Here is a 135,959-nt window from a genome sequence, read left to right on the forward strand (position 1 = left end):
CGATACACATAAGGAGATATCCAAGTCGTGCTGCGGCCGACATGCCCATAAAGACCTCCATATGTTGCGGTTTATCTTTATCACTTAGGATGTTACAAAGACGGTACTTCTGGGCGAGAGTGAGACCATCGACGTTACCCAACTTATCAAACACATCTTGCCTAGCCTGCCCAAGATCGAACTCGTACCCGATCCGTGATGAAATAACCTTCAAACGGTTGTTTGTCTCATGGTGAAGGTTACCTAAGAACTCCATTAGTGCAGAGTCAGGACCGTCGACCTTACGCTTCTTACTACAATGGGGCTTGGTTGTGGATGTCTGTTTGTCACTGTTACCTGAACTCATGTTCAGATTTCCCCCGGCTGTGACAAAGGAAAAGTCTTATCCGCCTCTAAATCGTCAAGGCCCTAACTAAAGTCGTTTTCATTCACTTCAGAACCCGCGGTAGCAGGGGCACGCATACAATCAATCGCATCATTTATCTGCTCGGTACCCTCCCCACTCGCACGATCCTTGCCGAAGATTAGCTTCCACGTTTCCCACAGCGGCCAAGACTTATGGCGCATATGCTTGGCGTCCTTGTCAGCCTACATAAGCGGCAAAAAATATTAGCTGTATATTTGAAGAGTGCTATTTCGAAATAAAGTACAGAAAATATATAAATCATTAGCATAACGATTGCTTCCCATTGGTCGTCGTCACATTCGATATTGTATTCACCATCAGAATTGAACCCGACGCCGCTCCTACCAAGGATTCCTCGTAGGCTGGTGTAGCACCTATTCCAAGCAGCTATCTTTGATGTTATATATGGCGTGCCTTTGATGTCTGTGGTTGGAAATTCTTTTCGAATGGCGTCCTCAATCTTCCCCAAATACCCGGTCCGAAAGCCGTTGTCAGACTTCCACCCCCTAGCGACGAGGTCGAGCATACAGGCAGCCAAGACTTCTTCATCTCTAACCGTCCAAATCCTCCGAGAGCGATCACCTTTACAGAATTTCCGCCGCGGTGAGCGTTGGTTTACTGCAACCAAATGAACAACCAGTGATGGAGTTATATGTGTATTAGGTACATGAGCGTCTATTCTCGGATTTTCTTAACAAAATAACCTTGTGATGGATTTCCCACTTCGACGAATCCAGATCCCGATCCCCTCTTGTCGTCCGTCCAACTGCATAGCCGGAAAAGGGCAGAACGGGAGGAAACATATCAACAACATTATTCCTCTAGAACAAAGGGAACCATATCTATAACATCAATTCGTCCAGAACAGAGGTAACCATAGCAATAACATCATCGCAATTCGTCTATAAGAACATTGGAAATACCCAAACGATAACAGACAAAAGTTGATTAGGATCTCATTGGAATAAACGGTTCAGAGATGTTTAAAGGCACGTGCATTCACAGCAACAACAGTTCATGGAAAATAACAAGATTTGTCTCCAATTATGTACACGAAACTCATACAAAGCGAGAATAGCTCCATAACTACCGGTTTATCCGACGACAGACACCATCATATAAATGAAAACACAGTCCACTTGTATCGTGTTCAGAAAATGCTGGGAAGGGTTGGTGATGGCCTACCTCATTTTGGAGCTCCACTGGGTAAATGGAAGGGATGTCTGTCTGTGAGAAAATGAAGCTTTATTTGAATACATAAGTTTGAATCGAGTTTCCGCCTTTTTATTTCAATACGCGGGACCTAAATTTTGTTTGAAAATTTTAAGGGCAAATAGTCATTTCGTCTCATCAGGGCTTTTATTTAATTTTTTTATGCAGATATATTGCTTCTAATCTGGGCCCAAATATGATACCCCGAACTAGGCATGCACACGGTTCAAAAAAATCATGAACCTGAACCAGCCCGCCAAGGGTTTAGGCGGTTCCGGTTCCGGTTCCGGTTCAAAAAACCGCCGGTTCTGGTTCCGGTTCAAAACCGCCGGTTCCGGGCTGGTTCGGCGGTTCAGTTTTTTTTTTGCATTTTCTTCTTTATTTATCTATGGAATGTGCGTAAATAAAATTCAAAAAATCACGAAGAAAATTGCTTTATTGATATAAATTTAAACGAGGCTACAAGTTACAACAATTACAAGTCACTAAAGACTTGAAGTCTTAAACAATAAATTTAAATATTGATTACTTTTTTAATCGTCTATTTTTATCATTCTTATACAAATTGTATTAATTGTTGCTTTTTCGCATATTTTAATCAATACATTGAGAAAATTGAGTAATATACCTACATTTAAATCCAATTATTTGAACATGTCCACATTCTGTAAATATACAAATTATGAGCAACATGCCACATTCAAATTTAATTAAACTATTATAACTAAACTATTCTAGTTGATGCTATTATTAACTATAAATTTGTCTTAAAAAAGGAATTATGACAAAAATAAATATAAAAATAGTAAATAATAAAATGTAAAAAATAAAGAAAGTTTTGTCTTCTACATTGGAAAAAGATTAATGAATGATCTAAACATATAGTTATAAAAGAAAATATTTCAACATATTTTGTCTTATATCGAAGGTGAAACATAAAATATTCAAGGATGTCTTTATAAAAGAGAAACAACCAAGAATAGTTTCTTAGAATTCAGAGGCCCAACAAATAAATATGAGATATTATGAAATTTTTGTATTTATTTTTTTATGAAAATTAATTTTTAAATATAAAAATTAATTTTTATAAATAATAATTTTTTTATTTTTATTTGAACCGCCGGTTCGAACCGTTGAACCGGCGGTTCCGGTTTTTGAAAATCGTGAACCTGAACCGAACCGTCGCCTCCGATTCTGGTTCCGAGAACTCGCGGTTAACCGCCGGTTCGGTTCGGTTTGCGCATGCCTACCCCGAACATATTAATCGAAAAAGGCTGTGGTGGGCCATACCTGATTTAATTAACTCGAGTAATAAATCTGACCAAACGTTTTATTTTAGGATGTGTTCATGAATAGAGTAAATAAGATAAATATAATAGAAATGACAATGTTTCTATTTTTCGAAATTGAAAGGTTTTCCATGAAGGCAAGTACTAGTAAATAGTAAATACCACATTTCGCATTGTGATTTCAGTAAGATTCATAACTATCTTCACTCTTAAACAGAACGTCGCTACCCGATATCTACTCACAAGTAGAAACCTAAAAGGCTACCGAAAAAAAATTAATTTGCTATAAGTGATGCTGCTGTTTCGGGTTGAGAAATAACTTATTACCAGATGGATACAAGTTACATAACCAAAATCGATAATTTAACATGATTAAAGAGATTTCACTATACAAAAATGGCATGAAACGTGCTGAGTTTACTTGAGTAAGAATATGTAACAAAAAAAAACACAAACTGATGGTTATTATGTAATCATGCAAGTAACCCCTCAATCTATCCTTCGTTACAAGCACAAACATTGTTCTCCATCAAGCGCAAATAAGCTATCAGCTTCATCCACATCACAAAAGCTGCCAAACAGGAACAGAAAAACTACGTTAGTATATGGTAAACAAGGCAGTTTAACGAATCTTATGACATTCTTCGAAATAATTTATGGTTAAGCATGCAGCACAGGGCGAAGATTCAATAAAATGACAATATGTAGCAAGAAGCTCAAACTAGTGGCTTTTTCACAACATACCACAGACTACAAATCTATAAGAAAAGCAATAAAATAGTCCCAAAATATTCATTTAAGTAATATTTGAGTCGCTCAAAAGGCAATAATAATTCTTCCTTTCAGGTCAGTTTAGTTTTCATCCATCTTCCCAATGCCACTCTGTCATACTTAACCACCTGGAAATGTTTTTTACTTTCAGTTTTTTGCAACAAAAGAATGGCTCAGCATACTGGCACAAAAATCCGAAGGTGGGGGATAGCAAGGCGACAAGAATATGAAGACTAGAGCATTGAATGGATTCTGTTTTAAGATATCCAAAACTTGGATGACATGCATAAAGGATTCCTCAGCCGATCACACTACCAGAAAATTCTGTAGAACATCATACTTCCTCACTAGTAGACTATTAGGTGCCAAACAATGAAAATAAGCTCATAAAAGTCTATTTCAAACTACCCTAAAGATCTAGAGATGCCTCATCTTTTATTTCTAAATATTATTACTCATCTCATCTTGGAGCTCCACACAATTTTCAGTTTCATTTCATTGCTTCTGCCCCCAAGGAATTCATAGATTGAATACCTCTCCAATAATTTTAGAATTTCATATACATCCAAGTTGAACACAAAGACATTGACATGAGCTATAGTTCAAAATTCCCAGAACTATCACTGTTTATCTGTTTCACAAAGCAGGAAATAATAACCATACACTATAACAATGGCCCAGTAGCTCCTGAAATCGATATATTAAAGTAACATAGATAAAGGAAAGCAAGAAAGTTACATTAGGCACCATTGCATCTTCATGGCAGCACTATCTCACGATATTTAACTATTAAAGATGAGCTTGGTACATATCTTAAGGCAAACTTGGCATCTGAAACAAGTAACACATACAAGGTTCTTGTAAGACAATTTTGGTATTAATTACTTTCACATCTCTCATATAAAAACTTTATTGCTTCTCCCACACTGAGGAAGGTCTTCTTGCAACGAGATGAAAGATATTTTCTCAAGGTAATGTTCTAACATCATACAAATATGGGCAATCTGCAGGTGCACTGCATGATAAATAATGGGATTGGATATAATCTCAGAAGCAAAAAAGTGAAATAAATGGTTAAACCAGGGATCAGGATATAGGAGTAGTTTCTCTGGAAAAAGCATTTACCAATGAGCAATTTGATAGTTATAATAGCTGAAATATACACAGTGTATTCACAAGTGCAGCAGGTAGCCAGGTACTCTATTATCTAAGCATGCAGTTTCATTTGGTTGAAGTCGTTCAAGTAATAATGTTATAACAATTGTCTATGCTTATGTAGTTATGTTGTGTCTCCCTATTCCTATTTCAATTTAAGTTTCTAATCAACTTATGCATTCAAAAGAAATTTATTAATTTTCGCACGGAATTTCAGATAAACACATTCATTAAATACTATCATACACAAATTATAGCACATCAGCAAGAAGCCCAACCAAGGGACAAAAAAAGACATTGAATTATGCATAGAATTGGATTCAATAACTTTAGATTGAAATCCTTACATAAACACGTTTAACTCTGCCACTGATTGTTCCGGCCGCCACCTTCACGACCTGAATCTGATCCTCCAAACAGCCAAGGAAATGATATGGTCATCCTCCTCTCCACAGTCCTCTGCCCATCAGAACCCCCAGCCGCATCCCCATCCCCACCGCTGCTCCCCCGAGAAGCTCCATTCCTGCTCTCATAGTCCGCATCATCAGTAGGAAGCTCATAGCGACACACAGGGCACGAATTATGCAGCTCCAGCCAGGGCAGAATGCAATCATCGTGATAAACATGCTTGCAAGGCATCTGCTTGACAACAGTCCCCAATTCCAAATCATCCTTGCACACCGCACACTGCGCCAAGTCCGATTTCAGCATGCCCTCGTCCACAGTCACGCTCGGCAGCGCCTGGACAGCAGACTTGGAGGCCGGAGGCGTGCCGTAACGATTGGGATCGTTCTCGGACAATTGCTGGATCAACTGCTCGAATCCAGGGCCCATGAAATAGTCGCCGAGGTTCGTGGAGAGAGGGAATCCGGAAGCAGGCGACGGATGGTCGTCGAAGACGAACTGATAGTCAATGCCGCTGGCGCGGCGATTGGCGAGGAGGTTCATGAGGTAGAGAACCGGGTCGAAGGCATCCTGGCCCAAGGAGGACTCAGGGGCGGCCGTGGGCGGGCGGGAGAGAGGGCTAGGGTTTGCTGTTGTTGCGGAAGGGAGGAATTGGGAGAGGAAGAGGGAGAGGGGATCGGAGAGGAAGGGGTCGGGGGCGGGGGTAGGGTTAGGGTTTTGGAATTCTTCGACGAAGCCGGAGTTGCAGGAGGGGCAGAGGATGTCGCCGGCGGGGGAGGGGGTGATGTTGACGGTGCGCTCGCATTGGTGGCAGAAGAACATCTGCGGGCCGCCTTCCGCCACCGTGACGCCGCTGGAGGACATTTTTGTGACGAAAAACGGAAAAGGGGGCGGAAGATTCAATGATGTTTGGATTTGGATTACGATGTAACGTATGAATCGAGCGAATTTCGGATTTGGGCTTTTACAGAAGAGAAGAATATGTTTTTTAGGGTGATTTTGTTAAAAGTGTTTTCACCCATATGCTCGTACACACGGAACGAATGATCATTGTATTGCTAGTATAAAACTATAAATTCATTACCCTAATTGTAGCAATTACCTTACCCTATACTAGGGGTGCGCATTCGGGTTTCGGTTCGGTTTTTTACCAAAACCGAAAAACCAAATTTAGTTCAAAATTCAAACCGAACCGAACCCGAAAAACTGAAAAACCGAAACCGAAAAACCGAAAACCGAACTTAAAAAATCGAAAAAACCCGAACAAAACCGAAAAAAACCCGAAAAAACCTGAAAAAAATAAATATAATATAAATATATATTTATATATGTGTATTTTATTTTATTTTATTTTATTTTATATATACTAATAGAATATTTATATAATATAAAATTAATAATACATATAATATATATTATATAGTAGAATATATTAAAAGAATATATATATTATATATAATATAATATATTAAATTAATAGAATATATATATAATTCGGTTTTTCGGTTTTTCGGTTTTTTTCTTCGCCCGAACCGAACCGAACCGAACCGAAAAACCGAAATCTTTTTATTTTTAAAACCGAACCGAACCGAAAAACTGAAAAAACCGAACCGAATTTCAAAATTTCGGTTTGGTTCGGTTCGGATATTCAGTTTCCGATTTTTTTGCTCACCCCTACCCTATACCATCATTAACCCCAGCCCGGATTCAGGCTCAAGTCCCCTTCACGTCATCATTCTCTGAATTTTCAGGGCCAAACCACGACTCTCATTACCCTGCAGACCTTATTAGGGCCCAAATATTAAATTGTACTATTCACAACTACAAGTTATTTTAATTGTAAAATATAAAATGTTGAACAATTAAAACATGAAAAACTCATTGTTCAGTCAAAAATAGAATAAATTACAAACATAGAATAAAAATTACAAATCTTAGAATATAAAATTTTCAAATATACAAAAAATATAGGAATAAATAGAGAGGATAGATGAAGAATAAAGTGAGAAATTGGTGGAAAAATGAACAAATTGTATAAATAGGCTAAAATTAAAAAAAAAAAAGAATAGGGGGTTCGGGTCCGGCCCGAACACCCCATAACCCTAGGCCGGGCCACAACCGAGCGCGGCCCCGGGACTCTCCCGCGTCCTTAGGCGCGGCCTAAGCCGCAACTTCTTCCCCTCCAACGATCTAAGAAAATATGGTTAAACACGAAAGGCAAATTTTATACTCCATCCGTCCCCAAAGAGTATGAACTTTGAGTTCGATGTGAGTTTCAATGCATTATTGGTAAAGTAATAGAGAGTAGGGCTGTCAATTTTCAACACGACACGATAATCTGACACGAATCCGCACGAAATTATTGGGTTGGGGTCAAGCCTTATTGGATCCGTGTCCTTATCGGGTTGACCCATTAAGAACCCGATAATTTCGGGTTGGGTTCGGGTCGGATGCGGGTCGGATACGAGTAACCCATTAAGAAATAATATTATTATTTTTATTATTATTTAAAAATATATATATTACTTTAATTTTTTTATTTCTTATAAATTAAGTTTAAATAGTATAAAACGAATTTTAATTGTGTAAATTAGGTTTAAAATTAAGTTTAATCGTGTAATATTAGGTTTTAATCGTGTAATATCAGGTTCGGGTTGTTATCGTGTCGTGTCAACTCATATTATATCGTGTCGATAACGGGTTCGTGTCGGGTGCGGGTCGTGTTCGGATTTGAAGATAGCAGGTCGGGTTCGTGTTCGGATTTACAGTCTCCTTAACATGTCGGGTTCAGGTTATGCCTTATTGGATTGGGTCATTATCAGGTTGACCCGATAACGACCCAATCCGCACGATTTGCCAGCCCTAATAGAGAGATAGATAGAGAAAGTTTACTAAAAATTGTTAGTGGATAATTGGTCCCACCTCATTAGAGAGAATATAGTTTCCAAAATTGGAATGTTCATACTCTTTGGGGACAGACGAAAAAGAAAATATTGCATACTCTTCAGGGACGGAGGGAGTAGTATTACTCTCTCCGTCCCTCTGTAGTAGATGCGTTTCTTTTTGGTACAAGATTTAAGAAAAAATTGTGTTAAGTGAGTTAGGTAAATGAATAATAAAGTAGAGTAGGTAAAATGTAGAAAGATGAAGAGAGTAAGAGAGAGTAAAGTAAGAGAGAATAAAAGTTATTGTTTTTTGCCAAAAAAGTAAATGACTTAGCTCCAGAGGGACGGATGAAGTACTTTGTAACACAATTTTTTACGAGAATACACCCAACTTCTATATTGAAACTGGATTGTGCGAATTTCAATATCAATGACTAGGGATTCAACACGAACACACAGGAAAACAGTGGATTTTGATCAAATCTTATTGGAATCGGCGTCTATTCAGGTTGATCCATTGAAACCTGATGAAAACTGGTAATTTCATGTTGTGTTGGGTTGAATTTGGGCAACTCATTAAAAAAAATTATACTTAAATCATATAATCAAGTTTATATTGTATAATATTGAGTTTTAATCAACTAATCTGATTTTCATCATGTAAATCAAGTTTAACATATGTTAGGTTTTTTGTCGTGTATAATACAGAAATACTTATCAAGTTCTAGTCGTTATCGTGTAAATCTGATTTTTATCATATTGTGTCAACCCATATTATATTGTGTTGTTAACAAATTCATGCTGTGTGCGGGTTGTGTTAGGATTTAAAGTAGAATGTCGACGACAACTTTTAGACTAAATGTAATTTTCCTACTCTCGTGTGCCAACATTGGTATCGATCAACATCGCTGGACCGACCTACCTGCATCCCAGATGAAATGTGAAAATATAGAAAAAATAATTTTATGATACCAAAGGTATTTAGGAAGACTAAGTACACTAGTACATGGAAAATAAGTTTCATGGAAGTAGATGTGCCCAAAGTTTACGGTTTCGGCGGTTAACCGTGAAATCGTAACCGGCGGTTACGGTTCCAAACCGGAACTATGACAATTTATCCGAACCGAAACCGTTGATTTTAGAATCGTGGTTCGGTTCAAGTTAAAAAATTTTCGAATCGAAATTGTGCCGAAACCGCGAAAAACTGTCGGAAAAAGTTAAACCGAGCCGAAACTGCAAAAATCCACCGAAAACCGACGGTTTAAAACCGTATAAGGCTGCCAGAAAACCGTCAGTTCGGAACCGAAATCGCGAAACACCCTCGCGGTTCGGTTACGATTCGGAAATTTTCAAAACCGTAACCAGCGATTACGAACCATAACAGCCGGTTTCGGAAGCGAGGGCACCTCTACATGGAAGTGTGAAGATATACAGATGCTGCACATGACATAATTCGTGAACAAAAATTATTTATAATAATTTTATTAAATGAATAAACTGAAACAGAGGGCCAGAGAAACTGAACAGTTAATAATGAATGATATTTAAGAAAATTAGCGCCACTCAAAGGCCTCCAGATAGCTACATCAACAATCTTCTCTCTCCCTCCTTCCACCATGACTATCGCATTTGCCCCAACTTCCAAACCGCTCCCGCCGGTGCGAGCAATCACCGCCACTGCCAGCTGCGCCTACAACGCATCCTCCTCTTATACTCCGTGCTCTTCTTCATTCAGCAACCGCAGCAAGATTCAGTTGCGAAACGGGAGAAAATCGTCTCCGCTTCTAATAAAGTGTGGCGGCAGTGGCGCAGTGCAAGAGATTGACGAGAGTCAATTCGACGACGTCGTTTTGAAGTCTACGTGCCCTGTCCTCGTTGAGTTCGTCGCTACGTGGTGTGGTCCCTGCCGTTTGGTTGCTCCAGCGGTTCAATCACTTGCTAAGGTAAGCTGTGGAGTAATTTATCTGAATTGAGTTCTCAATACACTCATATATTGTTTCATCTATATTTTTTTTACTGACTGAAATTCCTTGAGCACTTGATTCCGCACAATTCAACTTATTTCAACCTCAGATTTTACAGTATGATGTTTCTATGAAATAAAATCGAGCATTATTTTGTTAATTAATAGACTTTTAAGCTACAGTATTAGACATGGAATGTTTGTATGCATATTCATACCCGATTGTGTGAGTCATTTATTGCAATTTTCCTGCTGAATTGACCGTGTATAATGCTGCTAAATGATCAGTTCCTGGCTGCTGGTATTCATACTGTTCTAGTTTCTTGAAGATTTATCATAGTTGCTGCCTAGGTGTTAACCATATTTCTTCTCCTGGTAGGGTATGTACATACCCGTACCTGTTAAATAGAATCATCCGGCAGGTAAAAGGGCTATTGATTGGCTTAAATAACTTTGATGTTTTGTCAAATTATGATACACCGAGACGCTATATGAAGGAGACAGATAATTACAGAATGATGTCAGTTGCAACCAACTAAAATGAAGCCATGTTAAGAGTTGAGGGCTCTACAACTGAGGGTCTAGTGAACATTGTGGACAAAACTAATCTTGCCTGCTTCAACGAGACAGTGATATAGCTCATCTATGCATATTGCAGAGAGCAAAATATGTTATTTGTGAATTTTCAGTCTCTATTTTGTCTGTTAAATGTTCAGTATAATCCTTCCTCTATTAGGTTGTGTATGGCTATAATCACCAGTTCCACCAACTTAGATGGTGATAGGCTCTTTAGAACACTGCTAGCATCTCTCCCTCTCTCTGTGTGATGCACACGCACATTCACTCTCCATTATCAGGGTACCTGTCCATCTGTTATTCCCCATACATGACTCATCCTATAATTTTTTGGTGAAAGTTGAAGCATGGATAATTTGAGGATCTAATGGGTCAAAGGTGCTGAGGAGCTGGGAAGGTCAGTCAGATAGGCCATAGTAATATAAAGTGATGGTGTCAACGACGGTGGTTGCATTAGGGGGTTCACGGAAAATAATCAAATAGCCACTGTGGATAATTTTTTAACACTTTTTTTTACTTCTATCTTATTTTTCCTTCACGACATATAGAAAGGTCTTAAATGAAGTATTATAATCCACTTATTGTTTCAATTTACAATAGCCGATGGCAAAATAGGGCATTCTCATTTTATCCGGTTGACATTGGTAGTTATGTGATGATGAATGACATAACGGGCTATAGATGTGAGGTGTGTAATTATAGTTGCATCGTTACAAAGATAGCTTCTGTAATTAGTTCCTCATTATCATTCCTATTTAACTAATCCATACTCATAATATAGATACTTGAAATCTCCATAGTACCGTATATTAGAATTTTCTATTGTACATTAGGTAGATTTTTTCTTTCGTGCATTATAAATGTATCTTAAATCTGATTTGGAGATGCATCTGCTTGGGATTGTATATCTGCAACTTGTTCTTTTCCTCATACAACTGCCTTGTGAGGTGTATCTACCACCATTTAGAAACTAAATATTTACATAAACTGTCTCCCTGATGAAGCTTAATGATAAATGAATTGTATTTAGTACATAGTTCATCATATTAGGAATTGACTTTACTTCCTTGATCATTCTATGCAACTCTAGGAATATGAGAGCAAACTGACAATCGTGAAGGTTGATCATGATGCAAACCCTGGACTGATTGAGGAATACAAGGTGTATGGGTTGCCTGCATTGATCATGTTCCAGAATGGAAAGGAAATTCCTGAGAGCAGGAGGGAGGGTGCAATAAGCAAGAGTAAACTTAAAGAGTATATAGATAAATATCTAGAATCGGTATCTGTTGTTTAGAGTTCACAGCTCAACTGCTTTTCCTGCCGGTGTGTTCAGGAGGAAGATGAGATATTTCGCTGCTCTGGTAGACAGATTGTTCTTCCGTAAACTGTATTCAATCCGACCCTCTTACAGTTAAAGTAGATGCCGCTGTATGTTTATGTTGTATATTTCCTTGAGCTGTTTATAGGCGGAAATGTCCAGTAACATAGTATTTGAATAAAGTTGATTCTGCATATTGCTTTGTATGAACTGTATTATGCTAATAAAATAATTTTGGTACTTATATGAACATTTTAAATGATCATAAAAAACTTTTAACAACTCAGTTAAAACTACTTGCAAATTCTTGTCTTTCAGAATCATCTACTTTGAATTTAATCTCTTCACCAATCACAACCAACATCAAATAGATCTCCTCTATTTCAGGATGTGCCTTATCATGAGCAATAAATCTATGAAGAACTCCACAAACCTCCACACAGCTATGACCAGGGGACTTCCTCACGCCTCTCGACTCCATGGCTTCTCTAGTGCTCCTCGCCTTGTCCCAACGCCTCACCACGGCATACACATTCGACAGCCCCACATACCGTCCATCGTGAGCAGGGTCCAACTCCACAAGCCTCTTCCCCACTATCTCAGCAAGGTCAAACTCTCTATGGTTTATGCAGCCATTCAGTAACGCCCCTAAAGTCGATGGGGTTGGTTCCATCGGCATTTCACAAACAAGCTGGCATGCTTCGTCTAGACGCCCTGCTCGCGCTAGAACATCCACCATGCAAGCATAATGCTCACTCTTTGGCACCATGCCGTCGCTGGTTATGGATCTGAAATTTCCCCACGCCTCCTCCACAAGGCCTCCGTGAGCGCAGGCGCTCATCAAGCACAAGTAAGTGATCTCGTCTGGCCTGATTCCCAAATCCTGCATCTCGGCATAAATTCCTAGCGCCTCTGAGGTAAGGGCGTGAGTGGCAAGCCCTCCAATCACGGCATTCCACAGCAAAACATCGGTCTTTCTTGCTTTGACCTCGTGAAACAAGACCAACGCCTCGTTGATAGCTCCACACTTCACGTACATGTCCACGAGGGAGGTCCTTAACACGAGAGTCAGAGGGAGACGCTCCTCGGCTATGTATTGGTGCATAGCTCTCCCTTGCTCGAGTGCACCGAGGTGAGAGCAAGCGCATAAAACGCTAACCATTGTCACATCATTCGCCTTCGGGCTGTCAGCTCTCATCGCCTCAAAAACCGCCAGTGCTTCCGTGTGATCGCCGTCCTTGACATAGCCGTCAATCAGAGCGCTCCACGACACAACGTCCCTTTCAGGCATTTCGCCGAACACTTGCCTCATCGAACACACATCCCCGGATTTGGCATACCCATCCAGCATTGAATTCCAAGAAACGAAGTTCCTCATCGGCATTTCGTCGAACACCTTCCTCGCACTCGCCACTTCACCGGCAGATCCATGCATGTGGATAAAGGAATTGCAGATGAATAAATCGGAGGCAAGGTCACTTCTCAATACACGGCCATGGATACACCCGGCGGCTTTCCGGTCCGAGAGGCGGGCCGCCGCCTTGGCGAGAAAAGGGTAAGTGAGATAGTCGGGGACGACGGCGTTCAGCAACATTTTGGCGAAAATGAGGAAGCATTTAGCTGGGTTATTGCTGTTGGCGAAGCCCCGTATGAGTGCATTGTAGTGGAAGAGCGTGGGGTTGGAGAGGTGAAGGAAAAAAGCGGTGAGCATAGTTGATGTCGGATGAAGCAGAAGTTGCAGCGAAGGAGAGGATCTTCCACGAAAATGGGTCGATTTTGGAGAGACCTGAGGTTGTTAGCAGCGCATGAATTTGCTTTAGATGAGACCAGGATTTGCAGTTATCGAGCAAAGCTCTGAAGCATTCTACCATTCGCAGGGCTGAGAGAGTGGGAGGAAGTGATATTGCTTCAACTAATTAGCAAATAATTTTTCATATGATTAGATTAAGAAAACGGAAAAGGCCAAAAACACCCTTAACAATCGATGTGCCAATTCAAAATTTATCCCTAATTAAATTCCGGTGAGAATGCTCAGAAAAATTGAGAAAATCGCTACTTTGCCTTTAAAATAACATAAATGTACCCATTTTGTTATCTCTTCCATAAATGGGAAAAACGCCACTTGCGTTGGCGTGTCTATAAGTGAAAACGTCACCCGTATTGGTGTTTTACAATTAAGAACCGTATGTGTCGCCGTATGTCATGTAAGTATAGGTACGTTAAAAAACGCTGATGGGGTTAGCGTGTTAACTAAAAAACGCCACAGCCGACTGCGTGTTTATGCCTAAAAACGCGCCTATGGAGTTGGCGTCTCCACCACAAGCACGCCGACGGGGTAGGCATGTTTGACTTGAAACAGATATCAGTCGGAATTCTCCTATAAGCGCGAACCCTAATCACTTTCCCTCCCCCAAATGCGAAAAACCCTCCCCAAGGCGAAAACTCGTTAAGGAAACCTTTGCTCGGGTCGATGCGGTGGTGGATTTGAGAGTGGAGATTTCGATTTTGGCTCATTCTTCCAAACATTAGTCTTCCTATTCGGTTAGTATGTCTAATTTTTGACTAATTTTTCCAAACATTAGTCTACCAATATTTGATGGATTGTTATGATAGTATATATTGTAGTGTAATTTATATAATTATTTGATGGATTGTTATGGTATTATATATTGTAGTGTAATTAATAGAAATATTTTGACCAATTGTTATGGTATTATATGTTGTAGTATATCTAATTTTTTACCAATATTTGATAGATTGTTATGATAGTATATATTGTAGTGTACTTAGTAGAAATATTTTTTACCAATATTTGTGTTTTACAATAATGCAGATAGTATAATGTGGTGTGTCAATTTATATTGGGGTGGAAAGATAATTCCCGGACCAGTTATTTCATATGATCCTCCTTTTGCAAAAGGATTCATTATGTTGGATGAAAGTATTTCCTACGATAAGCTTGTGGAAACAATATGTGAAAGGATGAGGATAAGCATATTTGAAAACAAAGTTCAAATAGTATAGAAACGTCATTTATTCTATGGATCTTCAGTCACGTTTATAGGTATTCTACTAGACGAAGTATGCATGCCACTAATGTTTAGTGAGAGTATGGCTACATGAGGTCAAATTGAATTGTATGTTGATTATTCAGCAATTACTCAACAAAATAGTCATCATCTCATAAGTTATGATGCTGGTACGTCTACTAGAGACCAAGAACCATGTTTCGCTGCAACACAAGATTTTGATGTTGGTACGTCTACGAGAGGCCAAGAACCATGTTTCGATGCAACACAAGATTTTGATGTTGGAGGCGTGCATTTAGGAGACAGTGACAATTGTGACGTGGTTGAGGCCATAATTGGTCCTGATAAAGCCGACTTTCTTGATCCACAATCACCTTATGATTCTGAAGATGTCGACCCGGATAGTACATACTCAGATGGTTCTTCGTCAGATGATGACCAATTTGTTGGTTCAAGACCATCCATTCCGGTTGGAGAAACAGCAATTGAAGAAACAGTGTTTGGAGAAACAGCAGTTGGAGGAAGCGTAGTACGAGGAAGAGTAGTTCCACTGTTCCCACAGCCTGGTCTGAACTATTTTCGCACCTTACCGGGTCCATATGATAGTTTTGATCCAAAGAACTTTGAGTCTGCTGATCCCAATGTGCATTATTGGAGTGAAAAAGATCCTAGCAATGTCGGTTTGCATACTAAATTTAAAACGAAGTTGGAATTGAAGGCAGCTGTGACTTTTTGGAATTTGGAAAAAATCCGACAATATACAGTTGCTGAAAGTAAAGGAAAGAGATGGCATGCAGTTTGTAAGTGGCCACAAGGAAATCCGAAGGATACCTCATTACCGAAATGTTTGTGGGAGTGCCTAGCAACATTGAGAAATCATGATGAACACTGGCAAATTAGAGTGTTTAGCACTGCTCATACTTGCAAGAGGGATCGTAATTATAATGGGCACGCCAACATAAATGGAAACGTCCAAGTATAAAACGCCAACTGTGTTGGCTTTTCTACAAAAACACGCCAATTTTGTTAGCGTTTTTAAACACGCCAACCGAAAGGGCGAGTCAATACAGAATGGTGTTTTTCGTGGCTAAAATCTCGAACGGAAACGTCCAAGTATAAAACGCCAACACAATTGGCGTTTTACCAAAAACACGCCAACAACATTGGCGTTTTTTATAAAACGCCAACATGGTTGGCGTTTTTAAAACACGCCAATCGGAAGGGCGAGTCAATACCGAATGAGTGTTTTCCGTGGCTAAAAAAAACGTCCAAGTATAAAACGCCAACTGTGTTGGCGTTTTTCCAAAAACACGCCAACAGAATTGGCGTTTTTTCATAAAACGCCAACAAGGTTGGCGTTTTTCCAAAAACACGCCAACCGGAAGGGCTAGTCAATACAGAATAGGTATTTTCCGTGGCTAAAACCTCGAACGGAAACGTCCAAGTATAAAACGCCAACTTTGTTGGCGTTTTTACAAAAACACGCTAATTTTGTTGGCGTTTTTGCGCAGAATGTTTCCACTTATTATTTTAACAATGCTCCACTCAAAAGAAAAACAAAAGTTTAAACATAAGAAATGTTCAATTCAATAAACAAGCAAAAATAGTTGTTGAAAAGTTACAATGTTCAACTCAATAAACAAGCAAAACTATATACATTACAACGTTCAACTTAATACATAAACAAAAATAGTCCGTGAAACGTTCACCCATCTCGCCTTTTTCGCATAAACAGACAACAGATTCCCTTCTCGGTTCTGAAGGTAGGGATTCTAGACGGAGGAGTATCTTGAACTACGACATTCTCTAAGTCAACACCAAAAACGTCGTCTCTCACAGAAGACCGTGGTGGAGATTGGTGGACATCACTGAGACCGATATCTTCACCTGTACCACCAGTGTGGCTGACAGAGTGACGACCCCGAACGGCAGATCTTGGTGGAGGTGGAGCCATAAAATCGCCATCGGAATCATCAACCAACTGAGTATCCATCCTTACAGATGACGACTCTCCACCAGCGTTCTTCTTTCCACGCCGCTTCCCTTTTTGCCGCATGGGCATGTCAATGTCTAGCTCAGAGCGCTGGGAAGGACGGTAGTCCATCGTCTCAGCTTCCCCAGATATCTGGAGGCCATCTTCAATCATCCTCGAAATGGTGAACAAATCCGGCCGTCCTGTCATGTCTTGCTCCCTAAGAAAGTGCCGTATTTTGTGAAGCGTCTCCATCTACAATTCTCAATGTTAGTTACATTTCATCATATGAATTTAAATAATGATTAGTTGTTTCAATTTACCGCATAGTTATGAGAGGACGTCGTTTCATGGAAGCCCTCCTAAGCATGCACGCCAGGTTTTGTTAGGTACACAACGGTTATCCGGCGAAACCAATCCATGTACTCATCAGTTGCAATAGGCACCATTGAGTACTCTGAATCAGTCAACTCCATGTTGTGCCTATTATCCCAATTCTGTATATGAGCGGCGTGCCACTCAACCCAATTCCGGCCAGCTTTGCCTCGTCGACCCTGTTTCGCAAAATCAGTTCCGTGGAACCGGTCGACAAGCGGGATATACGGTTGGACAATCCCAAATTATCGCAACACTCGTTGTGGCAAGTGTGGCTCAACCATATTCCAGCAAATAAGTGTTGTGATCGACATCCATATAGGACGACCGGCAACACAAACATCCGGCAGAGTTCGCATGACATACGGCCTCCAAATAAACTAAATATGAAAGAAATTCAGTCAAAACAAGTTCAATCAAAACAACAAACAAACAACAATTTAGGTTACGTAAATTACTTGGTTGGCGTGCATTCTAGAGAATAGATCTCTGAAAGTTTCAATGCAATGTCCAGGTGCTTTTACATAAGAGGTCGGACCATTCCATCTACAAAAATTAAATTATGAGCGAATAACACGGAAATTAATAAAAATAATGCTTAAAAACAAATATTTAGTGAACAACTTACGCGATTGCACATGGTACGTAGTCTATGGGCACGAGATTTAGCATCGTCGGTCTAATAATTGAGATTCTCTCCCAAGCCCACAACTGTAACAGAGTAAGAGCTCCCCCGACATCGGACCTCTTTGCAAGTGCAGCTTCACAAAGATTGTGGTACAAGCAGGCAAGAGTCGCACCACCCCAGCTATAGCTAGCACAACGTCCTACATCCATGAAAAATTGAAGGTAGAAGAATGGAATTTTATTACCGGAGGCATTCGGGATCAACAGACCACCAAGTAATAGCAGACAATAAGCACGGGCGCGTTGAACGTATATGTATTGGTCATGGTCATCATTCAAATCAACCCTCAGTTGTTTTGATAAGCTCGTCTGCTTACAAACCAGTTCTTTCAGCTCAACAGTATCTGGTATAAATCTAAGAAAATCCAGACACGCCTGCGTCCAATAGCCGGCATCCTTACTGGGGATATAACCCGTCACAGCTTCCCCGTCAACTTTGAGGCCACATAATACCTCCACGTCTTCCAAAGTCATTGTCGCTTCACCGACTGGAAAGTGAAACGTGTGAGTCTCTGGCCTCCATCGTTCAATCAATGCGGTGATAAGATGGTGGTCAATGTCTTTCGGTTGACCACACCTCAACATCCCGCCAAACCCCATCTCGTCAATTACTGCCAAAACACGAGGATGTATGGGAATATCCCAAATGATTCCTTCGTACCTTCTGCAACGTACATCTTCTGATGGCACTCCTGCCCATATGTTATTAAAGATGTGTTGTCTCTGCAGCTATAATACGGAGGGGTCCTCAGGACCACATAAGAGTCTTCGGCGAGCACTTGAAGATGATGCCATAGTTCACCTACACAACATTCACAATTCAAAACATTAACAATTTTAACTTCAACAATTTTAACTAAATAGCATACATCAATTCACCTACATCAATTCATCAATTAACTAAACAGCATACATCAATTCACCTACGTCAATTCATCAATTAACTAAACAACATACATCAATTTAACTACATCAATTTAACTACAAAATATTAACAATTGTAACTAAACAACATGCATCAACCTAAACAATTTCAATAATTTATACCCTAACTAAACACCAACATCTCAACTATTAATCCACAATAATGCTATTTAAACAGGCCAATATGCTTAATAATAATTAAACAATTCAAACTAAACAATATACATCAATAATTTGTCACTAGGGTTTAGGTTTATAAGCCAAATAAAACCCAAATAAACCAAAACCCACATAAACCAAATCAATTTGCCCACTTTTTAAGCTATAACTACCCTAGAGTTTAGGTTTATAATCAAATTTATACTCTAGCTAAACATCAATATCTCAACTATCTCAACAATACACAAATTCACTTAAACCCAAACAATGCAACATCAATTTCAACTCAGTTCACAACCTATTACAAACTCTAGCTAACTATCCAACAATTACTCTAATAATGTAAAAGATAAGCATACTAACCGAAAAAATATACGAATTTGGGGAAAACTAGCACCGATTGATGAATGGAGGACGAAATCACGGAGAGGAGGGCGAAATCGCGACGTGAGGCGCTGCTTTGGATGAGTTTTTTGCGAAGTGTGTGGTGTGTGTTTTTTCGCGATCTGAGCCTCATCATCATTATGTGTAAACACGCCACTCGTGTTGGCGTTTTTCTATTATAACACGCCAACTGTGATGGCGTCTTTACCTAAAGACGCAATTCCCTTCGGCGTTTCTAATTTCCTAAACACGCCAACCCTTAAGGCGTTTTTAATAAAAAACGCCAACCCAGTTGGCGTGTTTTATTTAAACTATATTTGAAGAAAATACGAGTAAAATACGAGGACATTATAAAACGCCAAATATGCTGGCGTCTTTACTTATAGACACGCCAACGCAGGAGGTATTTTTCCCATATGTGTAATAGATAACAAAATGAGTACATTTACGTTATTTTAAAGACAAAAGCCTATAAACCCGATTTTCTCCCGGAAAATTGGAAGTTTATTAGCATATAAAATTGGGTTTTTTATTCGATTTGGTGAGTAAAGATTTTGAAATAGCAGCACTCCAAAAGCAACCGCACCGCTTTCTTCTACGTCTCTCTCAGTTTATATTTTAATTCGATTTTGATTTTTCCTTCCCTTCCTAACCCTCCACATTTCATCCTCTCCCTTGCTTCTACAATTCAAGATTTTCTCCAATTTCAATTTTCTATTGTACAAGAAATGGGCGACTCCAATGCCAATGCCAATGCCAAAGCTCCCGCTGACACCACCGCCTCCGCTGAAGGAGAACAAAACCCTATCAACAGTCCGCCGAATGGAGGTGACGGCGCCGACAATCTCAACCGGAGAACTCCCTTTACGAACCTCAATCAAGTCGATGCGGATCTCGCCCTTGCCCGTACTCTCCAGGAACAGGTTTTTGTTTCTTCGACTCTTGTCTTTTTTCTGCCACCGATTCCCAATCATTTAGAAATTTTTTCGGTTCCTATCTTTCTTATCTTTTGGAGTGCTTGGTTTCTCTCACGTTTTTTTGGTTAATATGATTCACCATTTGTAGATTGAGGATATTCCCTGTCTCTGCATTTGAAATGTTTGTTCCGATTTTTATTGTGTGTGATTAAGCTTCGCTTCAAATTAGTCACATGGTTATTCAAAAAATCGAATGAGTCTTGAGTTTCTGTGCATCTGCAATTGTTTTTGTAATTGCGTTGTTCTAGTCATGAGTACGTATGATGAATGCATTTTATTTGTACTAAGTATTATCATAAAGAGAAGTGAATTGCACTTTGTGTATTAGCATTCTGGATTTGAAATTGATCTATTTTTTTCGCCAGGAGAGAGCTTATATGATGTTGGCAATGGGTGGTGGTGATGGCATTCCTTATGGAAGCTGGGGAGATGATAGCTATGGGCATGAAAATGCAATATATGATGATGATTATGATGATGCTAGTGAAGAGGATTATGATGGTTCTGGTGTAGAGGTGGATGATGATGAATCAGAAGATGCTTTTGATGTGCATGCTCGTGGTGAAGGAGTAGAAGATGATAATCAACCAGTGGAAATGGATCCCGCTTCGTTTTCTAGTGATGAGGCCTTTGCTAGAGCATTGCAAGATGCTGAAGAACGGGAAATGGCTGCCAGAATGTTGGCTCTGTCAGGGATAAATGAGAGTACGAGTCAGATCTTTATTTAGTTTCATGGAACTATAGAGAATTAAAATCTCTCTGGTGATTTGTACTTTGTAGTGGTTGTTGGGGATGATGAAGACGTGGATGAAGATGAAGATGAAGATGAAGATGAGCAAGCTGGAATTCTTCCGGTACTTCTGCCATGTTTCTTTCTATTTCATGTTTTTATTGCTTGTGGGTGGGTGGATAAATTATAAATATAATAATTTCGAGCTGGGTTTTCTTGTTTTCTGTAAATTTGGATCGTTGTCTTGTATTCATAATGTGCTGAACAAAAAGAGAATGAATCGAGCTGAAGAAATGTGCACATATATTATGTTGAAAATTATGTGACCAGATTAAATGTGGGCATAACTACCTTGTGAGTGTGCTATTTTATACTCCTTGAATAGGGAAGTGTGAATAGCTATGGATTCTTTTCATGAAGAGTACTCCCTCCGTCCCACGTTACTTGAGGCGTTTCTTTTCGGCATGAGATTTAAGAAAGTTGTATTTAGTGAGTTAAATAAAGTAGAAGAGAGACTAAAGTAAGAGAAAGAAGAGAAAGTAAAGTAAAAGAATGAATAAAGTAGATGAGATTAGATGTTTTGTTTTTAGCCAAAAAAAAAAAAAATGACTCAAGGAACTTGGGACAACCCAAAATGGAATATGACTCAAGTAACTTGGGATGGAGGGAGTCTGAGATAAAAGCAAGAGGAAGGGTAATGCTAAGCTCCTAGCAGGCAAAAAAATAGTAAAGAGGAGTGATGGGGTGGGGGTATGTGGGAGGAAAATGGGAATATAAAAAATGCTCCATGTCGGGGAATGTTTCTCCTCCAGTAATTTCCATCCTCCAAAAGTGGGGAGCAATACTCATTTCCCCTCGTATAAGTCCTGTTCCCCCAAAACTGTCAAGCCTCTCTTAAATATGAACTGCATTTATGATCCATGACGCGAACTGTGTCAAAATAATTATTTTTAAGTAGATTATTTGGGAATCGGCTCTAGATAATTTTATTGCTTCATTTATTGTAAAGAGCAGTCCAACTTTTGAATTATGTCATTATTGTCTTAGTTATTTTGAACTGAAGTTGTTAACTGATGTTACTAATCCTATTGTGAGTTTTCAACATATGTTATGTATGCCTGACATGGTAATTCATGTTTAGGATACATGGGACGAGGTTGATCCTGATGAACTCTCATATGAGGTAAATTGGAATGCTCTTTCCTGTTCTCTTTCTTGTTGTGCACGCTGTACTTTGATATCATGGTTGACTTAATTTTGCAGGAGTTGATTGCATTAGGAGAAGTTGTTGGAACAGAGAGCAGGGGTCTTGCTGCAGATACTATAGCTTCTTTGGCTTCCGTCAACTATAAATCACAAGACACTCAAGAAGGGATCAGTGATTCGTAAGTAAAAATCTCTTGCTTTTACCAAACCCCATTCCATCATTTGCTTATCTCCCCACCTTCTAGATTCAACTTTCACGTGTGGTTTGCGTATACATTAATAACAATATTCCTTGTGTTCCTCAGCTGTGTAATATGTAGATTGGACTATGAGGATGGCGATGCATTGACTGTTCTCTCTTGCAAACATTTATATCATCCTGAATGTATTAACAATTGGTTACAAATCAACAAGGTATACTCTTTTGTATAAAAGCTGGTGTACTGTTTTAGGTGCTTCTGCCTGTATGCTTCTTGAACCTTTGTTGCATTAATCCAACATTAAGCTCGTGAACTTTAGTGCAAAATTAATGACAAGAGGCGTTGAACAGTGTTGGTAGTTAGCCCTCGGGTTTGAGAGTCTGATCCATAGGTAGATTGCTAATTGCATTGTCTACTGAAATAAGAAACGAATCTATCGGAACATGGTTTTGCTCTAGAAAACTCTTTTAATAGGGGCAGTTTTTCTCATATGAGTCGAGATTGTTTACTTCGAGTTGCTTATATTCTTGCGTACTGTCTGCAAGTTTGTTTAACTTCGAGTTGCTTATTGTGATAAAGAATAATGTGTGTGCGTGTAGGTTTGTCCCGTGTGCAACACTGAAGTATCGAACTCTTCAGGAAAAAGCTAGTAGACTCCATCATCAACAGCAAGCTCAGTTGTCTACATTCTTATACTATGAAGCATTCAAGCTTTGTCTCTTATTTGTATCATCATTTCACAAATTTCTTGGCAGCATAATGTTAACTTCTCTAGTTTCTTACACTTAGGTATGTTTATGAATTCTTTGATAGTTCAGATTATTACAGAACTTCCTATAGTGAAAATTATAGTGTATTTGGTAATTTACTTGTTGCATTCTGCTGACTGCCCTTTTTTGTGGAAATGCGTCTGTTGTCCATTTTTGCTATATAGCAGTATAACCTTTGTCAATTTTTGTGTCATTTTCTAAAGTGATTTTCATCAGAAATATTCAACCTATCAAAATATGAGATTGTAATATTAAAAAATATAGAGGGGAAAATATACTACTAGTAGATAAACATACCTTCACCCTGGCAGTGATCAAATAATTTTATGCGTTCTGTATTGAAAATTTTAACATACAAAATTAGGAATAGTACTTATTATTATAACGCAACCCTACGTATAAAAATTGACCTATAATAAATTATACGAGTACTACGTAATATAAAGAGATTTATTATTTGTTTTTACATACATGAATTTGATTGAAATATATGTTCTTAGTTTCATCTTAGATTTATAAATATATTATTGCATTAAACGTAATTTGTTTTAAGTTATTGTATTATTGTGTCATATAAATATATAATATAATTATTGATTCGAGCTCTGTATTTAATTTGATATCCTATGTTGCATCTCATACAATCTATTTATATACTCAATACATCCTAAAATTCTCATTTTGTGCATCTATAGTTACATTTTAAATATTTTTTTCTCTAAATTCTGAATTTAACTACTGTATTTTTATATATTCCAATCAAAATTGTTAGTTGGAGAATTATACATTTTTTTTATTTACATATACTAAAGCTTAATATTTGTGATTTAGCATGATTATATAAGAATTTGTTTATAAATTTTACTTTGATCATATAATTTTCTTTATTAAGAGAGTGTAATTTTAAATTTTTTGATGAATTATTATTTAAAAAAAACGATTCTCATTAAATTAGATAATAAATACAAATTAACACTCATATATAATCAAAACAAAGTTTATATCAAAATGAATATTTATCTCTTTTTATCTTTATAAATATATTTAAAATGAATTTTCTTTTACAATTTAAATATGTAATCAATTTGAAACAAATAAAAATGTTATCTTAATTCACTATATACGTACATTCAAGAAAATATTTAAGTTTTCCATGAAAATAACTAGTAAGTTATAATTTTAATTTTTAAAAATATTTTTTATCTTAAAGACAAATAATGTATATATATTTGTATTGCTAACTTATTTTATACTAATTGACTATATATATTAATGTCAACGGTGATTGATTGTTTATAAGAATATAATAATCATTTGCACACGCAAACCTTAAAATTGAAGTTTACAAATCATGTATTGTTCACTTGGGCTTTTGCGTTTATTAATTAGTTATTGCAAATTAATGAAAGCAACTTCCTAGCTCCCAAATGTCTTCGCGTCATTTGCTTTTGTTGGAATATAGCTCGATCATGGCAGTTTGATTGGATCGTATCAATGATAAAAGATTTAATTTTATGAAATTAAATAGAGTAGTATTGAACTGATCTGCATCTGAATAAAATAACTATAATATATTCATTTTCTTTAAACTATTTTCAATTGAGTGAGAAATAGGGATGTAAAGTTTGTCACTCAAATATAAAGTTAGAAGATTAATTAATGTGTTAATTAATCAAACATCAAATGATACATTTTTTGTTAATCTTGTATACTCTATTCGTCCCAATGTAGATATCACAAGATTTTAGACGATGTTGCTTGTTAAAATTCATAATTCTTGTCCCACATCGACTTGGTAATGATCCTAGCTCACCTATATAAGTGTGGATAACCCTCCCCCTTATGAGGCCTTTTAAGGGGTGAGTGGCTCATTTCTAATATGGTATCAGAACGGGCCCAAGTCGATGATGGAGTTTATTTTCTTTATCTCTTCTCTTGCCTACCCACGTGATGGAAGTCCGATGTGTCATTCCGGCCACACGTGAGGGGGCGTGTTAAAATTCTAATATCTTGTCCTACATCGGCTTGGTGATGATCCTATCTCTTCTATATAAGTGTGGATAACCCTCCCCCTTATGAGGCCTTTTAAGGGGTGAGTGGCCCATTTCTAATATGGTATCAGAGCGGGCCCAAGTCGATGATGGATTATATCCTTTTATCTCTTCTCTTGTCTACCTACGTGATGGAAGTCCGATGTGTCATTCCGGCCCACACGTGAGGGGGCGTGTTAAAATTCATAATTCTTGTCCCACATCGACTTGGTAACGATCCTAGCTCACCTATATAAGTGTGAATAACCCTCCCCTTATGAGGCCTTTTAAGGGGTGAGTGACTCATTTCTAATATTGCTAGTTTGTTAATAGAGAGAGAAAATATATTTTTATATTTATAAAATTAAAATATTTATATTATAAAGATGGACTAAAAAAAGAAGAGTAGTTCATACTTTTCAAGTGAGAGAGTATTAATTTAAAGCATCTCCAATGGAGGCTAGCGGACCGGCTAGCCGATTCCCGGCGCTCGCTGGTCTGCTAGCCGAACCATTGTAGGCGGCGAGCGGAAAAATGACGAGAATTTCGGTGAGCGCTGGCCGATGCGCTCGCCGATCGGCTGGCCGCCATCGTAGGCGGGCGATCGGAAAGCGATCGGCCAGCACTTTTTTTTAAAAAAAAATTCGAAACACTATATATACACTATTTGCACGCCATTTTCATTCGCACCGCTTGTTTTAACGAGTTTTCTCTCTCACTTAATTTATGTACAAGAGCAATAAAGCAAAATGGAGAACAACAACGAGTCTACTCCAGTGACGAGCGGGTCTCAAACTCCCACAGTACCTGTGGGAGGCGGATGGGGTCCAATGGCGGGGTACTACAACATGTACCCTGGCAGCAGATGATGCCCGGGATGGCAGCCGGAGGTAGTATGCCGGGATGGCAGGGGATGCAGGGCGGGCAGGGGGTACCGGGAATGCAACCCGGGATGCAGATGATGCCGGGATGGGCAGTCGGGATGCAGGTGATGCCGGGGTGGCAGCCCGGGATGCAGGGGACGCCGAGGGGGGGCAATGTCTATCGCCCCAGTCTTGATTTTTTGACTGTTTCTTCGCACACATCGACCCCATCGGAGACGCAGTTCACTGGGTGTGAGAGTTGGGGATAGATCTCGAGAATGCGGACACTCCCGTTCAAATGGGGGGAGTAGGGCGGGGTCGGGGCGCACCAAAAGAAGAAGAAGGGCAAGGGGAAGGACAAAAGGGTGGTCAACGAGTCGTCGCAGTCGACTGATGACGACAGCCCGACACGGAGGAAGTGGACGGATACGGAGAACGTCGCGCTGTCCAAGGCTTGGGTGAGTGTTTGCGATGATCCCCTCCATTCGAACAATCAGATGATCGTCAACTTGTGGGCTAAAATATCAATAGCCTACAAGGCATTTTGCCCGGAGGGGAGGCCACACAACGGGGAGGAGTGCCGGAAGGGGTGGGACCGAATCAGGGCTGCGGTCTCCTGATTTTTGGGCTTGTACACCAACACCCTCCGCATGCAGACCAGTGGCCAAACTGACGAGGACTGCAGGAGGATAGCGGAGAAAGCCTTCCCCGTGCCCGGGCTTTATAAGGAGTTCACCTATTGGAACTGCTATGAGGTGTTGATGGACTCCGAGAAGTTTCGGGCATGTGTCGATGCTGGCTGGCCGAAGAAGCAATGACTGAACTATGCCAGTGATTACAGCGGCAGCAGCAGTGGTTCTCACGGATGTTCAGGAGTTCCCGTCCCCTCCATCGGGTAGCGAGTCGCCCAGTGGTCCCAGGAGGTCCAGTCGGCACCCCCCTGTTGGAAAGTCGCCAACCGAGCTCGCCTTCTTCGCGCGTCAACAAACGAGGGCACAGATGCATAGATCTTAGTTGAATGGAGGGCGACAACTGACCCGTGGAGAAGAGGTTTCTTCACTCAATGCTTGAGAGTATGCAGGTCGATTTGGATGCCGCCTCGGCACAGTTGGGGGGCTCAGACACGGGCTCAGATGCCACAGATTTGGGGGTCCCGGATAGCGGCGACAACGGCGGCGGTGACGGCGACGGCGACGACCACGGGGAGTGAAGAGGAGGCGGGGGCTCGTGTGTGGAAGAGTTTTTTTTTTAAATTAATGTAATTTTTTTAATTAATGTACTTTTTTTAATTTTACTATTATTATTGAATTTTCTCGTATATGTGTTGTAAATTTAATTCCGTATTTTTTGTGATTGTTAATTATTTATTATTTATAATTTTTTTTATTGTGGCTTGCATATTGCTAGCCTATTGCTTGTCCAGTTGCTTCTCCTAATGATGTGGCATAAGGAGTTTTTAGTGCTGATGATGTGATATGAGGAGGTTGTGGCTAGCCTATGGCTGACCTATTACCACCGAGATCTACACCACCACATTTTTATCGAATGAACCATTATTTAACTTTAATTATATAAAATAAAATAAAATAAAATAAAATAAAAATTCTCTTGAATCCTATGACCTATGAATGTTTATTCACCAAACCGCAATTCGAATGTTTATTCACCAAACCGCCTGTGTTTTGTACTCTCATCCATTGCTCCTTTCTCAATATTCTCTTTTAACGTACACAAAAAACACCTCTTTTCCTTGTCCCTGTGATCGGCGGAGCAGCACCAGGCGCGGCCGGAAACTGACGTCGTCCCGGCGAACTAGGACTTTTCTCCACTTGTGTGTATTCTTGCTCAATCACAGGAGGAAGCGGCGCAAATTTCCTTTTGGGGCCGTGGCCGGGTTGGGAGCATGGCTCCCGGGCGGAAGCGTGGAGGGAAAGGGGCAAAAACGAAGAGCGAATTGAGTTTGGGCGATCTCGTTCTTGCCAAGGTCAAGGGATTTCCTGCCTGGCCTGCCAAGGTACATAGCGATTAACGTTTAATCCCTCTCCCTCTTCTATTTATTTTTGCATATTGTTTTCGCTTATATTTGTTTAAATGCTGCGTTTTGAGGAGTTTTATCGTTGTAGGAATTTAATTTTTCGTCGTCATCGCATTCAATTAGCTAATCCCTTTTATTGAGAATTAGAGATGTATTAGTAGCAGTCTGCTTGATGTTGGTAATTCGTGTGAGGATAGTATGGATGAGTTTATACTAGTCCAGGGGGTCAGTTGGTGTTGTTCTTCTAGAGGATCACTTGTAGACATATATAACATGGGGCGGCATGTGAATTGGGAAACGATTTAGGGTTTAGAGCGAAATATAAATGGAGGGATTTAGGGTTAGGGTTAGAGTTGATGAGAGGGGTTATCTTGATGTGTATTCGTCTCCTCGAGGTACCACATTTATGGTGATGTATCTGCAAACTTCAGTTTTGGATAATGAAATATGCGTCCACTTTTAAGCTTTGCACTTCTGCGCATATATGTTTATACATATATATGGGTTATGGGGTGATTATTATTAGTCCCCATCTTATCATTAGTATATCAATGAACTACGCTAGGGGCTTGTTTGATACGGAACCAAGAAACTAGGCCTACAAAAAAATTGAGATAGCCCATCAAGCTAGTGTGGGAAAAACCTTTTTCTTTTTTCTTGTTTAGTACCTGAGTAAGCCTAGTAGTGTTTTCTGTGATTGGACTTTTTTTAATCCTCGATTATTTGTGCTTATTTCATGACTTTTCCATTCCCCTACCCTGGAAGATTGCGCAAAATTCCTCACACCGAAATTGTAATGAACTAGACTTCCTTATCTGGATGCGTTTCCCAAAACAAGAAAATAACCAGACCAAATTGCTAGGAAAAGGTAACTGCCATAAACACAAGCTCAATTACTCAGTCTTTATCAGGCCTGTGGCTTTTTGCGGGCTGCATAGAAATAAAAACCATAGTATCAAACAGTGAAAAATAATAAGTTAGCACTCATTTCCTTGGCATTACCCAGATATCAAACATGCCCTAGACGTAAAATTACTGAAGCTGTTGCATAATTTACTGCACTGGAAAGGCTAAAACCGCCACCTCCATAATTCGGACCTAAGAAAATTTCATTTTTTTGCGAGTACAGTAAATTGCACATCAGATTCAGTTATTTAAATTTTACACAACAGATTCAGCAAATAGTAATTACACATGGGATGATGGGAACCAACAAACCATACGAAAGAGACTAATTTGAACCCTCTACTATACATATATGTATTTGTAAATGATTCTACTCTTGATATTGGCCATTGTACTTCTCATGAGCATTTGGTGACTATGTTATATGCTTTTCTGTTGTATTGACATGCGTGCAAATTTTATTTAAACTGTGGATTGTAGTGACTTGAGATTTGTCTTGCCTATGTTAATTGCTTCCAGTTTTCATTGATTGGGAAACTTTCATGGTGTTAAATTCCAGATTAGCAGACCTGAAGACTGGAAGCATGCTCCGGACCCGAAAAAGTATTTCGTGCAATTTTTTGGTACAGAAGAGATGTGAGCACTTTCTCTTATTTTCTTCATGCATGTATTAGTGGAGTTAATTGCTACAGATCATTAGGATCTTATCTTTATTTCTATAAAACCTACAATTACTTTGAGAATACTTAAACCTACAATTACGTTGGGGGATACCTTTTTGAGTTTTTGTAATACTTGAAAAAATGAACTGTGCCTGTGCTCCAAGTTGCAAGGCCTATTATCTTCGTATTGAGAAAGTTTCTTTATAGTGTCAACCTGTTTTAAAACAGTTGGTCATTGGCAGGGTGATATTATGATTCTTATCAACTGGGTGATCTAGGAGTTTTGTGGCCTTTGTGTAGCAATGGACATGACATTGTAGGAGGTAAACATATGAACAAGTTGCAGGGAGCTTAATAATCTGCCAAGTAGTTAAAGAGAGAATTTGGAATTTTTGGGTGTTGCTTATGTTTCTGGAAAACTATTGTATATTTGATTTGGTTCTCAATCAAGGAAATAAATATTAAGTACCAATTATTTTCTGCAGTATTATACCACCCCTCATTTAGGAAGAATTGTGTTTGGTCTAATCATGCATGGTACTCTGATAAAAGCTTAAAATCAGCCTAAGTTCATGAAAGCATTGGTTTTGTTCCAACCTTTTTTGGTAGTTTTAACAGAGAGGGGCAAAAAATTCACCATATATCATCTTCACTAGGTTTCAACCATGCAAGCCTTATATGAGCTGCCTCTTGTTGAAATCTTATAATAAAATTGGTTTAGTTATCAGTCCCTGTGCATTCTTGATTCTTCTGGTGGAAGCTTAATAGTGCTTTTGTAGATTAACTTTTTAATGGACATCTTGGATTGATGTTCATAACTGGTGTAATTGGACCTAAATTAGGTATAGCTTGGGTGTGTATGTGTCCGTCAATGAGGATTTTTCTTCTTCCCACGTCACTTGGTTGAATATGATATGTAGCAAATTAGCAATTTATAATATCGTCTATTCACAGAATGGTATTCAGATTAGGCTCTCTCTCTCTCTCTCTCTCTATCTTGTTTTAGCTTTTCAGAATATGATGACTCAACCTATGAATTATTATGCCTTACTAGTACATTGAGTATACAGCTTTTTCCCTTTTTACCTTTTATGAATGAACCCTATGGTGATGGTAAGAGCCATGTGCTGTATTTTCTTATTACAGTGCAATCACATCTGTCCTTCAGATATTTCCACTTGCAGTTTTTCATCTCCCAGTTGCTTTTGTCCGCAAGGATCTTTTATCCTGGACCAATATGAATGCTTGATACTTTTCATCTGGTGAATAAACTTGTCAAATCATCATTTTCTGGGAATATTTGTTTATGTTTTTGGGCACGTATAACTATTATCATTAGGTCCCTGATTTTGATACATTTTCGAGAATCAAATTGAAACTAACTGACACACAAGCACCTTCTGGTTGTTGATTGTTCACTTATTGTGTTATGATTCATTGAGTTTTTCTTGGTAACATGTACGAAACATGAAAGTAATCACTAGCCGCTTTATCAGTAATGCTCTGTTAAATGATGTTTTTTGTGACATCCTTATGCTAATGCTCTTACTTGCACAAATCAAGTGTATTACACTATGTTTTCCTTCTATTTGAACTTTTTCTAAATCTTGTTTATATATTTAACATTGATCATATATAGTGATTGATGTTTGTGTTTCATCTCTTCTTTCTTTAATACCAACTAGCCCCAGCATATGGCTGCTGTCAGTTAAATATCTGATCTGGAGGATGCTTTTAGATTCATCACAATAGCATCTATTGACATGTAGTTTGCTTGTAATGATCTCACACACAACAGTATACTATTCTCCTAAACATGAATTGAGATTTAAAGGAAAATGATAGGATTGTTATTGGTATAATGTGAGGAACAAAGTTTTTTGCATTGTACTTGGTGGTCTTACTTTCTCTTTTGACAGAGCTTTTGTTGCTCCTGCGGATATCCAAGCGTTCACAAATGATACCAAGAGTAAACTGTCTGCTCGATGCAAGGGTAAGACGGTCAAATATTTCGCCCAAGCTGTGGAGGAAATTTGTGAAGAATTTGAAGAGTTACAGGGTAAAAGTTTAAGTGATGTAAGGGATGATAGCAATGCAGATAAACTTGCATCTGAGGCACATTCAGTGGATACAGTGGCAGGTGACGCCTCAAAGGTTAGTTCTGAAAGTGGGAGGGATAATGAGGGACTGAACTGCAAATTAGAGAGAAAACGGCTGAGTGATCTAGACTTTGGGTCAGAGCATTGTTCAGAAATACTTTGTGAGATGGATAGTCAAGACGTCAACCCTTGCTCGTTAAACGATAAGAGCCATAGTTTGTCTCCACATCCATCTTTGGGTGAGAGGAATAAGTCATGCACAAAATTTGCTAATCCGGTGAAGGAGACAAATGGTGACCAGAGTGCATTGACGAATGGCCACCAACCAAAGCTGGCAATGGATCATGATGGTGCAAAGCGCAAAAATAGTGATGTGGCTGTATCACATGAACACAATGAAGATGGTGTACAATTAAAACAGGCTTCAGGTGGAAATATTAATATGTCATCTGCAGATAATTCAAGATCAGATTTAGGTACTGGCAGTAAAAGGATAGGAAAAAAGTTAATAAAAGGGAAAAAGCATCCAGCAGCGGTAGATGATGGTCGGGTAGATGCTGAAGCCATTACTGAGGACAACAATAAAGTAATCTCAAGGAAAAAGATGAAGTTCCAACATGACCAGGAAAAGCAAACTTCTCAGACCAATCAAGTATCACTTCCTCCCAAAATGGATGACATTGTGGGTAAAAGGTTAAAATCAGGAGGGAAGGTTGAGTACAAATCTTCAAGAGCACAGCTAAGTGCGAATAAGTCCAACCATTCTCCTGATGAAGATGATCTCCCTCCACCGAAGCGCCAACGACTAGCACTTGGAGTGATGTCCACTTCTACTTCAAACTCTGAAAATAGACAGGGAAACTCTACATCAAACAAAAATAGCTTGGTGCATCCGAACAAGGTTCAATCTCCAACCATACAGCTTCCAGCAAAGAGGAGAGCTGTCCGCCTATGTGATGAGGATGAGGATGATGAATTACCTAAAACTCCAATTCATTTAGGATCTACCCATAAAGTTTCTGTTACTCCCCGAGTTTCAGATTCCAAAAATAAGAATGCTAAGAGTGGGGAGACACATGGAAACGGTCATATGGCCGTGAGGAACACAGGAACACCCAAGGAAGAGTTCAAAGATCAGGTACAATCTTCTCAAGTATCCAATAAAGCTTTATCACCAACTGGTCAGCAAGGGATGGAAAAGAGCACTCAGGAAATATCAGCTAAACAGTTATCTCCCGTTTTTCCCCAGTTAGTCACTGAAAACATCCCCTCAATGAAGGCTAAGCCAGTTTCAGGTTCTCCCAGGAGGTCCCCTCGATCTGTTACTGCTTCCAGACCACTAGCAGATTTACGGAAAAAACAGTTGACCAAGGCACCTGCTAGTGTGAACCAGAAGAAAGTTCTACTGGGATCAAACAGTAGCCTTGCTACAGAAACTGAAAGAAGTAAACCAACTTCGTCTGTTGAGATAAAGAAAACCACCTCAAGGCCCGACTCCCAAATCAATGATCCTGTCCATAAAGTTGGAAACCAAGACAAAAGTGTTACCTCACATGGTGAAAGGTAATTAGAATTGGTTTTCTGGATCTATTTATCTTTCTCATTTTTGCATATCTATCACCTATGTGTCTCAGGGTCTGCCTTTATCAGGTTGGATGGTGGTAAAGTTACCATGTTAAATTTGCCGGTTGATTTGGCTATTTCAGACTCTGCCATGTCAATGAAAAATCTAATTGCTGCTGCTCAGGCGAGAAAGAGACAAGCAAACTTGCATAACCCTTATGGAAATCCTTTGCATCTATTGATTCATGACACCGACATGCTCAGCCTTAACCCAACTGCTACCTCTTCTGCATTAGCAGTTGATACTAGTAACATACTTCAAATCGATGTGCAAGACCATACTTCTTCCCCTTCCTTTGATGTTCGCCAGTTGCCGTCTACTAGTGGACATGAAAATGAAGACCTGGAGGAAAGGAGGGTGAATTCAGGCCATCAGGCATCGGGGAGTTCTTTAAGTGGAGGTACTGAGGCAGCTGTTGTTCGTGATGCTTTTGAAGGGATGATTGAGACGCTATCTAGGACCAAAGAGAGCATTGGTCGTGCAACCCGTCTTGCAATTGATTGTGCAAAGTATGGGATTGCCAATGAGGTACATCATGACTGCAGATCATTTTTTTGTGTTGGTCTTCTAATTCGACATTCAACATTTCGCCCTATGTGTTAAACAGTTAAAGTGTGTCTAGCATATCTTGTATTTCACCTTTATATCTTCATCAGTGCTGCCGTGTATCTTCATTTGTCTTGTTGATGAGTTTCCCCTGGTTGAACTTGGCCCAGTGTCATCATATTTCATATATTGTATCTGGTTAGTTACATAATCAGATTATCCTTTGGAATTTTTTCTTTACTTGATTCCTATTTCTTTATGCATAACATAACGTAGTTATGAGCTTCTAAGGAGTAGCGGCGTGCCAGGTAAATCTAGTGATATGATATCAGCCATGCTTGGAAATATAAGTTGTCACATGTGTGGTTAAGGGATTTGTTAACAGCGGTTCAGAGAGAAGGGTTACATTGCTTTACAGGCTGATTATTCCTTATTGTATTTGTTGGCTTCAATTTCTAATTATGGTGACTTAGGATAGGAATGTGATGAGAATACTTTGGTTATTCTCACGTCAAAGAGATTTGAGTTCTTGAGGCTGTGAATAATGAGGAGTCACATATTCTAAACAAAATGATTTGAACTTAGAGACTATCTGTATTTATCACTGTCCCCTTCTATATGAATTAAGTTTTCAGGTTTTTGCTTTGTTGATATCACTTGCCAGGATTTCTACTTAGTAATGTAAACTAGGCACTCCTGTATCACTGGTAGCTCTTATATACTGATTATGACATTTGATTCTTAAGAATGAATCTGGAAGTAGCTACTAAGTATGGTAGTTTTGCTTACATATCTGAGGACAATTTTATGTAATATCCAGTTATCCACATCTGCAAAGTTAGCCTAGACCTAGATTGAGATGCAGGTAGTAATACAACCATAAAATCTGATGTCACAGAGCCACTGATGTGTTGCAGGTTGTAGAACTTCTCATCCTGAAGTTGGCGAATGAGCCAAGTTTTCATCGCAAAGTGGACCTCTTTTTTCTGGTTGACTCTATAACCCAGTGCTCTCATAGTCAGAAAGGTATGCGATTGCAAAAAGTTACATTACTATGCAAAATACTTTTCTTCTTTCACAGACAAAAAGGGACATGCATACATGCAATCCCACTGTACCACACCTTTCTCTTATGAGTTACGGTAGATGTTAAAGGCTTTTTAAGCACAGATCATTATCACAATAATCATATGCTGTTTGTCAAATACATCCCAGCTTGCTTCTTCTTTGGCTGTTGCTCCATGTTCTTTTGTTTCTAAAAAGTAATTCTACCGTTTCATCATCTGTTTCCTTGCTCACTCATGTGAATCCATTTCTAAATCCTTTGTAAATGACCTTCAGGAATTGCTGGGACATCTTATATTCCTGTTGTTCAAGCGGCATTGCCCCGTCTCATAGTAGCGGCTGCTCCACCTGGAGCAGGTGCTCAGGAAAACCGCCGTCAATGTCATAAGGTGACTATATTAATTGAAGGAAACTATGCAGAGTGGCAGCCTCGGTGCTTGACAGTTCATTTGCAAATCTTTTTCAGGTCTTGCGGTTATGGCTTGAGAGGAAAATTTTTCCAGAATCTGTCCTTCGCCGTTACATGAATGGGATAGGAACAGATAATGATGGTGGAGCTGCTGGATTTTCTCAGAGACGCCCTTCCCGAGCTGAGCGGTCCATCGATGATCCTATAAGAGAAATGGAAGGCATGTTTTTGGATGAGTATGGGAGGTATAAACTATGAAGTTTACTCATTGCTCTCCTAGCAATTCTTTATCTTCTATTTCTTCTCCTCTAATCATGCTTATTTGCTTAAGCTGACGTGTTTCTACATGTTTGTAGTATTTTATGTCATGTCTTTCTATCACTATTCATATATTGCCTGATGTCATATATAGAGGTATTATTTCCTATTGTTTTAGGAGATTGCTTGATAGCTAGCCATGTTCTTTATTAGAATTTAAACTGCTAACTTGCTTATAAATTCAAGATGAATTATGTTACACTTGAAGCTCAACCACATTTTTGGGTGTCGGAGGGTGTTGGAGGATAGTGAGCCCCACTCAAGCCAAGGAACTAAGCTGGCCCCAAAGGAGGCTCGCCCTTGGCTGGTTTGGTTGATGCCTTTGAAGTTTGAACCATGTTTTTAGTCAAAGGACACGTTTGCAAGTAGGAGTCCGGTGATGAAACCACATAAATAGATCGCGTGCTTCAATAGAATCTCACACTTCTCGACTATGTGCTTCAAATCCTGAATGCACCTGTCTCAATGAATTAAAATCTAGGTGATCCACATATGTCTTAGCACTTCAAATCCTTAAGAGTTAGAAGTTTAAACTGGTAATGCTCTGGGCCTCCAAGAAAAAAACTACTACATAGAAGGAGAGATGGGAGAGTGAATGTAGGAAGAAAATGACTTAAATTGTGTGCATCAATCACTAGAAGGATCTCATCTGAGCAAGTATTCATACACAGGAAAGATTTTCCTAAACAAGAACGACAATCCCACCCATATTTATCATTTTTCTACCTAAAACCATATTCACTTTCCAATCATTGGGTCAAAATTCTAAAAGATAATGTAGGGGTAGATATGGAGAGTATTGAAGGGATTTGGCAATCCTTAGTCGCTTAACTAGTTTTCACTATTATATTGAAATCATTACTTCTGAAATGGTTTTAGTAGGCTTGCAACTATTTAGTTTAATGAAATATGAGCTCCATAGTTGTACTCATTTATCTTTTACAGAATTGTGATTGAGGATTATATGTTATAAGCATTGATAAGAATGGATTCTAGTTATTGCGTGGGGTATTAAGCTATGCATGTGCTGTAGCTAGTTTGCCTTGTCTTGATTCTTAACTGGATGTATTATCTTAATTCTGGATTTTTTGGATACAATGTTCATTTACTGTTCTGTTGGTTCCAGCAACACCACATTTCAGTTACCTGGGTTTCTATCATCTCATTTATTTGAAGAAGATGATGATGAAGATAATTTTTCGTCGATGTTATACAAGGAAGGTTTAGATACGTCACCATCTGAGCATAACCTTGCAAGTAAGGATCCTGAACACTGCACTGTTACTCCAAGTGACCGGCGCCACTGCATATTAGAGGATGTTGATGGTGAGCTTGAAATGGAAGACGTTTCTGGTCACAACAAGGATGATAGAATATTAATTTTCAATTGCACCTCTATCATAGCTTCACCTGAGCCGAATTCTGATGTAAAGCTTAAATCTGCTTCTGAAATGTCTGAGTTGCTGCCTTCTCCTGAGGGTTCTCCACCATTACCACCTGGCTCTCCTCCTATGACTCCCCCTCTTCCTGCTTCACCACCTCCATTATCCTCATCCCCATCACCTCCACCTCCACCTCCACCTCCACCCTTATCATTATCATCTGCACCATTACCCCCACCTCCACCACCACCTTCCTCACAGCAATTAATTCCTCCACCACCTATTGGTCCTCCTCCATATGTTCAGTCATTGCCACCTCAACCTGCATTGATGTCCCAATATGTGTCTCCAGTTCAGTCAACTTCTCAGCCTTTAGTTTATCACCTACCTCCATTACATCATGAGATTGGTGGCACACCCAGTGTAAGTCATGTGGCTTCTAGAACATGTATGTTTATCAGTTTATGTTGATTCAGTTATGTTACTCTACAGTTATGTGAAGATTGTGAATTTGGTAATTCCAGGGAAATCTGCCTGTCCATATGGTTTCCAGTACTCAAGGGTCCCATACTGAAGCACCTAGAGGTGAAATATATTCACAGCAGTCCTCTTTCTTCTCTCCAGCTGCAGGCTGCAATGCACGAGAGCATGTTGGATACAATTCATCAAGGCCTGTTGAATATGGACAGAATGATCCATGTATTAATCACCAAGCTTCAAAGCAGAGACAACATTTGCTGCCTGGTACTGCAACATTTTCCCAAAGACCATTGCATCCTGATGCCCGACCTCCACAAATATCTGCCCATTTCTCATATTCGAATACAGTCATCCAGCACCAACATCCCCCTTATCCATTGCAAGTATATGCTGATGTTCCTAGGAGGTATTCTACTGATGAACAATGGCGGATGCCAGTAAATGATTTCAAAGCAGATCTTCCTTGTGGGGGCTGGAGTGCTGGAGCCCAACCATTTTCTGGTCAACCTTATTCGCATGAAGGTGCAGGTTATATTTTTATGTACGGAAGTAAATTATCATTATAAGTTTTAGTCATTTTCTGCCTTACTTTCAATATTGTATATCCTCATTGAAAAGTTATGAGATATCTTATGGGCTAAACAGGCTTATGTTAACAACCTAAATCTAGAAGAAAGCATATGAATATAATAAAAGCTCCGACTCTTTAACCAGGAATTATTGTTGTATTAATAAATCTTAGAAGTGGTCCTTTTACCAACAACCGGACAATTCAACTTTCTCGCACTGCTAAAAACACCTGAATTCTAGTTTGAGTTAGTATACCTTTTCAAGAACTATAGTGGAGTATTCTTGTTTCTTCTGTTTCCTGAACTTTTATCCATATTTGACTAATGACTTAAATCTTGGTTCTCTCATAAAAAACTAGTTGAAAAGTCCAGTGAAACTCATTTTGACAGCATTTTGATTTCTAGGAGGTTACTATGGACCCCCTTCAGAAAGGGCTCCTGAAAGTGCCGTTAATTTCCGGCCTGGTGGAACAAATGGTCTACCACCAGCACCTCCAATTCTAGGTGATCTTAATGCTGCAGATATTTTGAATTTTGCTACCTGCAAAAATGCAATTTGTGTTGTTGATTCAACCCTCTTGCTGTATTTGTCACAGTTCATGGTGTTCCAATGATGCCTTGTAGGCCGGACATGTCAGCTGTCAATTGGAGGCCAGTATAAGGCTGACTTCTTGGATATGTGGTGAGTTGTTAGTCTTTTTCCCTTTCAGTTAGACTAGCCAAATTCCCCACCAGCAAACTTTTGTCAGAAACATTTAAATACATGTTAACTATATATTAATAAATCAGTTCAACGGGTTCAATCTAAATCTTGCAGTCCTGATTATCATGTTCTTAGGATGGCAGTATGGAACTTAAAGCAGACCATCTATTTCTCTCTGTTAGAATCTTAGAACACTAATTGATGAATCCATTGAATCAGGACATTTAGCATTAACAAGTGAAGTAGTTCGAGTTTTACCTGACTGAAGATGCCATATAGCTGTTATCTATAATTTTGCACTTATAGCTGCATCATGACTGGATGCCAGCCCTTTGGAATATTCTCTTCAGTGTTGGATAATGATTCATACCATTTTTTTAAGGAGAAGTTTTATTCTTCCAGGCTCCATAACTAAATTGCATTTCCTCATCTCATACCAAGCTAATTTTGCAATTGAACAGTTTTGCACTTATTTTCACAAAGACTATCTGGCATCATTTTGTGCGTAGAGAGATGTATATAGACCTGTTCTTTTACTCTGAATAATTTTTTATAAGATTCTACTTTACTGTTGCCAATCTAGTGGTTAGGGTTGGTTGTTTAAAACTAGTCACATCCAATGAAAATTGAATGATAGCATGTTTTCTCATCTTCCCATCTTTTCCTGGTTATATAGGCTGCAGAGCAAGAGGGATTGGCCCTAATAATCCACTAGATCAAGTTCTAGATCACAATGTGGAATTTTGAGAAGCTATGAAGAGCCTTGGCAGGATTGTTTATATTAGATTTTTTCCTGACAAATGCATCCCCGCACACATACTCCTAAGTGTAAGCCATTTTCTTATTTTAATTGACGCTTGTAATTATTTATTATATCATCAAAATTTAATGGATGCTACAGTTTATTCTATGCTTTCCTGCTTTTGTTGAATTTGTGTTAATTGTCTTTTATGCTACTCTGATGCACACCAAGTGATCACAGCACTGCCAGAACATATAAGTTTTCAAATTTTTCCTTTTGAGTTTAAAGTCACTGGTTTTGAATATTTAAGTTTTTAAAAGTGGGAATTTGGTTCCTGCTGACTATAACGCTTAGCGGATTTCATTTCATTTATTTGCTAATATATGCCTAATGAGAATCCTCGAACCGATATTTTATTTTCTCCCTGCATAAATTTCCTCTAGACTTTTCTACGTGTGGTCCAGGCTAGCTCGGGTCCTAGGATCATTAATTTCGCAGGAAATGCCGTAGCTTCTTTGCAATAATACTATCCAGAAGGCCCTTAGAATTTAATCAATTATACTCTGTGATTTAGTCTCTTTTGATGGGGTAGGGCTCTCTTTCAGATGGATAATTGATTTTTTAGTGTTATGCTACTTTGGATAGCAGTGTTGGGGAGGTGCTTTTAGTTTATACACTACCTGAAGTAGGCAGTGAACTAGATGTCGCTTTCACTTGAATGGAAGAAATAAATCTAATCTGAGACGTTTCATTGGCTGTTTTAAGCATGTAATAATATTGTATCGGTATGTCATTTTTGGCTTTATATGATCATAAATGCACTACTATTTGTTGCTATACTTTCTGTATAATAGGAGTATATGTGTTTTTATTGTGAAGTATAATGAGTAGTTCTATAATACCTTATTCAGATATAGTATCTCTTTTTAAATGTCAATTTATTTTGTTTGTTTATAGATATATGTGTTTATTTATAATTTTTTAAATGGAAAAAATAGGATAATTATATCATGATGTAGCAGTGATTGCCTGTAGGGATTCTATATGAAGAAATGAAGATTATACCTTACTTAATGAAGTTGGAGCACTGAAATTAGCACATACCCCTTTCCATTTTCTGTTATTTTGCCATAATTGAATAACTAAGTGATGAATTTGTTACTGCTATTTAGGTTATATAAATATCTCTTCAAAAACAGCAAATAAATTCTCTACTTGGTAAATTTGAAAAGGATGTCGGCAGTGATATTTTCTTATGCGATTGATAAATATAATTCTATTTCTGTCATTTTCATTCATTTATAAAATAGCTTTAGATCTCATGAACCATTGATTGGGAAATTGAATGAAAATGATGTACATAAAGTAGGATGATTTCATGTTTTAGTTTGAAGGGAACTTGTTAAAGCTGAGCATATGATTGGTTGAATTTTGTGGATAAATAAATATATTCTGGGAATAATATTTATGAGAATCTTCAAATAAAGAAAATGAGTAAATTAGAGATTATTACCAAGTATTTAAATATTGAAACACGGAAAGTTGTCAGTGGGAAGCCAAGCACCACCACACTTTTTAAAATCCAACGCAACAATTCTTGACTTTACATCTGTATTATTTTATTAGATTTGTAATCATTATTTTTCTTTTATCATTACTTGTTTTACTATTATGTATTCGGTGAGAATTCAAATCTTTTATTTATTTATTGACTACAAATACTGGACTTTTACTTCGACATCGTTATTTAGTTAGACATATAATGTGATTATAATCAATTACCTAAAGTTCAAAGTCAAACAAAAAATTAAATAAAATTCATTTATAATTGAATTAAAAGAAAAAAAAGATGGACATAGAGTTCCGTTCCACTTCCATATACTCCATAATATAGCAACAGGAGAGAGAGAGAGAGAGAGAGAGAATACTATCTGAGACTGAGTCAGATCTGCAAATGCTGGCTCAGCTAAATTCGTTACAGAAATTTGATGAGGAAACACGGTGTATGCGATTTTGATTAGTTTCGGAATGAGTGGATTCCAACTCCTGCGCTAGTTCACTTTTAATTAATCTTTTTTATATGTTTTGAGTTTTATCGGTTTGGGGCTTATGGAGAGAGAGGGGTTTGTGGGAATGAAGGAAAGTAGGGGTGCCGAATTATACCATACCGGAACGCTCCGATCATCTTCGCCGACGAGATCAGTGCCGATTTTTCCCCCGCCGTCTTCTGCCGTTGGCGTCGGTGCTAACGGTGGTTTAAATTACACAGTCCATACCGTGTCTAAATACGACACGCTTGCCGGCGTCGCCATCAAATACGGTGTCGAGGTATTCATAAATACTTATTTTTTTCATTATTATTAACTTGTTCGACTCCGTCTAGGGACTTTCTAGTTTTCTATGTGTGTGATTTCTGTACTTTGCTTGTGCTCCGTGTAGATATTCGGCTGCAAAGTCTTACAAATTATCGTTCGAATTCTTTCTTCTTGCTGGAAATGTGTACCTGTTTTCGTGTTTCGCTCCCAATTTCGTTGGAATTTCATAAAATAATGGCCATCTAAACTGAAATGCATTTTTAGGCCGAAATGCTTTGTTAAAAACTTTTTATCTCTGGCGTAGGTTGCTGATATAAAAAGGCTAAATGGATTGGTGACAGATCTCCAAATGTTTGCCCTTAAGACAATTCAAATCCCACTTCCTGGGAGGCACCCCCCTTCGCCTGTCTTGTCAAATGGTCACAAGACTCCTCCGCGGTACATGATTTGTTCTCATTCTTGTACATAGTTTATCTTTCCAGAAAATTTTTGTTCTCATTCTTGTACATAGTTTATCTTTCCAGAAAATTTTCAAATTTCAAGCTGTAATATAGTGTATCTGGTATCCATGTCAGAACATGGACTAGTAATGCCATAGATCCTGATGCTTTTTGTTCAGTTCATAAACAAGCTAAAATAGTATCTGCCCATCTATATGTTTGTTAAATAATTTGAGCAGTGTCGTAGTCATACTCATACCAAATACGAGTAACAGATAGTTTGGAGTTTGATGAAGTAGCTTATTTTGGTGTCCACTTGCAGGCCAAGCAATACGCAGCAGACATTATCAGGTCGTAGACACTCTGATATATTTGATTCATTTTCATCATTGAAATTGAAATCTGCTTCCGAAAAGAAAGTCTCTCCATCCATGAGCAGGATGCAAGGTTATTATGGTATTAAATCAGCACACGTAAAAGATGCTGGAGAAGGCTGTGAAATGGCAACATACCAAAAAGGGGGAGCTCATTATCTAGAGGATGGGCCACTTCTGAAATCATCTATTTCTAACCCACCACTTAGCCATTATAGAAAGTCAAAAAGTGCAGCTGATTGTTTAGATTCAGAGAATGGCAGTCTCATTGATCATGATTTCTTACAAGGAGCTGAAAGTAATGGCTCAGCCAAATGGATTGACAAGTTGGTAAGACGCCGTCAAAAGTCTGATGCTGATTTTGCTTCAGAAAAGCTTTTGAAGGAGGAAAACAATAGTGGTACTGCAATTTCAGCTATTACAGGCAAAGGCCTGGCTCTCAGGCCCAAGTCAGCTTGCCGTACAGTGTCACTCGAAGCTGATGGTGAAGTAGGAGGGTTTAACCCCATTCCTGTAGGGTTAGGGGATTCCTTCCTGAATGATGACATTAATGGGGTAAAGAAGTCACCAAGTGTATTGAGTTTGCAGGATTCGGACAATGGTGCCTTGTCATCCATATGGCCGACATCAAAGTGGAGTTTGAAGCAAGATTTTCAGGCTCTTTCTGCTGCAGCCATGACTAGCCCGATCTTTGATGGATTGTCCAAGCCTTCTAACTGGAGAAACAAAGCAGCGGTCGATTAATACAGTCTTCAACATCAAATACGACAGAAGCATTCATTCAGTGAGAAATAGCAGACAAGTATTCTGGGTAAAAATGAAGAACCGAAAAAATTTACTCCAATTGGATATTTGTTCAATTTAGTTTTCGACGAATGATTCTGTTCTGCCTTGTAGTTAATGCCTAGAAGAAACTGAGCTGGGAGTAGGAGAGTCAAAATCTTCCAGTTCATTTCTCAGTTGAGGTAGAGGGTTTTGCATAAATGCATCATGGAAGCTAGATAAAGAATTGTATATTTACATTGTGAGAGAGGAAACGAATTCGGTATACATGTATTTACTCGTGAGAAACGGTTTCTTTGAAATTGTGATTAATAAATAAATTTAGTATCTTTGGCTTTCCATCTTTGAGTGTCATTTTATCACTCAATGTGAGGCGGTGGAGAATACATGTGCAGTTCTTTTGCAGGCAAAGACCCCTTTTGAACGGTGAAGTCGAACGCACTAAAATATTACTCTATAGCAAGTGGTGTCATTTCATACCTTATCAAAACCACAATCATAAGTCATACACTATACTTGCACTGTTTGGTAGATACATTACAGCTAGATAATGAGATTTATCGGGGTTTAGCTAATAAATAATGTCTCATTTTGCTATTTCAATTTGTCCGTGATTTAAATTTCTATTACTTTTTTTCCATCTTCACTAAATGGACCATACTCGCCAATAAATCAGTACACTCACATATCATTTTAAAATTATTGCCTTGAATTATTGTACCAAAATTTTTGGCTAAATTGATCTGCATTGTGTTTCTACTGCTTGATATCGTGTCCCCCTTCGCTTTCTTCTTTGCTACTTTGTGATCCATCGGAAGACTCCATTTAACCACAGTCAATATCGTCGTAGAACTTCGCATTGTAATTCATTATTTTGTGTGTCGTCCACGTACTTGAAAGACTTATTAAGATCCTTACTAAACACATCAAACGTCTCTATTCAAATATCTATTAGAAATAGTCAATGACTTTAAGAAATATCCTTCTGCACTTGGCTCTTGCGCTTTCAAAGATGATTGAAATCTTGCATTGAGAGGGGATTGGTTGGGTTCATGCCTTCGATTTTGTTGTGAAGTGAAGAAATAGAAGAATTGGAAGAGATACAAGAACTTGGAAAAAACTAGAGGAATTGACGAGATATGAGAAATGGATAAAGGAAATATATATAGAAGGTTGAAATATATAAATTGAAAAATAATTAATAACATTTGCAAATCGATAAAAAAGAAAAACATTTAAAAAAAATTAAAAATATATCATGGTCGAAAAAGAAAAAAAGACAAAAGGAAGTCAACAAGCGCACTGTGACCGAAGCACTTCACACACATGATTGGTCGAAAAGCCATGCAATTTAGCACATGTGAGTGCGGGACAAATTATCCACCCATAGCTATGATCTGTCCCGTGGCTCTTGGCCCTCAACCCTTCCCCTAACGGTATGACTCCATTTTTGCACCGTTGTGGGGTGCCCTTGATAACATGATTTTTGAAGCATGAATAAATGATTAAATCTGATAATTTTTTATACGACACGATAATCCAATACGAATTTGTATGAAATTAATAGGTTTGGCTGAAGTCTTATTAAGTTTGTGTATTTATCATATAAAACTTGAGTTTGATGTTATTCAGGATGTCACATAATGAGCAAGTTAAGTAGGTTCGTTTGAGAATATATAATTATCTAGAAATAATATTCTTAGTTTAAACTGTAGTTATTACTCCAGAGGAGTGATCAATTGCTAACTCAATCTTTAATTGCTAACTACAACTAATTTTTAATTATAAGATTGGTAGAAATTTAGTGGTTTATAAATTGTCATGTGTAATTTCGTTTTATTATTATTTAAATTTAAAAAGATAAGAAAACTATCAAAATTAGGGTTGTAATCAAAATGTCAATATAGTGTGTTAAACATATCAATACGATTCATTGAATATGTCAACACAATTTACCATTGACATTGTTTATGTATTATATTGACATATTATGATAGCTACATTGACATTGAATTGCTTCTTCAAATGTACGAAAATTCAAGAATTTTTTTTCAAATTTTGACATTAGAACATATGTAAGTTAGATCTCATTAGAATCCTTATAAAATTATCTTTAATTTGATATAAGTTGTACAAAAAATAATTTAAATTGAGATAGTTATAATCATTTAAAATTTGTAGATATTTTTTGAAAGTTAGTTATAACTAACTTTTGGTCAATTGACATTAATATCCCTAATTGATATTTTATGTGTATTGTATTGATACTAAGGAGGTGTTTGATTTGGCAAATAGGAGTATTAAATGCCCCAAAACAAACCTTTTCCCATGTTTGGTTTGTCAAATACCCTCTCAAGAGGGCCTGTAAAAAATGTCTCCGGCCCGTCTCATTAGTGCCCATTTCATTAGTTAAGGTATCTCCCAAATTTTGAAAGATACATTTTCTCTCCTAATTTAAACTATAGAAACCATAGAAGTCAAACCAAACAATAGAAATATTTCTCTCCTACCATGAAAAGGGAGGCATTCCTTTCTTGAGAAACCATAAAGGGCAAACCAAACTAGCAATGAATGAATAATCTTGTGGATTCATTTTATGATCCAATGGGTATAATTTAATTGTAGTTAGCTATTTAGGAATGAATTAGCAATATAACACACCCCTATTACTCCATATGATCAAATATATAAATACTGTCAACTAAACAGATGAGCTTTTAATTATTTGGATAAGGAAGCTCGAGATCTAGCTTTAAGACCATCCATAATAGGAATAGCCCAGCAATAGCCCAGCCATAGCCTAGCCACTGCCACATCATCAGCACTAAAAATCCTCCTGCCACATCATCAAAACAAGCAAATAGCCCAGCAATAGCCCAGCCATAGCCTAGCCACATACTATCCACATCACTATTAACAAATATATACAAAATGAAATAATTAACAATCACACAATATACGGAATTAAATTTACGACACAAAAACAAGAAAATTCACTAATATTAATAAAATTTAAAAAGTACATTAATTAAAAATTTACATAATAAAAAAAAACTAACGGCGGTCAATCCTCCGCGCCCATAACTCTTCAATTAAATCCTTTTGGAGTCGAATATGAGCCTCCGTTTGGCGCATGTCGGCATGTGCTTGTAGGAGGCCGGCTTCATCGTGAGGTACCCCACTCCGTACGTTGGGGGCGGCCACGCCGTGGCTTGGACCGGCTTCATTATCGTCGTTGACCCAATTGGTCAGATCGCCACCTTCATCTTCGACAATCATGTTGTGCATGATAATACATGCGTACATTATATCAGCAATGCATTGGACATTCCACAAACGCGTTGGACCCTTAATTGCCGCCCATCGAGACTGGAGCACATCAAATGCGCGCTCCACGTCCTTGCGTGCTGACTCTTGCCGTGCCGCAAAGTATGCCTTCTTCTCATCTCCTGGGCATCGGATCGTCTTCACAAAGACAGGCCACCTAGGCTATATCCCATCCGCCAAGTAGTAGCCCATATCATGTTGGTTGCCGTTGGCGACAAAACTGATGGCCAGACCGACGCCCTGGCACTGCTCGTTGAAAAGTGGCGACGAGTTGAGGACGTTGAGGTCGTTGTTCGAACCAGCTATCCCAAAATACGCGTGCCAAATCCAAAGCTGGTAATCAGCTACGGCCTCCAGGATCATCGTGGGATTCTTTCCCTTGTAGCCGGACGTGTAGAACCCCTTTCAGGCTGCGGGACAGTTCTTCCACTCCCAATGCATACAATCTATGCTGTCTAACATACCCGGGAACCCATGCTGACTCCCGTGCATCCGCAACAGATCTTGGCAGTCTTCGGGGGTAGGCGTTCGGAGATACTGATCACCGAATACTTCTATCACTCCCAGACAGAAATTCTTCAGACATTGCAGGGCAGTCGTCTCACCGATGTGGAGATACTCGTCCCACATGTCTGCCGCGCCTCCGTAGGCCAACTGCCGGATTGCCGCAGTGCACTTTTGAATAGGTGTGTGGCCGGATCTGCCAGCCGCATCGTGCCCGAAGCGGAAATACAGATATCGAGACTCCAATGCGTTGACAATACGCATAAACAGGTCCCTGCTCATCCTAAAACGACGCCTGAAAAGGTTGGCGTTGAACCGAGGCTCCTGTGCGAAGTAGTCTTCGTATAGGCGCTGATGTGCAGCTACGTGATCCCGATCAATCACACTGCGGCGGTGGACCACTGGGGGAGGTCGAGGTATCGCCGGCTGCAAGGCCCTTTCCATCCATTGGTTTATCGCGTTGGTCGTATAGGCGTCCAACGCTTCGGCCATTCGACGTTCGTACTCCTCAGCATCCCCTCCGCTACCACCACTACCATCACCAGCGTAACTCATTTCGCGTTGTTGCTCTTGTACAGAAATTAAGATAGAGAGAGTACTCGTTAAAACAAGTGGTGCGAATGAAAATGACGAGCAAAGCGCGTATATATAGTGTTTCGGAAAAAAAAAATTTAATTTTCGCGTTAGGCGGTGCGCTGGGCGATCCGGGCGCTGCAATAGCGCCGAGCGGATCGCCCAGCGCCACGCGACCACCCAGCGCTGCGCGGTTTCTCTCTCCAATCGCCCGCTGGGCGACTGCAATAGACCGCCCAGCGAACCGCCCAGCACCGACGCTCGGCTGGGCGGTCGACTGGGCGGCATTGTGGATGGTCTAATTAATACACATCCAATATGGACACTCGCTGGGCGGTCGACTGGGCGGCATTGTGGATGGTCTAATTAATACACATCCAATATGGACACAAGTGTCAAATGTTATTAAGCTATAGTATCGGCAATAAGAAGTAAATTTCACATTTTGCATTTAATACAAGATGAAGATAAAAATACACACATTATGTTGCTTTATCACTTCTGTTTGCAGAGAAAAATTACATAAAAATTGACATAGATAACAATTTAAAATTAGCAAAAACATCGAAAAGGAAAATACAACAAAAATGCGAGGGTTGGGAACCAGAGAAACTTTACAAGCGAAAAATTTAGCAAAACAATTTACATTACAAAACGGTGTTGATGTGAAGAGCTTTGAGAAGTGAAGTAGCCATTTGTTTAACCAAAACTTGGCCTCCCGAACTCTGTCCATCTCTCCTCTCCTCAATCAAATTCTTAAGTTTCTGAGGCAGATCATTCTCCACAATAAGTTGCTTCGGACGAGGGTGGTGCTCGTATACCGCCTGAACACAAAACACAACATCAAAACCAACCCCTAACAATACGAGCTTAACCACAGATACTGATTCTACATATGACTGGTCTTTCAAAATCTTTGATAACTAAAAGCAGTGGAACATGAAATAGCTCGATACAGATGGCATTTTTTAATGATAACCGCTATGTACAACCTCATTACATTGGTCAATGACATAACACAGTTTTACTAGTATCAATGCATTTAATTTTTCAGGATATAGCACAACATGGCATATAAAAGTCTCACACCTTTATTAACTTGAGCAAATTCAGACGAGCTATTGCATCTGGATGGTCAAGTCTTGAGATAAGCAGCGGTGTCAGCCCATTAACTGCCAGAGTGGTGTTTATTCGAGAAGATTTCCTGCATCATAAACCGTTGTGAGATGCACAGAATAATGCCAGATGCAATGTATGTTACATGAGTCACTGGATACACCGAAATACTAATGAGTACCAAATCAACAGAAGGTGAATATATGGCGACTAAACCACTTCCCAGGCTCTGTATATCCTTTTCTCAGACAGGAATGCTATAACCCACATAATGTTAGCAGCTCCCATTATAAATCTAGAGAATACTAGTTTCGCCATAAAGTGAGTTGCCAATACTAAATCTGGAGAGAACGGAGTGTCATTCACCAGATAATACTAATTCATTCTCTATTCTCTTAAAAATTCTTATTTTCTACAGAAAGAAGTTCTATTTCAGCCTATTATCAAATTAGAGAAGGAAACAAATGCTAGTAATTCTCCCATAATTGTTTTGCCAGAAACTCAAGTCAATATAGCAAATTCCAGAAACTTAATCCCATGAGAAGTTGTGCATTACTTAGTAGATCTTAATCAAGCTAATGTTATATCATTAAGAATACTATAAAGATGCATGAGGGAACATAATGTATAAAATACAGAAGATACATGATATCAGGATAGACGTACGTGATAATTTTCAAGAACGGTTCTAATATGTGCAAAAAGTGTTGTTCCGGACAGCACTGGAAGAACTTAACCAATTTCTGGACGGCATCCTTTTTGAGTAAAGCTTGTTCTACTTTCCTGTTCTCATTGTCGTGCGCCAAGCATACAGCAATTGAATCTAGTGAAGTCACAGACCAGATATTATCCTCAAGAAGGCTAAGATACACATCCAGTCCTCCATGAGCTCGCAACTGCTCCCTCGAATTTCTTGATGCATGAGCCATATCACACAGCAAAGGCAATGCACACTGTCTTAGAGGAGAATCTGACATGATGAAATGCATTAAGTGGGGAATGATCCCATTTTCTGCAGCTTGCTCCTGTCTCCTCTTGTTTATCTTACATAGGTTGAATAGAGCATTAAGGACCTTCAGCAAACAAAAGAAGACGGACAATGTCCAATGAGAAAAGATCAAGTATACTGGAGAAAATATGAAATAGTTCAAGAAAATTAAGCGTTCAGTTAAAAAGATGAAAAAATAGAACCACATGCTTTGGTATTTGGTCAACTGCATGTACCGAATCATATTAAGTCTTTATCAAGTAAAGCCAACTACCCAATACACTACCTATAACTCTGACTATACTTCACATTCAAGCATACTAAAAAATTAAATTTTAAATGCAAAGATGGGCAAGAAATTTTATAAAGATATGCTTCTAAAAAATTGCATACGATTGGAGCTCTTTTAGCTATAGCCAATTTCTGGATTCCTTTATGAGTCTCGTATATCCACTAGAACTACAACAGGAACTGGCCCATAAGCAAGATCTGCCATCTCAGGTAAGTTGCTTCAATTATATACAGAAACACTAAAAGTAATAGCACTCATTGCCTATACCACATCACTTAAACCCGTGAATTTAATTTATCCAGAGTAGTCATTCTCACGAGTTAGTTAAAGGGTTGAGCATAATCACCCTATAGTAGAACGTAAGTAAAAAAGAATACAAACAATGTCTCACCTCATGATGTATTTGTGACACAAGGGAACCTTCTTTGAGATCAAGATTTGGGATTAAATATTTGATAGCATCAGCTCTTTGAAGATGTTCTAAGCAATGTGGGTCCGTCGATAGATGGTTTATACACTTCAATAGCTGAAGGAACATGATTATGAGAAAATTTGACCAGAAACAGAACAAATGCTAAGAGAAGAGAAACTTTTGCAATACCTTTAGAAGAATTGGGGGTTCTATCTTATTAAACATTTGGAAGAGACGACTAAGCAAACTTTGGCTACACATATAAGATTTTACTGCTGTGTCTGCTGCAGCAAATTCAAATAGAAGGTCTGCAACCTTTTCCAGATACTCCCGAGCAACATCAACATTCCATGGTGAGACCATATGGGTAAGTAGTCCAGACGATGTCGCGCTCCCAGGTCTGGCATTCAAAACTCCTGAACCGGATAGCACACCAGATGCTCTCTGTGATGCGAGTCCAGAAGCGGCAACAGTTCCCCCGTTCGATGTCAGAGGTCCGTGTTTCTTATTAGCTGCTTGAGGTGAACTTCTAGGCAACGAATCCACATTAGAATTTTCCCTTCCTTTTCCAGAGACCTCTGGGAAGAAACCAGAAACTATTAGGGTCGCAATACATTAGTGCTTATTACTGAGAGAAAGCTACAACAGCTAAAATGACCATTCACAAAGTAAAACTGCAAAGCAATATGTCCAAGACTCAATTCTCACAATGAATCAAAACTGAAAGATTATAAAGCATTTTTTCCTTCTGGCATGTAATTGTGGTACTAGTGTCAGGTATTAAAAGAGTAACTCAGATATCGAATCTCAAGACAAGTAGACAACTATGCTAAATGAGCATATATTGCTCACCTGCAAATTCAGCCATCAAAAAGTCAAGACCATTTGTTTTCTTGTCAGTTGATCCATGTAAAAGAGGCAAAATGCTTTCATGTTTCTCCATGTGTTTCTCCATCCCTGTAAGATGTTTCACATACTCAAGCTGCCCAGAGAAATGCCGTGATGGAGGTTCTTTATCCAACAAACTCAAAAGGGGTCGAATGTTCTCTTGCTGACTACCAGTGTGAGCAGTTGATCCATTTGTTGTGACATCCATGGATTTTGGAGCTTTATCCATGGATATTCTTCCAGTTGTTACATTAGCTCCTCTTTGCTGCTTTAGGTCAACTTCAGCTCTCGAAGTCTCATTCTTCCACCTGTCTACACTTTCCCTGTCTCTAGTCGGAATGTGATCCTTTACTGCCGAATTGGATAATCTGTCCAAAGATGCAGGATCTGTGACTCTTGAACCACCCAATGCCTCTACATTAGAAACACTGGGTCGAGGCCTCTCAGCATCTGAAGCAATAAATCTCAATTCAGGAGAATGTGATGCAGATGCATGCGAAGGTTCTAGCGTTCCAGTTTGTGAAATATGATCTCCAGGCTTGACTTTAATGTGATCATGCAGGTCATTCCCATAAAATGCAGAATCTATTCGCGTAAATGGACCGTTGGAATCCAGAGCATCAGATCTTGGTCGTGAACTTAAACCATCTGGAGCAAACCCACCACCAGAAGCTATAGAAGCTAGACGGGTTGCCTCATTCAAACTATAAAGGGTATTAATAAGTCTGAGTAGTATCCCATTCTTAGCAGCTATACGACAAAAATCATTTCTAGAGGTCGACTTTTGAAGCTTAAAAACTTGCCACATGCCATCAATAGCCATATGAACCATTTCCCTGTAATTGAGGTAATAAAAGTAATTAGCATACCAATAGGTAAACCAAAACGAGTACCTATTTCACAATAATATAATGACTCAAAAATATGGGCAGTTCCAAATATAATTTACTAATTGGCTATAGTACCCCATAGCCAGTCTAGATGAAATACTAAATGTCTTTCTACACAATCCAAAGCTATTTTTTAATAGGAAACACTATTTTATCAGAAAAGAGATGAATAATCCCCAAAGAAGTGATGGTTAGGATCCATATCCAATTTATGGCTGCATATTAAACAAACAAAAGCACGCAGAAAACTCTTGATATTTTATTATTTGAGACCCAGCAAGCAACTCCAACACTGTGCCAGAATAGAAGGGAGGAAGGGCAATCTTCCTTGCTTCATCAAATGTAAAGATCTTTTGTACTTTCTTGGTTTGGTACACAAAAGCACACTTATGCAACTTGATGTTATTTTCTGATATAATTAAGTACTATATCAAAAAATATAAGTAATTATATCAGTAATTTAACCCAAAATAGGACCATTTTTGGACCAATAGGTACCAAACGTAATGTGTGGGATCAAAAAGTTCATTTGGGTTAATATAGGACCAATTTTAGTCCATAGATTAGCACAGTAGTATATTTTTAAGGTGCAAACTGCCAGGACTAGCCAATTTAGAGGGTGTCATATATCACTTACCCTTGGGGGAGAGGGAACATTTTTTTACTTTAGAAATGGGAATAAATGGATAAAAATAAAACCATCTTTTTGTCCGGAATTTTTGTCAGAGATTTGGTTCATAAGTGCATATCATGTCATCAGTACAAAATAAAATGCCAGTACCATAAATGTTTGGCAACAGATGACATACAATTACATTTTTCTAACTGACATCTTATTAGATAATTTATCTTTCTTTACTATCCGTTTGGTAGCGCAGATAAGTTAACAAAGCAACAAAGAAGCCCATAGTAGCAGCCAGCCAGTCTTTTTTTTTACTGTTTCTCTTTGCATAAGAATCTGAACCCCCCCCCCCCCTTTAAAATGTTAACTAGTTTGAACAGTTAAAGAGAAATTCCAAAGTTTACGCCTGTTGACACATCCGTCTCGGCCGCCAGCCTCCTTCATCATTCTTCCCTTCGTCGAACACAAGACAACAACGACGGCCACCGTAGCCATTTCAGTCGAACTGAAAAGCACAAGACAACGATGAAATCCACTGTGAGACAATCTCTTTTACTCTGGTAATCTCGTTCCAATCCAATCGGCAGAGACAAGACCTACCATTCGTTGAGTATACAAGAATACCACCACAAGCGGAAGCAGGTGGAGGCTGAGGTTAGGAGTATATTGGAGGGAGAGGAAGAGTATACAAGAATACCACCACAAGTGGAAGCAGAAGCAGATGGAGGCTGGGGTGAGGAGATAATTAGAGGGAGAGGAAGAGCAGAGAGAAGAGAGAATGCAGGGAGTTCGAAGGTTATTTTAGCCTTAACGGATTATTGTAAGGCCATTTTAGTATTTTCTTAGGTTAATCTAAAGTGTAAACATTTAATTGCCGAACAGCTTTTCTAATTTATCTTGGTTTTATGACTAGGCTACCAAACACATAGATATACAAATTATCTCGATTTCTCAACCTGCTTAATCCTAACTACTCCATCAAACGCACCCATAAGTAATTAAAAATGCACCCTAACTACTCTACCAAACATGCCCTTAAGTAATAAAAAATGCACAATTATGACAAGAATAACATCCATGTAGATTTACCTGTACTTTGCATAATCAGCCTCTAGAAAGCCCACCAAAATTGGTATACCACGACATGCAATAAACATTTGCAATGTTAGGGAGCTGAAATACAAAAGATTAAATATCACACATCGAAGCAGAAGAATATAGATCAAGAGAATAATACTCAGGAGATAACATTTAACCTTGATTGGCAAAGTTGTTGGAAAAAAAATGCTGCTTCCATGCGCACCTCCCGTGGACGATCATGTACAGCAAAGCTCATCACAATGGGAATCTGGAACATTTTTTTATATACGTACATTACTCATCACAGAGTCTGTACCAGCAATACCCAAAAATAAAAGCTCTATAACAGACGTTATTTATGTGATTCTCCTATCTTTAGAAGGGGACCAAGCAAGTTACAAGTTGGAAGAAATTTTGTGATCATTTATGATCACAAAATTTGATAAAGAGATCTTTTATGATCCAAAACTCTCATCCAGAGTATGCCATCACCCACCAGAGATCAAGTGATTTCTATAAATACCATAACCAGTCCTATAAGTAGGCAACTTGACGAAAATAACAGCGAGGTTTTGGTAATATGATCATACTTACAATCAGAACGCAAATAAGAGAAAAATAAATTTTTTTGAACTTCTAACTTTCATATCCAGAAAGACCATATCTAAAAGTCAATTCTTCTTGTGTGTATAGTTGTTTATCTGCAGGAAGGAGGTCAGAATCCTAATATAATCAGAATACTAACCAGTTATCCTAAGTAACTCAAAAGTTTACAGTCACAGAGTGAGGCCACCTTACATGGATAACCATCAAGAAATGAGTAGGTATTTAACTTTAAATCAGAAGTTTGTAACAAAATATAATGCTTTATGCACCTTTATTGACCTTCATCATAGTTCAAGTGAACCTAAACACCACATATTCCTCGGATTACATTTTTTAACATTTTCAAACTTTGACCCTCACAAACCAAAAGAGAGAATTAATTAGATTTGCAGAACACTTACAAGACCCACAAGACAAGCATTCTCCTGAAACTCAGTATTATCTTTAATTATTTGATTCAGAACTTGTAGAACTGAGCATATAACCTGAAATGGAAGAACTGATCAGCAACACAAGAAGGTACAACAGCACGTGCATATAAAGCAACAAGGTAACAGACTAATGAACTTCAGGCAAGTTACATACGCGAGTTCTTGGAACCTCAAGCAGTTCCATTAGAGGGAGCAAACCATGTTGTGTAATGAAAACAATCTTCTGCTCTGGTCGCTGATGAAAGAAAGTGGTCAACTTCTGACAAGAAGATACTATCACATCTTCTGGTTCATCTGGCCTCAACAAGGACACCAATTTGCTGAATTCAACAGCCTGTGAAAGAGAAACAACATGAGAGTTAAGAAACTGCATCCATTTCTGCAAGAGAGAACAGAATCACAACAAAAATTGAAAAACATATGAAATTTGGCCACAGCACAACTAGGATCAGGATACAAAAAACTAATTCCATATCTAACAAGTAGATCATTGAACAAGATAACCCATATTAAGTTCTCAAGAGATACATTATGCCTATAGTCCAAGACAGGACAACCTTGTAGCAAGTTTTAACACAATGTTGGCATTTAACTTGGATAAGAAGAGAGCATACAGAATACACAATGAAAGCAATTCAGCAGGAGAATAAATATACCTGAAGGTGAAAAAGATTTTCTGCAGGCAATTTATCTTCAAATACCTGACAAGCATGTTAAGCATAAGATAAAAGCCTAGGGGGAATTTAGATAAGAAAGTAAATTCCATTTTATATAGTCAATCTTACCAGAGAATCAATATCAATTACATCTTCCTTCAAAACACCCATCATTAAGCGAAGGAGGTCGCCACTAGCCTGAACAGATTCATTCTCCATTTGTTTCTGAGCAATTGTAGCCCTTAACTTTGTTGCCAAGTCATTCTTTCCACCATCAGATACTACATTTCCTTGAATTACATTTGAAGATGATGCAGAGGTAGAGGCTTCAGCTACCCGGTCCTCCAAATTATCCAATGGATGAAACAAATCTTCCAAAGAAGCATCACCCGGGGAGTCACTGAATTTACTAAGTTCATTACCTCCTGAAGTCATTGGTTCCTTCACGGTCTACACAGGTGGGAACCAGAATAAATTAGAGCCATTATATCAGTAGAAATACTATATGTAGCACATAAATGCCTAAAGCCTCGTTAAATTTCCATTGCTGACAAAAATATAACCCTATTAAGGGAATGAAGAAGCAAACAATTGATTCAAACAGCACTCCTAGGAAAAACTAAATTAACAGGAAATAATACAAGAATGTATCACATTTTAGCACAGCCATTATCCTTCAAGTCTGCACTGCCAGTCTGCCATGAGTATGCTGCATAACCAATTAACCATACACTCATTCAACAAATACAGATTCAAGGTGCTACAATCATTCAATACCCCAATTCTGCTTACAGATTCGAGGTGTTACAAGCTATTCACAACCCATTTCTGCTACTTTCTCTAATATAGTACTTAATTTTATTCCGACCTAGAAGAATATTCATTTTCAAGTAGTTGTAGCTAAGGGATTAAGTGGTCTCAAATTCCCAGACAGTAAATTACTCCATACCAAGCAGACAAATACAACAGTGTTTAGTCTCATGTGCTGCACATAAGTAATTTACGGGGCACTCAAAAGGGAAGCAAATACAATGACCTCTGAATCTTCAAAGTTACAACTACAAATATGAGAGTACTGAAAGCTTAGAAATTTACAAAAATTCCACCCACACAACTATCCCTATTCCACATAACCCTGCGCCAAGATATCACTTTCAGCCAAAAAAAAATGTGCTTAATCAAAGCCGCAAAGGATCTGAATGGTCAAATTTACCTTCCTCGGGCTAGATTCTTGGTTCTTTTGACCAAAATTAAACTTCCCATGAATGATACCAACTGCACTTCCTTTTTTTTCAACTTTTTTGGCCACGACAGTTCTCATCGTAGACTCAGCAGCTTCGACCTCACCATTCATCAGCACTTCACCCTGCTGATTAAGGTTAGGTCTCTGCTCTTTTTCAATCTCTGAGTCATGACTACCCAAAAGTTTGCTCGAGCTGGACTCGACGGGTGATTTCTCATGGATAACAAATGTTGGAACTTGATTTGAAACAGTATCTTCTTCAAGGTTGTTTGTTCTTTCCTCGGTAAGATTAGGTTTTGAGCTATCATCCTCGTAAGACTTGCTGACAGCTGAAGTCTCCGAGGGTGACATCTCTGTTTTATCCTGAAAGTAAAAACAGGATTTTAATACAAAAATATATCAGTTAAAGCATCATCTTCAGAACAAGCAAAACTAGGCAAATAGGAAAAAGTACTCAGGGTCAGAGATTCAACTAATAAGAGGAAAAATCAAGCCACATAACATGAAAATTTCAAACAATAATTACTTTACTTTCTCAGCGGAAGAGGCTTCAATATTATGCCCTTGTTCACTGCTACTTATACTAGCACCCCCAGCTCCAACTTCATCAATGTTCCTGCACATATTTCACCATTTATGCTTAAAATCTGCATCCTTTCAATTTCGACAGTCAAAAGATCTATACAGATTGAACAAAAGGAAAATAAGAACATGAAAAAGAAGGCATTGATGTACGTCAGTGAAGAATACCAATGTAAAGAAATGATGTGCTTCAACTGAACCACAAACTCATACATACATGCAGAGGAAGTAAGAGTGCAAGAGACAAGATTTCTCCCAAGTCCCAAGCACTATATTGTACCCCCTCGGTCCGCGATATAAAGTCCCATTTTGTGATTTTGGTACATCCGCTTAAAATTCCCATTTAGTTTTCATTTTGGGTAAATGGACCCCACAGTCCACTAAATTTCACACTCACATTCCATTATAAAACTAATAGTAGTATATAAAAGTGGGAGCTACAATCCACTAACTTTTTCCACTCGCTTTCTTTCACATTTCTTAAAACCCACACAAGCGGGGCTAACTATCGCGGACGAACGGAGTAGAACCTAAGTCCATAGATAAAACAATTAACAATAGCTTCATGCATTAGAAAATCAGGTCAATCCAATAAACCAAAATATCTCCCAACAAACTATATATACTAAGGTTGTAGTAATATGAACTATAAGGCCTTAAGGCCAACTTTCCGAGATTGTAGATCATGTGAAGCACTACAGTAGAAGAGAATCTATTCATACAAAGCAAAACAGCTTAAAATTCACCATAGCATATATTATTTCCCATACAGTGTTACACTTGATAGACATAGTATGGTGGGAACCCAACTAGGGATAGCTTAAACACACATCAACAACATTTTAGACAATATTCTGAGCATCAAAACTTAATAACCAAATTTATAGGAATCAATTACTGAATCCTCAAGACAACAAATATCCATAAAACTTCAAGTTGATAGACTAAATCTCAAGGATGGCCTAATGGAAGCAAGCATGCATTACCTATTGCATTTTTGTTGAGTTAACTCAATCAAAAAGGAGAAGACCTTTTTTTGAGTTTTCCTAAGTAAAAAATTTATCATATTGGTGCTTATCCTCAAGGACAAGAGAGAACTAATAGACTACCTCAAGGTTCCACTATGACGAAGAGTATTTTGTAGAGCACGCCTTGAGTTTTTAATCCAAGGGTGCGAAAGTAATGTTTTTGCATCTGGCCTCTGTCCAGCATCCTGAAATGTCAAATTAAATGTAGTCACTCCAATGGCACTAACATGTTGTTGTACCCTACATATTAACTTCTCTTCTTGCTAACAAAGCCATCAAAATCGGAAACACTTCTTGAATTAATCATTAATTGTGGCAAAATCCAGTATACCCCCCCCGCCCCAACAGTCCAACACACAAAATTTTTTGCAGAAAGTGGAGTGCAAAAAGTATAATGCAAAAAAGATGTGATCTAGGCCTTTAAGAGCTGATTCTTCACATGGAGACACAATAATCTATCTCTCCAGAGATCAATATAATCTTCAAAAGATAATACCCTGCATATGATTAGCTCGATATACACAACAAAGACTCTCGTTTGCCATTTCATATTTACTTCACAACAGGTTATACTTTGATGGAATCATGGAGACAGCAGCTATAAAGTTTTAAACAAGAAAAAATATATATGGAAATTCAGTAAAGTGATTAACAGGAAAAAAAAAGGACCAGTTTCTAATTCAAGATGGTAAGACTAAGAACTTTCCCGCAAGTAAACAATCAGATAAAGTCAAGGAAGGCCACATATTACATATATATAGTGATTTCCAGCTGACCTTTTTAAAGCATTGACGCAGGAAATCCGTAATAGCTGGAGATAGACTATTTGGAATTGGAGGATTTTCATCCTGAAACAATAAATGAAGTGCCAGCTTGAGTAAAGCAACAGTAACAGAGCAGATAAATGAGTCCATGTAAACAGTTTTCACCAGTACTAATTTGAATTTGATAGGGTTACTGCAAGTTAGAATGGGAAGGAGAATAGATAAAATAACTATGAACTGACCAGAAACCATGAACTTCAATTCAAAAGAATTTGGTAAGAACTTCTGCTACCTAACCTACCTGTACAATCCTAAAGAGGGCGGGCATTGGCTGTAGATCAAAGTATGGTGGAACACATGTAAGAAGTTCAATTACAGTGCAGCCTACACTCCAAATGTCAGACGCAGCACAAACTCCTGACATTTCAATGACCTGAAATTGGCAAAGAAGACGAAAGGTGTTCTTTATCATGCATCGAATTCCAGAAACTATGAAAATTTGCATAAAACATATACTACTTGTTTACAACAAAACCTCTGTTGTTCGTAATAGAAAGACATTAAGCATGTGAAGGTATTTATAAAGTAAAACCAAGAATTAACACCAAACAGAAACGACTGAAAACATTCATAAATTGCAAAGCTCACATCTTATTTTTCACACATATGTTCTTTTCCTAAATTAAGATGGGCTAAACCACAATTCTACAGTTATAATTCAGAAGCTTCCACAAGGGAGCACTGTGTTGCAAATCGTGTTCACCAGAGCAGGTCGAAGGCACAGGATGCCCTCACCTAGGACCGGGCTTTCCTGAGTCTCTTAAATTATTTCTGATTCAGACTTTATTATTGTCTGTCTACGGTTTTTGTCTTACAGGCTCTAATCAAGGGTTCTGTCTAGCAAATAAAAAAGGTTACTCCATTGCAGGAGAACCTGTCAGTTTTCTTGATCAGAACAGAGTGATTGGTGCTTGGGTAGAAAGGGTTCTCTTCTGAGTTCATTATTCTGCCTGTTAGTCTTATTATTAATCATCATTCTTCAAAGATTTTGAGCCATTACAGTTGGTTCTTTTTATCTCTAAAATACTGTCCATCCATCTCATCATGAACGGAAGAAATTAACGGATATGTCATCAAACAGGTAATCAGTTAAGAAAACTGTAGTTTCCGTCACAGCAATTGCAATTCCATCAATTTGTATTCATTAACATTGTAAAAATACAATCAATTTAACAACAGAGCAGTTCAAACCTTCCGGCTTCCACTAGCATTCATAAAGATAAAATTGATTTCTATGTTACATATAGGCTCAATTACTTTATCAGCTACTAAAATCATGGAACACGATAGACAGTACTATCAGACAGGCAAACACAGGTACAACTTCAATGCAATTTCACTGCAATACCATAATATGAACTCCAATCAACTGATAGTGCATTCAAATGAACCGATCTAAGCAGTTAATGCCTTCATAATACATAACCTTATTGAGCTACATGCATTAGTTTCAGTGTTGTTAGAAGGCACATCGGGTGATTAAGTAAAAATCCAGGGCACGGGATGACAAGACGCGACCCCCACAAATCTCGGCCTACTAACAGATGCGGGTTCTTCTTTTCATGATACTCACGAAGAATTTGAATTGAAAAAGAAAGAAGATTTAATTGAGAAGAAGAACAGAAGAAGGATTATATAATTTTCTTGAGAAGAGGAGAGGAGCTGAAACATTAATTATTTTGGAGGAATGTGAGAGTTATTATATTTGGCAATATTTTTGGTGATTCGAAGGGATTCTAATCAGATATGAAGGGAGAAGATCTGTCATGAGTTATTTTAGTAAAAAAAGATTTGAAGACTTTAGAATTTAGGGATTTGAAAAGTTACATCGCCCCAGCCACACCAAGGCTCGCCCAAGTCACCCCAGGCTCGCACTATGAATATCCCTCGCCCCAGACACCTCAGGGCGATTCCCCTGGAACCGGGCTTTTGATAACACTGATTAGTTTACTAACGAAAAGTTTCTCCTTACAAAAAATAATAGTTAGCTATGCTCTTCTAACATATTAAGACCCTAATAGTTAGGTAATGTGTTCTAGCATACCTAACATCCTAGTTTCTGTGTAAACTCAGACTTGCTTTATTTCTGTGGATTACTTGGGTTAGATTTCGCAACACGAATCTGTGGGCACTTACAATTAACTCACAAGCCTCCCATCATTTCTTTCCGTGTTTAGATTATTTTTCTACAAACCCCTTCCCTTACCCCTTCTACAATAAAACAGTTTATATGGTGGATTAGAATCATTAGATACCAAATGTGTATGTTGCTAAGCTTTCTTAACATAACATTAGTAGAAATTAGAAAGAAATACCAAATGCAGAGAATGAAACTTAACCTCAAATGCTAAGAAAGAGATTAATATACCTCAGGGGCCATCCAATAAGGTGTTCCAACAACAGAATGAGTATTAACATCTGCTTCAGTAAGTTTTGTAGCAACCCCAAAATCTGCAAGTTTGACAAGGCCCTGAAATTTCAAGTTAGATGAAAGGGATACTGGTTCAACAGGCTTTAATTTTAATGTCAAAATCTATTCCAATTGGGAGGGGGGGGGGGTTATACTGATACATTTGCATACAAGTATAAGCACATGTCAAAGCATACAAAGGCACAAGATTTAGAGGAAGCAAAAAATGTCATAATCAACGGCCATATATTTTTATCACTAAAAAATAAAAATCCCCAAACAACATGCAATAGTTAATCAAATTTTCAAAGCTTAGCTAATTTCCAAAGCAGCACACGGGAGAAAGCAGTTCAGTTAAACAAAAAATTTGAGCAAATTAAGTGACAAAAGTCACAAAAATTGAACAAGATTAAGTGTACCTCTTTTGTTGTCAGTATATTTGCCCCCTTGATATCACGATGAATCACACCTTGTTCATGCAGGTAAACCAATCCTTCTAACACCTGATTACAACATGCTAGTAGATATTTATGACCGAAACATAACAACAGAAACCAACTGATAAAGGATGAGGTTTGTTGGGAAACCTGGGCTATGTAAACAGCCACCAATGACTCTGGAAAAGGCCCCAAATTTGTTTGGCTTTATTATGTTTGCAAGAGATCCATTCTCCACATACCTTTTAGAAAAAAACAAAAACTAGCAGATTATGAAAATTTGTGGCCGTGAATAGGCAAGTAAGTTGCAGAAATATATGTCTGCGTCTGAACTTACTCAAGTATTATGTGAAGATGAGATTTCGTCTTCAAAGATCCCAGATATTTCACAATATTCTTGTGATTAAGATTCTGGAAGATAAAGCCAAAATCAAACAATATAAGCAGGAGACAATGGCACAGCATTTGATCAATTTTCAAATTTTTGTAGAATAAATAATGAAAAATCAAATTGTGAATGCGGGGAAACACATTCTAGCACCATCAATAGCGCCCTTTTTACCACTAAGGCTTTTGCCTCAGCCCCTATCAATCTAATTATCGGTATTTAGTTTTATAATTTAATATATCAATTTATTTTAAGAGACTACTGATATTAATTTGTAGTATTTCAGATTTAAATGTATAATTTCGCGAAACAATAAAAATATACTTATATCTAGACTGTATTCCAAAGATCCGAGTGCCTTTTATCTCTTTGTCTTCTCTATCTTCATATATAATTTTAAATGAGCTCTCAAGGTGGGTGTTTACATCCGAAAGCGGCTAAAGCAGTAGCAACACTTGTTAATTTAATATTTTTACATCAGAAAGCTGGAAAATTACATGATAATTGATTATTAATGCGCTACATTGCATAGTAACTGTAAGAAGTGAGTTCACATTCAGTTCCTAAGCATGAAGAGTAAAAGGCTGAAGAGGAAAGGAAGAAGCAAGAAAGGAACTAGCCGTTGGAGTTAGTTTGTTACTTATCTCTTAGTGGCAGTTACCACAATTGTATGAGCTTTAAGTAGCTCGGTTTCACTTGTATTCTAGAGTTAGGAATCAATCAATAAAAGAGAATCCCTTTTCTCCAAGAAATCATCTATCTCTTTTCTTCTTCAATTAGTGTGTCTTCTCTGTGTGTGTGAGTGTTCATACTGATTGTGTGTGAGTTACTCAAGAGTGTGTAAGTCTTGTGTGTTGTGTTAACAAGTGGAGCCGTCCAGTGGGAAACAAAGGCTGATTTACAGAAGTTCAGACCAGTCTCAGAGATGGCAGCAAGGCTAGATGCAGAGAAATTCTCAGGCAAAAATGATTATGGCCAAAATGATTATGGCCTGTGGAAAATGAAGATGAAGGCAGTCTTAATCCAACAAGGCTTGGCAGCAGTTCTTGCACCTGCAGTAGAGAAGGGAAAGGCTCCTGTTCTTGATGAAAAATCACAGGCCAAGTTTGATGAGATGCAGCTCAAAGCCCATTCTGCAGTCATCTTGTGCCTAGGTGATAAAGTCCTGAGGGATGTGCAAGAAGCCAAGACTGCAGTGGAGATCTTGGAGAAATTAGATGAAGTTTATTTGGCTAAGTCTCTAGCAAATAGACTTTACATGAAGAAGAGGCTATACTCCTACAGTTTTACTGCTGAAAGATCAGTAATAGAGTAGCTGGAGGAGTTTAATAAGATCATTGATGATCTTGGTTCTGTTGATGTCAAGATTTCAGATGAAGATAAGGTTATCTTGACACTCAATGCCTTGCCTAGCTCTGATGTGCAAGCTGCAGAGGCCTTAAATGTCAAGAAATTCAAAAAGCAAAAAATCAAGAAGAAATTTGAAGATTCTATAGCCTCCAGCTCTGATGCTCAGAAAGAAACCAGATCATGTCACTGGTGTAAACCAGGGCACTTAAAGAAGGATTATTTTGCATGGAAGAGGAAGCAAGCCTCTGAGGGAATAGGTCAAAATACTTCTGATTGTGTGGAGAGTGTAGATCCTCCAGCCCAACTTCTGAATGTAGTTGATAAAGGAGTCAGTCAGAGGTGGATTATGGACTCTGGGTGCAGTTTCCATATGTGCCCCAACAAGAGCTGGTTTCATGAGCTGCAAGAAACAGAGGGACTGTTCTTCTAGGCAACAATCATATCTACCAGTTCAGAGGGATAGGGAAGGTGAAGTTGTGCCTACAAGATGGTTCTATAAAAATTCTTACTGGAGTTGGAGTGAGATTTATTCATGAAGTAAAAAGGAATTTAATCTTGTTAGGAATGCTGGAGCAGAAAGGCTTCAACATATTACTGAATCAGGGAAAGATGTTTGTGAGGTCTGGAAATCAGGTGGTGATGGAGGCTGACAGAGAGCATATCCTTTATTATCTCACTGTTAAAGCTGTTGATGGTGAAAGCAATGCTGTGTCAGATGATAGCTTGAGGCTGTGGCACATGAGATTGGGCCATCCAACTAAAGAAAGGCCTAATTCTTGGAGATAACTGCAACAAGATGGATTGGATCCATGTGAGCAGTGCATACTTGGAAAGGCAAAGAAGGCTCCCTATCCTACAGGTATTCATTCTTCTACAACACCTCTTAACTACATACACAGTGATCTATGGGGTCCTCCTGTTAATTCTGTTGGTGGAGGAAGATACTAGAAAATGGTGGGTTTATATTCTGAGAGATAAATCAGAGACATTTACAAAGTTCAAAATGTGGTGCAAAGAGGTGGTGTTAGAAAAAGGAAGGAGTGTGAAATGCCTTAGGACTGACAATGGCCTAGAATATCTTTCTACTGAGTTTGATCTATTTTGCAAAGAGAAGGGAATGAAGAGGCATAGGACAGTCCCTTGCAACCCCCAACAAAATGGGGTTGCTGAGAGGATGAATAGAACAATACTTGAGAGGGTAAGGTGCCTGCTTCTTGGCTCTGGATTGAGCAACAAGTTCTGGGGTGAGGCAATGTATACAACTGCCTATCTCATTAACAAAAGCCCTGCTACAGCCTTAAAGTCTGACCAGATTACATGTGGTATGGAGCTCACAGTGACTACTCAAAGTACAAGGTGTTTGGGTGTGCAGCCTATGCTCATGCTAGGCAAAGTAAGCTTAAAGCTAGGGCTCTAAAGTGTATCATGTTGGGCTATCAGAAAGGTGTTAAGGGCTCTGGTGTATTGAGCCTGGAAACAGAAAGTAATCATCAATAATCATCAGTAGGGATGTGGTGTTTATTGAGAATCAAATGCCTTACTTGAAAGAAAGTAAGAACTCTGATGAAGCTGACATGATGAAGCTGCCAGTGACTTCTTCAAGGTGGAGTCTGTGGGACTGAGCCAAGGTGCAGGTGGAGTTAGTGACTCAGAGAGTGAGTCTAAGCTAGAGAATGATGGTGCTTCAAATCAAGGTGGAGGCAGTACTGAGACTACAGCTACAGATATCAGATTTCCCAACACTATCAACAACAGAAGCAGAATATATGGCTCTCACAGCAGTTGTGCAAGAGAGCTTCTGGATTCAGGGTGTGATATCAGATTTTGGTTTTGATTAGAGAACTATGGTGGTGCATTGTGATAGCAGTTCAGCTATATGCTTGGCTAAGCATCAGTATTTTCATGAAAGGAGCAAGCATATAGACATCAGGCTACATTTCATTAGAGATGAGATTGAAAGAGGAAGAGTGAAGGTGGTCAAGATTGTCACTTTGCACAATCTAGCTGATATGCTCACCAAGTCTCTGGGAAGAGACAAGTTTGATCATTGCAATGAATTAATCAAGGTGTGCTGCAAGAACTGAAGTGTGTACTTTTCAGGTGGAGAATTGTAAGAAGTGAGTTCACATTCAGTTCCTAAGCATGAAGAGTAAAAGGCTGAAGAGGAAAGGAAGAAGCAAGAAAAGAACTAGCCGTTGGAGTTAGTTCGTTTGTTAGGAAAGAGCCGTTGGAAGCTCTTGTTTCTTGATTCTTGATACCATTCTGTTAGTGGCAGTTACCACAATTGTATGAGCTTTAAGTAGCTCGGTTTCACTTGTATTCTAGAGTTAGGAATCAATCAATAAAAGAGAATCCTTTTTCTCCAAAAAATCATCTATCTCTCTTCTTCTTCAATTAGTGTGTGTTCTCTGTGTGTGTGAGTGTTCATAATGATTGTGTGTGAGTTACTCAAGAGTGTGTAAGTCTTGTGTGTTGTGTTAACAGTAACCATATCATTAACTAGGTGCCACGTCAGAAAGTTCAAGTTTGCAAGCATAAATTCTGAAGAATCATATCTGTCAGGGGTAACCATAAAAGCAAACAAACATTAGAGCCAGTCGTTTCTAAGCAAACGGCCCAAAAACTATGCATTCTGGATAGGACCAGAAACACGCAAGCTAAAAGCACCAATCGCCACCATGCACACATTAAACAGAAGTTAATTGATGCGACTAAATACACTTTATTTTAGCAGGGAATTTAAAAACGGAAGACGATTATGCGGATTAAGTTTACCTTAAGCAGATCGATCTCTTGCTGTCATTTGTGTACCATCACACGAAGAATGAAGTCATGCAATGGAAAAGAAAATCAGCAAAGAGTCCGAATTCATGGAAGTCACAAGCAAAGGATTGAAAAAACACCAAGTTTAGTCACATTAACTAAATAATTTGAGCATTTCAGAAGGAGAATTCAGACCATGATGATGTTGAGATCCTCCTGAGCAATGTTCTCGAGGGAAACTTGCTTGATTGCAACAAAATCTCCATTCTCCAAATCCAAACCCTTGTAGACTCTTCCATAAGCCCCTTTCCCAATCTCATCTCCAAGCATCTACAATTAAAATTAATCCAGCAAAAAATATCTATAATTTACCTAGAAGAAAATAGCATAAAATCACAAAATTGAGCTCAAGAGTGATTGTAACAGCTTACATATTTATTATCAAGAGTTTTTAATCCAGAAAAAATATCTATAATTTACCTAGAAGAAAAGAGCATAAAATCACAAAAATTGAGCTCAAGAGAGATTGTAACAGCTTACATATTTGTTATCAAGAGTTTTTGATTTGTGGAAGGCGGAAGAAGTCATTTGGCGCGCCATCTCCGGGAGTTCTAACTACAATGGAACCCTAATTCGCGGAAAATTCTGCTTTCATTTGATAATCATAACAATGTGAATATAATTCTAGGTGTTGGATTCGGAAAAGCAGCCCACGACGAATTGATGAGAAAACAGACGACAGCAGAGTGATTATCATGAGATTCTCGGCTGTTCAGATCAGCGGCGAAGGACGTAGGAGAAGATCTAATTTTCACATTTCAATAAAAGAAAGGGTAAATTTCTCAATTAGCAAAAGTTTGCTGAGGCCAGCCTGGCAAACACTCATACTCAATTTGCTCAAATACGAGTAATCTCCTAATTTTTCCGTTACTGCACCGACCTATACAAATGGAGAAAAAAGTTCCCTCCAAAATTCGGACCAAGATTCAGTAATTGTACCATGGGATTACGGATTAACCATACGGGGGACTTCATCTCCTCGTTTCTACTATATACGGGAAAGCTGAAAATTGGTATTAATTCGATTTGAATGGTATAATAGGAATTTAAATAAAATATGTTTTGTTTTGTTGATGGATTAGTCCATCTTAACTATTTTGTAAAGATAAATATTTTTTATTATATGAATTAGCTTGCAGAGTGTTTGGCATAACTTGATAAAATTTTTGAAATTGGAATGTGTCATTGATATCGTGACGATTCAGTAGTATTCCACGTCCTTCCTCTTTGAGATACCACAACTAAGTTAAGTCATTTTATTTTCAAAAAAAAAAACAAAACATTAAATCACTAATACTTTATTCAACCATCTACTTTACTCTCCCTTTATATTTCCTATTTTATTCATCTCTCTTACTTTTCAACACAATTTCTTAATCTCCGTGCCAAAAAATTTTGTCTCAGCTTAGTTTTCCTATAAGCGTTGTTACCTTTTAAATATTTATATATTACATTTATGTCGGCTCATTTCTTTTCCTATCTATTTCACCTGGTTTCTCTACCACATTCATTCGCCCATCATATACAACAATTATTTTAATTTCGATCATCAATTCTAAACCTCCAACAATGAAAAATTGGCAAAGGAAACCGATTCTTACACAAATTCGCAACGATCGAATATTTATTAGTTAGACCTTTAATTGAAAATCCTTATTTGATGATTGTTGAACAATGGAAACGACGACAACGACCTGCGGCAGAGAACGAAACCGAGTATAAGTAAGTCGAGGTAAGTTGGAAAGCACAAACATCTATGCTGGTTATATATTTTCCCATCAATCAAGATTGGAGAGAAAGAGGCACGACTGAACAGAGGAATATAAGTGGCAGCACAACTATAAATGAACGAACATGGGCAGCAACGGCAACAACAAAGAACATGAACAACAGTGAGAATGAGTGGGAAGAGACAAAATATACATATATATTTGTTTATGAATAAATATGTTTCTATGTAAATTGATTTTAATATTCTACTAATATATTACTACTAAGAATAAAAAATATAGAAAAGTCTACTGCCAATGGTAAGTTATTTTATGTACAAATTATCGTATGACTAATTATAAACATGAACATTATACATGCCAATTACATCTCCAACTTTGCCATATTGCATATTCATCAAATCTATATGAGTTCGTGCCTCTTCTTCAATTCCAAAAGCTTGTTCCACCTTCGATCGATCGAAGGTGCATTCATTGCACCTATATCTGATATGGTATTTCATGATGTCATATTATTAATATCAATCTGGATATATGAAATTAACCTTAAAAGCATTACTTTGCTAGCTAGCAATTTTTAGGGGATATAAACTACAAAGTGTGATTCTGAAAAGTACTTACGGTGTAATTTGGGTTCGGCTTTCTCGCAAGTTTCCGAGCAAGTTTCCTGTAAAAATAGAACATATTGTCCAAGTTACATTCACTTCAAACAAAAATCGTTGTACAAATTATTACTACTAGTTTGTCGACATCATATATACAAGAATTAAATTCTATGTTACTCTTTGTATTTAGCTTTATAAATTACTTTAACTGAAGTGGCAAGTCGAACTGTGTCTTGTATTAAAGAATCCAGATCAGCTTCATATCCGGGTCTCACATAAATAACCTGTAAATACAATCGAAATGCATTTATTTATTCACATATATACATAGTCCACAGGATTGAAACTGGTTTTATATGTTAAACACAAAACCAGAACATGGAGTTCATTATAAGATAACACGAAGATCATTATTAGTGTGTTTTAGTTCATTATAAAAAAAATTGAATTTTTAAAACACGGAGGTCATTTGCGTATTTTAAAAATATGAATTTTCTATAATGAACTACTGAGAATAAAACTAATAATGAACTTCATTTTATCTTATAATAATAAAATCCGTATTTTGGTTCGGCCTTTTGCATTTAAAATTAGTTTGGTATTGATAGCAAATATTATATAGGAGTACTACTAGTACTAAATAAGTAATGGAAAACTTACGGAAGGATCATCTCCGCCAATATCAGGAAGTTGATTAGACGAGTCCCTAATTGTTCTCGTTGATGGAAGAATCCACACTTTAAATGTGGCGTTAATCTGTCATCCATTATAATTAACACTTAACAATCGAAATCTTTCAAGTGTGTGAATGTGTGTGTGAATGTGTGTGAGAGAAAGAGATGATACATCTCTGAGGTATGGAGAGCAGCAATTGCAACATTTTCTGGTGAATGATGTGGTGATCATTCCTTCCACTGATAGCCCAAAACCAGCATGCTATGCCACAATAATCACATAAAAAATCTTGTCATTTCCATTAAATATTATGCAACATGATTAATTAATCCGATTCAATACGTATGCATTACCTTTTGAACGGAAAGGTTTATGGAAACATTAGTATCTTTGTGGACAACATCATCATCTGAAAGATCAAGCAGTTGTAAGTCTCGCAGGGAAAATAAATACTCTGAATTCCAATTTCCATGCCATTTTGCTTCCGCCGTTGATATCGCGATTAAACGAGGCTTACTCTTCTTCTTCTGCACATTTACATTTACAAACAGCTAATTCGGAGCAGTATATGTGAATTATTAACGAAGAAGATGCAGATGCAGATGCAGATGCAGATTTGGGGAATTATAAATGCGAGAAAAGGAATTAATTAATCATATTCATACCGTTGGAAATTCATTTCTTCTGGCGGAATTGGTAGAAGCTCTTGAGGCGGAGATGAGTTTGGGATTATCAGATGAAAATCTGTTGATTATGTTTGGTGAAAATGAAGAAATCCAACTACAACCATCTCAACTCTCTTTCTCTCTCTAACAACCCAACTTTCATAACCTTATCTTCCTGCAGCCTCGGTGGCACTAAAGCCTCCATTTATATGGAATACTGCTTAATGAAGTTTATAAATATAGTTTGGGAGTATAAATTTTAAGTGAGAAACACCCTCTACTTTGGGAAAAAAATACTACTGGTATGATATTTTCCATGACTCCGTAAAATCGTAGTACTAAATTTTAGTGTGATATTTCTACTACAAGCTAAGTCTTTCTAGTCATGCTCCAAATCAACATGCCATAATGTGTGTAACATAGACTTAAACGTAGCATAAAATTGGAAAAAAAATTCTCAATTTTCACAAACATTTTTTTACCCTCGTTAATCTTTTTGCAGCAAAAGCTACAAAGATGGTAGTATTTTCCTATTTTTGAGCGTATTATCTTTTTTTTGGTATTAAGGGCATCCACAATTATAATGGTATAGGAGCACCATTCCACTTTTTATCGCATCCCTTACTTAAGAGACAACACATGCAACCATGCATCCCTTACCATCTCTTGCCTTCACTATTTGTTTATTCATGGGTCCTACTATTTCATTTATACAATTTAAATGCAATCAATAAAAAAATATTTTGTTAATAAAACTTAATTAAAAAATTGAAAAGTACATTACAATTCCTAAAACTTAAAAAACTATAGTATAATTTAAAATTATAATTAAAATGTACTCTAAATGCAAATGAAATTTTTTAGAGGGAAAAATGAGTGATAAAAGTAGTTTTGTAGTGTGAAAAAATTAGTATGTTATGAATGAGATATTTATAGATGATTTTGGGATGAATTGAATAATAAAGAAAAAAATAGTAATAAAACAGTAATACTTGAAAAAGGGGAAATTTTATTAATTTTAATTTTTTCCCGCTTTAAAAAAAATTTAATTAAATGGCCGAACCGACGCCCACTCGCAGAGGCCAAGTGGGCGTCACCGGCTACTAGGGATGAATTGAATAATAAAGAAAAAAAATAGTAATAAAACAGTAATATTTGAAAAGGGGAAAATTTTATTAATTTTAATTTTTTCCCGCTTTAAAAAAAATAAAAATTTAATTAAATGGCCGAACCGACGCCTATTCGCAGAGGCAAGTGGGCATCACCGGCTACTAGGGAGCGCCATGTAACCTTAGCACACGTTCTGTAAATACGGTTTATTATGTTTATCATGTCTAAAACATCAATATCTATTCATTAATCTCGATCTGCTATCAAATTGTGAATTAAATTAATATTATTTCTAAAAATTCTTATTTAGAATCTTATTTATTATTCATAAAATAAATTCTAACTGACCAGTTTTACTAAATAAATTATTTTTTCAAACACTTATTAGAGATATTATCAAATCACACAGTCATACGATTCAGTGTAATAACAAAACTAGCATCATCTAGTCAATAATTACTATTATCCAAAATATCATGTTTATTGAATTGCGAAAACTCGTACATCTTTGATCAATAAAAGTAACGTATGATTAATTGACGTATGTCCAATGTTCGATACAAGGACTAATAAATGGAATACCACTACTAGAAAATTGGCTTATAATGACACTTAAAATTGCCACTAGAAAATTACTATGCTGACACTTCATCTATAATGGCACTTGATGAAGTGCAGCACCGGGTACCTGTAGTAAGAGGTAGTGTGTAGATAGTACATCTATGATGACACTTTTTATGTTAAAGTGCAGTAATAATATATTATAAAGTGCAGTGAAAAGCTAGTGTGTAGATAGTACATCTATGCTGTCACTTTTTATAAAGTGTTATAAAAAAAAGTGTAGTGAGAAGCAATTTTTCTAGTAGTGTACTAATCTTTAGTAGATGGAGATAAAAAAATTTAACTCAATTTAGATTATATCTGGTGTTGTACCCCACTAGTGCTAGTAATTTTTTAGATAAGAAACACTTTAAGATTAACACTGCAACCTTTAGCCAAAGCTATAACATTATCTATGCATTTCATGATTTCATTTCATGTGGCATCAACGCAAGTTACAATCTTTTCCGACTAATTTATCCCTTTCTCTAGGAGAAGTCCACCAATGGGGACAATCGAAGTGGCAAACCACGATACTCATAGGCTATATATGTCTTCTATGTTTCACAACTAGTCAACTACATCAAGGCAAGGGCAATTCTCCACACCACATAGGGCCCTCCTCTAGAGCAATATCCAAGTACGTGGAAGAAGCTTTGAGATCAAATGAAAAAGGAAATAGAGGCGTTGGCTCGGAATAGTACTTGGAAAAAGTGCCAATTGCTATAAGGAAAATACAATATAGGTGGGTCTTCACCGTAAAACAAATATCGAATGGATCTATTGAGAGTCATAATAACAGATTGGTAGTGAAAATACGTACACAATAAGAGAAATAATTTTGTTTACAATTTTATTAAACAAGTTATGTAGTTGATATAAACATTAATAATAATAAACACTACAAAAATATAATATAATGTTGATAAAATTTCATTTTAAAACTCTGCTATTTATTTAAAAAAATATTTTTTTGATTTTATTATTTCTTTAGCTACATTAAATCTCATCGTTGAATTCTTTAATTAAATATCGTTGTAAGAATTATGGAAATAATATCGTTGGATTTCCGACCATTGATAGAAATTATGAATTGATAGAAAAGAAGACATACATAGTAACTTGATTTGGTGCTGCGACGCATGGTTGTTTATTAATACTAATAGTTATTTTTGTCTGCTTTTTCAATATTGACTGCTCTTTCGACTTCTTTATTGTTTCTAACCTTATAAACCATGCATTGCATGTCTATCACTTATCTAAATGTTTCAATCTTATTATTTGCATATTTTAGACTCCCGAAACTGAAAAATACCCGTAACCGTTAAAAGTGGCTTGGGCTCTATATCAAAATCTCGATTTTGTCACTACATAATTCAACGTTCAACGTTCGATGTATTCGATAGTCTCAGTGGCAGATCCATGATTTGAAAACGGATGGGGCGGAATATATATTACTAGCTGATACGAACCCCACATCAGAGGCAGCCGCGGGAAGGCAAACACCGACGGCGACGCCGGCGACAGCAGTGGAACCAACGCCAAGCGCCGCACCGTCGGGGGAGAAAGACATGCACACGTCGATCGCGACGACCAAGGCGAAGAGGAACCGACGTCCGCCCGATTTGTTCGGGGATTACGTCCCGAAGTAATTAGGAGTATTAATTTCTTTTTTTTATCTTTTATTTTTGGTAATTAGTTATTTTTGTTAAATATTTATTTCGGGTTTTCTTTGTGGTTCTTTCCCGAGATGCGTTAGGATTAGAAGTCGAACCACCCTAGGGTCCTTAGTCTATAAATAGGGCTATGTTCATTAATTCATTCATCAATAAAATTTACATATAATTTTGCCCACAAAGAACGAGTTCTTCCTATAATCCTAGCTTGCCGCTGCCCGACGGAGAGCCTCCGCGCACAGCCGCCGCTAGCATCCCCGCCGATCCCTCTTCACGGGACGCCGGAAAAATCTGGGATCGCCGAGCCATCGAGCCGCCGATCATCGTTGAGGAGTGAGTCCTTAACATCTGGTGCTTTCATCCAGTACTCATGCCACGTTTTGAGAACAACAACTATAATCACAACAACGGCAAAGCCGTTTGGAACTCCGGCCGCCCCGACGCCTATCCGGCAACGCGATTCGGGGGGAGGCAGCCGCGAGCAAACCGCCGCGAGAATGGCGGGTTTCGGGGTCCACATGGGGACGACGGTGACGGCGAGAGTCGCCAACCAGAGGAGCCGAGAATGGAGGAAACCACCCCCGCAACCCTAGATCTTGTATTGGAAAGATTGGAGAGATTGGAGAGATTGGGTAAATTCGAGACGGAGAGAGAGGATCCAGCCCGTCGTGTCGACAATCTTGACCATTCTTGGTCACGGGAGACGGACCAACCTTCAGGTTTTGGAGTCGGAGGTGACTGGGGGTACGACGAGACGCGTCGCATAAGATCGGGCGATCGGGCCGCTGGCGGATGCAACCCTAATTGGGGTTTTTACGAGGGTCCGCAGGACGCTAGGGCACGACGCGATGCAATCGGTCGTAATGGGCCCGAATGGACAACACAAGGCAACCGCAATCCGAGGCAATCATCTGGGGGGTTCGATCATTCTTTTAGTCGACCGCCAACATGTTGGGACCCTCCACAGAGATATCAGGGGGGTGGCCAAGGTTTCGACAGGCAGCAAGGGGTAAGGATGGATCCCCCGCGATTCGACGGGTCAGATGCGACAAACTGGATTTCTAGAGTCCAATATTACTTCAATCACCTTATGATGCCCGAAGCCCAACGATTACATTATGCCGTGATGTTATTTGACCAGCCGGCGGCAGAATGGGTATTTAATTATTGTACAAACAATGAGTTCGTCACGTGGGACGACTTTCTGGAGGATGTTCGCCATCGCTTCGATAGAAGAAGCTCTCAGAATTATTTTGGTCTATTGGCAAAACTCACGCAAACAGGACCACTGTTGGAATATCACAATACGTTCGAAAAATACTTGAATCGGGTCCAAGGGGTCCCGGAATCAGAATTGTTCACTTTGTTTGTGGCGGGCCTCAAGCCGGACGTCCAGGAACGCGTGAGGCTGCACAGACCAGGGTCCCTATCAGCCGCAATGGCCTTGGTTTTGGAGTGGACAGATGTTCCGTATGAGCGCGGGCCTCAGCCGGCCCTTTCAGCGCCACAACGTCGGCCTTGGCAGAACCGTGAGGGCCGAGGCCAACCTATTACCTCGGTAGGCCCAACGTCAGGAGCGGGCTCGACCACGGCAGGCCAGACGGCGGGCCCAGTCAGCCGCGGTGGGGAAAGGCTGCGACCCGGCGCCATTCGGGTATCCCAGGCCGAAAAGACGGAGCGCGCCCGTTTGGGTTTGTGTTACTATTGCCCCGAAAAGTGGATCGTCGGACATGTGTGCAAACAAAGACTACTATGCTACGCCGAGGACGAGGCAGAGGAGGATGAGGAGGCGGATGGCTTATCGGGAGAGGAGACGGTACCAACAGACGTGTCACATGTTCACGCAATGGATGGGGGTCGTCGATCGCGACCGATTAAGGTCGTGGGGGTTATACACGATCGTGAGGTGTGTGTATTAATTGACACAGGGAGCGACCGGGATTTTCTCCACCCGAAGGTTGCAGAATCATTGCACTTGCCGCTGTCGCCTATTCGACCATTCAAGGTGATTGTGGGTAACGGGGCGGCCCTTCTTTGCACACACGTCTCCAGACAGACTAAATTGGAGGTGCAGGGCACGGTTTTTATGGTGGATCTCCATATTCTGCCTATTCACGGGCCAGATGTGATCCTAGGAATGGACTGGCTGGAATCGTTGGGGAAAGTGACCGCAGATTTTGCGGGAAAGACATTGGAATTCATGCACGGGGAGAACCGTATTAAGTTGACGGGGGTTACGCCACCCGCCCGCAAGATAGATGGCGCCTCACTGGCTGCTATGATGTCCCCTTCAGGAGGTTTGGAGGTATATGAGATCATGCTCTTGGATCCGGAACCAACCACTACCCCGCCCGAGAACCGAGAGGAATTCCCGGCGGATCTGGCGCCACCCATAGCTGCGGTTCTAGAGTCTTACAGGCCGGTTTTTAGCATGCCGGCCGGGATGCCACCATCGCGCCCTTATGATCACCGCATACATCTGCTGCCGGGCACAAAACCGATCAATGTCAGGCCTTACCGCTACCCCTATTTTCAAAAAAACGAGATAGAGCGCCAGGTCAAGGATATGTTGGATCAGGGGATTATTCAGAGAAGCAACAGTCCATTCTCTTCCCCAGTGCTACTGATCCGTAAGAAAGATGGATCTTTTCGCTTCTGCATTGATTATCGTGCGCTGAACACGGCCACTGTACCGGACCATTTTCCAATACCCACGGCGGATGAGCTGTTTGATGAATTGGGAAAGGCCAGGGTGTTTACGAAACTAGATTTGCGGTCAGGATACCATCAGATCAGGATGCAAGAGGACGATGTATTCAAAACGGCCTTTCGCACACATGACGGCCATTTCGAGTTCTTGGTAATGCCTTTTGGATTAACAAATGCCCCGTCGACCTTTCAGGCAGCAATGAACGCAATTTTCCAGCCGATGTTAAGAAGGTTCGTCATTGTTTTCTTCGATGACATACTGGTCTATAGTCCGACGCTGGAAGATCATGAGGAACATTTGGCCGCCGTATTGAGAGTTTTACAACAAAATAGTTTCTTCGTCAAATTGCCCAAGTGCTCCTTCTGCAGTCCCACCGTTGAATATCTAGGACACTTGATCAGTAACGGTTCTCTTATGGCCGACCCCAATAAAATTAGTGCGATGACAGCCTGGCCGAAGCCAAAGAATGTTAAGCAACTCCGGGGGTTCTTGGGGCTCACCGGGTATTACCGCCGTTTCGTGGCAGGATACGCACTGATTGCGTCACCATTGACCGATATGTTGAAAAAAGACGCATTTGTATGGACCCCGGAGGCGGACTCTAGTTTCTTGGATCTGAAGGGAGCCATGACAACAGCCCCGGTACTTCGTCTGCCTGATTTTGAGAAGACCTTCTGCATCGAGACGGACGCCTCGGATACGGGCATTGGCGCGGTATTACTACAGGAAACTCACCCGATTGCCTTCTTTAGCAAGAAACTTGGGCCTCGCCGCCGAGTCGCGTCTACTTATCACAAAGAATTATACGCGATTGTCGAGGCGGTACATAAATGGCGTCAGTATCTCCTGGGAAGGGAGTTCATTATTAGGAGTGATCAAAAGAGTTTAAAAGAACTACTCCAGCAGATAGTGCAGACGCCGGAGCAACAGCTATATGTGCGTAAGCTCATGGGGTATAAGTTCGTTATCGAGTATAAGAAGGGAATCACGAACCGCGCAGCCGACGCACTGTCACGGCGCGAGGCAGACGAGCCTTCCGACGGCACGCACGCAGTAGCGCCCCCGGACGCCGACAACGAGCCAGGAGCAGCGCGCAACGGCGAACTCCTTGCAGCCGCGGCACACCCTATTCCGCAGCTGCTAGAGTTACTTCGGCGGGAAACCGCGACGTCCCCAGAAATGCGTGAGATCGTGGGCGACATCAAGGAAGGTCGGGCCCCACCTCATTTGACCTTAGTAGACGGCCTGGTATACTACAACCGGCGCTTATTTGTGAGCTCACGGTCGTCAGCAAGGATGCCGATTCTGACGGAATATCATTGCTCGCAATCGGCGGGTCACCCAGGGTTCGAGCGTACGTTGCGCCGCGTGACTGCCGAATTTTACTGGCCCAACATGAAGAGAGAAGTTAAGAGGTTTGTGGAAGCATGCATCGTGTGCCAGACGACGAAATACTCGACCCAAAAGCCGGCCGGGTTGCTACAGCCCCTGCCAATTCCGTCCCAAGTATGGGAAGACGTCTCCATGGACTTTATTACAGGCTTACCTCATTCGCGGGGCTACACGGTAATAATGGTGGTTGTAGACCGCTTGTCAAAATACGCACATTTTGCTCCGTTGCCAACGAGGTTTGATGCTTTACGCGTGGCTCAACTGTTCATCAATACAGTCGTGCGCCACCACGGTTTTCCAAAGACCTTGGTCTCCGACAGGGATTCAGTTTTCTTAAACCTGTGTTGGAAGGAGTTAATGCGGCTTAGTGGCACGAAATTGAATTTCTCAACGGCGTACCACCCCCAGTCGGACGGTCAGACGGAAGTGCGAAATAGGGGATTGGAACAGTACTTGCGCGCGTTCACGGCCGATCGACCATCCAAATGGGCGAATTTCCTCCCGTGGGCTGAGCTTGCTCTCAATTGTTTTCATCATGCGGGCTTGGGAATGTCTCCCTATAAAGCGCTCTATGGACGGGAGCCGCCAAACTTGGTTTATGCGGCCCCTTCACGGGCAACGCCTCCAGAAGCGGCGGAGTTGATCCGCCAACGAGGGGAGCTGTTGGTGGAGTTACGGCGGAATTTAGAGCGCGCCCAGCAGCGTATGCGCGAGTCAGCCAACAAACACCGTCGCCATGTGGAATTCGAAGTGGGTGACTTGGTTCTTTTGAAACTCCAACCTTATAGGCAGCATTCGGTGGCTCGTCCTCAGTCAGCCAAACTAGCACGACGTTACTACGGGCCATTTGAGGTGTTGGAACGTGTTGGACCGGTCGCGTATCGCTTGCGGCTACCGGAAGGGAGTAGGATTCACAACGTCTTCCACGTAAGCCTCATTCGCGAATTCGTGGCAGACGGCACCGCCGGGTTAGTACTGCCGACGGAGTTCTGTGGGGACATGCCGGTGGTTTATCCGGTTCGGGTATTGGATAAACAGGTTTTATGGCACGACGATAGACCCGTGGAGCATGTGTTGGTTCGCTGGTCCGATGGCACCGATTCGCCTACGTGGGAGCCTCTTGAACTGGTGCAGCGGAAATTTCCAAATGTGCTCCTTGAGGACAAGGAGGTCGCTAAGGAGGGGGGAGTTGATACGAACCCCACATCAGAGGCAGCCGCGGGAAGGCAAACACCGACGGCGACGCCGGCGACAGCAGTGGAACCAACGCCAAGCGCCGCACCGTCGGGGGAGAAAGACATGCACACGTCGATCGCGACGACCAAGGCGAAGAGGAACCGACGTCCGCCCGATTTGTTCGGGGATTACGTCCCGAAGTAATTAGGAGTATTAATTTCTTTTTTTTATCTTTTATTTTTGGTAATTAGTTATTTTTGTTAAATATTTATTTCGGGTTTTCTTTGTGGTTCTTTCCCGAGATGCGTTAGGATTAGAAGTCGAACCACCCTAGGGTCCTTAGTCTATAAATAGGGCTATGTTCATTAATTCATTCATCAATAAAATTTACATATAATTTTGCCCACAAAGAACGAGTTCTTCCTATAATCCTAGCTTGCCGCTGCCCGACGGAGAGCCTCCGCGCACAGCCGCCGCTAGCATCCCCGCCGATCCCTCTTCACGGGACGCCGGAAAAATCTGGGATCGCCGAGCCATCGAGCCGCCGATCATCGTTGAGGAGTGAGTCCTTAACACTAGCTCATCGGAGGTAAATATAGGTAGCGGACGTGACATTTTTACGCCTAGATAAGGAGAAATTAGTCGCACGGAGTGGGCGGTAGGCGGTAGCGACACTTCTGTATAAAATCATGGTTTATCAAAGCTAGAAATATTTGAGGGCGAGGGCGAGGGCGACCATTTTATCATATAATTAGTGTTCATCACTAACTCAAAATCACACGCTTTAGTATGGAGCGAACCCCAGCAGCTTGTGCCATGGACTGGAGCATTCAGCTCCAAAAAGACCTTCGTTCAGATATACCAGGTAACTCCACCAACTTCACATACATTTATAAATTAATTCTCTGCAAAATTGATTCATTTCTTATGGTTTAGGAAAATCAATTGATGCCTTACAAGAAATCGGCAGGCGGCTTCAGCGGTGGAACAAGGATCCAAAGCTGACGTTTGCAGAGCACACGATGTTCGGCTTATTCCCGGAAGAGGATAAGCTGTTCCTCAATGCTATATTACTGTGTCTGGCCGATGCGTTTAGTTCAGGGGACAAACACACTAAAGAATGCGTAGTTAGAATTTTTATGAAAATTAAGAGGAGGGGAAATAGAGATGCTGAGGGCATTTTTAGCAAGGAAATGTTTGAGAATCAATTGGAGTTGTTGACCAGAGTGAAGGAAGTGTTTGATGAAGGGGATACTGAGGAAAGAGCACTCTCTTTGCGGCTGTTTGGTTGCTGGGCTTATTTCGCAAAGGATTGTCCGGATGTGCGGTATATTGTGCTGTCAAGTTTGGTTACTGGTGATGTGCTTGAGGTATGCTGATGAAGCATTATGTATTATCTGAGGGATTTTAGCTTTTATGCGAAGTAGTTACAATTTAGTTCTGTATGTAGGAACTTCTCATTTATTGATTTTGTTTGTAAAATGATTCCTTGTTTTTGTTGCTCATTTAATGTATAACTATCTGAGGTGGGTGCATATAGTGACTGATAATGTTACAAAAATTGTTCCAGATTATCTTAATTTTTTTTCTATAGTTTACAAAACTTTTTGCTGCTTTCTGCAGGTGAAGGCTGCTTATTTTGCTGCAGGCTGCTTGTCTGAGACGTCAGATGACTTTGCAGTTGTTTTCTTGGAGATGCTTAGGACAACAGTCTCGTCACAGGAGAGTTCAGAAGACATAAAGTTAGCTGCTGGACGTGCATTCGCCAAACTGTGGTGTTCGTTTTCAATTGCAGAGAATGCATACAAGGTTCAACATCTTCCCACCTCTATTAGATGCATTAGTTGATCTTTACGCTGTGACATGGATTTATTTTTCTCACATATCTAAGCATGTTGAGGACAACTTAAACATAAATTAACTAAGAAAGAAGTGTGAAATCCTATGTGGAGCTATCACTTTTCGTTTTACATGGGCATAACTACGTACAGTTTGTGCATGTTTTTGAGATATTATGTGTTTGTATTTAGAGCTCACTTTTATATTGCATTGCAAGTTTTCAACTTCTAAATATACTTCTTATAGTTAGGTTTGAAGCTTCTCATGGATTCTTCAGAAGATGACTTCTCAGCTACCATGCTAATCTCACTTTCCAAAATTGCTTCTCGTTGGATGCTTCTAGTTCCTACTCAGGTGCCTTTTCATATGACTTGGATGTATCTTATCAATCAATTGCCTATAGTTTTTTGAATATCTGGATGTCAATTTCTATTTTTTCTTCCTTTCACAGCCTATAAATGAATTCAAACTTGTCTTCAAGAAAAGAGACTAAGCTCAATGTACAGAAATGATTTATTGGCACAATTTATAATCTGTGGAGGGGTGGATAACTGGATATCAATATTCAATTATACTCAACCCAATGTACGGGCGGGATTTATTAAACTGGTTGTACAAATTTGATATACAATAACACTATTAGTCAGTAATCTTATTTGCTTCTATATATTAGTATCTTGCTTATTTGAGTTTGTAATTTCTTATTTCTTGTTGTAGTTTGAATTGCTTACACTGTTTCAAAGTGAAGATAGATCTTTGCGCATGCAAGTGACATCTTTGAGATGCTTCCGCCTTTTATTAGCAAGAGAAGTTTGTATTGTTCCTTCAAATGCAAGCACAGTCCATAGGGTATTCGGCATCCTACACAGATCTGAACTTCAACCGACACTGCAGCTTGAATCTCTAAGACTTTTATATAAGGTATTGTTTGCTGCATTACTAAAATATGGCCTCAGTATATTCATAGAGTCCCTCACATCATCATATTTTGCAGATCCTTCTGATCAATTTCTCCATTATTCCGTGCATGGAGATTCCTGAGCTTTTCCAGAAGCTGTTTGTGGTCGTTAAAAATATGCTAAAATCATCAGTGCAATCAAACAGAGTTTTCGCTGTTAATGTTCTAGCAGATCTTTCAGGAAAAGTTTTGGGAAGACAAGATATGTGGTCAGGTGGATCAGGTTGTACTCTGGCATCCCAGGTGATCTCTTTCATCCTAGATCAAGTCATATCTCTCGTGACACCATTAATTGGTAATAATATGGCTGACTTTGCTGTGGAGTTTGAGGTTAAAAGCTTGCTGAAAACTTTATTCTGATTGAGAAATGCCCAAAGCTTCATTGCCTAGTACTCAATAGTGCATGTTTATTTGTATGTAATTTGATGAAGATGATCGACAAAGAATCAGAGAAAACAGTCTTGTCAAATCCCCATATGACAGTGTATGTTAGCAATGGCAAAACACTGGTTGAATCAAATATCATTCTCACTATGTCAAAAATCATGGCTATTTGTTTGGAAAACCTTGAATATACAGGTACTGAAACAAGCCACAACTTGGATTTGGATGCATTGAAACTTCAAGTAGAAATTGTATGCCATTGTAGCTATATAGGTAGCTACACTAGGCTGATGAACTTTCTATTATTGCACTTACATTCTGCCTTTATCTGCATGAAGAATTTGACAGAGGACTTGTTGTCACCTTGTAAGAGCTCTAGTTTGTCCTGTGCTTCTTCCATTCTTGAGTTTGATAAATCTACCTTGGGTTGTGCAAATGAGATTTTAGAAGGAAATAATTACTGGTGTGCTTATAAGGCTGGAAAAAATGCTGCCTGTCAGGGTGCATGGTCCACTGCTGCTTTCATATTTGAGCAGCTTATGAAAGCAGTTAAATCTTCTTCCTGTTGCAGCTGGTTAAAATCTCTGTCTTGGTTCTCTACCTCAGAAAAACAGATTCAGCTGTTCTTTTTATCTGGCCAAGGCACATGTATCATCCCAGGTGGAAGTGGTTTACGTGAAATGGGTGTCAGTGCATTGAGGACCCAAAGTTACAAGTATAGGGAAATTCTTCTTAATGGTTATGATACAATTCTTTGTGCTGAAGAAATTCTTCGAGCCCCTGATATGGGCCATATATTCAGTTTCCAAAGATGGTTTTTGACCCTTAGAGCAAAGGTTTTGAAAAAAGTTGCTGATATGATGCAGTTACTTGATTCAGTTTCATCTATCCAGGGTGGCACTGGTATGGTAGAGTGTTAGATAGAGGTACTCTTCTTTTGCCCGAAACTTCTTTGAAACTTGGCTCCTTCATTAACTCTGTTATGGAGGCATCATGCCATATGAAGAAATTGGCTGAAGAATCTGATATGCTTTTGACATCTTTCATGGGTATGGACAGACAAAGTGTAATGAGTGTTTCTACACTTGCATTGAATTGCTCAGTTATGGCCTTTACTGCTGGTTTTGCTTTTCTAGTTCCAGACTGGTGTTCTTCGGAAATTTATAAAGTTTCTAAATCTAGATACCTAGATGAGACTTTGCATGCCTTGCTCATTGAAGATCTTCTTGGGCGATTTAAGCATATAGGTCGCAAGACTAGGGAAAATCTCCTATTCCTTCTGAAGCCCTTCCGCAACTGTAACAGGTGTTATTCATCAAGGTTTATTACTCAAACTTGTTCTTATGAGACAGTAATCTTACACAAACTTTGTGAATATTCTGTTCGGGAGGTTTTTAAATTGTTCAAGGAGGCAGCCAGGAGGGAACGAGATGCTGATGCGTTGCATCAAATTATTAGTAGGGGTTCAGAAGTGCTAAGGAATGTTATCTCAAATTTGATGTTAGTTCCTTTCCACACTCCTCATCACTTCTTTAAAGTGAGGTATGTATAATGGATCTTTTCTAATTGGCTCTCCAGATATTCTTTTTTCTAATATGATTTTGAGGATACATTCTTATTTTTATTATGAACTACTATTAATTTCGTAATAGGGATAATATCCATTTAAATCACGAAGTTTGGTCGAATTTGGGTCACTCTCATAACGTTTGAAAACATAATATTAAATCCCAAAGATACATGCTTTCTCAAATGTGTATACAAAACAATGCCTTTTAATAATGTTTGAAATGATGTTGTTTCATCAAAATAATTATTTTTTTCATTTCTTTTCATTTCCTTTATTTTCCTTTTTTAATTAGCAATGCTGTTTTGAGCATCACCAAAGATGTTTTGTACACGGATGGGACAATTGAGTACATTTGAAACTTCATAATTTATTCTGTTTTCCAACTGACCAGAATTTGGCCAACGTTTGTGATTTAAATGACTGTTATCCCTTCTTAAATAACATGTCTTTAAAGCCATCAAGCACCAGAAATACCAACTTATACATGCTAAAGATGACATGTTGGAAGTTGGGTAAGTAAATAATTGGCTTCAAATTCTTATCTTTTTATTAATTTCAGTCTCTTATGGTAAGCATTTTCTATCTGTGATGGCTAATTATCGTCAAAATTGGGAGAATTTTGGAGCCTATGCATGATGAATATGCAATTTCCATCATTTTTCTTGATTAACCTTTTCACTAAGCTGCTTTGTTGATTTCTTGACCTCTTTAATTCTCAAATCTCAACCTTGGTGTGAATGACTTTCTTGATTTACCCTTATCTTTAGCATGTGTTGTCGACTCTTTTCTGGTTTCCTGGATTTGAAACTCTTTTGTTATGTTGAGGCTTGTGACAATATTGAAACACTCTTTCTGCATTCCAGTGACAGACTTGTGTATTTCACTTGGTATTTTACTATCTCATATTTTCTTAAATGAATGTTGATGCACCTTTCAGGTCTGCTATTTCCTCTGAGCTCTTTGTCATGAACGGAGACGGGCAAGTTTTAGATGGATCGTCCATTTTGTTAGGGTCCTCTCTTTCTCTGAATTTGAACTTTCAAATGAAAAACATGAAAACTGGTCTGCCAAGTCTATCAAACAAAGTGTACTGCATTCTTGGTTGTAAACCCCATTCTTTGGTAACAACTAATATTAGATATTCTGAATGGCAATCCCAACTGAGGAAGGAGGAAGATGAGATGGACAATACAATGGAGTTGAATAAGAAGCTGTTCAGATACGCCACTGGCTCTGTGGAGACCGAAGGGCACCACAGAAGACTGGACAATGATCGTTTTATGGTAACTGAATATGTGCGTTTTGAACTTAATGAGCGTGGCCAAGGTTTCTCTACTTGCTTTCTCGATATCTCTATTTTAACTGTAGGATCTTACAAAATCATGTGGCATAGTGGCTATGTTGATAGTGAAGGTTCTTACCGGAGCCTCCTTCCTGTGAATGCTGGCCCATCAATCATTTTTAAGGTTGTAACGACTGTGTAATGAGTGTTAGTAAAAGATGATGTTCGGTTCTTCACTTGTCTGCATTATGTCGAAAAGACATCATAGTATAGTTGTGTTTTGCACATATTTTGTTGCGAAACCACGTCGTTTGGATTGCATGGGGAAATTTTCATTTATGTATTAGTATAAAGTTATTTTTTGTTAGTCTAGGAATTACTTTGCTAAAACGAAGACAAAAACAAAAAGAGAACAAAATCTAAAAATTATGCCAAGTGCTGAACTGAGATCCACCAAGCAGAAGTGAGGACATAAATGGTACAGGCTTTAGTTATTGAACATCTACAATCTGAACTCCACTTAACTCTCCACACACCAAAATTCTACATTACAAAAGCATGCTACAAACACCATTAAATAAGAGAGACCTAAAGCGTCTTAAAAACCTTGTCAGCTGCAGCGATCGTCTGTTGAATATCCTCATGAGTATGCGCTAAGCTCGTAAAACCAGCCTCGAATTGGGAAGGTGCGAAATATACGCCTTCCTCCAGCATTGCTCGGTAGAACTTGCCAAATTTTGCAGTGTCGCTTTTCTTTGCATCCTCAAAATTGTAAACTGGGCCATCGGTGAAGAAGAAACCAAACATTCCATTTATATATCCGCCGCTTATTGCATGACCAGCTTTCTTCCCAGCATCCACAAAGCCTTGTACAAGCTCACCAGTGATCTTGTTCAAGTATTCGTACGTACCTGGTTGTTTTAGCCTCTTAAGCGTGTGAATCCCGGCAGTCATTGCCAATGGGTTTCCACTTAGTGTGCCAGCTTGGTACATCGGTCCAGCTGGAGCAACCAGCTCCATTATCTCCCTCCTTCCTCCGTATGCACCAACTGGCAGACCGCCACCAATAATCTTTCCAAGAGTTGTCAAATCAGGAGTCATTCCAAAATACTCCTGAGCACCGCCATAAGATAGACGGAAACCAGTCATAACTTCGTCAAAAATGAGCAGAGCACCGTTGTCCTTGGTAACCTTGCGGATGAAACTGAGGAACTCAGGTGTTGGTGGAATGAAACCAGCATTCCCTACTACAGGTTCAAGGATAATAGCTGCAATTTCTCCTTTGTTTGCCTCGAAAAGGCTTTCAACAGTAGAAATGTCGTTATAAGGGGATGTCAGTGTCGTATAGGTAGCTGCCTTGGGAACTCCAGGGGAATCTGGAAGCCCCAAAGTTGCAACTCCACTTCCAGCCTTGACAAGGAATGGATCAGCATGGCCGTGGTAACAGCCTTCAAACTTAATGATCTTTTCACGGCCAGTAAAAGCACGAGCCAATCGAAGAACACCCATGCAGGCTTCCGTGCCGGAGTTGACAAAGCGAACCATTTCAATACTTGGAACAGCCGAGATTACCATTTCTGCCAGAACATTTTCTAGAAGACAGGGTGCACCAAAGCTGGTTCCTTTCTTCATTGTTTCAGCCAAGGCAGCAAGTACCTTCAGGTTGTCAACATACAAGAACTTTTAGTTCAGAGCATTAAGGGGCAGACACATAAATAGTTAGTACTGCAATACACATGCACAAAGACAAAAATTATATCCAGACCATTTAACAAACACAAAATTCTAACTTTTCTGTGCCGAAAAAAGTTCCCTAAACCACCTTATCCACAACTTCTTTTCTCAAATCAAACATAGACATTATTTTGGGAGAGGTAGATTAATCACAACCACTATCTTTTGATGCACATCTTATGAGACCTTGAAATTAAGAGCACTCTTTCTGCAAATTAAGAGAAGGGAAACACTTTCTTCCATAGGAGATCGATTTATGTTTCAAACATATCATCCCAAATGTTCCATACATGTAAAAGTTCCGGCCAATATGATGTCAACTAGGCAAATATAGATGCAAGTGACGGACCTCATCATCCGCATGACCAATAATGGCTGGCCCCCATGATCCAACGTAGTCAATGTACTCATTTCCATCAATATCCCACATATGAGAGCCCTTGACAGAATCAATAATAATTGGTTGACCCCCAACTGATTTGAAAGCACGTACAGGAGAATTCACACCTCCAGGCATCAATTCCTGTCAACAATCAGAAAATGATAAAATTACAAAATTTTTCCATAAACCTCCAAGCCATGAAGATAGAAAATATCTCAAGAGAAATAACAAAATGCAAACTCCCTCTCTGATACACACATGTTCGGGGCACGAATGCAGATACATGAGCATATAGCACGAGTAATACTAATAAATTAAAGGTCCATAAGTATTTGTTGTCATCAAATTCAGCATACTTTTATCCACTGCTCCATAGTAATACCGGTGAAGAAAAATGGTGGTACTGTATCCTATACTACCAAACAACTATCTGATGATTCTGATCCTCATAGCCCTAGCATTATCATCAATAAAATCCATTCCAATACACAACACTTTGTTAACTTTCTTCCTTTCTTTGAGAAAACAGCCTTGTCTACTTTGTTGGATTAGGAAGGATTGCTAGAAAATTGTTCAACACGATTACTTTGAACAAATAAAATCATAAAATCCTCAAAGTAACAAGCTTTTGATTATTTTGGATCGTCGAGATTAATCCAAACAAATAAAATCATAAAATCCTCAAAGTAACAAGCTTTTTGGGCTCTAACCTATGATCATCCGACAGCCACATTACCCTCACACAGTAGTGAAAATTAAACCTCCTAGAACTACCGCAAATAGCATTATAAATTAGGAAATTCAACACTTTAAACTCTAAGGCACCAAAATGAAGGGTATTACGAATCCAGTCCAGCAACAAGGCGAAATTGCTAGCGCATCAGACTAGAGAATTAGTTAATCAATTGATGGTAATATTACCTTGGCAGCCTTGAAAGCCTCTTCGGATTTGGTGAGAGTGTAAGTTTTCTTCTCCTCCCCAACCAAAGTCATCCGAACAACGGAGGCAGAGCGCCTCCTGAAGCGGCGGTCGGAGACGACAGCTTGAGTCAATAATGAGGGAGAGGAGACAGCTAGACCGGTAATTGCAGCCGCCATTTTGGTGGAGGCGATGCTTGGTTGGTAGGAGAGGAGAGGGGGAGGAGAACGATTTATCTGCAGTTGTTGATGTATTGTCTTGTGCTGCAAGAAGATAAGCAATTCCGATAAAATTACTTCTGCATTCGTCGTTGCAAAAGATCGATTTTTTTTAATTCAATTTTCTAAAAAGAAAAAGATTGATTTTTTAAATTTGATTTTCCAAAAATACGACTGCTTTGATCAAGTCAAGATCGAATTTTATAATTCAATGCTCTCTAATTGGTTCGAATTCACTTATCTTCTAATCAAGATTCATAAACTTACATGATGCAGAATTCGCATCCAGTATTTCTGATTCAATGATCCAATCACTCCCTCCTCTCCATCTCATTTAAAATTACCACTTTCTTGAATAACATACTCTAATTTAGATGAAAATATTGAGTGTAGTAAAATACAAATATCAAATCTGGAAATCCAGCTCTAAAGCGTCTTCAATTTTGAGGCATCAATGAATTTGAGGCACCTACTTCGTTCTTGTGTAGCTTACAGATAGATAATACTCCCTCCGTCCCGGGCTACTCGGAGATTAAGGAATGAGTGTATAGGAAAGTCAAAAATGACGGCTGTAGGTGAAATTTTTTACTAAAAATGGAAAGAGTGCAAGTAACTAGTGCGGGACGGAGGGAGTAGTAATCACTGCTGTAGACAGTTCCTCAAACTTTTCAAAAAAATCAGTATTTTAATTTGAATATCTAAAAATTAAAAATTATGCTAACTATGGAAAATAGGATCCATAAGAAAAGAGAGATCCTCCCCCTCCATGTGAGGAGTAAGGTTGTCCAAGGTGGTATACACAGCTTGTGATGCAATATGTGATGTATCAAAGACAAGAAAGTGATGGAATTCCCCATCAGACTCAATCCAACTACATCCAGGAGCCTTCTCCACTCCACCTTCCTTCATCCTCCTCCTCCTCCTCCTCACACCACCTGCCCCTTCTCCATCACCACTTCTCCCATACAAATTCGCCAACGCATCATATCTCCCACCACGATACAGCTGCAGCTCAATCACCCGATCCCCGACATATCTCCCCATCTCCACATCCCCATGAATCACACACGCTCCGAGCAGAGCACCCCACACCTCCTCACTCTCCTCCGCCATCCCCTCCACCGTCTCCCTCAACCGCCCCGCCCGCCCAAGCATATCGACCATGCACCCGTAGTGATCAACACCAGGCCGCACCCCATAGTCGCGCTCCATCGCTTCAAACACCTCTCTCCCCTCCGACACAAGCCCCCCGTGAGAGCAAGCGCTCAGCACCGCGATAAATGTGACCTCGTTAGGTCTCACCCCGCTGCTTAACATCTCAGAGAAGAGACTCAGGGCGTCCATGGCGTCCCCGTTCATTGCCACCCCGTGTATCAAGGCCGTCCATGGCGTCCCCGTTCATTGCCACCCCGTGTATCAAGGCCGTCCATGGGTACACGTCCTTCACGCATGTCATCTCAAAGACACGAAACGCCTCCTCCACGCACCCGTACTTTGCGTACATGTCGATCAGAGCAGTCCCGAGCACTGAGGTTAGCTCCAGTTTCCGCGTGCCTATGTAGCTCTCGAGCCACATTCCCTTCTCCAATGAGCCCAGATGAGCAGAAGCTTTGAGCGCGGTTGCTAATGTAGCTTCGTTAGGTTCGACCTTTTCAAGCAGCATTGCATCGAAAAGAAGCAACACATCCTTAAATTTATTCAACTGCACGAAGCCAGCTAGCAAAGCATTCCAAGAAACAGAGTTTCTGTAAGGCATATCAAGAAAAGCTCTCATTGCACCGTCACAGCAACCGCATTTCAAATACATGTTAACACGAGCTGTGGAGACATAAACATCTCGCACCACTCTCCCCGATTCGACATAAAACCCGTGTATCCACCGCCCCAGCCAAACGCAGCACAATATTCCGGCTGCAGAAAAGGCACTGACAACTGCTACCTCATCCACCGCGACACCCGACGCTCTCATCTCTAGAAAGAGGTTCAGAGCTTCTCGAGCTCGACCAGTCCTAACATACCCATCCATCAACGCTGTGTAACCGACGACATCTCGCTGCGGCATTTCGTCGAACACTTTGCGAGCACTCTCGATGAACCCACATTTCGCAGAGACGCTTAGCAAAGTGTTGAGGAAGAAGTGATCAGAGGCGAAACCGAACTTGATCGAGTGCGCGAAGATCTGGAAAGGGATGTGGGTTTTGGACTTGAGGAGGAGAGGGAAGGTGTGCTTGTTGGGGGAGACGCCTTCGCGGTGCATCTTAGCGTAGATGAGAATGGCGGTGTTTGGGTCGGAGGTGAAGGCTCTGAAGAGGGCGTTGTAGGTGGAGACATCGGGGCGGCGAATCTGGTTGAGGATGGAGAGGACGTAGGCGCGGGGGAAGGAAGAGGATGGAGAGGACGTAAGCGCGGGGGGAGGAAGGGAGGGATATGCAGTGAAGGAGGAGAGGTGTGACGAGTGAAGAGTGGTCGGAGAAGCCGGAGACGATGAGGAGAGAGTGGATTTGCTGCAGTTTGAAGAATTCCGGCGAGGAATTGTTTCCTCTGGGAAGGAATTTCTGCGACAAGTAACGCACTGCAAAATTCAAATTCTTGAAATTGGGGGCAGCTGTTGTATTGTGGATACTGAATTGAAAGCAAAATAAAGTTGGAGGACTTAATTGCAAATTCAGAAAGTCGAAGCTTGAAAGATTAGTTATAACGGTAACTAACAGCTATTTCAGTTAGAATGAAGCCGAGCTGGATTAAAGGGTTTGAGCTGCGGTTTTCAAGAATAATAACAACTCAACAGTTTTCTTGTGAAAAGGTGCACTATCTTTGTGAAGTTTTGGTAGAGAGTTTCATAGTGTGACGAGAGTTCATAGATGAAAATGTATAGCTATCATTTCTAGAGTGTATTGGAGCGTTGAGTGATTGTAATTCCTTGTGATTTGAATAAAGTGCATCGTGATTCTCCCGTGGACGTAGGTTCGAAGAGCCGAACCACGTAACTCCCTGTGTCATCGTCTTCATCGCTAAGTTTCTGTTATTTCTTGAGTTTGCAACTTTTGGTTTGCGATTCTGGTTTCTCTGCGTTATTTGGTTGCATCTATTCGGTTTTAACAAATTGGCGCCGTCTGTGGGAAGGATCTTGCCCACAAGATGACAACCGCAAGGTTTGATATGGAGAAGTTTACAGGAAGGAATGATTTTGGGTTAAGGCGACTCAAAATGAAGGCGGTGTTAATGCAACAGGGCCTATGGGATGTTTTGAACGGGGAGGCTGATGCAGACGCGATTAAAGGCGATGCTAAGGCTCAAGATCTTCATGATAAGGCCTATAGCACTTTGATTCTCAGTTTAAGTGATAGGGTATTGAGGGAGGTCTCTAAGGAGGAGACCGCGGCTGGCGTTTGGAAGAGATTGCAGTCAATATACATGACTAAGTCTCTCACAAATAGACTCCTCCTCAAGCAGAAATTGTTCACTTTCAAGTTCTCTGAATCAAGGGGTATTGGGGAACAGCTTGAGGAATTCGCAAAGTATGTTGATGATCTTGAAAATGTAGAGGAAACCATTAAGGATGAGGACAAAGCGTTGATGTTGCTGAATTCTCTTCCTAAGAGTTTCGAACAATTCAAGGATGCAATATTACTCGGGAGAGATTCCAAAATCACTTATGAGGAAGTTCATTCCGCATTGAAGATGAAGGAAGTTCAGAGGGTGGCAGATAAAGCCATTGATCAGGCCAGCGAGAGCTTGAATGTCAAGTTTGATCCAAAGAAGAATGGGAAGAAGAAATCCCAGAAGAAATGGAAGCTTTGGAAGGAAAAACCTGCTGAAGAAAAGGAATCAAGAACCTGCTACTATTGCAAGAAACCTGGACACATTAAAAGAAACTGTTATTCTTTTAAGAAGAAGCAAGCTGAGGAGGATAAAGCTCCTGACACCGCAGACGTTACTCAAGAGGTGGAGGTTGCCCAGGTGATGAATGTTATGGAGGATGAGGCGCCTGATGTATGGGTGATGGACTCAGGCTGTAGTTTCCACATGACCTCCAAGAAAAGATGGCTCATGGACCTTCAAGACTCTACTGGTTCTGTTCTACTGGGAAATAACCAAGTGTGCCAAGTAAAGGGGATAGGAAGTGTCAGATTGTTGATGGAGGATGGGACTCAGAGGATCTTATCTGAAGTCAGGTACATTCCTTCTACCAAGAGAAATCTCATATCTCTAGGAATGCTAGAAAGAAAGGGATTCACATCAATTCTGGCTGATGGTCTCATCAAGGTTCTGAGAGGGGCTGATATTCTTATGGTTGCTGAGAGAGTCATCAATTTATACTATCTCAGGGCCAAGGCAATGGATGTAGATCAAGTGAATGCTGTAGTGAAATTGAGATTGATAAACTGGCACCACAGACTTGGCCATTTGGGGCTTGATGGATTGAAAGAATTGGCCAAGAGAAACCTGATTGCATTTGAAGGTGATGTAGCTAAGGATGGCATCAGATCCTGTGAAGAATGCATATTGGCTAAAAGCAAGAAATTGCCATATGCAATTGGGAAACACACATCAGCAAAGCCACTGGAATATGGGCATGCTGATATATGGGGACCATCTCCAGTCCAGAGTTTAGGTGGAGGCAGATACTTCTTGTCGATTATTGATGACTACTCAAGGAAAATTTAGCTATATGTGATGAAAGAAAAGTCAGATGCATTCATCAAATTTCAGGAATAGAGTGCAGAAGTTGAGACTGAGAAAGGTCATGCACTGAAATGTCTGAGAACAGACAATGGATTGGAGTTTCTATCTTCAAAGTTTGATGAATATTGCAAGATGAAGGGGATGAAGAGGCATAGAACCGTGCCACACAATCCCCAACAGAATGGAGTTGCAGAAAGAGCAAATAGAACCATCTTGGAGAGGATAAGATGTATGCTAATATCTTCTGGAATGCCAAAGCATTTTTGGGCAGAAGCTGCTTCAACTGCTGTAGCTCTGATAAACAAATGCCCATCATCTTCGATTGATAATGATACCCCAGATATAAGATGGTATGGTTCACCAGGTGACTACACCAAGTTGAGGAATTTTGGATGTAGAGCATATGCACATGCTAAAAGGACAAAGCTTGATCCAAGGGCCCTCAAATGTGTTATGCTAGGATATCAGAGGGGTGTGAAAGGTTACAGGATGTGGTGCACTGAAAAGGGCATGGGACAGGTGGTGATTAGCAGGGATGTGATATTCAAAGAGGATGAAATGCCATATCTGTCACAGAAGCCAGAGAGTACACAGATTGAGGTGGAGCTTTGTAACGCCCGACTTTCCCTTATTTCTTTAAGTTGCTTTTGGATTACTGTCGAATTTTTTTTTAGCCAACTATCGTTCCGTTTTATTTTGAGAGCCTATGGAATTTTTTTTTTTTAAGAAGCTGAAACATTAAAAAATTATTTTATTTCTCCTGCAGTCAAATTTGAGTCAAATAAATATCTCCCAATCCCATTATTATACGGTTTTCTCCATATCTCCTACTCTCCTTAAAAATCTCCAACAAAATACTTTGTTAACTCTATTTATACTTTTCCTCCCACAATCTCAACAACCTATCGTTCCTGCAGTTTTCTTCCCTTCCAACAAAGGTATAATCTTCCACTTCAATTCAGTGTATACAACTATCTGGATCTTAAACCCATAGCACCATATTTTTTTCTTGTCACAGTTGAGAGGAAAAAAAAATCGAGCAGCCTGTCTGTGAACCCAAATCCTCCCTGCAAATCTCAATTTGTTCTCCTCTTTCCAAAGGTATATCCATTTTTTTTTTGTGAATCTCCTGCATCCCATTCCATGACATAGCACTTTAGTTCACTGCCAAATCTGGATTTAACTAGGAATTTCTGAAACTTGACGAATGATGCATTGGTGCTAAAGTTACGATCTTGAATCTACCTGCAGTAATTTTTGGCCCTATGAACCACTTCTAAACTTAAAGAAAAGAAATTGTGAAAAACAGATTTGGAATCTTATAAAAAAAGGGGGGGGGGTTTAAAATGGGGAAAAGGGGATTGGACTTACCTGCTGTGCGAAGCGGGGCTGCTCGGCGATGAAGATGCGGTGACGGCAGTGATTTGCAGCAGCCCTGGACGGCGGCTGCTGGTGCAGATTTAAGAGAGGAGAGGAGGCATCACCATTTGGGTGTTTAGTCACAGTTTTGGAGAAGAATTTGAGAGAGAAAGAGGATGGAAGAAGAAGGCGTGTTAGTAATATTTGGGAGTATATGTGATGCCTTTTTATTTTCTTTGTTTTGGGCAATGTGGGAAGTAGACATGTGTGGGTAGAGAGTTTACGTGTGATGTTGAAAGTTTTTGCTCAATTCTTTTATTTGTTGTTTCTGTTTTCACGCGGTGTTGGATTAGGAGTATTTTTATTTATTTATGAAATTGTTTATTTAATTAGCTTGTTTGGTTCTTCTGTGATACAGAAATAGGCGTAGTTGTTGGGGTATACGTACTGCCTTTTTATTTTTTCTTTGTTTTGAGTTGCTGGGAAGCAGATAGGTGTGGGTAGGTAGTATTGACGTATGGTGTTTGGGAGTATTTTAAGATACAGACTCTTTTCATACTTTAGTTCGATTTAATAGGAATGACCTATTGAGTTGGGCAATTTAAATTTATGTGTGGTTGGAATTTACATAATTAGCTTATATCAGTTTAGTGATTATCAAAAGATTTCAAATGATGTCTGGGACTGTTGTATATAATTGATGAGTCTGATTTCTTAATTTTCAGAGTGACGTTGGAACAAGTTTGAGATATGAGGTTTTGCTAAGAAAAGAGAAAGGGATAAATTGAGCACACACTTAGGATGCATGCACTGTTAAATTTATTATTTTGCAGAGTCTAATTTTTGCATATCATGTTATTTTGAAAAGGGTGAATTTGTGCACGTTGTTTGCGGTGAGAACAGGAAGTGGTTTGAGGAGTTAAGCTTTCGAGGTGGGCTTTCTTTTTAAATAAGGGCAATGCCCTAAGTATATTTTTATGCAAAAATGATATGAATATTTGTCATGCCGTGTTTTGTTTTATCTATGGAACCTATCTGATGTGGCTTTTGCCATCAATGGATAATCGAATTCGGGTCTGTCTAGGGAGCGAGTCCCTATTCAGGCTAGTGTACACCTATGGAGATCGTGAGCCGTCTTTCGGGTCGGCCGGTCTAGTGACTTGGAATGTGGCCACGTTCCTTGTCATCAATGGATCAGATATGGTAGACATCTATGGGAAAATGGTTGATCAACCGAATTTTACGATGGAAATGATTTTAGTGTCTTGGGCGATTTCTAAAGTTAAAACCCCATGGTCACTCAATGGTGGCATGATAAATACTTTTATAAAATGTTTTCGGCATGAGTCCACTGAGTGCATCAAGTACTCAGCCCTGCCTTTCTTTTAAAAATTGCAGGTTGAGCGTGACGGGTGCGGTGGGTGTTGAGCAAGACCGTTGAAGAAATTAAGTGTTTAGAATGTGTCATGTCTTCACACGTGGCATATTCCTTCTCTCAAATGCTTCCGCTAAGTAGTTGTCCTTCTTTTGAGTTCTTGTATCACTAAGATAGTATTCATTTTTGAGTTGTTGATTGTTGAGATACTCTGATTTTATTCGAGCTATTCTCATTTGTTCGAGCTATGGTCGATTTGTGTTGTTTTCCCCTTCCTTCCCCGCTTCTTTAATCCTCCCCTAGTCGCGATCAACCGTGTTTTCTATCCTTAGAAAATGCGGGCGTGACAGAGTGGTATCAGAGCAATTTTTCTTTCCGCTCTGGACCCGAGAGTCTTTTTCTGACTTAGTCTAGACTTGTTTCTCTAGACTAAAATAATAATTATAATAATAATAATGATAATAATAAAAATAATAATGATAATAATAATTGTGCATTGAAGGCTCAACATCCCGCTTCGCCGCGCTCAATCAAGAAAGAGGTAATTTTTTTTTATGAAAAAAAAATCTTTATGAGAAAGTTTTCAGGAAATGAGATGAGAAGAGCTATGGTTATGAAAACAAAGTATGTTTTTACAATGGGATAGAGGAGCTATGGTATATATAGGTGTGTGTGTGTGTGTGTTTTGCGAGAAGATGAAAATCTACGGTGATAGAAAGATGTATGTTATGCAATGGGGTGATTTATCTTTTATGAAAAGAAAATTGATCAATGGAAATACTGTGTTTATGAATTGTTCGAAAATTTTTGAGTTTCGAGAAAAATAGTTTTAACTTTCTCGTTTGGAAAATTGAGCTATGGAAGTGTGATAATATTTATGTTATGAGGTGCAAAGTATGATGCGTTATTCTATGGAGTGTTTTATACGATGGATGAAAGTTGATGCGAAAGTATATTTTAGTTTTGAGTCAAAACTTTTACTTTAAAAGTGAGATGTGGAAATTTTAGGAAAGTGTGAAAGAGTTTGAAGAAAGCTTTTGTGTCAAAATTTTATGAATGCAAATGTGAGGTGCGAAAGTATTTAGCTATGAGATGTGAAAATGTTGTGTGTTTATCTTGTGGTATGAATGACGTTAATTGTGGTAGATGTTGAGATGAGAGATGATGAAGTATGTGGCGAACATAGAGTGCTTATGTTGTAGGCTAGATCGAATACACGCAAACCGTAGTTTTAAGTTGAGATAATCTATCACTTTCCCAAGTGACAAAAATGAACGACAATCTGAAAGTGTGGGGCGAATCCCTAATTTATCAAAAATACGAGGCAAGGAAAATCGAAGAATGAGAAGAGAAGTCAGTATTATGATGTATGAAAAGATATGAAAGTGGTGAAGTTGGAATATGAACAACCGTACTAACTCGTGTGCCTATGAAACAGAATGCCACCGAGACGTGGACGTGGAGATGGACGTGGACGTGGTCCACGAGTAGGGCGCAATGGGGAGGAACGGTCCGAGGAGAGTGTTGGAAATCAACCCCCGCCACCACCACCACCCCCACCTCCACCTCAAGAAAAAGGATACATCAAGACATTTTTGAAGCAAAACCCACCACAGTTTGATGGACTTGGAGAGCCACCAAAGGCAGAGGCCTGGATACGCGCCCTCGAGCGTATATTCGAGTTTATGGAGTGCACAGATAGGGAACGTCTCGCTTGTGTGACTTTTCAATTAACTGGGCCTGCCGATTTTTGGTGGGATACTAAGCGAAGGACAATGAACCCCGCACGCCGTGAGGCGCTGACATGGAATGAATTCAAGGAGGAGGTGTACAACAAGTACATTCCCATGAGCTACAGACGGGCAAAGATAGTTGAGTTCCACACCCTAAAACAAGGAAGCATGACGGTGACGGAGTACGACCGTGCTCTCTGTGAAATGACCCGATATGCGCCCGAGTTAGTAGACACATATGAGAAAATGGCTGAAAAATTTCGTTCTGGCCTTAGACACGAAATAAGAGTAGCCGTGGCCAGCCGTAGAGGAGTTACATACTCCGAGATTTTGAGTTGCGCTTTAGATGTGGAAGAGGCACTGCCTAAGGATGAGACGGTAGCGAATCCTACACCACCAACACCACAACAACAACATAACTCTCAAGACAAGAGGAAATGGGATGGGGATCAGGGTCCATATGAAAATAAGAGGCAACAACATATCCAGACTGCTCCCAATCAGAGGGGTAATTTCCGACCTAGGATTCCTCCATGCACTATATGCTTTAGGAACCACCGTGGAGAGTGTAGACTCAAGTTTGATGGATGCTACAACTGTGGTGGAAATGGCCATTTCTCTAGAGATTGCCCAAGTAAGAATGTTGGAGTAGGTGTAAGGCAAAACGACCAAGGACCACGCCCACAACTTCAAGCAATTCAAGCCGACCCAAGAGGAGACCCAGCTCCACCCCCAAACCAATAGTAACATTGTGGTTGCAAGGAATACTCTTGAGAATTTGAAGATAAGATGGAGAGTACTAGGAAACGTTTAGTTATATTTTTGCAAATTTCGGGACGAAATTTTTGTTAAGATGGGTAGATTGTAACGCCCGACTTTCCCTTATTTCTTTAAGTTGCTTTTGGATTACTGTCGAATTTTTTTTTAGCCAACTATCGTTCCGTTTTATTTTGAGAGCCTATGGAATTTTTTTTTAAGAAGCCGAAACATTAAAAAATTATTTTATTTCTCCTGCAGTCAAATTTGAGTCAAATAAATATCTCCCAATCCCATTACTATACGGTTTTCTCCATATCTCCTACTCTCCTTAAAAATCTCCAACAAAATACTTTGTTAACTCTATTTATACTTTTCCTCCCACAATCTCAACAACCTATCGTTCCTGCAGTTTTCTTCCCTTCCAACAAAGGTATAATCTTCCACTTCAATTCAGTGTATACAACTATCTGGATCTTAAACCCATAGCACCATATTTTTTTCTTGTCACAGTTGAGAGGAAAAAAAAATCGAGCAGCCTGTCTGTGAACCCAAATCCTCCCTGCAAATCTCAATTTGTTCTCCTCTTTCCAAAGGTATATCCATTTTTTTTTTGTGAATCTCCTGCATCCCATTCCATGACATAGCACTTTAGTTCACTGCCAAATCTGGATTTAACTAGGAATTTCTGAAACTTGACGAATGATGCATTGGTGCTAAAGTTACGATCTTGAATCTACCTGCAGTAATTTTTGGCCCTATGAACCACTTCTAAACTTAAAGAAAAGAAATTGTGAAAAACAGATTTGGAATCTTATAAAAAAAGGGGGGGGGGGTTTAAAATGGGGAAAAGGGGATTGGACTTACCTGCTGTGCGAAGCGGGGCTGCTCGGCGATGAAGATGCGGTGACGGCAGTGATTTGCAGCAGCCCTGGACGGCGGCTGCTGGTGCAGATTTAAGAGAGGAGAGGAGGCATCACCATTTGGGTGTTTAGTCACAGTTTTGGAGAAGAATTTGAGAGAGAAAGAGGATGGAAGAAGAAGGCGTGTTAGTAATATTTGGGAGTATATGTGATGCCTTTTTATTTTCTTTGTTTTGGGCAATGTGGGAAGTAGACATGTGTGGGTAGAGAGTTTACGTGTGATGTTGAAAGTTTTTGCTCAATTCTTTTATTTGTTGTTTCTGTTTTCACGCGGTGTTGGATTAGGAGTATTTTTATTTATTTATGAAATTGTTTATTTAATTAGCTTGTTTGGTTCTTCTGTGATACAGAAATAGGCGTAGTTGTTGGGGTATACGTACTGCCTTTTTATTTTTTCTTTGTTTTGAGTTGCTGGGAAGCAGATAGGTGTGGGTAGGTAGTATTGACGTATGGTGTTTGGGAGTATTTTAAGATACAGACTCTTTTCATACTTTAGTTCGATTTAATAGGAATGACCTATTGAGTTGGGCAATTTAAATTTATGTGTGGTTGGAATTTACATAATTAGCTTATATCAGTTTAGTGATTATCAAAAGATTTCAAATGATGTCTGGGACTGTTGTATATAATTGATGAGTCTGATTTCTTAATTTTCAGAGTGACGTTGGAACAAGTTTGAGATATGAGGTTTTGCTAAGAAAAGAGAAAGGGATAAATTGAGCACACACTTAGGATGCATGCACTGTTAAATTTATTATTTTGCAGAGTCTAATTTTTGCATATCATGTTATTTTGAAAAGGGTGAATTTGTGCACGTTGTTTGCGGTGAGAACAGGAAGTGGTTTGAGGAGTTAAGCTTTCGAGGTGGGCTTTCTTTTTAAATAAGGGCAATGCCCTAAGTATATTTTTATGCAAAAATGATATGAATATTTGTCATGCCGTGTTTTGTTTTATCTATGGAACCTATCTGATGTGGCTTTTGCCATCAATGGATAATCGAATTCGGGTCTGTCTAGGGAGCGAGTCCCTATTCAGGCTAGTGTACACCTATGGAGATCGTGAGCCGTCTTTCGGGTCGGCCGGTCTAGTGACTTGGAATGTGGCCACGTTCCTTGTCATCAATGGATCAGATATGGTAGACATCTATGGGAAAATGGTTGATCAACCGAATTTTACGATGGAAATGATTTTAGTGTCTTGGGCGATTTCTAAAGTTAAAACCCCATGGTCACTCAATGGTGGCATGATAAATACTTTTATAAAATGTTTTCGGCATGAGTCCACTGAGTGCATCAAGTACTCAGCCCTGCCTTTCTTTTAAAAATTGCAGGTTGAGCGTGACGGGTGCGGTGGGTGTTGAGCAAGACCGTTGAAGAAATTAAGTGTTTAGAATGTGTCATGTCTTCACACGTGGCATATTCCTTCTCTCGAAATGCTTCCGCTAAGTAGTTGTCCTTCTTTTGAGTTCTTGTATCACTAAGATAATATTCATTTCTTTGAGTTGTTGATTGTTGAGATACTCTGATTTTATTCGAGCTATTCTCATTTGTTCGAGCTATGGTCGATTTGTGTTGTTTTCCCCTTCCTTCCCCGCTTCTTTAATCCTCCCCTAGTCGCGATCAACCGTGTTTTCTATCCTTAGAAAATGCGGGCGTGACAAGCTTGGTGGATCTGAGGAAGAAAAGGCTGCTGGTGTGGGATCAGATGAAGAAATCCCAGATGCTGTAAATGATAGAGAAGCCTATGACACTCAGAGAAGTTATGTTATAGCCAGAGATAGGCCAAGAAGACAGATCAAGCTCCCATCAAGATACAGTGATTATGACATGCTCTATTATGCACTGACCGTTGCTGAAGAAATTGAGTATCATGAGCCCTCAAGCTATAAGGAAGCAGTCAGAAGCCATGAGAAAGATAGATGGTTAAGAGCTATGCAAGAGGAAATTGACTCTCTATACAAGAATCAAACCTGGATCTTGGTATTGAGACCAATGCACCAGAAGTGCATAGGCTGCAAATGGGTATACAAAAAGAAGATTGAAGCTTTCAGAAATAATGAGGTGAGATACAAAGCTAGATTGGTGGCTAAGGGGTTCACACAGAGAGAGGGTATAGATTACAACGAGATATTCTCACCTGTGGTGAAACATAGTTCTATAAGAATCTTGCTTGCTATTGTTGCTCACAAAGATTGGGAGCTTCAACAAATGGATGTTAAAACAACATTCTTGAATGGAGAGCTGGAGGAGAGTATATACATGGAGCAGCCTGAGGGTTTTATCAAGAAGGGAGAGGAAGATAAGGTTTGCCTTCTCAAAAGAAGCCTATATTGCCTAAAGCAAAGCTCTAGGCAGTGGTATATCAGGTTTGATGAGTTTATACAAAGAGTGGGCTTTGAGAAATCTGCATATGATAGTTGTGTGTTCATTAAGAAGAGCAAGGGAATTGCAATGGCTTATTTGTTGCTCTACGTTGATGACATGCTGATTGCAGCAGCTACAATCCCAGAGGTTCAAAGCATAAAGAGTGAGCTTGAGTCAGAATTTGATATGAAGGACCTAGGTGATGCTAAAAGGATTTTGGGGATGGACATCATCAGGAACAGAAGGGAGAGACGTTTGTGGCTCACTCAGAAAGATTACATAGCTAAAGTTCTTGAGAGATTTCAAATGAAGGATACAAGAGCAGTAACAGTCCCACTGTCACAGCACTTTAAGTTGTCTTCTGTACAGAGCCCAGATACAGAGGAAGAAAGGAGAGAGATGTTGAAAATACCCTATGCCAGTATAGTTGGGAGCATTATGTATACAATGGTGTGCTCAAGGCCGGACATTAGCCATGCAATCAGTGTTACAAGCAGATTCATGGCAAACCCGGGGATGGAGCATTGGCATGGCTTAAAGTGGATTCTGAAATACCTTAAAGGGACATCAGATTATAGCATTTTGTTTGATGGTAATAAGAAGATTGAAGATCAAGAAGGAGCTGTAATTGGGTATTGTGACTCAGACTTTGCAGTTAGCCAAGACACTAGAAAATCACAGTCCGGGTATGTGTTCAATCTTTATGGCTCGGCTGTGAGTTGGAAGTCGAATCTTCAATCTGTGGTTGCACTCTCCACGACTGAGGCTGAGTATATAGCCATGGCAGAGGCAGTGAAGGAAAGCTTTTGGTTGAAGGGCATACTTTCAGATTTTGGGGTGAAACAAGATGCAATCACAGTCATGTGTGACAATAACAGTGTTATATGCTTGTCCAAGCATCAAACATTCCATGAAAGATCAAAGCATGTGGATGTTAAGTTGCATTTCATCAGAGACGAGGTGAATAAAGGAAAGGTGAAGATTCAGAGGGTATCCACAGAGGATAATGCAGCAGATATGCTGACTAAGTGCATTCCTAGCTCCAAACTTAAGCATTGCTTAGAGCTAGTGAATTTGGTTAAGTACTGAGGGTGACAGCACGTGGATAATATGATCGAGCATTGCTTCTATCCAGATCCAAGGTGGAGATTTGTTGTATTGTGGATACTGAATTGAAAGCAAAATAAAGTTGGAGGACTTAATTGCAAATTCAGAAAGTCGAAGCTTGAAAGATTAGTTATAACGGTAACTAACGGCTATTTCAGTTAGAATGAAGCCGAGCTGGATTAAAGGGTTTGAGCTGCGGTTTTCAAGAATAATAACAACTCAACAGTTTTCTTGTGAAGAGGTGCACTATCTTTGTGAAGTTTTGGTAGAGAGTTTCATAGTGTGACGAGAGTTCATAGATGAAAATGTATAGCTATCATTTCTAGAGTGTATTGGAGCGTTGAGTGATTGTAATTCCTTGTGATTTGAATAAAGTGCATCGTGATTCTCCCGTGGACGTAGGTTCGAAGAGCCGAACCACGTAACTCCCTGTGTCATCGTCTTCATCGCTAAGTTTCTGTTATTTCTTGAGTTTGCAACTTTTGGTTTGCGATTCTGGTTTCTCTGCGTTATTTGGTTGCATCTATTCGGTTTTAACAGCAGCCAGCATTGAACCCAAAATATTGCAGCGGCATGCCTTCTCATATCTATTCGGTTTAGAGCATCCACCATAAGGCCATCCACAATAGGAATAGCCCAGCAATAGCCCAGCCATAGCCTAACCACTGCCACATCATCAGCACTAAAAATCCTCCTGCCACATCATAAATAGCCCAGCCATAGCCACATCATAAATAGCCCAGCCACATCAATAGCCACATCACTAATAACAATTATATAAAATGACATAATTAACAATCACACAATATACGGAATTTAATTTACGAGACATATACAGGAAACATTAATAATACTATCCACATCACTATTAACAAATATATACAAAATGAAATAATTAACAATCACACAATATACGGAATTTAATTTACGCCACAAAAACGAGAAAATTCACTAATATTAATAAAATTTAAAAAGTACATTAATTAAAAAAAATTACATAATTAAAAAAAAACTAACGTCGTGCAGTCCTCCGCGCCCATAACTCTTCAATTAAATCCTTTTGGAGTCGAATATGAGCCTCCGTTTGGCGCATGTTGGCATGTGCTTGGAGCCGGCCGTCTTCATCGTGGGGTACCCCACTCCGTACGTTAGGGGCGGCAACGCCGTGGCTTGGACCAGCTTCATTATCGTCGTTGGCCCAATCAGTCAGTTGTCCACCTTCATCTTTGACAATCATGTTGTGCATGATTATACATGCGTACATTATATCAGCAATGCAGTCGACGTGCCACAAACGCGTTGGCCCCTTAACTGCCGCCCATCGAGCCTGGAGCACACCAAATGCGCGTTCCACGTCCTTGCGCGCCGACTCCTGCCGTGCCGCAAAGTAGGCCTTCTTCTCATCTCCTGGGCATCGGATCGTCTTCACAAAGACGGGCCGCCTAGGGTATATCCCACCCGCCAAGTAGTAGCCCATATCATGTCGGTTGTCGTTGGCGACAAAACTGATGGCCGGACCGACACCCTGACACTGCTCGTTGAAAAGTGGCGACGAGTTGAGGACGTTGAGGTCGTTGTTCGAACCAGCTATCCCAAAATACGCATGCCAAATCCACAGCCGGTAATCAGCTACGGCCTCGAGGATCATCGTGGGATTCTTTCCCTTGCAGCCGGTAGTGTACATCCCCTTCCAGGCGGCGGGGCAGTTCTTCCACTCCCAATGCATACAATCTATGCTGCCTAACATCCCTGGGAACCCATGCTGTTCCCCGTGCATCCGCAGCAAATCCTGGCAGTCATCGGTGGTAGGGCTTCGAAGGTACTGCTAACCGAATATTTCAATCACGCCCTGACAGAAATACTTCATACACTCAAGGGCAGTCGTCTCACCGATGTGGAGGTACTCGTTCCACATGTCTGCAGCGCCTCCGTAGGCCAACTGCCGGATTGCCGCAGTGCACTTTTGAATAGGAGTGTGGCCGGGTCTGCCAGCCGCATCGTGCCTAAAGCGGAAATACAGATATCGTTGCTCCAATCCGTTAACAATACGCATAAACAGGGACCTGCGCATCCTAAAACGGCGCCTGAAAAGGTTGGCGTTGAACCGCGGCTCCTGTGCGAAGTAGTCTTCGTATAGGCGCTGATGTGCAGCTACGTGATCACGATCAATCACCGCTCGGCGGTGTACCACTGGTCAAGGTCGAGGTACCGCCGGCTGCAAGGCCCTCTGCATCCATTGATCAATCTCACGGTTCGTATAGGCCTCTAGCGCTTCGTTCATTATACGCTCGTACTCCTCAGCATCCCCACCACTCCCACCACTACCACCGGCGTTACTCATTTCTAGGTGTTGATCTTGTACAGAAATTAAGATAGAGAGAGTACTCGTTAATAAAAGTGGTGCGAATGAAAATGAGGGGCAAGTCACGTATATATAGTGTTTCGGAAAAAAAATTAAAAATTAAAAATTCGCGCTAGGCGATCCGGACGCTGCCATAGCGCCTAGCGGATCGCCTAGCGCACCGCCTAGCGCCGCGGAACCGCCGAGCGCTAGGCGGTTTTTTTCCGCGAAATCGGCTAGGCGGCTGCAATAGTTCGCCTAGCGCACCGCCTATCGCCGGCGCTCGGCTAGGCGGTGCGCTAGGCGCTATTGTGGATGCTCTAAGAATAGCCTGACCATTGCCCAGTCATAGTCTATCCACAAACTCCTCCTGCCACATCATCAGCATTAAAAATCATTCTACCATATCATCAAAACAAGCAAATAGCCCAGCAATAGCCTAGCCACATCACTCAAAATCATATAAAACAAATAATTAACAATCACACAAAATACGGAATTAAATTTACGACACAGATACGAGAAAATTCAATTATATTATTAAAATTAAAAAGTACATTAATTAAAAAAATTACATTAATTTAAAAAAAATACATTAATTAAAAAAAATTACATTAATTTTAAAAAATTACATTAATTAAAAAAAACCACCCTCCGTCTCACTCCTCGTCGCCTCCGTCGCCGTCGCCGGTGCAAATGAAAATGACGTGCAAATCGCGTATAGGACTGTCAAATCGGGTACCCGCGGGTACCCGACCGGAAATTTTCGGGTACCCGATCCCGAAAATCCCAAAATTTGCTACCCGATACCCGATCGGAAAATGATTTCGGGTACCCGATCCCGATTAAATTTTTTTTTTGTTTTTTTCATATTTTTCCCAAGTTCAAACTTGTTAAATACTTACAAATTCCAAATTTTATAAGTTCCTAATCCTAAGGGTTGTATTATATATCAAACTAGTTTTAAACACTAAACGCCAAACACATCATTATATAATAGTGCGGAGTTCATTACAACTTTATTTGTAGTTCATTATAGGGAATTCTGAGATTTAAAAACAATGACATCATCATGCATAATTTAGAAATCTGAAGTTCATTATATGTTTGTTATTAGTTCATTATAATGAACTCCATGTTATCATATAATGATGTTGTTCGGCGTTTAAGGTTTAAGAGTGGTTCGGTATTGATCACAATCCCCTAATCCTAATAACAACACAACATTCAAAGTTATTATTTTCCAATCACAATTCACAAGTTATAACAATATAAGTAATAAAGTAATGTACCTAAAATCACACACATTGGCCTTATTTAGTATTTCCTTCAAATTTTAAATTTGATTCCAAAAGTAATAAATTTATTTAATTTATCTCTTGTAGTGAATTTTCCATCAATTGAGGAAAATACTAGTGGGAAATTCACTTCTAAACTAAGTTCATAGTATTTGAGACCAATTTATAGTGGAAAATATCATGTTTTGGCCAAGTGTTATGATTTCAAGTACTCTAATATCCCAAAACATATATATGATTTTGGACTACAACATTTTGATGGGATGGGAATACAACAGCAACAACAACAGCCGTGGTTTGCGAATTTGCTACAAATGCTGAAGCCAAGGTTTCTGGTTTAGGGCACATGTCATTTTAGATTCTTGTATTTCAGAATCATTTGTGCCAATAATACTTCTACAATGTTCTGAATTATCACAAATCAACAAAATTGCATCAAATCGAACCATAGTTCGGATCCAAACACAAATTCAAAAACACCTCCTGTCACGTCATAAGGACTTCCCACTGCACTGCCACGGCATAAGGACATCCCACTACACAGTAGCGGACATCCTCAAGGACATCCCGACGGACTTCCCACAATAATAAAAATTCACAAATTCACCAAATTAAACAATTTACGGAATTAAAATTTCGACACAAATACGGAGAAATTGCAACCACTTTATTTTAAAAAAACATACATAGTACAAAAAAAACATACATAATTATTAAAAAAAAATTACATAGTTAAAAAAAACCGCCGTCTCACTCCTCGGATTCCCCTCCGCCAGTACCCTCGTTGTCCCTGTCGGTAGTCCCCTCGTCGCCACTCTCCGCCATGTCTCCCAACCCCAAATCGCGCCGCATACTGTTAATGATATCCTTCAGCGACGACCTGTAATGACGATCGGTCGATGTCCGCCATTCAACCATTGCACGTAACAGGGTTTCATGTTGCGCGACGCGGTCGAGTGAGGGGAGCTCGGGATCATTTTGGGTAGGAGCTTTCGATTGGGCCTCGGCGGACCCGCTGGCGCTTCCACTCGTCATCCGCGCGATGAAGATGTCGGGAACTCTGCCTCGGCGGGGGGGAGTTCGTGGGAACCAGCACTGCTACTGTACTCCCCGGAGGCGCTGATCTTCGTCCGCTTTGGCCAGCCAGATTCAACGCCCGCAGTAAACTTGGCCGAAGTCTGCACCACAAGATACACATCCCAATATTTGAATTCCCCGAAGCCCGCCGCAGCGTCTTTGAACTGATGGTGAGACAGAAGCTTCACATCCTCGGCAGACATGCCGCTGGTTGCCGAGCGGAGGTTGTTTGAGTAAATGTCGGTGAATTGGTTGAGCTGCCTCTTCAGTCGCTCCCACTGTTTCCGGCATTGTTCTTTGTTGTGAGGCTTCCCCCCTCGCGGTTTGAATTGGAGGTAGCTTTGGCTAATGCGCCACCACATCTTGTCGATATGCTGGTTAGCCCCTATATGGATCCTCCACTATACTGATCCACGCCTTTGCAAGCGCGATGCACTCCTCTGTGCTCCAGACGGTCCTCTTTTTCCTACTGGATCCCTCCCCCCTCAGCGGCCCCCGCCTCACCATCGTACCCCGCCGCAGGTGAGGTAGTGCCCCGTCCCATGCCCCTCTCTCCCCTGTCGTCGTTGGTGCGTCTGTGAGAGAATCCCGGATCGGAGATAGCCCTAACTCCTCCTTCGAGAACGTCTCGATGCCAGTGAACTGAGTCTCGAGAGGAGTACTCGGGGGATTGTTCGTCGACAGTAAATCCATATAGGGGCGATAGACATTGTCCACCGGTGATTGGGGGACCCCCTGCCTACTCCCCTGCAGCGACATGTGAGCCCTGCATCATCATCCCAGGTATCTGGGGCGGCATCATCCCCGGCATTGAGGTCATTTCGGCACTCACCCCGGACATTTGGGGCATCATCCCATACCAAGGCGGGTACATGTTGTAGTACTCGGGCATCATCCCCGCCGTCGTTTGGGGTTGGGGCATCATCCCCGCCATTCCAGACATCGTGGAGGACATTAGGGTACTTCCACCAACGGGAAAGAACGGTCCCTGTGACTCGCTCGTGGCGGGGGAATCACTATCATGGTGCTCCATTTATATTCGAAAGAAAAGTATTTAGAGAGAGAGAGATACTCGTTAATACAAGTGGGGCGAATGAAATGAAATTCACGGAGCCGTATTTATAGAATTTTTGAAAAAAAATACTAAAATAATCTGGACGTCCGCGCGGATGTCTGCAAGGACGTCGCCACGAACGTCTCGGGAACGCCGCGGAACTCTGGTGTCCACAACGGACGTTTGTATCTGCGTCACCTTTGCACAATGGCGGACATCCGGCCGGCGTGCCGGAGTTCTGCGAGGGACGTCCGCCATTGCGCAGCGGTGACGCGGATACCGACGTCCGCTTCAAAAATTCTATAAATACTACTCGTTGAACTTCATTTCATTCGCACCACTTGTATTAACGAGTATCTCTCTCTCTCTACGTTTCTTTTATATATCCATAATAGTTGGTAGTGGTAGTGGCTTTGGTGCGGGCGGTAGCGGTGCGGGTGGTAGTGGTGGGGGGTACGATGACATAATGAGGTGAATTCATGCCGTGTGCGGGAGGTAGTGGAGAGGGAGATACAGGCGGCCTTGGCGCCGGCGGTACCTCGGCCCATCCATCGTCGATCTATAGTACCACGGGACCACCTCGCTGCACACCGTTGGTTGTACGAGGATTACTTCGCTCCGGAACCACGATTTGGGGAGAACATGTTCCGATGACGTTTTAGGATGCATCGTCCGCTCTTTATGCCTATCGTGGGCTCTTTAGAGCGTCGATGCGGGTATTTCAAGGTGCGGGAGGATGCGACTGGTAAACCCGGCCACACTCCGATTCAGAAGTGCACTGCCGCAATCAGACAGCTGGCATACGGAGGCGAGGTTGACATGTTTGATGAGTACCTCCACATCGGCGAGATAACTGCCCGCGATTGCCTAAAGTATTTTTGTCAGGGCGTTAGGGAGATATTCGGGGATAGGTATCTTCGGAAGCCTACCCCCGAAGATTGTCAGGCTCTGCTGGATATGCACGAGACTCAACACGGGTTTCCGGGGATGCTAGGCAGCATAGATTGTATGCATTGGGAGTGGAAGAACTGCCCCGCTGCCTGGAAAGGGGTGTACACTATGGGTTTCAAGGGCAAGAATCCCACGATGATCCTTGAAGCGGTAGCTGACTACCGGCTGTGGATTTGGCATGCCTATTTTGGAGTAGCCGGGTCGAACAACGACATCAACGTCCTCCAGTCGTCGCCCCTTTTCAACGACCAGTGCATGGGCATCAGTCCGGCCGTCAATTTCGTCGCCAACGGCAACCAGCACAACATGAGCTATTATTTGGCTGATGGGATATACCCTATGTGGCCCGTCTTTGTGAAGACGATCAGATGCCCAACAGAAGAAAAGAAGGTATATTTTGCGGGTCGTCAGGAGGCAGCGCGCAAGGATGTGGAGCGGGCATTTGGTGTGCTCCAGGCTCGATGGGCGGCAGTGAAGGGTCTATCACGGCTGTGGTATGCTGAGAGCATCGCTGATATCATGTACTCATGTGTTATCATGCATAACATGATTGTCGAAGATGAAGGTCCAGCACTGACGGATTGGGCCAATGATGATGCTGATGCTGATGCTGCGGGTCCAAGCCACGGCGTGGCCACCGGCAATGTACGTATGAGGATACCCCATGACGAGGTCGAGCGAGTCCGTGCATTTGCCGACATGCGCCAAAAACAAGCTCATATTCGACTCCAGAACGATATAATTGAAGAAGTATGGCAGCAGATGGGTCGTCGTTGATGGAATTTGTATTTATTGAAGTGTACTTTTTTTGTTTTTTTTTTTGTTGAAATGTACCTTTCTTTTTTTATTTAATGAAATTTTTATTCCGTAATCGTGGCGAAATTTTAATTCCGTAAATTGTTTAATTTGGTGAATTTGTGATTTTTTATTATTGTGGGAAGGCTGTCGGGATGTCCTTGGGGATGTCCGCCACTGTGCAGTGGGAAGTCCTTATGACGTGGCAATGCAGTGGGAAATCCTTATGACGTGGCAGAAGGTGTTTTTGGGATGTCCGCCGGGACATCCGCACCACTGTGGATGCTCTTAGGGTCATTTGACATGTTGTATTTTTGGGGCTATAAATTTTGAACTATAACTCTGTCAAATTGTTGGACTAATCAGACTAATATGTGAATTTTGGATTGAATTGATATCCCTAAAAATCGTAGCATATAAACTACATACATTACAGGTATGATCGGTTTGACAGACAAAATAATAGTGAGATATAATATGATATAGGGGCGCATTATATTGATAACTCCCTCTTAAATTGCTAACAACAACTAAATGATAAACATTGGATCATTAAATTAATGCATAAGATCATTCAGCCACGAGTATCAATGCAGTGTAAAAAAACACCAATTAGGAATATCAGTGTCAATTAACAACAAATTAGTTAAAACTAACTTTTTTAAAAAATATCAAAACTTTAAATGATTATTACTAATTTAAATTATTTTTTTACACAACATATATCAAATTAAAGATAATTTTATAAGAATTCTATCGAGATCTCACTTGCATATGTTCCGATGTCAAAATTTGATTTTTTTTAATTTTCATATTTTTTACGTATTAGTTTAATATAAATGTAGGTATCAAAATATGTCAATATAATATACTATATACAATGTCAATGCAAAATTGTGTTGACATATTCAAGGAATCACATTGATATTTTTAATATACTATATTGACATTTTATCTAAATCCCTAAATTTGGTCATTCTTCTAATCTATTTAAATAATAATAAAAGAAAATTACACATGACAATTTATAGACCACTGATCACTGGAAATCTTATAAACTTAAATTAGTTGTAGTTAGCAATTAAGAGACGAGTTAGCAATGATCACACCCAATACTAAGATATAGTAAGTTTGTTTCAATAATTAAATTAGTTATAGAGAGATTGGTTAAACATGAGATAGAATCTAATCTTAATATTATGAAGGTATGATCAAAATATATTATCACTAGAGAGCTTTTGAGTAAATGCATTTGAATAAAAAATATAATTAGTCCCGTAATATAATCAATCCACCATTTAGAAAACGCAACACTCAAATTACACAATAACATTTAACATTTTATACTTAAGTATACAAGTAATCAGCTTTTCAGCGTAACATACATTTTCCCAGAATTTAGGACTATTTTGAAAAATCAATCCGAAGTCATAGAGGTCCACTTACAGCTATACATGCCTATTTAAGAATATTTAAATTTCAAAATCCGATTCAACACCGTTTGTATTTTGGGTATAGAATTAACAAATTCGTCATCAAAATCAACTGCACATCATTTTGTAAAAAACCCCACTGCTCATAAAAATTCTAGGGTTTAGGGTTTCATACACTGTTTCATTTGAGTGGTCTGATGTGTCTCGCTATTTTCTGTCGACATGAAGAGAATCAGCACCAAAGTAGCCTTAATGACCACCAAATTCCATTCCTAAAACATAGAGTATATTAAAATAGAATAACACATTCTGTGTCCCGTAAAATTAGTTTTTTTGTCCATCCCAACAAATGAATCCTCTTCTATTTTTTGGTAAGTATTTCTCTCTTCTCGATTGATATTTTTTCTATAGTATCTCATTCTTTACTAATTTTGCTTTAAAATCTGTGTCAATAATGTCCCTATTTTTATATACGCCTATCAAGTATTTTTCTTTTCTTCACTCCCTTTCCTTAGAGCATCCACAACGGCGAGCAGGCGACGTGACAGCGTGTGATTGGCCAACGGCACAGCCGTTGGCAATTTATTTTTTTTAAAAAAATCAGATTTTAATTAAAAAAATTCGATTAAAAATAAAAAAAATATTTTCCCACTTTTCAAAAAATTATATCCATTTTCTACCCACTTTTAATTTATTTTTCAATTTTTTTCCCAAAAAATACACATTTTCATCTATAAATACCCCCACTTCCACACAAAAAATTCACACCACACTACACAATTATCATCCAAATTCTCTCATTTCCATTCTCAATTCTCATCCAATCTTTCATTCACTCTTACTCGTACAACAAAACAATGTCCGGCCACGGCGATCACCCCCCGGGCTCCCACGGTTGGAACCCCGATTGGTTCGGTTCACAACCGTTTCCTAGTCCGGAAACGGAATATTCGGCCCCTCCTTAAACCCAAGGTTCGGAAGTTCCGGGTGGCTACCGGCCTTACCCGATCGACGACCAAGATGCCCCCGAAGGGCAATACGGGTGGACACTCGAGCCTAGAGCGAGGTCGAGCGGCCCCTCACAAACTCAGACTCCTCCTACTCGCGGTGTCCGCACACCATACACTCCAGCGGAGATGGAGCAATTGTTCAAAGCGTTCTTGTCAATCTCCGAAGATCCGGAGATTGTCACGAACCAATCTGGTGATCATTATTGGTGGCGCATCTGTCGCCGGTACAATGAAAACCGGTCGGCTGGAACAATCGAGTGCAACGAGAGTATGGTGCGCAACGCCATATACATAGCCAACGAAGAAATCCAAAAGTTCCAGGGGTATTACCTACAGGAAGAGCGTCCGGAGCGAGGTCGACATCATCAGTTCCGCCTTATTGACCTACCAATCCATGAACTACAAGCCGTTCAAGTACCTCAACATTTGGCAGGAGACGCGGTTGCATCTGAAGTATAGGGGAGACGTAACATCCTCCTCTAGCGGCTCCTCCAAAAGGTCAAGGTCGGTATCTCTATCCGACGCCAGCTCCAAAGAAGTGGCTAGCCAACTTGCCGGAGCTAACATGGGTAGCCCCGACGCCAGCCAGAGCGGTTCCCAACGCCGACCGCAAGGAAGGAAGAAGGCGGCAGCCAACCGCCGTCGCGCCGCGACTCCATCTGCCCCCGATCCCGAACCCGCTCCCTATGTGCCACCTCAACCCCCCACCAACTCGTTGTGGGAGGGTTTTGGCCCAACTGAATTTGGCCGATAGGTCAAATATGACCCCCGAGCAACTTCGATCGCATGTGGCGATGATACGGGGTCTCCAAAGAACGTTGGAGGTATTGCCGGATGATGATTAGTCTTCACCGGGAGCATATTTACGCTTAAATTGTGTAATTTTTATTTTTTAGTAGTTTAATTATGTAATTTTTATTTTTTAGGATTTTAATCATGTAATTTTCATTTTTTAGGATTTTAATTATGTAATTTTTATTTTTTAGGAATTTAATTATGTAATTTTTAATTTTATTATAATTTATAATATTATTCCGGGTATTTTTAATGAATTTTAATTTTATGGAAATGTTTTTATTTAAATTGAATAATAGAATGGTGGGACCCTTATACTCGTCTTTGCGGAAGAACACGGATATGAGTGTTGTGCTCTTGCCTAAGAGCAGTCAGAAAAAATGGGGCCGGGCCGACATCCGTGCTCGCTGGCAAGAGGACGAATGTGGATGCTCTTAGTTCTTTTACAACTTCTATTTAGAAAATAAATTCTCAACAAGCAACACCCGATCTCAAGATTAAAGGAGCTAATAGAATCATATCAAGTAATTATTTTTTACATAGAAATTTGAGGAACTAAATTTTGACCATCAATTTTTAACGGTTCCATCAAAACTTGATAAAAGAAACGGAATAAATCAATAAAAAATATAAACACAAAGCTAGAATAATATTAGTTACGATTAGCTCTTTTAATCTAATCAATATATCCCTCATATGTCAGCGATCACCATTCCCTTCCCACTAAAAAGATAGTGATAATGAATGGTAAAATTAGTTCCTAAAACTTTATCCACAGAATCTTTTACTGCTAATCAACCCTGATTAAAGTGGGTGCAGAATTCAGATAGTTGTCATTTTTTTGACAAAAAGTTCAATGAAAGGGACTGGAATATCAACTTTGGGCCCCTTCCACTAAGTTTTAGTCAAAATCGTGCAATTTTATAGCAAAAAACGAAATTCTTATACATTGGATTGCCATATAATTTAAACAGAGGATTTCATTTTATATGACACACATTGAATTCAACCCTAATTAATTCAAATTATTCTTTTTTATTTCGATTTATACAAAATTATGCGGTCATAATAACGTGGCCGCCCACACAAACATTTTAATAGATAAATCTAGCATATTCTACATTTTAAATTATATTTTACAAATAAAAATTTGAAAAGTTAAAAAAAGGCTTTTATGTGGACAACTCCATTGTGTTGTTTAGCATCACTCTATCGTTTAATTGCAGTGTGGTTAATAAATTATAGTCGAAGATGAATAAATTTTACTCCTAATTACATTTTCAATGAAGCTTAATTAAAACTGCATGACCCCAATATTGTCAATATTTATGTAGTATGATAAATTTCTCTATCAATGAGTTAAGTTTTATTAACAAAATTTTAATTTTTTTTTCTATTTTATAGTCTTATATTAAAACTCGTGTTGTTTTATCAAAACTAATTTTCATATGCGGAGTCACGGAGAGTATTTAATACAGAATAAATATCCATCCGTGAATAAAAGACACGTTTTGGGTTTAGGGAGTACTTTAATTACTTATTGCGGCAGCATCATAGCTTATTATGCCTGACAAATATCATTAATAAATATATACATGTTCCTGCAACAAGAAAAACATGAAACAGTTGAAAATTGTGGATTCATGTTAGATTTTGGAAGTGAATGAACCATCTTTTCTTGAAAAGCAAATTGACAAGATGTAAACTGATGGAGATCACACCTCAAGATCTTCTTTCCCATTTGCTACACTTGTTTATTGAAGCACTGCCCCACATTTCTTTAAACAATAGCAAGTTGGGATTTGACATGTTGTTCTACGCCTCTGTATATTGTATGTTAGAGAATGAGAGAGTGATGAATGAGATGAGATGAGATGCCAACTATCATTTCCAAGAAGAATTGGATGCCTAAACTGTGGCAACCATTTATCTGTCTCCTCCTCCACTTGTAGATGCTGCTTCCTACTATACTCTATAGTGCTGTGGCTGTGGTGGCTATTATTTCGATCAAAAATTCATCACAACAAAATATACTCTGGGGCCATGTGAGACTATAAAATTCTTAAAGATTTAGTCCTAGTTATCCTCTTTTATTGATTGTTCATCATACACACACATATAAACATCACTTCTTCTTAACTCTGCACATCATATTGATATATTATTCTTGAAAAGCAAGAGGATATGCATTAAAATAATGTGAAAAACTCTTATATAACAGTAGAGAGGAAGAGGAGCTTGATCGATCTCCATCGATAATGAAGAGGGTGGCAGAATGGTACCCGGTCATCGCGATGGTAGCCATTGACACGGCCTTTGCTGTCAGCAACATTCTTCTCAAGAAGGTCGTTAACGATGGGATTGATCATTTGGTGTTCATCACCTATCGCCAGTCCGTTTCTGCCATCTTTTTATTCCCTTTGGCTTACTTCTTGGAAAGGTACTTAAATTTGTTGTATGTTTATTCTATTAGTCATAACTTAAGTTGTGGTGATTGAGGTTTTAAGTTGCAGGGGAAGTAGGCCTAAGCTCACATTCAGCATATTATGCAACTTGTTCATGAGTGCAGTGATAGGGTAAGCAATTAATTACTTGAAAATGATAATTTGTTTTCATGGTTTGATAAAGATGGATTTTTGTGTAGGGCATCCGTGACACAATATCTGTTCCTCCTCGGCATAGAATATACGTCTGCGACCTTCTCATGCGCCTTCCTCAACTTGGTTCCGGTCTTGACATTTATCATGGCCTTGCCTTTCGGGTATGTTCAAATTCCTCCGTTTATACAAGCGTTTGCATTTTGTGTTTCTTGATTTTCTTTGTGAGTAGTTGGGTTGTGTTGTGTGTGTAGTTTGGAGAGGGTGAGCATAAAATGCAGCAGCGGGAGAGGCAAGGTGGTGGGCGCACTAGTGTGCGTTGGTGGTGCGGTCTTACTGACCGTCTACAAAGGGGTACCGTTGTTCCACTTCCCAGTCGTAGCTCAGCCAATGGAACGACATGTGTTGGTGCATCCGGGCGTTGGGAGGGAGAGATGGATGATTGGCTCGGTTGCCTTGTTTGCAGGGACAATCTGCTGGTCGTCTTGGTTCCTTCTCCAATCGCATATAGGCAGGAGATATCCGTGCCAGTATTCCACCACCGCGATCATGGCCTTGTTCAGCGCCCTGCAGGCCGCCGTCTTGACTTTTTCCATCGACAGGCGTCTATCCGTTTGGGTCCTAGGGAACAAATCCGACATCCTAATTGTCCTGTATTCGGTAAGTATATGAATAATAGTAGCGTTAATGATTTTTCGGAACAAGATAAGACGAGCGAGTGTGGTGGTGCAGGGGATGATAGGGTCGGGGATGTGCTTCGTGGGCATGTCGTGGTGTGTGAAGAAACGGGGGCCCGTGTTCACCGCGGCCTTCAGCCCGCTCGTGCAGATAATGGCAGCATTGTACGACGTTCCGGTCATGCACGAGCAGCTCCATCTCGGAAGGTGCCCTAAGTCCTTTCTCTTAAACTTACTTGTCCCTTTAATTACATTTTTTATACTTAAAATTGTTTTTTTTGTTGGCCAAAATAGTGTGATCGGATCAGTTATCGTTATTGTGGGGTTGTACATTATGCTGTGGGGGAAGGACAGAGAAATGTCACACAATCAACAAAAGTTGGTGGAGGGAAATGAAGAGATGAAGATCTCTGTTCCATGAAAGAATTAATTATCATTGCAACTTTTGTTAATCTTTGTTAGTACAATTTATAAGACATGAGCAAGAATTTGCTCTCAAGTGTTAATGAGAAAAAAGATAAAAGGCCAATCTTTGATGGTTTTTGTGTATGTAATGCAAAGGTTCCACCTGTGGGTTCCCAAATGAAGGAGAATGCATAAGTATTTCATCAAAGTTTTTTAGTAATGATATCCCTATTTTACTTGTAGCAATACTGCAATAGCATATTAGAAAGGTGATTTATTCTACAATAGTGCTATAGTTCATGAAGAATATACTTCCCAGATAGTCCAAGTGTGCTGCTTGATATTGTTTAAACAATTCCTGTGATTGCTGTTTGCTGACCTCTTTCCATATGATTCTAAGTAGCTTTATAGCCTTTATTAAGATGAGAAGTAAATTGTGTTAAATGGGTGTACACTGTTTTGGAGGAGGAGAGATGCCTTTTAAGTTAGTGACGACTTCAGACAATGAAAGAGATGTCTTTTAAGTTAGTGACGACTTCAGACAATGAAGTACAACTTAGTTGGTAAGACGCTTCTCTTTCATACAGTAGATAGGAAATTCGAGTGGCAAGTGCTGACCTTTTCGTTCTAATTGATTAGTTTGTTGAGATACAATGTTATTTTGTTTGAGGTTGAATGAATAGGAGTTTCAATTAAAAAATGGCACCATAGTTCCTTTGTTAGGAATGCAAGAATTTCTTTAGTGTACAAGTAAGGGATTACTTGTAAAATAGTTCATCTCCCTTTTGTGTGGAACCCAGAAAGGGCCCTTCAACCGTAATCATACCAATTTAAATTCTAATCACTATACGCAAATAATTAGTATGCAATTGAAGACGACAAATTGATCTGATTTACACCACACAAACACACACACATCATCACACTTGCTTGAACGACATGGAATGTTTTGACATCTTTTCAAAATTTTGAAATTGAATACTATTCCACCAAATTTCGTATTACAATAATTAATCAATTTGGCATAAGATCTAAATTCTTTACTCACAGGGAATTGATTTTGACCATTCAATAATCATGTAGTAGTAATTTTTGTAAATTTAGTGATATGACCGAGTAATCGTGGTTAAGCTATTGCTATCAACACTCATCACATATAACGCGTCGCAAATCGAAATTATTCAAAAAACCTATCATTGGGTTTGCATTAATATCCATTGCATATTTCAATCACCATATAATGTCACATTATAAAATCAAATGAAACACCCCAACGATGAACCGTCTGATGGGGATTAGATAATTTATTCCACAATTTTACATACGTATTTATTACAAAAATCCAAGTCTTTAAAATGATTTACTCTATGATAATGTTATCAGCTCTAATAAACAATTTAGTTTTAACAATATATAATGCTAAATATAAAAATAAATTATAAAATCAAAATGAATTAGTACGTCCCAGTTAATAATTGTAAATTTAGCTAAAACACTAGAAACTAAAACTGATGATAAAAATGACTAAATAAAAAAAATGAGTATTAAGTTACTAATACATGATTATTGTAAATTTAGCTAAAACACTAGAGCTAAATACTCATTTTTTTTTATCTTGGAACATTGGGAACATCAAAAGTGAGACAGATTACCCTCAACAGGATCAAGCCGCTCAAGTCTCAACTAGTAGTAGTATTAATTCCGCCTCAAAAAATAATTGTACCAGTCCTTGAAAACTTAATGCCAATTTATTAAATATTCTTTAATTAGATCATCTAACCCTCGAATTAATTGTTTTGTTCACTTTTAACAGTTTCCCTTCACTTAGCCGTCACTAATTTTTGGATCGCACGCATTTAAAAGATTATCCTAATTCAAACTTCCAAATAAAAAAAAAATTCAAAGTTGAAGTGGCTAGATCTTTTTCCAATTATAATAAACATCCACTCAAAAGTTCAATCAATAAATAAAATTCTTACTATTGAATAATGAACATGCTCGTTTTATCAACTAAACTACACTTTCGTTCGTAACATATAACAATAAGTCATGTAACGTGTATGTATGTGTATGCAGTATGTTCGAATGTGTATTTACACAAGCTTCTTGTGAAACCCGAGTGCGAGAGACGAAATCGCCTCTCTCATCGCTGTCAAAATCTCGGAAGCGGAAGGCCTGATTCCCGGCGTCTCGGAAATGCACTTCGCCGCCAGCGCCGCCATCGCTCCAACCTCTCCCATCTCCACCTCCCCTCGCCGCAGCCTCGGATCCACCATCTCTGCCGCGCTCCTCGCCGCCCTCGCCGCCAGCCTCTCTCCGGTGGCGGGGCAGAACGCCTCGATTCCGGTGATCAGCTCCAAAACCACAACTCCGAAGCTGTAGACATCGTTCTTCTTCGAAACCAATCCCGTCCGCAGGTACAGAGGATCCGTGTACCCCGGCGATCCCATGATCGTCGCCGATCGCCGCTTCCCCGGCGCCACGGCGGCGGAGAATCCGATGCTGGCCGATCCGAAATCGCAGAGCTTGCAGTTGAGGTGGTCGTCGAGGAGGATGTTGGAGGGCTTGATGTCGGCGTGGACGACGTGAGGGGAGCAGGCGTCGTGGAGGTAGGCGATGGCGGAGGCGAGCTGGAAGGCGACGGCGGCGCGTTGGGGCCACGTGAGGGGAGTGGTGTTGGGATCGTGGAGGTTGTGGTGTAGGGTGGCGTTGGGGAGGAATTCCATGATTAGGGCGGGCTGGGGATGGTGGTGTGCGTAGGCGAGGAGTTTGACGATGTGTGGGTGGCGGAGGTGGAGGAGGATTCGGAGCTCCTGCTGGAAGGCCTCGTAGACGCGCTGGCTGGAGCAGTAGACTTTGACGGCGGCGGGGGAGCGGCGGAATTGGGCGAGGTAGACCGTGCTGAAGCCGCCGTAGCCGATGACGGTGGCGAAGTCGGTGGTGAGTGACTGGATTTCGTGCCATGTTAAGGGGAGGTTGGGGTTGGTGTGTTTTTTGGGGGCGGAGGCGGGGGATTGGCATCGGATGAGTTTGCGTTTGATGAATTTGGCGAGGCCCATGCTGGGGAATGGAGTAGTTAACAATGGCGGGGGTTGTGTTATATAGTAGGAGTAAAAGGGAGGTGTGGAAATGAGGAGGAAAAAGGAAGAGTGAAACAGGGATTTATTAAAATAGTGAGAGAGAGAGAGAGAGAGTACGCAGCGCACCGGCATGCATAGGTGTGTCCCTACACACAAACACAATTGGACGGACGCCTTCTTCTTTATTCCGCCCTCGTGTGGGTTTGGTGATTTCTACTATTTATATAATACCTTCGTCTAAATCAAATCTCTATAACAGTCTGAAACAAATTTTAATACAAAATTAACAAATAAAAGAGGGATAGAAAGATATTTTAAGTATTATCATTAAAAAATGTGAATCAATCCTATTAGATAGAAAAATTTACTTCTTTCATTTTTAATAATTTTTCACTATTTCATCTTGCACGAGTTTAAGAAATGTCATAAATAGTAAATTAATAAAGTTAATAGAATGTGGATCATACTTTTATATACTTAAGTTTATAATAAAATGTGAGGGGAATATGTTAGTGGAATGGTCCACTACCAGAAATAGTAAAAGTGAAAAGTGACAAATTTTTTGGGACGGACGAAAATGGAAATACGTGAGAAATTTTTTAGGACAGAGGGGTACTATATATACATATACTCTATTCGTCCTAAGATAGCAAGTTTCAAAAAATATGAATTTTAATACACAGTTAGTCAGATAAGAGAAAAGAAGAGAAAAAAATAGTGGATAGAAAGATACATAGTAGTGATTATCTATGTTGTTAGTGGATTATGATATAAATTATAAATAAAATGATAGGTAAGAGTAATGTGTTAGTTGATATATTTTCTAATTTATAATTGTTTAAACTTTCTAGAGACGTACGTACTAAAATAAAAATACTTGCTAATCTATGGAATAAATGGAGTATAAATTAAATTTGAAGGATAACTTAATATGGAAAGATATGATTATTTTTGTGTGCGTGAATGTATATGCATATACCTAACGCGTAATGTATGAATATATGCCAATAGAATATATGTGTATTTAGTGGATCAAAGGGGGAAAATATGTTGGATTATGTACGTGTTAGCAAGAAATCAGGAAGAAATCAAGAGGGTGATACGGAATTGATATGCAAGAATATTTACCAAAGATAGAATACAATTAATGTAATTAGGTTTACCTTATTTGTGTAATTTGTAGCCTATATAAGTTGTATAATCTCTGCACATTAAACATATCAACTAGAATGATCTTTGTACCTAATTCTCTACATGGTACCAGCGCAGGAAGAAGCTCTTAGGCTCAGAAAACTCTCATCATAGCCAATATACCAACCTCGACCCCGGCATAGACCGAACTTACCCGAACCAGAACCAGAAACCTACAACGAAATCATGTCAGAAACAAAGGACGTGAAGAACAATCCAGAACCAGATCAGCCGGCAAAGTTGAAGAACAACAAGAATGTCACCGTGGCATTCAAGCTCAATGGAAAGAACTACCCGTTGTGGTCTCGACTTATGAAAGTCAAGATCGGAGGCCAAGGTGCCTACTCACACATCTGAAACGAACCCCCAGAACCCGGGAGCAAGGGTTATGACGATTGGGAAGAAGACGACTTGGTGGTGTTTTCGTGGATCGTCGACAACATTGAAGACGGGATAATTGCCGACTTCGCACACCACTTGACAGCCAAAGCATTATGGGACAGCCTCGCAATCACGTTCGAGAATAAAGCAGATAAGTATCTAATATATGATTTGGAGGAAAAAGCAATAACAATCAGACAGGGAGATCTTGATTTAGAGACATATTACCTAAGAATCAACGGACTATGGATTAACATTGACCGATGCCAGAAACAACCCATCACGTGCTGCGATAAGGGCGTGAACCAATACAGAGTCCATTCGAACGAGAAGAGGCTGTTCAAATTTCTGACTGGACTGAACCCAGAATACGACTCAATCAAACGAGAGATCCTTAAAGAGGATCCTTACCCATCAGTCGAAGCTGCTTACGGGTGGGTGAAGACGGAGGCGGCTCGACGAAACATCATGCCACCGGCATCGTCTCCTCCCACCGAAGCCGTCGGCAATTACGCTGGGAATACATCATCTGGGAGAATCGGGAGCGGATTCGCTGCTACCAGCCGACCAGGGAGCCGACAAGATACGTCGAAACTCTGGTGCTCGCATTGTGGCAAGCAAAAACACACGTATGGGACGTGCTTCAAAAGATTGGGGTACCCAGAGTGGTGGGAAGAAAGACAGAGGGCAAGAACCCCTCAATTTCAGGCCAAATTGGCCGTCGGAGTGAACGAGGAAGGAATACCGAAGCAAGGCGGTATCAGCAACCATGGGGGAAACGGTGGACAGGGACAGACCGTGAGCTCAGGAGCTCAACCCAGCGGCGACAACGTGCAGGGGAGCGGTAATTTCACCGGACGCACAGAATCGATGGGAGGATCAAACGGAAAGGGAGACGGAAGTATGATTGGAGGTAAAGGGTTTGGCGTCACGCCAAACCCTAGTTATTTGCCGAATTTCGAATTTCACCCACATAAGTCTCCGGTTTTGCAAAATAGACCCCGAGAAATTTATATTGACCCCCCTGATCCGTATAAATCCAAAATTGACCCCAGCTGTAGTTCTAAATATTATATGGGCCTCTATAGTCTTGAAAATTGCAAATCAGCCCCAGTTTTGTGTGACTATATTTCTGAAAATCCGTTCTCACCACTAGAAAAATTTCCGCTGCATTTCATGTTGATAATATGATTGATACACATGCGAAGGGGTGGATTTTTGACTGTGGGGCAACTGATACAATGACCCCTGAGAAAAATGATTTTGTTGATCTGAGTTGTGAAGTGGATAAATCTTATATTAGAACGGCTAATGGGGAATTGATTACTGTAGTCGGATCTGGAACTATTGAGATTTCCCCTACTCATCGTCTAAAGAACTGCTTATATGTTCCTACATTGTCTCAGAGGCTGATGTCTATTAGTCATGTTACTAAGGAATTGAACTGCACTCTCCTGATGCACCCCGATTTTTATTATCTTGCAGGATATTCAGACAAGGAGGATTCTTGGGCGTGGCACTGAGAAGCAAGGACTCTACTACGTGGACGAGATAGCTCAACATGGTAGTGCAATGCTGGCTCACGGATCCACGAAACAAGAAACTTGGCTTTGGCACCGAAGACTAGGACACCCCTCCCCGGGTTATTTTAAACTACTTTTTCCGAAACTCTCTATTCCTGTTGATTTTTCTTGTGCAACTTGTGTTTTGGCTAAGAGCCACAGACAACCTTTTAAACCTACGAATACTCGAATGAATTCCATGTTTTCCTTAGTGCATTCTGATGTGTGGGGTCCAACACCAATTATGGGTGGAAATGGTTTTAAGTATTTTGTGATATTTATCGATGATTGCACTAGAATGACATGGGTTTATTTTCTGAAACATAAGTCTGAAGTATTCGACAGGTTCACATCCTTTTCAAACTTATCCAAACACAGTTCTACACTACTATTAAAACTCTTAGATCTGACAATGGGAGGGAATTTGTAAGCAGTCTCATGACCCAATTCTGCACAGAAAAAAGCATCATCCATCAAACCTATTGTCCCTATACACCCGAATAAAATGGAGTAGCCGAAAGAAAAAACAGAACAATCCTTGAAATGACCCGAGCCCTGATGATAGAATCCAAAGTTCCGACCTCGTTCTGGCCCGAAGCAGTCTCCACTTCTATTTACCTCATGAACCGACTCCCTACAAAAATCCTTCGAATGAAGACACCTCTTGATACCTTGTCCAAAATTGCCAAAATCCCAGAACACCTAAACCTCACACCCAAAATCTTTGGTTGTACCGTTTACGTGCATATTCCGAAACATGAAAGAACTAAATTGTCCCCACGTGCAACCAAATGTGTCTTCGTGGGATATGGGATAAACCAAAAAGGGTACCGATGTTTTGATCCCCACACAAAAAAGGTCATCACTACTATGAATTGTAACTTCTTGGAGACCGAATTCTTTTACCAAACCCACCTTAGTAGCCAGGGGGAGAGTGATCCAGGTGGAAGTGACTACCTAAGTTGGGTTGTGCCATTGTCAAGCTCTTCGATTGAGGATCCAACAGAACCAGTCGACACTACCGCCGAGCAGGTCTCACCGCAAGAGTCATCTCAACCACTAACCCAAGATCCTCCTCCGACGATATCCGAGGTAATACCTGACTCAGAACAGTCTTCTATACCTATTTCCACTGACCAAGTTGACACAGAAACCCAAGTGGAGGAAAATGTAATCGAAGGGGACACTGGACGATATATACTTCCCCAACGGAGTACAAGGGGCATCCCGCCAAAAAGATATTCCCCCGAGAAGATAGGGAAGAAAAGCCGATATGGAGTGGCAAACTTTGTGCAGGGAAATCTGTCTAAAATGGCAAGGGCTTTTTCCGCTGCATTATATGAAGAGGAAGAGATCCCTAGAACGGCCGAAGAAGCAATGGAACATAAACACTGGAGAGAAGCAATGTTAACCGAAATGAAGGCTTTGATGAAGAATAACACGTGGGTAAAAGGCAAATTACCTGCAGGGGTAAGAACCGTTGGGTGCAGATGGGTATTCACAATCAAGAGAATGCCGGACGGCACGATAGAAAGGTACAAAGCTCGACACGTGGCAAAGGGGTATACTCAGACGTATGGTGTAGATTATGCTGAAACGTTCTCTCCTGTAGCCAAAATCAACACCGTGAGAGTGCTGTTTTCCATTGCCGCTAACAAGGACTGGCCACTCCATCAGTTCGATGTAACTAATGCATTTCTCCATGGAGAATTGCTGAAGCCTGTATTTATGGAACCTCATCCAGGATTTGCTCAAGAATTCCAGAATGGGGAAGTTTGTCAGTTGAAGAAAACACTCTACGGGTTGAAACAGTCTCCACGGGCTTGGTTTGGAAGGTTCACAGAAGTAATGAAGAAATATGGGTACAAGCAGAGCAATTCGGATCACACCCTATTTCTCAAAAAGAAAGAAGGTAAGATCACGTGTCTGATTATATATGTAGATGACATGATCATTACATGGGATGATGAAGAAGAAATTAGTGAGTTGAGGACGAACTTGTTCAAAGAGTTTGAGATGAAGGATTTGGGAATGCTCAAGTACTTCCTGGGAATAGAAGTGCTACGATCAAAGAAGGGAATCTTCATCAACCAAAGGAAGTACATATTAGACTTTTTGGCGGAAATTGGGATGATAGATTGCAAGCCAGCAGATACCCCCATAATTCAGAATCACGGGCTACAGTTAAAGGAAGGAGCGAGACAGACAGACAGGGAGAGATATCAGAGGTTAGTCGGAAAATTCATCTATCTCTCCTACACAAGACCAGATATAGCCTATGCAGTAGGAGTGGTGAGTCAATTCATGCATGCACCCCAAGAAGAGCATTGGGAGGCAGTGCTTCGAATAGTTCGATACTTGAAGGAAACATCGGAGCACAGGATTATGTTCGAGAAACATGGTCACATGGAGGTCCACGGTTTCACTGATGCTGATTGGGCCGGAAACCCAAACGACAGAAAGTCGACCGCATGCTATTTTACATTTGTAGGAGGAAATCTTGTGACATGGAGAAGTAAGAAGCAGAAGGTAGTGAGACAGACAGATAGGGGGAGATACATATTAGACTTATTGGCGGAAATTGGGATGATAGATTGCAAGCCAGCAGATACTCCCATAATTCAGAATCACGGGCTACAGTTAAAGGAAGGAGCAAGACAGACGGACAGAGGGAGATATCAGAGGTTAGTCGGAAAATTGATCTATCTCTCCCACACAAGACCAGATATAGCCTATGCAGTAGGAGTGGTGAGTCAATTCATGCATGCACCCCAAGAAGAGCATTGGGAGGCAGTGCTTCGAATAGTTCGATACTTAAAGGGAACAGCGGAGCACGAGATTTTGTTCGAGAAACATGGTCACATGGAGGTCCACGGTTTCACTGATGCTGATTGGGCCGGAAACCCAAACGACAGAAAGTCGACTGCAGGCTATTTTACATTTGTAGGAGGAAATCTTGTGACATGGAGAAGTAAGAAGCAGAAGGTAGTGGCACTGTCCAGTGCAGAGGCAGAGTTCCGAGGAATCAAAAGCGGGTTGACAGAGATATTGTGGCTGAGAAGGCTTATGACAGAGTTGGACCTGCGCCCGATACAGCCGTGTAGGCTATTTTGTGATAACAAGGCGGCAATCAGTATATCCGAAAACCCAGTTCAACACGATCGAACCAAACATGTGGAAGTTGATAGACACTTCATCAAGGAGAACATTGAAGCTAAGGTGGTGGAAATGCCCTTTGTCAAATCTGAAGATCAGTTGGCAGACATTCTGACGAAGGCGGTGAACTCAAAGTCGCTCCGAGACGTATTAGGCAAGTTGAGTATCGGAAATCCCGTTACTTAACTTGAGGGGAGTGTTAGCAAGAAATCAGGAAGAAATCAAGAGGGTGATACGGAATTGATATGCAAGAATATTTACCAAAGATAGAATATAATTAATGTAATTAGGTTTACCTTATTTGTATAATTTGTAGCCTATATAAGTTGTATAATCTCTGCACATTAAACATATCGAATAGAATGATCTTTGTACCCAATTCTCTACAACACGATATACAATCTTTGATTTTATTATGTCATTTTTCGTTTTAGGTATGGTATGGACCTACACAATATATCACGGTCAATTCAATGATGCCGCGTTTGCAAATTTATATTTTGAATATCTATTTAATGTCTCTTCTTTATAGTTTGCAAATCCGATCAGAATCAATTTTGTGTAAAGAAAATTTAATTGATTGGAAGCTTACCAATTCTAGACCATGTCGTACATATATGAAATATCTAGACTGAATTAATGTCTCTTATTCATGATCTAATTATGGATTGCTATGCAGAGCAATTCACAAACAAGAACACGTTTAAATTTAATTATTTTATTTACAGGATATTTCAATAAAGTTTATTCTTAATCGTAATTTGTGAGTCGATCTTAAACAGCTAGCCTTATTTCAAAATTTCTAAACACGTTTTGAGTTTGTAATTAAGGGCAAAACAGATTTTAAAGCTGAAAATGTCTAGTGTATTTCTATGGCTATTTTTATCTTTATAATATGAAATTGACTATTTTGATGTCTTAACTCTATGTATATAAATATAATAAACTGTCAAAATCTTAATTCTTGGACGTTTTGGCAAATATCAGCACTTCAAATAACTAAAACGTTTCTTACTAAAAAAAACTTAAAATAAGTAAAATTTTATCGTCGCTTATAATTTATATACCCATGCTTAATTAAATTTATCTCTGATTGTCAATTACTAAACTCCAAATAGAACTGTAATTTTAACCAACCCACTAATTATTAATTGTACTATAATCAATGATAAATTAGGCTTCATATAACCATCCAAGTTTTCTCAATCGTATTTCTTATCTTTATAGTGATGTATCTCTCACTCTTTCGAAATTATTGGCATTATAACCAAATAGAAATTGCCAAATTAGGGTTATTTCAAGGAGATGAACGAAAAGAAGTCTTATATTGGAGTGATGGATGACGACGAAGTTGTATTACATTACACCCATTTAATTACTAGTATTATTAATAGTTATGTTAATGAGTTAATGTATTTGAAAATCATATTTGATGAATGTATTAATCACGTAATTATTGTAAGAGTAGGATGGTGATGAAACAAGGTACCAACCGCTAAAGACAAATAAAGAAAACGTGAGTGAGGCCCGGTTCATGGAATCTCATTACTTATCTCTGATTTTCAATTTTAACAACCACTGTTGTCTTAACTATTTAAAGCTTTCCGCTCCTTTTCTGCTTTGTTTGCTTTCCTAGTCTTATTCAAACCGACACCAGTATTTATAATATAGGAGTATATTTTAAAATATGTTTTGAGTTTTTATTAAGATGCTTGCTATAGTTAATAACTCTTTTTTCAAGCATTAATAATCTTATCTGGTCGCGTCAAGAATTGAGAAGGAAGACGAAGGGACCATGAAGGAAAAAACTAGTACTCTATTAAAAATAATGTTAGGATTAAGAGTTTATATGGGGATGATTTGAATGCTGTAAAAACTACATAGTAATTTAAATGTAAATCAAAGAACCAAGAATACCGAATTTCTATGGGTCGACTTACGTTCAGAGAAGGACAATTGAAATTTACTACAGTACTACTTTTAACAAGATTATTAGTACTCATTTCATAAAAAGATTTTTTTTAAATAATACGAATTTTAATATAAAATTGATAAAGTAAAAAAAATAAGAAAGATTAAAAAATATCGAATTGTGGAATTTATTTAAAATGAAAATTTTCTACTTTTAAAAAATAGATTAAAAATAAAGAGTTTTTGTTTTTATAAAAATGGAGGGAGTAACTTACATACAACGTAGGACAAGAACATTCACAGTCGCTCACACACTATTGTTTCATATAATAATGAATAAGAATAGACTACTACTCATTACTTGTTACTCCCATGTTCTATAGTAATTGATTCATTTTGTCATTTCGGTACGTTCCTTAATATTGAAGTCATTTCATTTTTAATAAAAGTCAACACATTTCTTCTCATTTACTTTACTCTCTCTTAATTTATTCTCTCTTTATCTTTGTACTTTTTTAATCTACATGCCAAAAAAAAATATCCCCACTACTATGAAACGGAGAAAGTACTTGTTAGTACTTATTATTCAAAGAATGAACATGTAGCTGATACACTGTTTTTTTTTATTAATTATTACAAAATAGAAAAATCAATTAAATATAATACAACTAAAGGATAAACACGGATACAATTTGGACCTCTTAATATCTTATAGTACTATCTGAACGACGAATATTTTGGAATTTTATAAATTAACTAAAATTTTACTAAGAAAGCAAATAAAAGATAATTGAGATAGAACACTCAAACAGAAAAAAAATACTATGAGATAACAATTTCATTAACTCATAGCTATTCTAACTATTATTTCATTGTTCATCGGCATCAAGTTTACTATCTTCACCTCTGATACACTAGAGGCATAAGCTCCTAGGTATAGTCGATAAAAATTAAAAAAACTCTTTGGATCTATGCACTTAGATTAAATCTCAAGAAATATATACTAATCTAAACTGTTAGCTATACTTAAGTTTGTAACAAGCGGACCTTCCTGTGGGACTATTGGACCTATGTCTTAGTGGGCTCAGCTTAAGCATTAGGCCCAAATTAGTTTGTGCTGGCCCAATTGCTTACTCAGGTGGTCTCGATGGCCGCCACCTGGCACTCCATAGATATCACGAATGTGACCCGACTCTTTGGCTCGCTCATTCAATTCATTCATTCGTCCAGATCTTTCACTCTCTAGCAATTATGGTTTTTTGTCTTTCTTATATTTTATAAATTTGCATAATACTTACATTACACACAATTATACTGCCAACTTGAAAATATATGGAAAACCAATTTTGTATAAAAGTGGAATAACGTATAATCCGTATAAGGACTATTGTGAGGTTTGGCACATATGGTGTATTTTTCTTAACATGCGATGCACACCGTTACACCAATTTAATATTGAGATTAGAGGCAGCAGGGGCCACACCTGTTGATTGAGCTGTCATAAAAATAACATTCTTTTTCACTTCAAGTATATAAAGTTCCAGGTTTTTGGACCGCCACCTGACACTGTTTTGGACGAGAAACTGAAGTTCATGTTATTTATTTATTTATTTTTTTGCCTTATTTCATTCATATTTTTTACTGTTTTTACACTCAATGTAAAAGGCATTTGTCGTTCCAATGTTTGTAATTTTTTGTTTTTTCGTTTTTTATGTATAGGTTTCATTGGTGTGTACTTAAACCTATTCTATTACAAATAAATAGGTATTATAGAGAATTACATATATACATATTTGAATAGGATTTGAGATACAAAAATACTCCAAGTTCCAATGCAACTCACAACCTTAACAAACATAAAAAATAGATTAATTTTCATACATTAGTAACATAAACAATAGGATAAAATTATATAACTATGTTTGTACAACTAAAATATGAGGTGGAAATTAAATAACTACATTTTTACAACCAAAATATGAACTGGAAATATGAACTCTTTGTACATTTGTATATTGAAAGTCGTCTAGAGATATAGCCTATGTGAAATGCATAATTAAAGGTCATACATGAATTCTATTCAAGTTTGATAATCATATAGCAAAATGTAAAATAGCAAATAGAGAATGAGTAGGATATTAACACTAAATGGAATGCATCATCAAAATTAATTAGTTGAGGAAGTCATCTAAACTATTGCAAATCTGAAATACTTGATTATAAGTCATACAGAAATGTATGTAAGTTTGATTATGATATAGCTTTAATTAAGAGAAATAACAAGAGATAATGATTAGTATATCAACAATCCACGATCAACAATCTATAAAAATGCATGAACTAAATTAATTTTTAAAACATCTAACCTTGAACATCACTGTGTAGATTAGATAAATAAGAGTAATACCTTTTTTTGGACAAATTATGATGTTAGTATGTAAAATCCTTCTTTAGTCTTGCAATTATTCTTGAATAGATACCCTGCAAAGGAAATCATTGGAACATTAGCATGTAAATCTGAAAAGAATATGGATGTTAACTGAAACAGTATAGTAATAGGTTTAATAGTACTTGTTGGAATAATTCTGATATGATTTTGTAATTCTTCTCTTGGTTCTTCAAATGTTTTTGTTATTAAAATCCTGCAAGTTAAATCATTTGTGGATAAGTATATTAATGTCAAGATAATATATTTTAGCAGTGCATAATCTATAAACTTTTTTACCTTTCCAGAGTAATTCCTTCTTCCTCTTCTGTTATCTACTTTGTAGAGTGTAGAATCCAAAAGGCTTCAGGCGTGCAACACCATTTGTGCCTTCTTTCTGTAATTATTGCTTCTTTTATTCTCTCTCCTTCTCCTTGCATTTCAGATGTATTTTGTACCCTTTCCTCTTCCTCTTATATTTGATATATTCTGGTTTAGGTTGCAGATTTGAAGAGGTTTATAGGCGTGCATCTTCTAGGTTTTTCTTTTTGTATTTGTTGCAGCTATATTTCTCTCTCCTCTACCTTGAAAATGAGAGGCGGCTGTTCTCTCATTAGGTATTCTTCTATTTATTGTTGGTATTCCTGCAAAATAGGGCAAATATTAATAGGGGAACACAATATGTTAGTCATTAATAGGGTTGTCAGTTGCATAATTAATGGGATCTGTATTTAATGCACAATGCATAGAAATTCACATTATTTATATTTCTATATAGCAGTTTTAATAAATAACCTATTTCATAATTTAAGCATTATTTTTTGATTCAGTTTTGCATATTTTTAGTTAATTGTTTGTTACTATCTCAAATCTTTTATTATTTGTTATTTGAAAGGTCCTAATTCCAAAACTGATTTCTTTTTATTCTGCTATCTTATGCAAATGAACTCCTATAAATACCCTCTTCTACTTCTTCTTTACTCACCCTGCAACATACTTCATACCATCATAACCTTCCATTCTTCTTTTGGTATCTTACTCTTTCATCTAAGTCCATCATCTCCGATTTCTCTAAATAATCATCTTTCATTTAAGTCCATTCTCTCTGATTTCTCTAAATAATCATCTTTCATCTTTCCATACCATCATAAATGCAGTTAGTTATAGCTAAGATCTGTTGCAGCACCATTGTTTAGTAAAGATATGTTGCAGCAACATTCCTCTAATATCATCTATAGATGAATCTTATATGCTATATGCATTAGTCACTAAAGATCTGCTGCAGCACCATTGTTTAGTTTTGTTAGTGTAGTTTATACTCTCTGATTATATCTGCATTTTAGTGGAGTTTAGTGTAACTTACATGCTTATACTTTATGTGTGTACATATTTAAAGTAGATGCAATACATTATTCTTTAGCTGGCCTGTTTTGAAACTTTCTTCTCTCTGGCACTTCTTAGATTTCATTTTTCATTATTGTTGAATAGCTCCAAATGTGGAATCATCAGTACCTGCAAAGGAAGTTGTTTATAATGTTACTGTTTTGGTATATGTCTGTTAATTACAGTGGCCAATCATTATTTTAACTACCAGTAATCATATATTCATCCTAATGTTATATGAAGATTTTTTCATCATATAGGTTGTACTATTATTGCAAAGCTTCTTTACTATATAATTGCTTATTTTCTGAAATTGTGTCTTAGGTTAAGTTTATTTTAACTGACCTCTTTGAAAGTATTATGTTCTCCTTTCCTTCTCCTCCCCTTTTTGGAATGATTTGAACCTGCATAAGAATAGAGTTATTATTAATTTAAATGTTTGTAAATGAAACTAAAATCTATATTTTTGTCCCGTAGGCTGTTGTTGAACTATGGCTCCCTATGTTACCTTGGTCCAGAATCTTCATACTGCCATTACAAACTCCATCATAAAAGTCCGTTGTGTTTGTGTCTTTGGAGGTTTTCCTGATGACAACAATGATATCAATTCAGAATGTATTATTCATGATTCAAAGGTATGAATGACTCAAGCATATAAATGTTTAGTTATGTTTCTTAAATTAGTTTCTATATTTATATTAAATAAAGAGGAAGACATATAATCTTCTACTTATCATTTCACACATATCTGATAGCATATTTCTTTAATACTCAGGGTACATTCATTCAAGCAACATTTTCCAAAAAAGTGCCACAGAATCTGGAACATAAACTTTATGGAGGCATCTATTATATAAAAAATTTCTTTGTTAGGGACAACACTCTCAGAAACAAGACTACTAATCATCTTTATAGACTGATTATGAATTTCAGAACAGAGATGTATGAAGTCAGAGATCCTGGTTTTCCAGCAAAGTTATTTTCTTTTAAACCATTTGGTGATATATCAAGCAATGAGAATGAAGATCTGACATCCTTTTTTGGTATAAGTTCCTTTGTATAGTTTGTTTCAACACTTTAATTTACTATCTTTTGGTTCATTTATTTAGTTTTTAATTTGCCAGATATTATTGGGGTAATTACTGCCCCTGGAAGAGATTTGAAGCAAAATAGATATAGGTTGATTGAGGTTGAAATAAGTGATGAGCAGTGAGTGTCACTGCCCCTGCATTTCATTTTTTATATCTGATTCTGTTTTTGTTACTAACTCTATTTCATTTTATACAACCATAATAAGATATTGTGTACAATTTGGGATTCCAATGTGGATTCTTATTTGTCTCAATTGAAGAAGGCTGAAGGGACTGTTCCTATAATCAAAGTGCAGTTTTGTAAGCCTAATGTTTTCAGAGGTTGTATTTCCATCCTATTTATACACTGTCTTTGATAAACTGAAACTTAATTTATAATGTTTGTTTGTCATTTTTTAGGTGAGATTGGTGTATCCACTCATTATCAAGCATCCAAGATTTTAATCAATGCTGATGTTGCTGATGTCAAGGAGTTTAGGAAAAGGTAGTATCTTTTTCAAAGTCTATATTACTGTCTATTTATCTGAATAATATACACTTTTGTAGTTTTTATGCTTTTGATCTTTGAGTCTATATTGATATATATATATATATATATATATATATATTAACAAATATTAATTCTAATGTTTAGGATTAAAGATGATGATACTTTTATTGCACAAGGGTCAGTGGATCAAGCTGGAGTGAAGCATAGTAAGGAGTTTGATGATCTTGCTGTCAAGTGTATTAGTGATGTTGCTTGTTTGGAGGTATTGAAAGATATCATCTGTATATTATTTGTTTTCTTAATACTGATTAGCATTTGTTTACAATATGTTCTCTTTTTAATTATGGAATAGTTTATTTCTGTTCTTGGTAAACAGGATGGCTGCTACTGGATTTTTGGCAAAGTTGAATCAATTGAGCCTCATTTTGGAGAGTGGTATTATCTAGCATGTAAAACCTGTGTTAAGAAAGTTAGGGTGTTGGATGACAATAAGTTTAGGTGTGATTTCTGCATTAAGAATTATGATGTTGCTGTCAAAAGGTATTCTTATGCATTCTTTTTTTCTCTGAATTAGTTGGTGAATATAATCTATTTCCAGAAGTTAATCAGTTTAACATCTTTTTTCTCTTATTTCGGTTCAAGTTTGTTGTCAACGTAGTTGATGACACAAGTAATGCATCCCTTTTGTCGTGGGATAGAGAAGTTGTCCAACTTATTGGAAAAAAGGGTGACTGATCTTATTGGAAGCAATATGGAAGTAATAATGAATCAATTCAAATAAGTCAAATTATTATACATCAGGATTATAAGTTTGTATGTTTTAATCATGAGTTGCTTTGTTGTATTTCAAAATTGTGCTGTGGAATATATTCCTAAGAAACTTGAGGAGCTTGTTTTGGGTCAAGAGGTGTTGTTTAAGGTTCAAAGTAAGAACAGCAAGGAGTATTATCGCAGATATCCATATACGGTTAACAAAATATGCAATATTCCAAAAATTGTGGAGAAGCATGTTCCTCTGAACATTGGATCACAAGTTCTGAATTCTGATGTGAAGTTGTGTGATTTACTCTTTGGTGATGATATAATAGAGGTATTTTATTCAAACAAATATTAAGTTGACCTTTTCCTTACATTTTTCAATTGATTTGAGTTGTTTATTAGAACTGTTTTAACTTCTTTTTTAGGTAAGTGGTAAGGGCTTTGTCACTCCTGATTTATATGTGGTTACCAAGCAAAATGGGGTTGAGTGGGTTGCTGAAGGAAGTGTGAATAGGTGCTTGGAAAATGAGTTTGATAGCTGTGATGATTTCTGCTTTGGAATGATCAAGAAGAAGAAAGTAAATTTAATTGAAGAAGAAGATGAGGCTTCTGTCAGCTAGAGTCAGGACATCTCTATTGCTGAGTAGTGTTGGAAAAACTTCTGAATTTGTATGTTTTTTTTAATATCTGCTTAACCTTTTTGAACTTATCAGAATCTTCATCTTAGTTTTGGGTCTTATTTGGCACTCTTAAGATGAATTTTATCTGTATCCATGAATGATGCTTTTTCATAATGAATTCTTCTTTTGATTTACAATTCTGACTTATATATTTCTTCTTTGAAGTTGTCTATCATTTATTAGATTTATCTTTATTTATCTTTATTCATGTCAGATTTTTGTTTTTTAACACTTATAAATTTAGCATTATATTTAAAAAACATTAAGTCTTCATAGATA

At 39.2% G+C, this 135,959-nt stretch overlaps 12 protein-coding genes and 1 pseudogene across 16 annotated transcripts; 6 read left to right on the forward strand and 7 right to left on the reverse strand.

Moving 5' to 3' along the window:
- Positions 1-3,269: 3,269 nt before the first annotated feature.
- On the reverse strand, positions 3,270-6,261 carry LOC121756280 (E3 ubiquitin-protein ligase RING1-like). 2 transcript variants are annotated; one of them, XR_006040910.1, is made up of 3 exons: positions 5,181-6,261; positions 4,417-4,509; positions 3,270-3,478 (listed from the first exon to the last, which is right to left on the reverse strand). XR_006040910.1 is itself a non-coding variant. In XM_042151781.1 (2 exons), exon 1 carries the CDS (start codon positions 6,100-6,102, stop codon positions 5,191-5,193), a length of 912 nt encoding a protein of 303 aa, XP_042007715.1. In that variant the 5' UTR covers positions 6,103-6,261; the 3' UTR covers positions 3,270-3,478; positions 5,181-5,190. The 2 variants fall into 2 exon arrangements, 1 of the variants encoding a protein (XP_042007715.1); XM_042151781.1 differs by lacking the exon at positions 4,417-4,509.
- Positions 6,262-9,670: 3,409 nt separating this feature from the next.
- Positions 9,671-12,227, forward strand: LOC121754106 (thioredoxin X, chloroplastic-like). Its single transcript, XM_042149449.1, has 2 exons — positions 9,671-10,066; positions 11,753-12,227. Exons 1-2 carry the CDS (start codon positions 9,740-9,742, stop codon positions 11,957-11,959), a joined length of 534 nt encoding a protein of 177 aa, XP_042005383.1. The 5' UTR covers positions 9,671-9,739; the 3' UTR covers positions 11,960-12,227.
- An 18-nt stretch (positions 12,228-12,245) lies between these two features.
- LOC121754104 (pentatricopeptide repeat-containing protein At5g08305-like) lies at positions 12,246-14,216 on the reverse strand. The gene is given in 2 exon segments (XM_042149448.1): positions 12,246-13,682; positions 13,684-14,216. Coding segments are annotated over 2 exon segments (1,587 nt in total). The 5' UTR covers positions 13,855-14,216; the 3' UTR covers positions 12,246-12,266.
- A 5,847-nt stretch (positions 14,217-20,063) lies between these two features.
- Positions 20,064-23,490, forward strand: LOC121756305 (E3 ubiquitin ligase BIG BROTHER-related-like). Its single transcript, XM_042151810.1, has 7 exons — positions 20,064-20,436; positions 20,856-21,195; positions 21,271-21,344; positions 22,362-22,403; positions 22,484-22,605; positions 22,732-22,840; positions 23,226-23,490. The coding sequence occupies exons 1-7, from the start codon at positions 20,242-20,244 to the stop codon at positions 23,274-23,276; spliced, it is 933 nt and encodes a 310-aa protein (XP_042007744.1). The 5' UTR covers positions 20,064-20,241; the 3' UTR covers positions 23,277-23,490.
- Positions 23,491-27,940: 4,450 nt separating this feature from the next.
- LOC121756408 (ENHANCER OF AG-4 protein 2-like) lies at positions 27,941-39,997 on the forward strand. Of its 3 annotated transcripts, none has more exons than XM_042151956.1 (12): positions 27,941-28,303; positions 29,790-29,866; positions 31,812-33,554; positions 33,642-34,143; positions 35,079-35,187; positions 35,503-35,615; positions 35,693-35,880; positions 37,080-37,758; positions 37,860-38,343; positions 38,790-38,888; positions 38,981-39,066; positions 39,764-39,997. In XM_042151956.1, exons 1-11 carry the CDS (start codon positions 28,193-28,195, stop codon positions 39,043-39,045), a joined length of 4,170 nt encoding a protein of 1,389 aa, XP_042007890.1. In that variant the 5' UTR covers positions 27,941-28,192; the 3' UTR covers positions 39,046-39,066; positions 39,764-39,997. The 3 variants fall into 3 exon arrangements, with proteins under 3 accessions (XP_042007890.1, XP_042007892.1, XP_042007891.1); XM_042151957.1 differs by having other exon boundaries at positions 27,942-28,303; positions 37,860-38,337; XM_042151958.1 differs by lacking the exons at positions 38,790-38,888; positions 38,981-39,066; positions 39,764-39,997 and having other exon boundaries at positions 37,080-37,783; positions 37,860-38,057.
- Positions 39,998-40,137: 140 nt separating this feature from the next.
- On the forward strand, positions 40,138-44,082 carry LOC121756409. The gene is made up of 3 exons (XM_042151959.1): positions 40,138-42,157; positions 42,449-42,582; positions 42,907-44,082. The coding sequence occupies exons 1-3, from the start codon at positions 41,939-41,941 to the stop codon at positions 43,700-43,702; spliced, it is 1,149 nt and encodes a 382-aa protein (XP_042007893.1). The 5' UTR covers positions 40,138-41,938; the 3' UTR covers positions 43,703-44,082.
- Positions 44,083-48,572: 4,490 nt separating this feature from the next.
- Positions 48,573-68,205, reverse strand: LOC121755135 (annotated as a pseudogene).
- A 905-nt stretch (positions 68,206-69,110) lies between these two features.
- Positions 69,111-74,169, reverse strand: LOC121754360 (large ribosomal RNA subunit accumulation protein YCED homolog 2, chloroplastic-like). The gene is made up of 8 exons (XM_042149736.1): positions 74,069-74,169; positions 70,887-71,001; positions 70,575-70,748; positions 70,393-70,482; positions 70,207-70,302; positions 69,750-69,830; positions 69,563-69,608; positions 69,111-69,427 (listed from the first exon to the last, which is right to left on the reverse strand). The coding sequence occupies exons 1-8, from the start codon at positions 74,167-74,169 to the stop codon at positions 69,345-69,347; spliced, it is 786 nt and encodes a 261-aa protein (XP_042005670.1). The 3' UTR covers positions 69,111-69,344.
- Positions 74,170-80,274: 6,105 nt separating this feature from the next.
- LOC121756195 (integrator complex subunit 7-like) lies at positions 80,275-85,819 on the forward strand. Of its 2 annotated transcripts, none has more exons than XM_042151680.1 (7): positions 80,275-80,415; positions 80,487-80,920; positions 81,174-81,359; positions 81,636-81,743; positions 82,107-82,310; positions 82,384-84,273; positions 85,239-85,819. In XM_042151680.1, the coding sequence occupies exons 1-6, from the start codon at positions 80,340-80,342 to the stop codon at positions 82,705-82,707; spliced, it is 1,332 nt and encodes a 443-aa protein (XP_042007614.1). In that variant the 5' UTR covers positions 80,275-80,339; the 3' UTR covers positions 82,708-84,273; positions 85,239-85,819. The 2 variants fall into 2 exon arrangements, with proteins under 2 accessions (XP_042007614.1, XP_042007615.1); XM_042151681.1 differs by having other exon boundaries at positions 80,283-80,415; positions 80,521-80,920.
- Positions 85,820-86,029: 210 nt separating this feature from the next.
- On the reverse strand, positions 86,030-89,240 carry LOC121755907 (glutamate-1-semialdehyde 2,1-aminomutase, chloroplastic-like). The gene is made up of 4 exons (XM_042151351.1): positions 89,104-89,240; positions 88,621-88,881; positions 87,667-87,840; positions 86,030-87,239 (listed from the first exon to the last, which is right to left on the reverse strand). The coding sequence occupies exons 1-4, from the start codon at positions 89,119-89,121 to the stop codon at positions 86,172-86,174; spliced, it is 1,521 nt and encodes a 506-aa protein (XP_042007285.1). The 5' UTR covers positions 89,122-89,240; the 3' UTR covers positions 86,030-86,171.
- A 313-nt stretch (positions 89,241-89,553) lies between these two features.
- Positions 89,554-91,845, reverse strand: LOC121754361 (pentatricopeptide repeat-containing protein At1g50270-like). Its single transcript, XM_042149738.1, has 4 exons — positions 91,817-91,845; positions 91,256-91,458; positions 90,269-91,221; positions 89,554-90,225 (listed from the first exon to the last, which is right to left on the reverse strand). The coding sequence occupies exons 1-4, from the start codon at positions 91,843-91,845 to the stop codon at positions 89,554-89,556; spliced, it is 1,857 nt and encodes a 618-aa protein (XP_042005672.1).
- A 23,923-nt stretch (positions 91,846-115,768) lies between these two features.
- Positions 115,769-117,817, forward strand: LOC121755910 (WAT1-related protein At4g01440-like). Its single transcript, XM_042151353.1, has 7 exons — positions 115,769-115,937; positions 116,114-116,332; positions 116,406-116,468; positions 116,537-116,653; positions 116,744-117,149; positions 117,222-117,373; positions 117,461-117,817. The coding sequence occupies exons 2-7, from the start codon at positions 116,151-116,153 to the stop codon at positions 117,585-117,587; spliced, it is 1,047 nt and encodes a 348-aa protein (XP_042007287.1). The 5' UTR covers positions 115,769-115,937; positions 116,114-116,150; the 3' UTR covers positions 117,588-117,817.
- A 1,708-nt stretch (positions 117,818-119,525) lies between these two features.
- Positions 119,526-120,827, reverse strand: LOC121755911 (probable receptor-like protein kinase At1g33260). Its single transcript, XM_042151354.1, has one exon. It carries the CDS (start codon positions 120,781-120,783, stop codon positions 119,665-119,667), a length of 1,119 nt encoding a protein of 372 aa, XP_042007288.1. The 5' UTR covers positions 120,784-120,827; the 3' UTR covers positions 119,526-119,664.
- Between the last annotated feature and the right edge of the window lie 15,132 nt (positions 120,828-135,959).

This window comes from Salvia splendens, chromosome 11 (genome assembly GCF_004379255.2).
Source record: "Salvia splendens isolate huo1 chromosome 11, SspV2, whole genome shotgun sequence".
Lineage (NCBI taxonomy): Eukaryota > Viridiplantae > Streptophyta > Magnoliopsida > Lamiales > Lamiaceae > Salvia > Salvia splendens.

Bases quoted from the DNA above. Each gene is read 5' to 3' on its own strand.
- LOC121754360 (XM_042149736.1), bottom strand. From the start codon at position 74,169: ATGTCTTTCTCCCCCGACGGTGCGGCGCTTGGCGTTGGTTCCACTGCT. The intron at 71,002-74,068 runs GTTCGTATCAGC...AGATGGTTGTAG, and splicing joins GCGGCTGCCTCTGATGTGGG to TTGGATTTCTTCATTTTCAC. The intron at 70,303-70,392 runs GTATCATCTCTT...AATGGATGACAG, and splicing joins GCTCTCCATACCTCAGAGAT to ATTAACGCCACATTTAAAGT.
- LOC121756280 (XM_042151781.1), bottom strand. From the start codon at position 6,102: ATGTCCTCCAGCGGCGTCACGGTGGCGGAAGGCGGCCCGCAGATGTTC.
- LOC121756408 (XM_042151956.1), top strand. From the start codon at position 28,193: ATGGCTCCCGGGCGGAAGCGTGGAGGGAAAGGGGCAAAAACGAAGAGC. The intron at 34,144-35,078 runs GTACATCATGAC...GATGTGTTGCAG, and splicing joins AGTATGGGATTGCCAATGAG to GTTGTAGAACTTCTCATCCT. The intron at 38,344-38,789 runs GTTATATTTTTA...TTTGATTTCTAG, and splicing joins TTATTCGCATGAAGGTGCAG to GAGGTTACTATGGACCCCCT.
- LOC121755907 (XM_042151351.1), bottom strand. The intron at 87,841-88,620 runs GTAATATTACCA...GATTGTTGACAG, and splicing joins AGGCTTTCAAGGCTGCCAAG to GAATTGATGCCTGGAGGTGT. The intron at 87,240-87,666 runs GTCCGTCACTTG...GACAACCTGAAG, and splicing joins TTGGTCATGCGGATGATGAG to GTACTTGCTGCCTTGGCTGA.
- LOC121754106 (XM_042149449.1), top strand. From the start codon at position 9,740: ATGACTATCGCATTTGCCCCAACTTCCAAACCGCTCCCGCCGGTGCGA. The intron at 10,067-11,752 runs GTAAGCTGTGGA...ATGCAACTCTAG, and splicing joins CGGTTCAATCACTTGCTAAG to GAATATGAGAGCAAACTGAC.
- LOC121756195 (XM_042151680.1), top strand. From the start codon at position 80,340: ATGGAGCGAACCCCAGCAGCTTGTGCCATGGACTGGAGCATTCAGCTC. The intron at 80,921-81,173 runs GTATGCTGATGA...TGCTTTCTGCAG, and splicing joins TTACTGGTGATGTGCTTGAG to GTGAAGGCTGCTTATTTTGC. The intron at 82,311-82,383 runs GTATTGTTTGCT...CATATTTTGCAG, and splicing joins CTCTAAGACTTTTATATAAG to ATCCTTCTGATCAATTTCTC.
- LOC121756409 (XM_042151959.1), top strand. From the start codon at position 41,939: ATGGAGAGAGAGGGGTTTGTGGGAATGAAGGAAAGTAGGGGTGCCGAA. The intron at 42,158-42,448 runs GTATTCATAAAT...TCTCTGGCGTAG, and splicing joins CCATCAAATACGGTGTCGAG to GTTGCTGATATAAAAAGGCT. The intron at 42,583-42,906 runs GTACATGATTTG...GTCCACTTGCAG, and splicing joins GGTCACAAGACTCCTCCGCG to GCCAAGCAATACGCAGCAGA.
- LOC121754361 (XM_042149738.1), bottom strand. From the start codon at position 91,845: ATGAAGACGATGACACAGGGAGTTACGTG. The intron at 91,459-91,816 runs GTTCGGCTCTTC...CTTTCAATTCAG, and splicing joins ATGACACAGGGAGTTACGTG to TATCCACAATACAACAGCTG. The intron at 90,226-90,268 runs CCATGGACGGCC...TGAACGGGGACG, and splicing joins CATGCGTGAAGGACGTGTAC to CCATGGACGGCCTTGATACA.
- LOC121756305 (XM_042151810.1), top strand. From the start codon at position 20,242: ATGGGCGACTCCAATGCCAATGCCAATGCCAAAGCTCCCGCTGACACC. The intron at 22,404-22,483 runs GTAAATTGGAAT...TTAATTTTGCAG, and splicing joins CTGATGAACTCTCATATGAG to GAGTTGATTGCATTAGGAGA. The intron at 22,841-23,225 runs GTATACTCTTTT...GTGTGCGTGTAG, and splicing joins ATTGGTTACAAATCAACAAG to GTTTGTCCCGTGTGCAACAC.
- LOC121755910 (XM_042151353.1), top strand. From the start codon at position 116,151: ATGAAGAGGGTGGCAGAATGGTACCCGGTCATCGCGATGGTAGCCATT. The intron at 116,333-116,405 runs GTACTTAAATTT...TTTAAGTTGCAG, and splicing joins TTGGCTTACTTCTTGGAAAG to GGGAAGTAGGCCTAAGCTCA. The intron at 116,654-116,743 runs GTATGTTCAAAT...TTGTGTGTGTAG, and splicing joins ATCATGGCCTTGCCTTTCGG to TTTGGAGAGGGTGAGCATAA.
- LOC121755911 (XM_042151354.1), bottom strand. From the start codon at position 120,783: ATGCCGGTGCGCTGCGTACTCTCTCTCTCTCTCTCTCACTATTTTAAT.